Source organism: Miniopterus schreibersii (genome assembly GCF_964146895.1).
Source record: "Miniopterus schreibersii genome assembly, chromosome: 8".
NCBI lineage: Eukaryota > Metazoa > Chordata > Mammalia > Chiroptera > Miniopteridae > Miniopterus > Miniopterus schreibersii.
The window spans coordinates 57,222,526-57,347,688 of NC_138109.1; the positions used below are offsets into that span (position 1 = coordinate 57,222,526).

At 40.3% G+C, this 125,163-nt stretch overlaps 1 protein-coding gene across 7 annotated transcripts; it reads left to right on the forward strand.

The window, feature by feature from the left end:
- The first annotated feature begins 48,182 nt into the window (after window positions 1–48,182).
- On the forward strand, window positions 48,183–121,345 carry LRRC8B (leucine rich repeat containing 8 VRAC subunit B). 7 transcript variants are annotated; one of them, XM_081145561.1, is made up of 7 exons: window positions 48,183–48,278; window positions 51,879–52,064; window positions 70,873–70,929; window positions 87,178–87,232; window positions 97,003–97,103; window positions 108,128–110,292; window positions 117,832–121,345. In XM_081145561.1, exons 6-7 carry the CDS (start codon window positions 108,154–108,156, stop codon window positions 118,102–118,104), a joined length of 2,412 nt encoding a protein of 803 aa, XP_081001687.1. In that variant the 5' UTR covers window positions 48,183–48,278; window positions 51,879–52,064; window positions 70,873–70,929; window positions 87,178–87,232; window positions 97,003–97,103; window positions 108,128–108,153; the 3' UTR covers window positions 118,105–121,345. The 7 variants fall into 7 exon arrangements, with proteins under 7 accessions (XP_081001687.1, XP_081001690.1, XP_081001689.1 ...); XM_081145564.1 differs by lacking the exon at window positions 51,879–52,064 and adding an exon at window positions 102,932–103,071; XM_081145563.1 differs by lacking the exon at window positions 70,873–70,929.
- Window positions 121,346–125,163: the final 3,818 nt, after the last annotated feature.

Here is a 125,163-nt window from a genome sequence, read left to right on the forward strand (position 1 = left end):
CTGCCTGAGAGCCAGACACAGCAAGGTAGGCAGGCTTGCATGGGGGCTCTTTCCTCTCTACGTGCTGGGGCCCTAAAGTGAGATTCAGGAGCAGCACATCCAGGGAGACACCATACACCTGACTGTCACTTTGCAAAGAAGCTAGGACTTAACATGGGATGATCATTGTCTTACAGGCCAATGGTGCAATTCCAGAATCTCCATCTGTGTCTGCTTCTAGGGACACTTGGGTCAAACAGCATATAAAAATTCTTAATGTTTTGGAGCAGAGACATGGGAAAGGAATGTATTTGCCCCATTTGTCTGAGCATCACCCAAGTGAGTTCCTACTTGGGTTCCTGGGCCATGCCTCCTCATGTCTGCACAATTAATTGTCTAACTCCCACCTACATAGCACTGCCAGTAGCTCCTAGATAAGCCATCACCACTTGATGGAATATAGTCAGTGGTAACAAAGAAGCGGTAACAAAGATTTGGGAGGGAGCAGGACGACCCCTGCCCAGGTCTGCAGGCCTTCGCGAGTGAGCAAGGAAGTCTGACGTTTCGGTGCACGTCAAGGTGACTTCAACTAGCCTGAGTGGGGGTATTTCTGCCTGCATTTTGTAGATATAGCCTGTCCATCCCAAGCACAGATTAGGAACAACACAGCTCCCGCGGATGCACCACAGGGCCATACCTAGAGTATAAGGCTTGCAGGCACTGCCATCATGTGGTAATTCAATATCATGAATTTTCCTTGGAAAAGTGCTTTATTGATATCACTGTAGAATTTACAGAAAGTTGATTATAATAAACAGAAATTCACATATACAAATATGTCATATGCATGTAATGATAATTTTGCCTCTATGTTCCCTGACATAGGCTATAGTCATAGGTTCTTTAAAGGTTAAGTGAAATTATGAGAGCAGTAGTAAGGTCTGAAGCTCCTATGGAGAGAATGTGTTTTTCCTTGGTTTCTCCCTCCCACAAAAAGAGATTTTGATGCATGTAACTTATTTGGGACGTGACGATGTGAAGCCAGAAGAAGGAAGAAGAGAAAAGGAGAGAATAAGAGAGAGAGAAAATGAAAAAGGCAAAAAGGTGAATTACTGAGTTGCCGTTGCAGGAAACTGAAGATCGATCCCAATGCGAGCGTTCTGCAGAACAACATAGAATCCGTCTCAGACTCATCCCTTTGAAGAACAGTGTGGGGACCTACCCAGCGACCATGTTTCCCATTGATGGGGAGTTGCCATAGGGGGTCTTTATCCCCCTACACGTACAGGCTGCACAGTGGGCCGTCTCTGGCAGCTTAGAGAAAAGCCTGAGAGACTAGGAGAAAAACACGAGATAGCATTATGCTCACTGGTACCAGGACTTCACTGCTCAGTGGGCTTGAGAGCCAGGCAAGAGACAGAGTGAGCAGACAGTAAGTATCAGAAATAACTGAAGCCAAAGTATCAGCAAATTTAAATAGTATTTAAAATTGTGGATTAAGCTCTGGCCAGTGTGATTCAGTGGTTAGAGCATCGGCCTGCACACCAAGTGGTCTCAGGTTCGATTCCCAATCAAGGGCATCTACCTGGGTTGCAGGTTCCATCCTGGCCCTAGTAGGGCACACGCAGGAGGCAAGGAACCAATCAATCTCTCTCTCTCTCTCTCTCTCTGTCTCTCTCTCCCTCCTTCCTCCTCCCTTCCACTATCTCTAAAAAGTCAATGGAAAAAATATCCTCAGGTGGGGATTAACCTAATTAATTAATTAATTAATTAAAATTCTAAATTAAAAGGAATTTAATCTTGTTGAAAACATTTTTCAAAATTGGCAAGGTAGTAATGAATGACATTACTAAGCCAAATTCCAAGGGAAAGTGGGGACCCGAAGAGTTAGGTGGAACACTGAAGCTGCTTTTCCCTAATAGCATGTTCCAAACAGGGGCATGCACCATTAAGGGGCCAGAGTCCAAAAGCCATAGCTTGCTTAAAGTAAAGAGTCTTTGGGGAGGTAACGTACAGCATGGTGACTGTAGTTAATAGTACTCTATTGTATACTTTCAAGTTGCTAAGAGAATAGATCTTAAAGGTTCTTATCACAAGAAAAAAATTTATGTGTGGTGACGCATGTTAACTAGACTAATGGTGGTGATCATTTTGCAACATATACATATATGATTATGTTGTAAAACTGAAACTAATATGATGTTATAGGTCAGTTACATCCCAATTTTTTAAATCAGCACAAAAAGCCATACATCAAATTAATAACATAATATGATTCCGGATCAAAAATTGTGCCTGGCTGGGGTGGCTCAGCTGGCTGAGCACCATCCCATGCTTCAGTCGGTCACCGGTTGGATTCCCGGTCAGGGCACAAGCCCGACTTGCAGGCTGATCCCCAGCAGGAGGCAGCCGATCGATGTTTCTATCTTTCTCTCCCTCTCCTTTCCTCTCTCTGAAATCAATAAAAACATACTTTAAAAATTTTTTTAATTGCTAGTCATTTGCTAGGGATAAGAAAAATAAAAGGGAACTGGTTTTAATAACGTGCTATTAAACAATTGTGAGAAGTAAAGGCAGAATAAAATGGGATGGATAGTTCTATACTTTAGCCTCCCAAACCCACTGAGGAGGGAGATGACAGCACAGTTCCATTAGACACCAAAAAGGGCGATGAAGCTTCAATAGAAAAGTGTCTTTATTAATGAGGGAATACGTTTTGTTGGAACGTTTAAAATTCTAAGCTTGGAATCCCCATACTAGAGCCCCAGCAAAGTAGTCTTGCTGGTATTGTAGGGTTTTACACTTCTGGTTCAAAAAATAATCATGGGTCAGGATGCTCCCTAACCTATATGAGGTAAATAAGTAATTGCCTCCCCTTTTTTTTAGCTTTACAGAGAATTGATACTGTCTCATCCTTCTGAGCATTATCCACTGTCTCACACCTCTTAAAAGTCATTAATTAGAACCCCAGCCTCGTTCAATAATAAAACTAGAATACGATGTATGGGAAATACAGTAGTACTAAAATATATATTAATCACCAACCAATTCCAGGCATCATGCTAAACACTTTGAATGTTAACGTATTAATGATGTTCACCGCCATACGTCCTGTGATTCTCGGTGTGAGAGCGCTATTTATCAACTCATTGCCTCTCAATTCTAAATCTACCTTCATTCCTTATCCCTAAAAAAATAGAGATACATCCTTTAAATATTTTTCCTTTGGAAAATATCCAAAGGTTAAGCTTTGTCAGTAGAGGATGTTGGGCACCAAAAACAAAAACAAAAACAAAAAAGTTTAGAAGAAAACCTCCTTTAGATGTTAAAAGAAAAATCAGTTATTTTTAACACTTACTGCACATAAATATCAACTAGGGTGTTTTTTAAAAATACTCATACCTGAACTCTGGATCTGTCACACAGACTCTGATTTAATAGGTCTGGACTTGGAGCTGAGCATGAGTGTTTTTTAAAGATCACTCACCAGATGATTCTAATTGCAGTCAGGGAGGCAGACAACTGGAGTAAACCTTCAGAGAAAGAGTGAACTAGAAGTAAACCTGCATCCCTCACTCCCAGTGGATTGTGCCAGAGGATGATTTGGTGCAATTTGGGAAGGAGAAAGAACAAAGGGGGCGGGGGGGGGGAGATCCCTGAGGAGCTATAATGACAACCTGGCTAACATATACTTGCAGCCTGGAGTTTGTTTTAAAATGTATGTTTTTCTTATTATTCAAACAGGATGAGGCGAAGAAATCAGGAGACAATTGCCATTGAAAAAAGTATGTTGTTTCTCAGTCCCCAAGAGGAGGGGGCATGCTAAGCCATGCAGGGCCACACAGGGAAGCATGAGGGTCAGTCGGGAACATGGGCAGGAGTTTTGTTGGTATTTCTCCAAGAATGAATGGGTGAGGCGTGGTAGGCACGGTTAGGATTGGCTAGCTGGAATCATTTCAGCGGGCTATGGGGCACAGTAGGTGTCTACAGCTGTCTGGTATCTGCCCCTCGGGTGATTAGTGCAGGTGGAGAGTGGCTCAGAATGTGAGAGCTGAGAGAGCGGGTGGTTGGCGTATGGGCTATGCATTGATTGGTTTGCATATGAAAAGCACAGTTTAGGGGGATTAATAATTGCAACAGCAACCACAATTTACATATCTGTGCTATGGTTCACAAAACAGAAAAATTATACCATAGCATAACATGCGAGACAAATTACCTAAGTTCTAAGTCTTCTAACACCAACTCATTTCAGCCCATAGTTTTTGGAAGAGACCACAGTCCTACTGATCCAACAATAATTCATCAGGGACCCACGTATTCTAATGATAAAATGGCAAACTATATCAGCAACTTAACCACTTTACAAAGTCTAAGTGATCCCTGCCGAGACTATCTTGCGTTTAACTCTAACACACTCCAATCCTCCCTAATGCCCCTCTTTGAGATGTCCCATGATTTTTCTATTGTGTGCATTTTCCCTTGTTGCCATAAGCTAATAAATCTAACATTTTGGTTGATGGAAGTTTAAAATAAAAATATAAAATAAAAGAAGTTAAAAAAATCTTTATAATATAAATTTGAATTGAAAAATTTTAAAGTATATATATAATAGTTTGGCCCACTGAAAGGTCCTTGAAGCAATAGCACTCTTATAATAAAGAGCACATCCAGCACCCAGATTTTTGTTTTTAAATAATTTTGTTTACTTTAAGAAAAAAAAACATAGAGGCAAACAGTGCTTCTTGTGAAATCACCTATTTCAAGCGTAGGAGAAAACCTGAGATGTCATCATGACATATTTCTTTGCCAGAAAGCAAGAGCACACTTAAAGATCAATGGGGCCATATAAAAAAGACAGAGAAGTTAGCTTAATGGGGCATCCCATAGACAAATTTGGGACAATTTTAACATCAAAAACAATTATGACTATAAGTGATTATAATCATATAATCTAAGCAAGTATCTAGATCTAACTTCCAGTGTCAGGAAACATGAGGGAAAGAAAAACAAGGTAAATGACATCATGAGGAAATGAGCAGGCAGATCCTGTTTTCTATCAGAAAACTAGTCTAGTTTCTTCGAAAGGTCAATGTCATTAAAAGTGAATAAAAAACTAAAAACACAGGATGGCTCTTCTAGACTGAGTCTAAGCAGATACACAAAAATATTTGAGGCATAAAGTTTGCTTTGATGCTGGTTCAGAATCTAAATTAAAAAAAAGGCCATGAAACTATTTTTAGAGGCAACTGGGGCTATTTAAATATAGACTATCAGGTTATATTTGAGGATTATTAGTTATTATTAACTTTCCTTGGTGTGCTACTTGTACCATGTTTATTTAGGAGATTGTGAAGTGCTTAGGGGTGAAGAGCCGTGAAAACTTATATATATTTTTTAATTTGTCTTTATTGATTTCAGAGAGAGGAAGGGAGAGGGAGAGAGAGATAGAAACATCAATGATGAGAGAGTCACTGATCGGCTGCCTCCTGCACGTCCCCTGCTGGGGATCGAGCCCGCAACCCCAGCATGTGCCCTGACCGGGAATCGAGCCTCCATCTCCTGGATCCTAAGTCGATGCTCAACCTCTGAGTCACTAGTTGACAAAATAGTAACAATTTTTTTATTTTGATGGGAGGCACATGGGTATTCAGCACACTAGTCTTTCTACTTTTCTGTGTGCTTAGCTTAAAATGCTTCAATTTAATGTTGGCAGGGAGAAAAGAACTGTCTTTGGGCACAAAACTTATTACAGTGCTGTAAAAAATAATCAAAATACAAAGTACCATCTAAATAGTTTGCAATAAGAAATGGTTTAAATGCACTTAGTGCAGTCAGTGCAGCCAGAGAACGGATTCAGTGAGTCAACAAATACCATCCGAGTAAATTCTTCACATCCAATACTGTACCCTAAGTCCTGAGGACAGAGTGATAATGAAGGCGGAGGAGGTCCCAGCTCTCAGGCAGCCTACTCTCTACTTGGGGAAAAGCCAAAAACACGCAAACAAATAAATGAACAAGATCATTTCAGATAGGAGTGACGCAGCGCATGAAGGAAATGACAAATGACAGAGCCCCCCCCCAGACTGAGGGGTCATGGAAGGCTACGTTGGGGTGGCAGTCGCTGAGCTGAGGCTCCAATGACAAGGAGCCGACCAGGGGACCCTCCTAAGTCTTCCTGTCCTCAGAAAGGAAAGCCCAGTGCAGAGGCCCTGATGTGAGCAGGGGAGAGGCTACACAGCGTGGAAAGATGGTGTAACTTACCCACAAAATGTTTGCGATATGTTGTTGTGAAACGAGTGATATTAAAACCACTTCTATTCCACAACAGGACACAGTTTTTCAGATCCATGTACAAATAGTAAGATACAGTGGAAACTGTCAGCATGACAGCATGTCAGCATTCACTGGTGACGTTTGTTTGTTTCACTATCTGCTTTTCCTAAAGAATGTACAAATACACATGTTACTTTTATAGTAAAAGATATATATATGTGCCTCATCCTGGGTTTTTTTTTTAAAAAGCAGCAGAGAAGAATCTGGCATTAACTCCCTGGTGCCCAGAATGATCAGACTGGACACCAGGGAAGGACCATTCTGATCCCACCTGGTAAAAATCCAACAAGTGTCAAGCTGCCCCATCCACGCTCCACAGGGAGCAGCCTCGTACGTTTTAACCAAGAAAGGCTTTTGCTTTCTTCCTTGACTCCAAACCTTGGGACTGAGACAGGAAAATAGGAGAAACTAATTTTATAACAGCAACAGGAAACCAGCTGAGTCTACCAATTAAATCAAAGAAGTAGTGACTGGGGTTCAGTGTCCTGGCTCCCACCGGAGGCGGAAAGGACCTCCAAGGAGCCCGCTGGAGGGAGGCAGGTGGCGACACCACCGATTCTCCGGACCATTTTACCAGCCGGTTTCCTTAGCTTGGAGGAGCATGCGGCTAACCAGCTGATGTCCACAGGAGGGCAGCAGAGGTTGCTTGCTGGGTTTTGTTTTTATTTTTGAGGCTGCAGCACCCTTCACAGAACTTGAGAGGGACAGATGACAGGGGGCAAAGGGAGGGGAGGGAGGGAGACAGAGGGAGACAAAAATAGATTTTATAAAGAAGCAAGTCTGTAATAAATTTTCAAATTTTTGGTAAAGTTTGTAAGAAGAGAATCAGGGCAAATAAACAAAAGAAGGTTGAAGGGAGAGGTAAGGAAATCTGATCAGCAGAGAACCTGCAATAGGAAAGCAAAATGGGATGAGAAAAGTTAAGAAAAAACAGAAATCAACTGTTTGGGAAATGGCCGAAAATATTAGTAAGCAAACCAAATAGTCCAAGATCTCGTGTTCAGGGGTAGTTTTATATTCACTTGGGGACATTTGCAAATAGAGTGGCATTTGAAGGGCCCTATAAGTCATATCTGTCTATAAATATCTTCCCTTCAAGTGCCCAAAGTTTTTTGTTTCTTTATTTGATTCTGATTATTTGGGATTGGAGCACCTACATATACATATATACTTGAAAAAAATATTTATAAGCCTTTAATCTATGAGTTTCTGTTTTTTCCCCTACATTTTCTCTTTTTCTCTCCCTCTTTCAAACCAGTAGCTGTCTCTATGTTTCATTGCTTTCAGAAAGGTCTACAGCAGGGCCAAAAGCAACAATTTCCAGGTTTTATTTCACAAAGCCCAAACCCATGGGAGAATTTAGAAGGTTTGTAAAAAAGAGAAAAAGGAAAAGGGACATTACAAGCAGAGGGTCTTGGGAGAAGCAAGCAGGAGAGAGGGGCTTTCCCCAGCCCAGAAAAAGGACTTCCCCTGGGAGGGACAAGAAAAGATGTGGGTCCCTGAAGCCTAGGGACCAGGGAGGAACAAAGACCTCGGAAAGCAAAGGCTGTGCCATTTTAGACAGATGAGATCAAGGCCAGAGTCGCCAAAGATCGAGCCCAGAAAGGCCCATGTAGGTCCATGGGTGTCAGTACGGCGTCCGAGTGGGGCTCATCCGCAACACAGTCCCCCAGGAGTGATGACCACCTCCTTCTGCATAACTACAGACGGCACAGCCAGAGACCCTCGCCAGCTGCGGGTGGAGAGAACAAGGGCTGACGCAGACCAAGGATCTCACCCTTCCCCGATCATGTCTGATTCTGACTCCCCCCCCTTGAGATTTATTACCCAGGTGTGAGCTACCTAGGCCTTTGGCTTTTCCATTCAAACTCCTTCCACCCATTCCTCTCATCACAGGGGCAGAGGTGACAGAGAAGAAGGCAGAAACACTCCAGACAGGCGCTTCCTTGTCAAAGTCTAATAGGAAAAGGGGTGAACTATTATCAGGGGGAAAATAAATGTCATGTGTTGTCTATGGGTTTCATTTTTCCCGTACTGTTCTTATTGCTTAATGACAATGAAGTGTGGAGATCTGGCTGCATCTTACTGAATTTTGATTAAAAACAAGACCATCTGCTACTGCTGTCTGGATTAAGTTCAGGAAGCCTAGCAGGCCCAGAAATCTGAATACCCACTGGAGTAGACCGTCTCTTCTTATCTCTTCAGTATTCTAACCCCTTTTTCCTTTAAAGTGCCTCCTTCTCTTTTCTCACCTCGCAGGCCCCCTCCCCTGCATTCCTGCTCTCCACTCTGTCCTAAATATTGACATTCCTTTGGATCCAGTCCCAGGTGACAGCTACCTTGCCTGATCAACGAATGTATAGTTCCATGTGTTTTGCACTCCCTGGTCTCCAAGCATGAAAGTGACTGGCAGCAAGTTAGGAGGCTTTTCCCCCCCAGCAAACTTACATCTGCACAAGCGTCCGCCCTGAGAGGCCTCACAGCATGGCTAGATCATAAAGTCGCTCCCCTGCGTTCGTCTCCTCCTGTGATCCCATCATTTAACAAATATTAATCAAGCATTTATTATGTGCTGGGCATTGTGCTGAATGTCGGGAGGTAAAAACAAGTAAGCTATTGTCTCTATCTTTGAGGGTTTCCAAGTAACCAGGGAGGAACAGAGTGGAAGTTATTGAGCTCCACAGTTAACTTTCTGAGATTTTTCACCATACGCGAGGGGTGCATGTCCAAAATCGGCTGTGGGGTGTGATCATTTTTCTCGTGACCGTGGTTGAGGCATGCATTCCTGTCGGTCAGGGCATTTTTGAAACGGTTGACTGTGTCCTCAGCACACACACATACGGAATGCCTTGTTCATCATTTTGCACTGCTTAGCCCGTGGGCAGCCTGGAATGGCAGAGTTTTGGAAAGCACGCCCCAAATCCTGAGCTGAACCCAACACGACCCCTGCTTCCTAGTCTCCCATTGGCTCTGTCCAGCCCCAGCACGGCTTTGGAAAGTTCAGTTCACACTTGGCAGAAACTAGGTGCTGACTAATTGTTGACCTAAGCTTTTTTCAAAGCTTAAGTTGAATCATTTTGAGTAAAATTTAACCAAAACCACCATCATATTCCTTACAGTCGAACTACTATAGTAGGCAAGGGACGTTTCTTCTCAACTTACTGATTTAGCTGGAAGGAACCTCTTGTGTGACTGGTTACTTTTCAGAAAGCTGACTAAAACCATATTTTCCTTTCCTTTTATAGGCAGTTGTAATTATCTAGGACAAATCCAAGGACATGACCTTCAGAATTCTCATGTCCTAGAGAGGCTTTAGGCCAGCAAGGCCAGGATGTGCTAGGGTGAGTGGCACAGCCTTCCTGGGCCTCTCCTCTGTGCCTGGCCCCTCCTCACTCTCCTGCAGAAGGTTGGGGAGGGGGAGTGGAGAGAAGTGACCACCTTCACACAGTTCACCCAGAGTCTCACAGCAAAGCTAACTTGTTGGAGTTGGAGGAACAGGACAGGAATGACACTGAGTTTTGTAGACACTAGAGGCAACCTGGTAACAGTACATTTTTTTAATTAACAGCAAATAGACCCAGGTTTTTGTTTTTCTTTGTTTGTTGCTGGCAGCCTTTCCCTAGTTCTAAAGCGTGAATTGCAGTTGCAAGTTTAGGGGCTGCAGAAGGGATCGCTGCCCACCTTGGCAATCCATATCTTTAGTCTGAGACTGATTTCTGCTCTAATGCAGAGCCAGCCATTACACTTTATGGATTACTTACCCCTTGATCTGAGTTTCAGAAACTTCCTGAGAGCCAACTGATAAGGTCAGGGAAGACGAAGAATCTGAGGAATGGGAGAGTGAGCACCTAAATGGGAAGTGGACAGACACCTGGACAAAAGATGTATACTGAAGGCAGGTGGGGCTACTGCAAACTTTTATGGCAGGCCAACTATATTTAGAAGAGAGTAAGTATTTTCTGGCTGGCACCTTTCCATGGTAGCATTAATTTTCAGAATGTGTGTTGCTAGAGATAGAGACTGCCTTTGTGAGACAGCCAGAAAGCTTGTGTAGCATGGTAATATTTAAAAAGCTGTGCCTCCAGAGTGAAATCAATGTTTAGATAACTGGATACACAACCCAAAACCGTACATTTAATCTCTTGCTGCAGGATGAAAGCTTTGCACTAAAAACACATCAGAAAGAACTTAATAGCCCACAGGGCTCACACGATGTAGAAAAAAGTCAGTAACCCATAAAAATCTCTGAAGCTGGGAGACTCTGTTTGCAATTGTGTCTGTACATGAAAGGACTTCATGAAGTGCTATTTTAATGCTATAATTTTATGACTGTAGAAACAGTATTATAACACTGCACCTTCTGCTGTAATTGCAGGCTAAGCAAAAAGCCTCAGTTTATATTTCAAAGGTAATTCCCAGTCCCTATGCATAAATGCACTATTTATCCCTCAGTAATTTATAGTAAATGCTGGAAATAGCTCTTTAGGATAGACAATGCTCTTCAGGTCTCATTCAGTGCCAAGAATCAAAGGTTACATGTTGCCCTGGCCGGTGTGGCTCAGTTTGTCGAGCATCATCCCATGCACCAAAAGGTCCCTGGTTCGATTCCTGGTCAGGGCACATGAAGGGTGGCAGGCTCAATCCCCAGTAGGGGGTGTGCAGGAGACAGCCAATCGATGTTTCTCTCTCTCCCTCTCCCTTCCTCTCTTTCTAAGGTCAATAAAAACATTTTAAAAAAAGACTACATGTCATTTTCATTGAATTCCATCAAAATTACAATAGAAATTTTAGGGACCTCAGCAAATTTAGGATGTAGAAAAAAGAAAGTTCATGAATACCAGATTGTTCTTTATGTATAGAAAAGAAAGTACTCTGCCTATTAAAAATTAAGACATACTATATATCCATGGCAATTTTTATTATTTTTAATTTTTTAAATTTATCTTTATTGTTTTCAAAGAAAGGAAAGGAAACAGAGAGAGAGAGAGAAATATCAATGATGAGAGACTCGCCACTGCCTCCTGCAAGCCCCCAACCAGGGATTGAGTCCGCAACCCGGGCATGTGCCCTGACCAGGAATTGAACCTCCATCTCCTGGGTCATAGGTCGACCCTCAACCACTGAGACATGCCTGGCCAGGCCATAGCAATTTTTAAACATACATGGTACTCATATAGAGACAGACAAATAGATCAATGGAATTAAATATTGAGTGCAGAAATAGGTCCATACACAAATGTGAGCTTAGAAGGATTAAGGAACTAAACGTATTAAAAAGTAAGGAATATATAAAGCCAATAGAAGAAAATATAAGTGACCATCTTTCTTGGGGTGAGAAGGAAATATTTAATAAGACCCAAACTCATATATCATAAGGAGGAAAACTTTTTAGTTTCTTTTCATCAAAGGAATGCCCTCAACCTTAAATACAGGTGATTGGGCACAAAGATAGTTACAGCATCTATAAATGACATGATTAGCCATATCTGAGTATATCTAAATATATATCACAGATAAAGTTAACAAAAAGATGAATATTTAGACAAGAAATTGGAAATGTCTAATCCCAACAAAGAACATTCAAGGGACACCAGTAAATTAACAAATAATAACAAAAAGTTAGTTAAGCCCCCCAAAATGAACAAAGATTTTTATATCCACATAAATTGTATATTATTTGTGTTCATAAAATGAAGAAGCTTAAAAAGCAGGAAGTATAAAGCTTGGCTAAACTCCACCAGTGCTCAAAGAAATTAACAAATAAGCGGTAGCAATTTGTCATCATCGGGTGGCAAACATCAGAGGCAGAAAACACCAAGCGTTGGCAAAAAAATAGTGAACAGAAACACATGTTCTACTGGTGGAAGAAGAAATGCTGTAGACTTTCTGGAGGGCAACCTGTCCATACTTATCCCGGGAACCTTCTCCCAACTATTGCGTGCATATCCCAGAGACACTCTGGCACAAGTCTATGCCAGTGCATGTAAACAGATGCTCATCTGTAGACGGAGGCGGACGCCTGTCACCATAGACGACAAGGAATATAGTGCACGGGCTTCAGAGTCATATAGACCTAGGTTCAAACCCCAGCTGTACCACAGAGTGGATTCCTGATGTGCTGGGACAGACAAATCTTGAACAATCCCATCATGAGTAAATTGAGGAGAAACGGACACACTCTATAGTACAACCTATAACACTTAATTAAAAACATACACGTGTATTATACAAAAGTGTATATTTTAAAAGAATATGTAAGAATCCACCGACACAGCAAACACATTAGAGAGGGTTTGTGGAGGAAGTGGGAATGAGAACCAGAGGAAAAGAGATATGACTATCAAATTTTAATTATATTAAAATTAAACAGCCCAGCTGGAGTGGCTCAGTGGGTTGAGCGTCATCCTGTGCACAGAAAGGTTTCAGGTTTGATCCCCCGGGTAGGGGCGCAGGCGGAGCGCAAGGCAATGGATGTTTCTCACATCAATGCTTCTCTCTCTGAGCATGTCCTTGTCTTCCCGTAAGGACTAAAATAAAAATAAATAAATAAATAGTGTAAAAAAATAAACAAAAGTGATACCTTGTGCAGATCAATACTGAGGACTACAATGAACCTAACTCTGCATGCAAAGTCCAATTTTTAAAAATAAAAAAATAAGAGAACTTGCCTGCGGTCACACACTGTATTAGAAGCAAGGCCTGGGCTTTAGCAATGTTGGTGGACTCATTCACTGAGACCTTGACCTGGACTATCACTATCCCAATAGCTTGACATACATCATTTCATTTAATCCTCAAATGGAAAAAGAAATCTATATTATTATTCCCATTTTACAGATGAGGAAGCGGAGACTCAGAGAGGTTATGTTACCTGCCTGAGGTCACACAGCTGGTAAGTAGTACAGCTGGGATTTGAATCTAGGTCCGTACAGCTCTGAAGTTCATTCACTATAGTCTTGGCCATCTGCTCACAATTTAAAGAAATAAGTAAAATTGCCAAGAACAAGTTTATTCTTTTCTACTTCGTTCCCCAGTCCTGTATCACTGACCACGCTGGTTACTGTGGTAGGCTGAATAATGCCGCTCCCCCCACCCCAGATATGTCCATGTTCTAATCTCTCAAACCTGTGAATGATTCCTTAATATGGCAAAAAGGAACTGTGCAGATGTGACCTAGTCGAGGATCTGGAGATGGGAGGCTCGTGCCTCCTGAGAGCCTGGTGCTGTGCTCACAAGGTTGTGTTATGATCCACAGTTTACAGCAGAGGAGACAGAGACCCCGGGAGTTCAAGTAACACGCTCAAGTTCACGCAGCACAGGTTCATGGGGGCCAGTTTCATCTGACTTGAACTGTTGTTGACAACCCTGGGCCATCTTCAGTCTCCTCCCCGAAGGTTAAATAATGTAACAGTCACAAACACTTTTCAGATTACACACTTCTGCACCCATTCATTCATTCAGTCCCATCAATGACCCTGTGACAAAGCCTTGGCAGGTGAGGAAACTGGCTCAGGTATGTTTAAGAAACCTGTCCAAGGTCATAGAGCTAGGAAACGGCAGAGATCATGAAACTTGAAGTCAAGTCTCTCTGACACCTTGCTGTTTACAGTGTGCCCCAGGACCCTACTCTGCCACCACTAAAGAGACCTTCGGTAAGTCACTTAACATCTCTGAATCTCAGTTTCTTCTGTTGTAAGATCGTATTTATAACAACTGCCCCTGTAGCCATCCTGAGAATTAGGTAAATCTGAGGAAGTGTTTTTGCAAGGTTTAAAGAATATACAAATGACAGGAGTATTTTAGCTTCCTTTGAGTAATCACCATTTGTGTCACCTAACTTAGTTTTTTTTTGAAAGGTTAGACAGAACTATCATACCTTCAGGAACTAAAGACCTCTATGAAATATTATTCTATAATGCCTGGCACAGGCTGAGGGTCAATAAACATGTGTTTGCTGTTGTTAGTAAGAGAAGAGCCTTTAATCAGCAGCTGTTCAGAGAGACAAGCTAACAAATGTTCCAATCATCAATAACAGCACCTAGGGCAGTAGCCAGTCAGGTAAATGGTATCGAAACCACATTTTCTAAGGAAGAATCCATTTGCGAAGAATGAACTGCACTATGATACTGAGCTTGCTGTGGGATGGAAAACACTAAACCGAATTAGCATAAAAACTTGCATTAGGACAGGTCGTGCAAAGCGGTTTCTCCAGCCATATCGGTAAATGAAGATACTATGTGGTTTGCAGGCATATTGCAGGTTGTCAACCACAAAGAGCGAGCTGTGTGTCATGCAGACCATCCTATCTGCCAGCTCCTGCACGAATGCGCCTCTCGCACAGGCTCACGTGAGATGTAGCCCAGCATTTTTCATGAGATTGGCCTGGTTCTTGTAAATTATTACATTTTCTTTCAGTGCAATTGTATTCATTTTTTTAAAGTAAAGAGGCAATTCCTTTTGTTTTGTCTTAAATAATGTATGTATAGCATGTGGAAGAAGGAACACAGGGAAGGAAAGGAGGAGTAGGAGGAAAAAGATAGGGCAGGAGAAAAGAAAGATCATGAGGATCAATTCACAATGAGAAACATTTTAGTTCATGAGAAAAATATTTCTAAGATTTTATACACGTAATAACAGGGCCTCAGAATCCATTCTCAACACATGTCAAAGGGTTGAAATCACGACAGACTATATCTTTGGCTTCAATATATTAAGCTAGTAATCAAAACTAAAAAGTAACTAGAAAAATATTCATGTATTTAAATAATCCACAGGTAAAAAAGAAGTGACAGTGAGAATTAGAAAATACGTTTGCCCTTCTTTGTAGTAACAAATGGTATACACTTTCTTACCATGAGTGACAGCCTCTGGGTTTATTTTTTGCTATCTAAAACGCAGGGCATGTTTATGCTCAGCTGGGAAAATCAGGCACGGTGCTTTCACACTGAATGTAATTTGTTGCTTTGTGAAAACACATCCTGAACATCAGGACTAAGTCTCCATTTGCTTGACGGTAGTAGCCTCCCACTGTGTCTCCAGTTAGTTCTTCTTGGCTAGAAGCAGAGGTTTATATTTTTAAATCACAATGGAAGAACATATAGATCCGATTACTTTATTCCAGCTTTGTACCATGAGTGTCAAATTGCTGAAGGGGAAAGGGTCTCCTTAATATGATTTTCTGCACTCCTAAGATATGTCAGTTCATGAGTCAAGGCAATGTGCTAGTCAAAATAATGTCTCAACCTGATATATTAAACATCAGCTTGCTACAATGGAATAATTCCCGTTTTAAAAATCTTATTAAGAACTATCCAAAGAAAAACTTTTTTTTAATATGTCTTTATTGATTTCAGAGAGAGAAAGGGAGAGGGAGAGAGAGATAGAAACATCACTGATGAGAGAATCATTGATCGGCTGCCTCCTGCAGGCCCCCTACTTGGGGTCAAGCCAGCAACCTGTGTGTGTGCTCTGCCTGGGAACGGAACCGAGATCTCCTGGATCCTAGGTCAATGCTCAACCGCTGAGCCACGCTGGCCAGGCCAAAGAAGAACTTTTTAAAATTCTTTTTTTAATAATAAATTTATGTGGTGATGAATTTCTTTGACTAGCATTGTAGTTCACTTTGATTCTGAATTAAGAACATATTTAAAATAAACCACAAATCCACCATGAGAAGTTGCTGAAGAATTACAGATGGTGCCTTTTAAAAGAATATTACCAAAATATTTTAATTAGAAATTTTGAAGTACGTGTGTGGAGTCATTTCAAATTATTCATGGTAATAGAAATCTGGAATAATTTACATTCATGGACATCTCAAGCTGCTTCTTCTATCAATCCTTTTATCATTGCATAGACGCTGAAAGTGGAAGGGGCTTGGGTCCTTCTTCCCACACCAGCTGGTGCTTAAGCTCTCTGGGGGTGTTTCCTTTTCCGTCATATGGGCGTAATGATGGTACCTCAAGGGTTTATCTTTACGAAATCTTGTAATGACTATGAAAATGTTTTATAAATCATAAATGTTAATTAGAATTAAATATTAAATAACAAAACATATTTGTTCAATTTCTAATAGAAGTTGTTGGCCTTAGAAGAAAAGAGAATACTGATATATTAAGTACTTTCTTGTTCCACTACAATATTGAGAAAGCAAGGAAAGGTGTTTAAAACACTGAGTAAATGAAAGATGTGACCTGGCCTGGGTATAAGTGAATCTTTGGGACACTGAGGAGCTCTAAAAGTGGTCTCCAGGTTATTTTCTCAAGAGAGCTCTGCAGGGAAAGTGTTAATACAACTCAGTAAAAAATTATATGAATACTACATGGAGATGATAAATAATGGTGTGTGTTAAGGGGCCTAGAAAGATAAATAAGGTAAAATCTCTGCCTTCAAGAGCAAAGAATAATGAATAGTCCTTAGTCATCAGCTGGGATAATTGCTTCCAAAATTAGTCCCTCATAGTTCACTCGCTCTCTCTCCCTCTCCCTCTCCTTCCCCCCCCCTCTTGCTATCTATCTATATACATTTAAGCATATGCATTTGTATGTATGCAATTTAGCATATACTCATATATCATCTTAACAGCCTCTGGGATCATTTCTTACCCACAAAATTACTTTTCCCAAAACACATTCTTACCTCATTCTTTCCCACTTTACTGAATGGCATCACCATTCACCTAGTTGCTCAAACTACAGAGAGCCTTGAAAAGGGGGAAGGAACGGGGAGGAACGGGTCATTGGGGAGAAAAAGGGACATCTGTAATATTTTAAACAAAAATAAAATTAAAATTAATTAGTTAATTAATTAAAAAAAAGAAGAGTGAAAATAAACATTATTTTATAAATGACCTTAAAATCATAAGAGAAGATATGAACATAGTTAATAATGATTGAAGGCTTATATATCAAATACTGCCCATCTCATTTAAATCTCAGAACTATGCTATAAAATAGATATTTCTGTCAATCCAATTTTCAGATGAGCAAACTAAGAATTGTGGTTTTAGTAGACTGCCCAACGCCATAGAAGTATGTGTGTAGTCATTTCAAAAATGTAGTAAGGAAGGCAAACATAAACATCTAATTTGTAATGTGAAAAGCACAAAAACCTTCTGCGGACCTTGATGATAATTAGGTAAAGATTAAAAAGATAGGTTCCATACAAGTACACATTTTAGGGGAATGAACTGATTCCTTTTCAGGAATAAAAACTCGTCAAAGAGATACTTTAATGGACTGGTCTTACTGTCTTGATATGTTATGTTGTTTCCAAAAGTGGCCACCATCGCCTCACTGCTGGACACCCAGGCTGCTTCAATCTGAAGAGGTGGAATCTATTTATCCTTTCTTTGAATCTGGGATGTCCTTGTTACTTGTTTTGTCAAAAAACATGTGGCAGAAGTGACTCTTTGACAGTTCCAGCTTATGCCTTAAAACACACAGTAGTTCCCATTTTTATTCTGTTGGAAGGTAGCAGCCATATAAAGAGGTCCAACTATCATTTAGACAGATCAGCTACTTACATGGATGGATGGATGGACGGATGGACGGATGGACGGACGGACGGATGGATGGTAGGTAGGTAGATAGGCAGATAGATAGATAGATAGATAGATAGATAGATAGATAGATAGATAGATAGATTAGATAGATGACAGATAGATAATAGATAGATGATAGATTATAGATATATGATAGATGATAGATAGATAGATAGATAGATAGATAGATAGATAGATAGATAGATAGATGATAGATAGAGAGATAGATAACCATTTATATAGAGAAAATCCCTGGGTAATAAGAGACTTTGAAGGAAAAGACAGAAGCCCGGTCAACCCCCAGTTGATTCAGCCCCAGGTGAGGCACCAGACATGTAAGTGAAGCTTGTGGATCTTCCAGCTCCGATTGAACCACCCTAGCCAACATGGACTGAAGACAAGCCATCCCCACCAAGCCCTGCCTAAACTGCAGAATCACGAGACATGAACAGTTATTGCCTGTTAACTTACCTATTTCTTTGTAATAAGCCACCCTCAAATCATAAGCAATATGCAAATGAAACACCTAAAAAATTGGTTTATATTATACACTACACTGAGCCACAGAACCAGAAGTCATGAATGTATAATGACTTGCTAGGCTTTTTTAATCAAGCTGACAGTAGGTAGGTTTTTATTACTTGCCGCTTAGTGGTGGCTATAAATCTTTTGTTAATATAATGCCAGTAGTGACTTATCTTTGTTGTTCAAATTCGGAAATTGCAGGGCTCCAGGCAAACATCCCATTTACCTCTCAAGGGTAATATAACAGAGTTTGAAAGGTTTATCTTAAAAACCCAAGTCTTTTGAGAGATATGATTAAGAAACTGTGATACCGAAGCAAATTATAAATAGAAAATATTCCTCCCAAAGACTTTTTCAGTTTATTTAGTTTAAAAACATCATAAATTAAATTTATTCAAGCTGGAGAATTTGAAAGGAAAATAAGAAAAGTGTTTTTAAAAGTCAGCCATCATTTTATAATAGCTGGAAGCAGAATGAAGTTCATATATATATACATAATTCCTGCCAACCTGGGAAAGACAGATGAGCGAGCTCCAGAGCCACCACCATCCTCATACTGTACATTAGTTTTAAAACCCTCTTCTACTCCAGTTCAATAAGACCTATTGAAAAAGAGCAGTATTACCTGGGATTGAATTTCAGATCCCAAACTGCCTTCCCTGGTCATCTAGGGAAGTGGCAATGACCAGGACAGAAACAGAACCAAAGGCTGGGAAGGGTTTTTGGATAATTAATAAATATTTGACATGACTGAGAAGTTGACTCAGAAAGTGTCTACAGAAATTCTGTAGGTACAGGCCACTTGGCTGCCACATGTATCACTTCATTTATCACCAAGGTCGATAGCTGAGTGAGGTGACTGAGGGTCCCATTTCTTCTAGTAAGTCACATGTATCCCTACCAATGCTGCAAGGTCACCCCAGGAGGACAATGTTCCTCATCAAGGATGAGTATGTGCCTCCCTTCCAGATGACCTTAAAAAAAATCTATTTGTAACAAGCTATTCAGGAAATCTTTCTAAATTACATTAAATAGCAAGGAACCTAACATTCCAGAAAGCTCTAGCAAGCATTCCGAGTCTTCCAAATCTAGTTATGTAATAATCTAACAAACTCAAACCATATAATAAATTTAAGAAGCAATCAATATATGCTCCAGGCTTTGAGCTAGAGTATAAATAATAAAAGTAAGAACCTTCTAATAAATAAATAAATAAATAAATAAATAAGGCAAAGTAGTTAACTCACAAATTATTTAAGCCTCTGTCTATAAAGTTGTTTAGATAAGGCTCCAAACTTGATCATTACTATCAGCACAAAAAGTGTTTCTGCTGAAGTAATGTCTACGCTACAAAATGAAATAACAATATATTATATTTGTCCTTAAATTGTGTTCCTTTTATTTTTAATAGTTAAATATTCATATGGTTCAAGAGTCAAATGAGTATAACATTAAAAGTCAAATTCCTTTCCTGTCACCCCACCACCCAGTTCCCCTCCCTAGAGTTTCTTGTGCATTCTTTGAAAGATATTTTTTGTCTTTACAGACATATATTTTTCTCCTTCTCATGTGCTTTTAAAATATAAATGACTACCTTATATTTGTAAGTTTTCTACAATGCACATTAAGCTAAATTATGTTTCTTTTTTGGTTTTTCCTTCAAAATATCTTTTTTAATTTTTTTAAATTTTATTGAATTTTTTGAATTGGCATTGGTTAATAAAATTATATAGGTTTCAGGTATACAATTCTATAGTATGTTATCTGTACATTGTATTGTGTGTTCACCACCCCAAGTCAAGTCAAGATAAATTATGCTCTTAAGCCTTAAACCTCCATAGGCATTTATTCCAATTTTACAAATGAGGACACTGAAAAACATTTAAAAAACACTTGCCCAAGGCAGAAACAGCACATAAACCTCACTTTTTATTTCAATCAACATTCCTTTTACTGCACTTGAGCATTCTTATTTAATCATTCATCACTCCATTTATTTTTCAAATATATATTAAGCTCTTGTTATGTGCAAAATATTATGTTAGGTATTTTGGAGTCTATATGTTTTAGTGAGACACAATTTCTTTTCCCCAAGAGTTTAAATTGTATAGTGGAAATAAAAATGATTTAGATAAGACAGAATGTCACAGTGTGATTTTACAGCTGTACAAATTACTATGGAAGTCCTAAAAGGAATGCAACTATTTTGCCTTGAAATATTAAATATGGTTTCACGGAAGAAAAGGACTTTGTGTCAAACCTTGAACTACAAGTACAGTAGAAACAACTCAAACATATCTGTACAATTAAAATACATTTCTTTACAAAGTATTACAAGCATGGCTGCTACATTTAGATAAGTAAATAAAGAATTTTTCTTGGGAATAAAATGTGAACCCCTCGCAATGTGGCTCACCACAGCATAGATGACTCCCACAAATATAATGCTGAGCCAAAGAAGTCAAACACTAAAGAGTACATGCTGTGTGATTCTTGTCATATAAAGTTTTAAAACAGCCAAAATGATGCTAGAAATCAGGATAAGGTATATATTGGGAAAGAAGGGAAGAGGCATCGATTGAGATCTCTCTTCATCTAATGAAGAGAATATTCTGTCTTAGCCTGGGTGGTGATTACACAGATGAGTTTACTCTGTTATGGTTTATTGAGCTGAACACTTGTAATTTATTCATTTTTTAACTGAAATACTTAATTCTAACTTTTTTAATTAAAAAAATAAAAATGTGGATAAAATATGGAAAAAAGCATTCCTTTACTTTCATTGATTATAGTTCTCCAGTGGAAAGTATGAGTTCACAAATTATGAGTCCAACAATGCTATCGCTATGACAATCATAGGAACCTGTTAGCAAATGAGCACATCACAGACTTTTAAAAGTGAAGTTTAGGAAGTTCCTCTTTCATTACCATTACAAATAAACATCAGATATCTTTATCTAATGATATTATTTATTCCTGATAGCTGTAAGTTGTTCCATATACCCCAATGTCATGATAATTGAACGATTTGTGAAAATTAGAGATTTTATTAATTTTATAATCTCCTATAAGATTATAATTTTTTCAACATAGGTATATTGCGATTTCTTGAATTTCTGCTTATAATTATCATGCATTGAGGAAAACAAAAGAGAACAAGCCCCGAATTCCTTTATGGACTCCAGGTACAACAAGAGAGCAACAGTAACAACCCAACTAGTGTTAACAAGGGCTCCCTCATTCCTACAACTGTTGAACACATAAAGCATGTGAATCCATAATAATTAGGTTCCTACTTCTAATGAGTTGGTTATAGGAGTAAGTAAGCATTGAAAAATAATCCTTTAATATTGATGTAACTCTATAAGAGGGATCTATGAGAAAGCAGGGAGCCATTCTACCAGAAGATTGAGCTCTGGTCACAAGAGGGCGCCGTGAGAGGTGCAGAATAGCTGATTCCAGGCTATGAGATCTATGGCCTCCCAGTGCTGAAAGAGAAATCACTTTCATCACTAGCTTCATTCATTCCAAATCTTGAGCAATACTCAGCCAGGGCCAAGAAGGGTAAATTAATTTTTTAAAAAGTCAATCTATGGCAGTACTTTTCCTGTTTGTCAATTCTACTTAGTAAATAGGCCTCTTTTTCTTTTTTTTCCGCATCTGATGTTGAATACTCAGTTCAAACAGCCGTGTGGATATATTAGGGGAAAATGGGCTAAGCTTCTTTCTTCTACCCTCCTTTCTCCTAGTGAACTCCAGCTCCTACCAGAACAACGTATGACAACAGAACTGCTCTAGAACCATGCCAGTCTTTCATGATCACGGAATCTTATTCATATTTATTGAACTGACACTACCTTGTTCTGCATTTATGTAGAAAAACTGTAGCCCGGCCAGCATGGCTCAGCAGTTGAGCATCGACCTAGGATCCAGGAGATGGCGGTTCGATTCCTGGTCAGGGCACACGCCCGGGTTTAGGGCTTGATCCCCAGCAGGGGGCGTGTGTGAGGCAGCTGATCAGTGACTCATCATTGATGTTTCTCTCTCTCTCTCCCTCTCCCTTCCTCTCTGAACTCAAGAAAGACATATTTTAAAAATTAAAAAAAAGAAAAAGAAAGTTGTAAATGTGAATAAAAATTACAAAATTGTCAAGGCTCTGTAACAATTCTGTACCTCTCTGAGAGGTACAACTAACTATACCATGTCTATGCCATGTCTGTAATATTTCATTGTGGCTTTTATATCATTTTTTATATATTAGTTTCAAGATCATGAATTTTCTCTATGAAAGACTTGTTGATTGATTGTTCAAAGTTAACTAGAAGTCAACAAAGAGGAAGTATTTATAATACAAGGTAGGTGATGTAAACCTTTTGACCACATAGTATTTAACCACAGACCTGAGAGAGAGAAACCACAAGATAAAGCCATCAGTAGGAGCTGTCCATTTTTGCTGCTAATGCAAGAATATGCTTAATTAAAAGTGGCCTTTGGACTAGCATATTCCACTGGAAGGAAGCAGGCTGATAAAACTGCTCAGCTGTAACACATGCTATCTTTCATTAAAAGAAAGGATTACTCAGAGAGCAAGCCAAGAGCCCAGAAAAAGTCCCTGAGAACCACAAAGAATTATTCCCAGGTCTAGAGATCTAATCAAGGACCTTCCAAAACATGTCTGACCAAATTTCATAACCTCTCTGGACAGTGACTCCCATTTCCCCGTTTTTGTGCAAGAATGTCTACAGCAAATCCTGTGCCTTTCCCACCATTGTTTATTGGTGCTTTTTAAAAATATTTTTAATTGGGTTTTTTTTTTAGAGAGAGGAAGGAAGAGGGACAGAGAGATAGAAACATCGATGAGAAATAGCACCTATCATCTATCGGCTGCCTCCTGCACTCCCCCTACTGGGGATAGAGCCTGAAACCCTGACCGGGAATCAAACCAGTGACCTCTTGGTTCCTGGGTGGACGCTCACCACTGAGCCACACCGGCTGGGCAATTGAGTTTTTTAAGAAGGACAAATAGCCTGGCCGGCTCAGCAGTTGAGCTTTGACCTAAGAACTAGAAGATCATAGTGCGATTCCTGGTCAGGGCACATGCCCAGGTTGCAGGCTTGATCCCCAGCAGGGGGTGTGCAGGACGCAGCAGTTCAATGACTCTCTCATCATTAATGTTTCTATCTCTCTCTCTCTCCCTCTCTCTCTCCCCCTCCTTCTCCATTCCTCTCTCTGAAATCAATTAAGATATATATTTTTTAAAACAGGACAAATACTTGTCTCTTTTGTTTACAAATGTACAGATGAAGAGGCACTGTAACTGAGCTACTGAACCTAAGGAAACACACCCAAGAATCCTGTGTCTGACTTAGTAAGATTCTGGACTTTGGTCTGATACTGGAATGGGGTCATAAGAGAAGGTAAGAGTAGGAGAGGAGGTGAATCAGCTTCCTAGAATCCCCAGTGATGATCTCCATCTCCTGCTATTCAGATCCTTTATAGTCTCCTCCCATTATGTACCAGGGTAGGTCTGTGACCAAGAGCATATGGCAGAAGTCATGGTGTGTTCCTTCTAAAATTAGATTATAAAAGCTTAAAGCTTTTGTTTGGGGAATTCTCTCTCCCCTCCCCACTTTCTCTTTCTTTATTAGGCCACTCACTCTGGAGTGAGAGATGACATGAGCAATCCTATAGAGTGCTCCGCATGGACAGGAACTGAAGCCTCCTGCCAACAGCCATAGGCATCAGCCAAGCCCATCCTTCAGACTCACGCTGGGCTAGGGTGTGACACAAGTCTGAGGACTATGGCAGGATTCTGTGGCTATTGGTTGGAGGGCCAGGACAGAGATATCTAGGACAGGTGCTGCTGTTGGCTCATCAACAGAGAATGAGAGCTGGTATAATCTTGTCCTGGACTCAAAAAGATCCCACCTGCTCAACCAAGGCTTTGGCCAGAAGGCAAGAGGCCCCAACAGAGTCTAGGCATGGGCTGGACTGGTAGAAATCTAGAAGCTAAGAAATACCTATAGAAATGAAGAAACAGAGGCATATACTGGTTAGATAACTTGCCCAATATTAATTGCTCATAAGCAGAAGAAAACAGACTTGACCCATGTAGAAGTTTGTAGGACAATTGATAATTTAATGCATACACATTCACCAAGAAATGGCACATAAAAAGTTAAGCCATGTATAGAAGAAGACGGCTAAGTGTATTTTGGGAAAAGGAAAGACAAGTGAGAACTAATGACATTAAAATTGTTGACTCACAAGAAGAGCAATAAAGGGGAGGGGGGAGGAGTTGAATCTGCTAACTGGGCAACTAAACAACATTTGGCAAGAGATACAAGAGAAAAAGAATAGTTTCTGGAGAATAACCCTCGGGAGCCAAAACCCTGGAGAGGAAGCCTGAACTTAGTCCTGTTTGGACAGGAGCTGGAACAGCTCCAAAGTGCTGCAGGAGGCTGTGGGCCTGGCAAGGCAAGCACTTTAACTTTCTGTCCAGGGTGGTTTTCTACCACTCATGAGAAAAAAAGTAATATAGTTGAGTTTGGAATCCAACAGAACTAGGGTCCACAGCATGAAGGCCCCAAGGCTTACTTTGAAATAATCAACTAGTTTTTCCAAGTCTCAGTCTTCCCAGTCATAAAATGAGAACATTAGTATCTACCATGCAAGACTATAATGTTGATGAGAGAGTCTTATGTAAATACCACCACAGTGCTTAGCACAGGACAGATGTTTGGCGGATACTTTATGGTATCGTTATGATTCGTGGGGAGCAAAGGGGAAAGACCATCCGATGCCAAGAAAAGGTTTGGGAGCTGTATTCTTAGTTCATAGTCAAGTTCCTGGCACGTAGCAGGCAATCAATAAATATTTGTTGAGTGTATGGAGGCGTAAAACAAGGAATGAATGAATCCTAGCGACACCATCTCAAGGCCCAGAATATAATTGGTGGCATCAAGAGGGCAGCAGCTGTGCTGACATCTCATACGTCACCCAAGTGCGTCAGGTCAGTCTCCATGTGTCCTGTGGCTTCTAGGCCTTGCAGGCTCTGAGGCAGGGGCTGGGACTGCTGCGGGCCTGGAATGTTGTAGGATGCTTTCCTTTTGCTTACAGGATTCATTCAAAGTAACAGATGCCGCATCTCCCGCTTCAGGATGTTAACGTGTCTAATAGGTGTTTTTCCAGACTTTACCCTGGAGATAGGGCGGGCCAAGGAAAGGATCGTGTTATAGCCTGGACGGCTCGGCTCACTCGCCTGAGTAATCTCTCGGTCCACACCCGCTCAAGGTGGTAGAGGGCGTTCACTGAACACGGGGATGTTCTGGAGTGGCATAGAGGTGACATCTCTTACACTGAAAACGAACTGAAAGTTGAAGAGAAGCGATAGGAGGAGTTCCAGGAGTAGGCGGTGTGTTTTAAAGGGAGGTCAGTATGGGATGAAATCTTATAAGAAAAATGCCTAGTGACGTGGCCAAAATCTTTCCCCGCATTCGGAGAGATTAGCTCTGCCTGCTCCAGACTGAGGATGGAACCAAGTACAGCATCATAATGGCCCGGAGATTTTTTAGCCTCGTGATCTTCTCATAAAGAGGAAACAAAGAGTTATTTATACTGATGGCATTTGAAGAGTGTTTGAAACTGGTAAATGATGCCAAGTCACACTGCAATTAATAAAATATCCGAGGCGGGTAGTAGGGAAAGGGGAAACCAGATGCTTTCAAGGACCAACCCTTTGTGTGGGGCTGAATCCCCAGAGCAAAAATGAATACTAATCAAGAGCATTCACTAACAAAAGGATGACTGGAGCCATGTGGTAGCTGGTTCAGTTCCAGCCCAAACAGCAGACGAATCTGTAGTACTCTAAGATCTTTCTACAGCCTGGCACCATGCACCAAATAGCTCATCTGTATTGCTGGGGATGGTACCAACGAGAGCAAACATCTATTTACATAGAGGCAGACTTCAGCGGCCAGAATGACCTTATATTTAACATGGCTTATTCATAAAAACTGAGTACTTAATATGCCAGTAAGCTATAACTGGTCCATTGAATTGTCTTCTTCATGTTTGGTAAATTTCCAGTGTTTTTCAAGAGGCTAAACCCACAATTTATAGGGGCCTAAATTGTTTTATCTTAAAGCTAGCAACCTAGAAAAGTTATTTTACATGTAGTTGAAGTGTAACAATCTGGCCCTTTGTGCTCAACAATATTTATGTATTATTTCCATTCAAATGTAAGGGTTCTTTTTTAGTTGCTTTTTTTTATGGTTGATAAGTGCTTTTTTTTTTTTTTTTTAAGGCATGTAATTTAAAAACCTGGATTCTAAACTTCTTTCCAGTACTTAATAGCTGTATAACCACCGTTATTTGTAGGCCTCTCTTCTTGATCTACAAAGTAAGGGCAGGAATACTCACCTCAAGAATTGTTCTGATGCTAAGTGGGACACCGGAGAGCACGTAGCAAAGAGTCTGGAGAAATTAAATATTAAGTAAATATTAGTTACCTCTGCTTTCTTCTTCTCTACCCTCGATGTTACAAGAGAATCGAATGCAGTGTTTTTAAAATTTTGAAAAGTAATTTGACCTAAATGTAGCACTCTGTCCAGATGGATGTATTTTTCAGAAAGTAGCTCAGATAGGTTAATCTATGCAGCTAGAATGATAATAGGTATACCCTGAAAGTCAGTGCACAAATTGATTTTTTAGTATCTCATTAGTAATAATGGTGGTTAAATCAGAGTTCATTTTTTAAAATCCTGTGAAGTACCCTTGCTTAAAATAAACAACCACTCCTAATTAATCTGTTTGGTAATATGAATTCTTTGCATACTATATGAATACTTTGTGTAAAATGGGTGTTTCTCTTCTTAGCTCTTTGTGAGCCAATCATTACATATTTATTCATTAGTAGACTTTGAAAAAAAGTATCCTATAATGTTTATTATATTTCATATCTTAAAACACACCACTGTCAGAAAGATAATAATATTTGGTTTATTCAGAATCATGGGACTATTGTTACACTTCAATCTTCTGTGGTAAGATTGGTGTTTGTGTGTGTGTGTCATAACATGCAATATAAGCATATACTACCTCTAGTACATAGTAGATGCTTATTGACTTTTTGTGGCAATTTGTTGATGTTAGCAAATATTAAGTATTATCAGCCACTGACAGACACTTCTTGAACTGATGTAACTAGGGCAGAGTCCTGAGGGTTAGCAAGAGGAGAAATAAGATTGAAAGAGTGGAGGGTCTGAGCCCCTCCATTGAGAGTTGACTTTGTCTGGAGTTGTGGGGCATAAAGGGGAACATAGAACTATTGAAGATAAAAATTCACTGCAAATGGACTATATTGGACAGAAAACACATAGAAATATTAAAAATTGGTGTATGCAAAGTAGAGGTTATTGTCCTATTATATTGTCATTGCCCTAAAGTACTATCTATTGTTCTAGTACGGTAAAAATAAAAATATTAATAAAATAATTGTGAGTTACAGATCAGTCTAATTTTGTAAGGGATTGAACATCAAATTGGTCATCAGTCAACAGATACCAATCATCGATACCATTGCTTCATATGTTCTGCTTAATCCAGCTGTGATTCCTGCATCTATTTCTACAGGTACAGATAAGAAATCATTTCCTAGGGGGAATTTAGTTTTAAGCTCTCCTAGAAACCGCTGTAAGGAACCTTTAAAAATATATCGAAATGCCATCTGGCAAATTTAAACAATGTGAAGCCCAAGGGATTAAAAATGTGGTGCAATCATATCACCAATCTTGGCTGGCACTGAAAAGGCAAATGCTAGAGGAAACTTTAGAAAGTCTTCCATTTGAATATAATAGCTCTAAATGTCTCTCAAATGTCTTTGTTATAACTCACACTATTCATATGCCAATGAGATCTTTGTGGGTTTATTTTTGGAGTTATTAACTTGTCAGACTGCACTGCTTCTTCTGCATCTAAAATCATGAACTTCTGTTTTAGGAGAACATGAGAGTTACATTTTGTGATTAAAATCACCACTTTCAATATTTCTATGGTGTTCCAGCAGCTCACCCTTTGGAGTCACAAGTGCTATTGGAGAGAGCTACTTATGTGCTAATATATTTTTAATTAGCAAGACAAAGTGAGAGAGTGATGTCTAACTCCAACACGTTCACAAACATACATCTGTTTAGTTAGACGTCTGACGTATCACTCCAGTGGCATCTTATTTTTAATGAATGGAAATTTCTCTTTAAGCTAGTCTTAAAAAGCAAAGGTTGTGAAGTGGTTTCTATGATCTACTTCACGAAACACCTTCAGTAACAGAAGAAAGCATGCATGGCAAGTATAGATCAGTCTGTAAGTGCTCCTCCACGTGGTTCTTATTAAGATCTATCACGTCGTCGCTTATAAAAGAGAGACCAGGTGCATGCATGCTCTGTTTACAAAAATACAGCTCCTTCTGAAGGAATTACTGCAGGGTGCTGCTTAAATTGATGTTCACGTAGCACCTTAATATTTAGCACTTGGACCACCATGGGGCTTAGGGGGTATGTAGCACCACTTGAAGTCTCTCCGTGGCCAATTAACTTGGAAAATATTTGGCATATGGGGTTCTTGCTTAGAGAAATAGCTCTACTCCTTGCTAAACCAAATAATTTAAGCATATTGAGTGGGAAATGAGCCCATGTGCAATGTTTTCAAAATCCTCACTCCTTGGATGATATTAATGGAGATATTTCAGCATTGTTGAACTCTGACAAAGCTGATCTCAGAAAGTTTAGGCCGAAGTCATGGGCACTTGTACCACTGAACGGTCAATGGGGAAATTGGTCTTGCCTGGGCACTCCCATGCATGACCCTGCTTTTTGCTTAGTATTTTATTCTTTTCTTGGTCTTCTTTCCTTTATTTTCGTTTTATTTATCTCTCTTTTAATTCTTCTTGGACAGTTTTCTGTAGGTAATAGACAAAGGACAGGCCTTGGAGTAAGACAGGCTATATCTAAGATTAATCTCTACAACCAAGCTGAATGACCTAGACAAGTTCAGGTCTACTCTTTTCATCTGTAGAAATGAAGGAGTGCTCTCTAACTTACTGTATTGGTATGAGAGTTAGAGATAATTGTGTAAAGTTCTTAAATAATTAGAAAGTGGCCCATAAAAGTAGCCATTGCATTATTTTTATTACTGTTACAATGCTTATTTTTATGAGATTGACTTAGATTCTTGTAGCAGCTGCTGTTGAACTCCACTCTGAGTCTCTTTAAAAAACAGAGTATCCATCCCTAGATGCTATGGGTGTTGGCTACCATAGGCTCATACCACTTCCCTCAGGAGAAGTCTGGGATCTTATGTCCCTCCTTGTCACCACCTCTAAAGCTTTCTTCTAAGAGGACTCCCTCAACAAACACAAGCTCAGATTATTTCTTCAGTTAAAAAACAAAACAGCCTGGCCGGGAGTGGCTCAGTGGTTGAGCATCGACCTAGGATCCAGGTGATCGGGGTTCAATTCCCGGTCAGGGCACATGCCTGGGTTGCGGGCTCGATCCCCAGTCGGGGGCGTGCAGGAGGCAGCGGATCAATGACTCTCTCATCATTGATGTTTTTATCTCTCTCCCTCTCCTTTCCTCTCTCTGAAATCCATAAAGATATATATTTTTTAAAATTCTAGTTAAAAAACAAAAACAAAAACCCAACCCAGAAACCACTTAACAGGCTCGGCTCTCCAGGAGATATTTATATGGTAAAGTCCAGGTTCAAAGAGTCACCAAAGCCTGAATTTTTTTTTTTTTTTAATATATCTTTATTGATTTCAGAGACAGGAAGGGAGAGGGAGAGAGAGAGTTGAAACATCAATGATGAGCGACTCATTGATCGACTGCCTCCTGCACGCCCCCGCCTGGGGATCAAGCATGCAACCAGGGCATGTGCCCTGACCGGGAATCGAACCGAGATCTCCTGGATCCTAGGCCCATGCTCAACCACTGAGCCACGCCCAGCAGGGCCAAAGCCTGAAATTTTGTCCTATTGTTGTAGGCAGTGGGAACAGCACTGGGTGTTATTCAGTGGGGTCAGGCCGGGCTTGAGTTCAGCAACCTCGGTACTGGGGTTCTGACTAGGAAAGAATTCAGAGCCAAGACCCGAACTATAAGAGAACATTTATTTCATTGATCACAGAGGCAGAAGAAGTAATTCCTGGAAGAAATGAGCTTAGGAAACAAGTTATAGAGGTTAAGGAAAGGGCCTTTGGAGCTTGGGACTGAAGAAGCTAATGGTAACGTGTAGGGGTATGGGAGGTGGGGAGGCACCGGCCTGCTCCAGGGAGAGCCCACTGGGTCCTCTGTCCTAATGGTTTTAAGTGTGGAGATCTTAGCAGAGGTCCCAGGAAAAGATCTCATTACAATATTTAGCAGCTTTCCAGGTGTGTCCTTTCAGGGTGGTGGTCTCCACTGATTGATTGGTTGGTGCCAGAGCAGAGGCCGTCATTCAATGCGGCTGGTCCTGACGTCAGCTGTGGCTGGTTTTGTTGCTTTTCTGGGCCTGGAGCTGAAATACAACTGAGGCCTAGATATTATCTCTAGGGAAGAAAGGTCAGGGGGTCCAAACCACAGGACCAGTGATATGCTAGGGGAAGAAAGGTCACCCTAGGGGTGAAGTCCCACCCTACAATTGTCCTTTGCTAGGCATCCAGGGCTTTCCATCCTGGTGGCTTTCTGTACCTGGCCCATCATCCTTGCTCTGCTCATGTCTGTCTAACTGCCTATCACAGCATGGTTATGAAATCGAGTGTATTTAGAGAACATTGATTTTGTTTAATAGTAGCTATGCTGAGCTGTAATGAACAAAATTCACCTTTTTAAAGTGTACAATTCAGTGGGGGGTTTTCATATATATATTCACTATCATCACTATTTAAGATCAGAACATTTTTATCACCCCTTCATTCCCACCTCCAGAAACCACTATTTTATGTTTTTGTGTGTAAATTTGCCTATTTCATATAATAGAATTATATAATATGTGACCTTTTGCGAATGATTTCTCTCACTTAGCATGTTTGCAAGGTTCATCTACGTTGTAGCACTAATCAATACTTCATTACTTTTTATTGCCAAAACAGTGTTCCATTGTATGGGTCACAATTTGTTTATCTACTCGTCAGTTGACGGACAGTTAGTCTTTTTCTACCTCTTGGTTATTATGAATAATGCTGCTATGAGCATTTGTGTACAGGGTTTCTTTGTGCCCATATATTTTTAATTCTCTTGAATATGTACTTAGAAATAGAATTGCTGAGTTGTTTAGTAATTCTATGTTCAACATTTTCAGAAACTGCCAGGCTGTTTTTTAAAGAGGATATACCATTTTACAATCCTATCAGCAACGTTGTAAGACTTCCAAAATCCCCACATCCTCACTGAGACTTATCATTATCTTTATTTTAATCGTCCTAATGAACTTGAAGTAGTATCTTCTGTAGTCATGATTTGCATTTCTTTAATGATGTTGAGCATCTCTTTTCATGTGCTGATTGTCCATTTGTATATCTTTTTCTTTCTTTTTCTTTTTCTTTTTTTTTTTGAGAACTGTCAATTCAAATATTTTGTCCATTTAAAAATTGGGTTATTTCTTTTTATATTGAGTTATATTTTTATACATTCTGGATACAAGTCCCTTATCAGGTATATGATTTGCAAGTATATTCTGCCATTCTGTGATTTGTCTTTTCACTTTCTTAACATTGATATCTTAATTAATGCTGTCCCTCTCTTTTTATTGACAGTGAATAAAAAAGAATACAAAGTTGCCCGGCCAGGTGTGGCTCAGTGGTTGAGTATCGACCTAGGATCCAGGAGATCAAGATTCGATTCCTAGTCAGGGCACATGCCCAGCTTGTGGGCTCGATCCCCATTCGGCAGTGTGCAGGAAGCAGCCAATCAATGATGACTCTCATCATTGATGTTTCTATCTCTCTCTCTCCCCTCTCCCTTTCTCTCTCTGAAATCAATAAAGATATATTTAAAAAAAAAAAAAGAATACAAAATTTGTACAAATGTACAGATATGAGTGCTCAGAAGGAAGGGCAGAAATAGAATTCAAAGAAGTGAGGCTTAGCATTTGAGTGTGAATCATGTCATGCTCAGTACCTTAATACCAAATCTGTACTTTCAACACAGAAAAGTATCTCTGCCATATCTTATTTCTAAAATCCAGGACTTCCAAACTCAAATCAGAATCTGCCCAAACAACTATGAATTCTTGCACTATGAATATCTCCAGCAGAGAGCACTAATGTCTTTTGAATATTTTGTATAACTAGCTTTAAAGCTAGAAAAGGCTTAAGGAGTGAGCACACATCGGGGAATATAAGACACAAGGGCATTTATTCCACATTCGTTAATAGTTTATTGAGCACACACTATTCCCAGTACCATGTTAGTCCTTGGTATGCCAAAAAAGAAAAGATATACTTCTTACCCTCAAGGAATTTAAAGTTTAATGAAAAAATTTACCTCCATCTCCCAATAGCCTCTTCTTCTATCAATCAAGGAAAGCATTTAATAATTAATCATGCACTTCCCTATCTCTAAACACACACACACACACACACACACACACATGCATGGACTGTCTTTGGTTGAAAATAGTAAGTTCACGAGGGGTTTAGAGATAATCTAGTCAAAGTCACTCATTTTATATATAGAAACTCTAAAGCCAGAGTGGGTAAATAGTTTACCCAAGATCATAACAACAACTAAGATTAATATGGCACTTACCATATGTTAGGAACTGCTCTAACCATATTACTCATTTAATCCTCACTACAGCCATTTTCAAATAGAAAACTAAGGCACAGAGGGATTAAGTAATAATAACAATAAAACAGCTCATAAGGGGAAAGCTAAAATTTGAACCCAAGCAGTCTTGTTCCAGAATCCATGCTATTAGATGCTATGCTATACTTAAGTAGCTATTTCTAAAGGCAGTCACAATTTTCTGATTCATATCTTTATGCTTTCTTGTTATTTTATGCTAATCATCATTGTTTCCAGCATCTCCAAAGCCAATACTCTGGTCAAGAATTATCAAAGAAAAAATTACAACTAAGTTATAGGAGAATCGGCCTGAATAACCAACTGAAAACTAGCTGAACAGAAGTCTTATAACCAAGGATTTACAGAAGAAGCCACATCGAGACTTGTAAAAAGGTTGGAGATGCAAAAAGGGCTGGCCCAGCACCCACATGCCCTGGTTGGGAAACCAGAATATCTCAGCTGCAAAAGTCCCCTCTGAGGAGGGAGGGGTTTCAGCCCCACACTGGGCTCATCAGCCCGAAGCACCAGTGCCAGGGAAAGGAGCCTGCATACCAAAAGGCTGTGATAATCAGCATGGATTCCATCCACCAGGGTGAGACAGGGGACTGCTGGGAACCTAGATGCCCTCTTAAGAAGCCAGTGCACAAAATCTTATTTGCAGCCAATCACCATGAGCTCTAGCAGAGGGAAGGAGGCTCAGAGTGGACTGAAGTCATACAGGGCAGGGAGAGACTGGTTGTCCTGCTTCTAGGAGAAGGCTGGAGGGACAGCCACCAATGTCCCTGTATCGAGTCCCTCTCCCACACTACTCACAGACATCATCTTTCCTGGGTCAAGCACATTAATGAATGTGGGAATGCAATGCACTAGCCCCACCCTCCCAACTCCCTGTGGCCCTAACCTCCCAAATCTCTCTGTAGAGGAGTCTGCTGGTTACAGCCAGCCTGGGCAGGCAGTGCAGATTTCTTGGAAGACTCTCTAGGCAGGCCAGTCAGACTACCGGAGTATCAGAGATGCGCAAATAAAGAATGCATTGTGTAGCTCTAGGGGCAGGGTCATTTTTCCCCGGTGAACACCCTCCCACCTCCCTGTTGCCCCACCCTGCTGAGCTCATGCCTTGCAAAGGAGTCTGCTGCCTGGACCTGTGGTGTAGACTTCCTTGGAGGGATCTTAAGGGCTAACTCAGGGGGAGTCAGAGGCTGAGTTGTGACAGAGGCTGGAGCAGTGGCAATTTCCCCTACACCTGAGCCATGTCCCAGAGCAGCAGCACCCAGTACCTCAGCAGCAGACCAGCAATGCCCAGTCCCCCAGCACCAGAACAGAAGCATCCCTCTAGACAGAGCAGCAGCACCCCATCCCCCATGGGAGATCCACTGGCCTCACCACAAGAGAACCACTAGCTCCACCCTCCCAACTCCAAGTGGCCCACCCACCAGAGCTTGAGCAACATTGTCAGCAGGCTGTGGCAAGCCTGGAAATCAGTGCAGAAGATTCTCCAGGAGATTTGGGCAGACTCTGGGAAAAACTGAGTTGTGTGGCTTGTGGGCAGGGACCATTTCTTCCTCATTCACCCTCTGGCACACCCATTCCTGTGCAGAGGCGTCCTTAAACTTGATAAACTCTGATGGCCTCACCCTGATGACTCCTGGAATCTTGCCTCATCAGAAAGGTCTGAGAGTGCTCAGAGGATGGCAGATGACCTTGGTGTGACCTTGGTGAGAATGTTGCTGAGTAGCCTCAGATGTAGCAGTGGTGCCGTATTTGAATCTTTGTTAATCTGGTAAACACCACTTGCCCCTACCTCATGACTCACTAAAAACCAACCCCACACAACTTCCAAATGGCCAGAGTCTCTTTCAGTGAATGAGACTAATAGGCAGCTAGCAGGCGAAGGCTGATCTTGGGGAAATTTGGGCCTTTTGCTGACCTGCTCCCAAGCTTGGTGCTCGTGGAAACCAGCCTTGGTGAACAGATTGGGCTTTCACACACACAACCAGGTCCATAAGAGGCAGCCACAAACTGTGGAATGCTTTGCAGCTCCAAACAGGTAGCCCAGGGACAGTTACAGGCAGCACTTGATACTGACCTGCACTGAAGTCCCTCCAAAGTGGTGCTAGAACATACATACCCAGTGGCAGGATTCAGCCCACATCAGAGCACAACCCAATTAGCTCTACATGCAGCACACCCAAAGGGAGATCTTGGTAGACACGAGACCCTGTTAGAGCAAATTCCGCTTTGGGAAGTCAGCACCTGCACAGTCATACACTGTGGTCAGAGCAGATCCTCATAACCTACTGGAGGGGCAACTCCACCCATGGAGAGGCCAAGAGCAATCAAAACTCAAGCACAGGAGGAACAGGTGGGCTCAAATAACCCACACAAGGGCATTCCTGGAGCACCTAGATCAGGGGATCAAGGAGACCGTGTCACTGAGCCCCACAAGACACCTAGGACATAAGGACACCCTACCAAGACTGGGAGGAATAGCAGATCTACCTAATACACAGAAATAAATACAGAGGGACAGGCAAAATGGGGAGAAAAAGAAACATTCTGCAAATGAAAAAACAAAAGAAATTCCCCAAAAAAGAACTAAATAAAATAAAAGAAACCAGCTGCCAGATACAGAGTTCAAAACACAGTTTATAAAGATGCTCAAGAAACTTACTGAGAACTTCAACAAAGAGAGAGCAAGCATAAAAAAGAACTAATCAGAAATGAAGAACATAATAGCTAAAATGAAGAATACACTAAAAGGAATCAATAGGAGACTAGATGAAGCAGAGGACTGAATCAGCAATTTGGAAGACAAAGTAGCAGAAAACACCCAATCAGAGCAGCAAAAATAAAAAAGAATTTAAAAAATGAGATAATTTAAGGGACCTCTGCGGCAATATCAAGCATAACCACATCCACATCATAAGGGTACCAAAGGAGAAGAGAAAAGCAAGGAGTTGAGAACCCTTTTAAAAAAATAATGACTGGAAAGTTCCCTAACCTGAGAAGGAAAAAAAACACCCTTGTCCAGGAAGCAAAGAGAATCCCAAAGAAGATGAACCCAAAGAAGCCCACACCAAGACACATCATAATTTAAATGGCAAAGGTTAAAGACAAAGAGAGAATCTTAAAATCAACAAGAAAAAGACGGTTACCTACAAAGGAGCTCCCATAATACTTCCAGCTGATCAACAGAAACATTTCAGGTCAGAAGGAATTGAAACAAAATATTCAAAGTGATAAAAAGTAAGGACCTATAACCAAGACTACTCTACCCATCAAGGCTATTATTTAAAATTGAAGGTGAAATAAAGAGTTTCCCAGACAAGAAAAAGCAAAAAGAGTTCATTACCATCAAACCAGTGTTACAAGAAATGTTAAAATCTTCTTTAAGAAGAAAAAAAAGGAAAAAAAGAGGAACATAGCTTTAAAAACTAAAATGGCAATAAATCACTTCAAATGTAAATGGATTAAGTGCTCCAATTAAAAGACTTAGGTTAGCTGAGCGAATAAAAAAAACAAGACCTAAATATATGCAGTATACAAGGGACCCACCTCAGAAAAAAGACACACAGACTAAGAGTAAAAGGTTGGAAAAAAGTATTTCACGGAAATGGAAACAAACAAACAAAAAAGCTGGGGTGGCAATACTTGTACTAGACAAAACAGGTTTCAATATAAAGGCTATAGTAAGAGACAAAGAAATACATTACATAATGATAAAGTAATCAATCCAACAAGATATATAACCTTTATAAACATTAATGCACCCAACATAGGAATACCTGAATACATACAGCAAATATTGATGGACATAAAGAAAGAGATTGACAGTAATGCAGTTATAGAAAGGATTTTAACACCCCATTGGCATCAATAGATTGATCTTCCAGAAAAAAAACAAGGGAACAGTGGCCTTAAATAACATACTAGATTAGATGGATTTAATTGGTATTTTCAGAGCATTTCACTCCAAAGCAGAAGAATATACGTTCTTTTCATGTGCACTTGGAACATTTCCCAGGATAGATCACATGTTAGGACACAAAACAAGTTTCAGTAAATTTAAGAAGTTTAACATCATATCAAGCATCCACTCTGACCACAGTGTTATGAAACTAGAAATCAATGACAAGAAAAGAAACACACTAAAAACACACACAAACACATTGAGCTAAATAACATGGTACTAAACATGAATGGGCTAACAATGAGACCAAGGAAGAAATTTTTAAAAATACCTAGAGACTAGAGAGAAATGAAAAAGAAAATGCAACAACTGAAAATCTATGGGACACAGCAAAAGGAGTCCTAAGTGAGAAATCCATGGCAATACAGGCCTACCTCAAAAAACAAGGAAAAACTGAAATAAACAATCTAATCTTACACCTGAAAGAACTAGAAAAAGACAACAAAGCCCAAAGTGAGTAGAAGAAAGGAAATAATAAAGATCAGAGCAAAAATAAATGAAATAGGGTCCAAAACACAATATAAACAATCTGTGAAACCAAGAGCTGGTTCTTTGAAAAGATAAGCAAGGTTGATGAACCTTTAACCAGACTCATTAAGAAAAAGAGAGAGAGGATCCAAAAAAATAAAATTAGAAATGAAAAAGGAGAAGTAAAAAATGACACCACAGAAATACAAAAGATTATAAGAAAATATTATAAACAAATATATGCCAACAAATTGGACAATCTAGAAGAAATGGATAAATTCCTAGAAACATTCAACCTTTCAAACTGGATTAAGAAGAAACAGCATGCCCAGCCAGGCCTGGCTCAGCGGTTGAGCGTCGACCTAGGATCTAGGCGATCAGGGTTCAATTCCTGGTCAGGGCACATGCCCAGGTTGCGGGCTCGATCCCCAGACGGGGGTGTACAGGAGGCAGGCGATCAATGACTCTCTCATCATTGATGTTTCTATCTCTCTCTCTCCCTCCCCTTTCCTCTCTCTGAAATCAATAAAGATATATATATATATATAAAAAAAAAGAAGACACAGCAAATTTAAACAGATCAATTACCACTAACAAAATCAAAGCAGTAATTTTAAAAATCCCAGCAAATTAATTCCTGGACAGAATGGCTTCACAGGTGAATTTTACCAAACATTCAAAGGAGAACTAACACCTATCTTTCTCAAACTATTCCAAAAATCTCAGGAGGAAGGAAGACTCCCAAGCTCATTTTATGAGGCCAGCATTATCCTAATTCCAAAACCATATAGAGACACTATACAGAAAGAAAATTAGAGGCCAATATCCCTGATACACATACATACAAAAAACCTCAGCAAAATATTAGCATACCTAATTCAGCAATACATTAAAAAGATCATACACCATGATCAAGTGGGATTTATTCCTGAGGTGCAAGGTTGGGAGAATACCCACAAATCAATTAACGTGATATGCCACATAAACAAAGTGAAGGGTAAAAATCAAATGATCATATAAGTAGATGCAAAAAAGCATTTGACGAAATCCAGCACCCATTTATGATGAAAACTGAGCAAAGTGGGATTAGAGGGAACATACCTCAACATAATAAAAGCCATATATGACTAACTCACAGTTAACATCAGATTCAATGGGGAAAAACTAAAAGCATTTCTTTTAAGGTCAGAAACAAGCTAATGATGTCCACTTTCTTTTTTTCTTTTCTTTTGATTTTGAGAGTATGTTTATTAAAGCTGACAACAGTGAAACAAGGAAGGGCTTAGGAGAGATGAAGCAACAGGAAAGAGCCTAGGCAGGGCTGCTTTGGCTCTCTAGAAATGTTATAGGAAAGAAATGAGCCTAGTCAGGTCTGCTCACTGGAAAGTCAGAGAAAGGGGGCCTTAGAGATGGGTTCAGGAGGTTAGCCCAGGATGAGCTGCTGCTGCCCATTGCTCCCCTGGTTGCAAGTCTCATGGGGACCCTTAGAGTTTAAGAGATGCACACCTGAGAGAGAAGAAAGGCATGAACATGCTCCCAAGAGGGAGAGAGCCTGATATCTGCTTTCACCACTCTTATTCAACATAGTACTGGAAGTCCTAGGAACAGCAATCAGACAAGAAGAAATAAAAGGCATCCAAATTGGAAAGGAAGAATTAAAACTGTCATTATTTGCAGATGACATGATACTGTATATAGAGTACCCCAGAGATTCCACCAAAAAACTACTATAACCGATTAATGACTTCAGTAAAGTAGCAGGATATAAAAATATTCAGAAATTGGTTGCTCTTTTATACACCAATATTGAACTATCAGAAAGGGAAACTAAAAAAAAAAACACACCCATTTATAATTGTCTCAAAAAAAAGTACGTAGGCATAAATTTAACCAAGGATGAAAGAGACCTGTACTCAGAAAATTATAAGACACTGAAGAAAAATTTGAAGAAGATACAAATAAGTGGAAGCATATATCATGTTGATGGATAGGAAGAATTAACATCATCAAAATGTCCATACTATCTATAGATCCAAGAAATCTATAGATTGCACACAGCTCCTATCAAAACATCAATGACTTTTTCACAAAACTAGAACAAATAATCCAAAAATTCACATGGAACTACAAAAGACCCCAAATAAAAAAGCAATCTTGAGAAAGAAGAGCAAAGTTGAAGGCATTTCACTACCTGATGTCAAACTCTAAGGCTATAGTAATGAAAACAGCATGGTACTGGCAGGAAAAAAGACCCATAGATCAATGGAACAGAATAGAGAGCCTAGGAATAAACTCATACCTTTTTGGGCAATTAATATTTGACAGGAGGCAAGAACATACAATGAGGTAAAAACTGACTATTCAATAAATTGTGTTCGGATAATTGGACAGATATATGCAAAAAAAAATGAAACTACACCACCTTCTTACAACACACAGAAGAAAAAACTCAAAATAGATTAAAGACTTGCCCTGGCCAGTGTGGCTCAATAGGTTGGCCATTGTCCGGTGCACGCAAAGGTTGTCGGTGCAATTCCTAGACAGGGCACATGCCTGGGTTGTGGGCTCGATCCCCAGTAGCGGGCATGCAGGAGGCAGCAGATCAATGATCCGCTCTCACATCAGTATTTCTCTCTCTCTTCCTCTCCCTCTCTCTTTCTCTCTATAAAACTCAATTTAAAAAAATCTTTAAAAAATAGATTAAAGACTTAAATGTAAGACTCAAAATCATAAAGCTCCTAGAAAAAAAAAAGGCAGTAAAATCTCTAACATTTCTCTTAGCGATATATTTTTTTTCTGCTATATCTCCTCAGGCAATAAAAACAAAAGAAAAATATGTAAACAAATAGGACTACATCAAACCCAAAACTTTTTGCACAGCAAAGAAAACCATCAACAAAATGAAAATGCAACCCACTGAATGGGAGAACATATTCACCCATGATACATCTGATAAGGGGTTAATATCCAAAATTTATAAAGAACATATACAACTCAACACCATAAAAACAAACAATCCAATTAATAAATAGCCTAAATAGACACTTCTCTAAAGAGGACATACAGATAACCAGTAAAAGACACTCAGCATCACTAATCCTCAGAGAAATGCAAATTAAAACCATAATGAGATATCACCTCACACCTGTGAGAATGACTATCATCAATAAATCAACAAATAACAAAAGTGGTGAGGATGTGGAATAAAGAAAACCCTTGTGCACTGTTATTGTAACCCTTGGGCAGATTCGTGCAGCCACCATGGAAAACATTATCAAAGTTCCTCAAAAAATTAAAAATGGAACTGCCTTATGACCCAATGATTTCATCTCTGGGTATATAGTCGAAGAAACCTAAAACAGTAATTCAAAAGAATATATGCACTCCTATGTTCACTGCCACGTTATTTACAATAGCCAAAATATGGAAGCAAGCAAGTGCCCATCAGTAGATAAGTGGGTAAGGAGGAGATGATACATATCTACAATGGAATATTATTCGACCTTAAAAAAAAAAATGAAATTTTACCATTTGCAACAGCATGGATGGACCTAGAGGGTATTATGCTAAGTGAAATAAATAAGTCAGAGAAACACAAATACCAAATGATTTTACTTATACATGGAATTTAAAGAATGAAATAAACAAAATTGAAACAGATTCATAGATACAGAGAACAGGCTGATGGTAGCCAGAGGGGAGGGAGTTTGAGGGATTGGGAGAAAAATGTGAAGAGATTAAAAAGTACAAATTGGTAGTTACAAAATAGTCATGGGGATGTAAAGTATGGCATAGGGAATATAATCAATAATATTGTAATAACTATGTACGGTGCCAGGTGGGTACTTGAAATACCAGGGAGGGAGGGGTATGTGTGGAGACTCTTTGTAAAGCATGTGATTGTCTAACCACTATGCTGTATACCTGAAACTAATACAAAATAATATTAAATTTAAACTGTAATTAAAATTTAAATTAACTTAAAGAATTATCAAAGAAATCTCAAGATGTTATGACACTTCAAAGTCACAAGACACTCAATTTGGGGGAAAAGGCCCAATCCCAATGTGGATGTGGATGTTACCAGAAGGAAGAGATTAAAACATCCACAGCCATGAGAAATACAATAAGCAATGTTGTAATGATGAATTTTTTAGCTAATGTTGACAAATGTTGTCACTTGAATGTGGAAAATTCCCTTGTCTTCTCTAATCACCACCATGTACTCCTTCCCACTTCCAAATCTGTCTTTTAAATTTGTTGATTTTTCAATCAAGGAACAACATGCTCAACTGAGACCTAAAGTGGACAAAGCTACGGTTTTGATTCTGAGATGCCACACTAGAATATACAACACAGAGAAGATTTGTGTTTCAAAAGTCCCAGAGACTTCATTTTATTTCATTTCTTCATTCATCATTTGGCAAATATTTTATCCTGCGCTACTATGTGCAAAATGCTGTAGCGGTTTCTGGGATGCACTAGTCCATGTGATGGACGTGGCCTTTGCCCACCTAAGATCCATACTCTCACAGCATTCCCCCAGAGGATGTTAGGGATCTGCAGGTAACCAATCACCATTTCAACCTATTAGGCCTCTGAACGATGGCTGAGCTGCAGGAAGTTTAACAGAGTAACTCCATAAGGCTAGGGATTGCCCACAGACGACATCACTCTTAGGTATACAGACTATAGAGGTAAGTGCATTGTTTAGAGATGACTATAACACATTATTTGAGTGCATTCCATGAGCTATAGTTTATAAATAGAAATTATTTGCATTATCATTGTATTTTGTCAGAAGGCACACATCCTTTTAGTCCTTGAGGACCCTGAAGAGCAAAACATTATATCTGCTTATTGAATTGCTAAGTAAATTAAGTATATTCAGGAATTTTATTTGACAATCAAGTTCACTCAAAGAGGAAGATAAAATTGTAAAATTTCCACCCACCTATATATCTGTTTTCAGTGTTTCCCCCTTATCTTTATTTATAGTCAAGCTGTCTGTAATTCCTCCACCTACAATGAGGCCTTTGTCAGCCACCAAAAGCTATTCTACTCACTATAACAACAGGCTTCCTTTGAAGTCCTAAGTTCTTTAATTCAATCAGGTCTCAATTTCTCTGAGGAGTCTTAGCCACTTGAACCCATTCTCTCCTCTATCAATGTGAGACTCGACTACCTTTGCCCTCAGTTTTGTAATGAGATAAAGAACATCTGGTTTATTACTTTATTACCCTTTTTCATAAAGTAATCACATTATATTCAGCTATCATAAAGCATATCCGAGTCATGGGCTCTGAGCCATGTTAATATCCTGCAGGATTCAGGAGACAAAACCAAAGAGAGAATGGTATTGTGGGGACCGACTGGAATTTGGTTAGTCAGTCCCCACTGATTTATCAGGTCTAGCCTAACATCCTCTGGAGGAATGCTGACAGACTGTGGACCTCAGAAGGGCAAAGGCCATGTCCATCACACTGTCCAGTGTATTCCCAAAAACTAGTACAGTGTTTTGCACATAGTATACACAGAATAAATATTTTTGGATGATAAATGAGTGGAATAAAATGAAGGCTGAAACTTCTGAAACATGAACTATACCCATCTTCTTTTCTTAGATAGTCCAGGATAGAAATAACAAACACATTGGGAAATAGAGACTCCTGCCTATATTGTTAGTGGCTTGCCCTGAGTCTCATGACCAAAGGAGCCACCACTAGAACTCAAGACTCCAAGTCCAATGCTCTTTCTGGCACATATCTCTTTCTTCACCAAACCTAAAATATTCTAGTTCTTGTTCTTTTAAAGCATTTTGATTTTTAAAAATTCTTAATAAACCACAGGTACATTAGCTCCCGCTCTTAGCAAATCAGGTTAGATGAAAATTGAAGTCCAGTATTCAACGTGTAATTATAATTAGCAGATGGCCTTATTATAGGCCAAGAACACACACACACACACACACACACACACACACACACACACACACACACAGTTGCTGAGGGAAAAATCAAGGACTGGTTGCTGCTAGACCTGGGTCACTCAGAACCAAAGAAATGGAAGGGTTAACTATAAGGAGCCTCAGAAACCAGCTGCTTTTACAGCTGGGCAAAACCTCTTACCCAGATTTCAACATGATTCGGGGAACACAGACTGAATCCTCACAGGAACCCAGTAAGTATGTCTTCATCTCTAGCAGAACTCATCAGACCACTTTGGAGAAGCTGAGGAACACTGGCTCTGCTTTAATTGTAGGCATTCAGCCCGGCTTCACTTGCAGAAGTTTTCTTAGAAGTCACCTTCTTTTTATGGACATGAGTCAATAATGGCTGGCTGCTGTGTGGTGGAGTCCAATATGTGACCCAGATGACAATACATATTCTTTTAATGAAATGCATGGGAAACTTTCAAAGAAATATTTGGACAACTTCCCAGAAGACAGATCAACTGGGGATGTCAGGCATCCTGCCCCAGGAATGGATGTGTTTCCTTCAGCCTTTCTAGAAGAAGCTGAAGGTCATCTTCTTAGCACCTGTCTCATGAGGAAGGGGCAGAGTATAGCTAACATATAGTGAGTGATGAGAACACAGAGTAAAGAGTCATGATTATTTCAGACTGGGACTGTGATAAGGGATCAACTGACACAGAAATGCACAGCAGGCCTTGCACACTAACAGTCTGGATTTCTAGGTGGAGCTACATTATCCCAAACACATGGGAAATGTCCTCCTCATGCCCTTCTCAGAATTCTCACCACGGAGCTCACTCTCCGGGATTATTCCCAGAATTTTCCCCGGGAATAATCCCGGAGAAACATCTGCAACCAGGAGACTGGAAGGGTCAGAAAAACATGGAAAAGTGGCCAAAAATAAATAAAATTCTTTATCAGTGACAATATGCTCAGTCACACACAGCTGGACCAGGGGGACTCTGGCAAACTTTCTGAGAATGAAAAATCGTGAATGACTTCTTTTATTTTCTTTTGAAATGACATCTAGGGAGAACTAACAAATTTCAGACGAGATTGGGCGCGTTCAGGGTGGTATGGCCGTAGACAAAACTAACAAATTTCAACCATGACGCTGAGACAATATTTTAAAGTAATATTTTAATTCAGAACCTTAAAGCTAGCCAGACTTCCTCAGACCCATGTTCAGTATGATTCTTCTTCAACACATGGCCCACCAACCTCATCTCCCCTCTAAGAGGCTGTATGCTTTCTGGATATACCTTCCCCACTAGAGCATACTGTATGGCCGAGTAAAGGAATTACATTTATTTTCGCATACTCCCTCCCCTCTGTTAGATCCCCAGTGCTTTCTTTTATACACTGGAGGCATTAAATGTTTAATTAATTTAAAGTAGAGGATTTTTTATTATAATAAATAATTTTAGGATGATGCATTGGAAAAGAACTATTAATGTAAGATTATATTCTGTCTCCCATTAATCATAAAAATTTTCTTAAGACTCAGAGAAAACTAAACTCTTATTAAGGCAACCACATAGAGCATAGCTTAATGCTCATGTCAGAGGTTTTTGGGTTTTTGTTTCTTTCAGGGAATCAGCTCAGAAGGGATGTGTCAAATCCAAGTGTTAGTTGATTACTTCATGAGGATCGTGTAATTCAGCCACCAAATGGCCAAACTGTAGAGATCCTTTCATTTCTATTATTTGTGGCTTTGCTTGTGTCATTTGGGTACAGAAGCTGGCCACATTTGCTCTTCAGTCATCCCTTTGTCACATGAATATGAGGACCCTACAAGTAGCTATTTTTCTTACTCAATGGGATGTGTAGAAAGTTAGAATATTTTTACTTCTGACTCTTCTGGTGATCCTCAGCTCACCAGAAAGATTGAGCCCTGAGGATGGGTTGATCATTTTAAGACACTATTGGGGTCAGATAAAGCAAAGATACAGAATTTAGTCTTCCTAAATCTTCTCTTTCAATACGTAGTTTAAGTTCCCCTTTCTTCACAAGGCCTTTTCTGACTACTGCCACCTGCCTTGTTCAGTCTCTTTATTTGAGTTTTAAGTAGCGTTTGGTTGTTTTCTGTGTTTGTCTAAGTTGTGAGCAGCTGAGCTCAGGGACCAGAGCCAAATTTGACGCTTCTTTGATATCACTCCTGATGTGTAGCATATTGATGAACACATACTACGTGCTTAATATCTATGATGGGGTTTTGAATCACTATTTTGGATGTCAATAGCGACTGAGCCTTTTAGAATTTTTATCAAATCAGTCAGAAAATCCCTTCTTCAGATACTCCTCTAGGGACTGCATATCTTCCAAGACTCTGTGGGTCCTAGTTTCAAAGAGGCTGACTGGGCACAGGCATGAAAAGCCTAACAGTATTTGTATTTCTCATTCTGAGGCCTACCATGAAATGCAAATAATTTGTAATTACTAAAATACTCTCTCTTCTTTTGGGCCCAAATCTTGTGCATAGTATTAAGAGTTCTGTGAGAACAGCATTGGAGGTTATCTTTCTCCTCCCTGTAACGCAAGCAGGAGCTGATAGGAAGCCTTGCAAAGGAAAACGAGAGAAGTATCTATTTGATGTTCCGGTTGCAGAGAGGCTTCCTGGAAGCAATATCACCAATTTAGAAACCCACTTTCTCCAGTGTCAGTAATAAATGTTGTCACCATGGAGGGTGATTTTGTTAATGAGAATTAGAATAAAATAAACACATTTATAAACTACATATCTGAGATTAACCCAAGCTCAACACGGTTTTAATGAACTTTGTCACTCTAACTTCCTGCAAATGGTGACTTGCGCTACCAAGCATGGAAGTCACTTTTTCATTCATACCATCATTGGGATGGGAATCTTAAAGGTCACCTAGTTTATCTGATCTAATTGTATAGATGAAGAGACTGGCACCCAAGGAGGCTAAGTAACTACCCCAAGCCACACAGGTAGTGATGCTGCTGTAATAGATATTGCTGTAATTAATATTCATGGACTTGGAAGGGGAGAGAACATCGCTTTCCAAACCTTCGAAGATACATACAGAATATTAGACAGTCTCAATTTTTAATGTTATGGCTTTACAATCGGTATCTCTTCTAGCACTCCCTTTTTCCCCTGTTTCATTATTTAATTCTGTGTATTTTTAAATTTGCTTCTCCACGTGGTAAGCAGTTTGAGGACCAAACCCAAATCTATATTAGCTTAATAGATCTGTACCCAGTGCCTCTCCCACATAAGCTCGATAAAAACTCTGTGAATGACCAAAGGAAGGTTCCTTCAGCCCTTCCTCTCCGACTCCGTGAGAAGGCAGCTGCCAACCCAGGACGGCAGGGGGGAGACAAGACCAGAGCAGCGCCGCGCAGCCAGCCCCTCCTTCCCTCTGGGGTCCTTCAAGCAGTGGCCCTGAGCTGACAACTCTGTGGGACACGACTCAGTCTCACAAACTCAGCTGTGCCATTTTCTTGACTCCCATTTACACAAACGGATCAGACAGGCCCCAAATGCTGCGCGTTTCATACAGTTCACTTACTTTGGGGAGGTCCCTGTACACACGTTTTTGGAAAATGGGCATGTGGTCGCCACAGCAGCTCCGAGATACACACGTGGTCTAACTCCAATCGCTGTTGGAGATAGTTCCTGCAAACAGACTGAATTAAACCTGGGGCGGGGATGAGAGTGGGGGTGACTGTGGGTGATAAAAATAGTAAGCCTCCCAAATTCCTGGGTTTAGATTATTTAAGCGCAGGGCCACTGAAGGGCCGGGGACCGGGTGGGAAAGCAGCGGGGTGGACCCGCGGCGCGCTCCAGCTCAGGGGGCGGCCCTCTCCCCCCGAGGGCAGGACGCGGGAGGCCCGGATCCCCACTGGGGCCGCCCGGTTGGCCACGACGGCAAACCCTCCGGGGCGCGCTCAGCCTCCGGCCTTTCCGAGCGCGCAACGTCGAGCCAGGCGAAAGAACTTGCGCAAGAGGCGGTGTCCCGCGTGCCGCGCCCGAGCCTTCCCTCGGGACCAGCGCTCGTCCTGTAAATCGCCGGTCACCCGGGCGCCCCCGCGTCAAGGCTGCACCCGCGAGGTCCCCGGGCGGCGCGCCCCCTCGCGGCTCCCGAGGCCAGCGCGCGCCCCGGGCCTCCGCCCCTCCCCCAGCGGGGGCCGTGGCCGTGGCTGGCGGGCCGCGCGGGCCACATGGCCGCAGGCGGGTGAGGGCGGCGGCGCTTTGTTCCCGTGCGCGAGGCGGTGAGTCACCCGCGCCCGCAGTCCCGCGGCCGGGCACACACTGGGGCGCAGCGGCTGCAGCAGAGCGGCAGGCGCAGCTCCGGAGCGGCCGCAGCCTCTCTCCCGCCCTGTCGCCTTCCTCCCCCTCCTCCTCCTCCTCCGCACGGGCCCCGCGCCGCAGCCCCGCCCCGCCCCCGCCCAGTCCCCGCCTCCTCCACCCGCGAACTTAGTCAGCGGTTCGCGCCGCGGCGCCGCGATTGGCCGGCCGCAGGCGCCGCGTCACAATGGAGCCGGTCGGAGGCGGCGAGCGGGCCGGCGCTGGGGCTTCCCGCTGAGCCCGCGCCGCCGGCTGCCGACCGAGTGCGGGCGCCGGGCCGCCGCCTGCGCGCCCGGGGAGGCGCGGGGCGGACGGCGCGGGGGCGGGCGCCCGGCCCCGGATTCGCGCAGGTAGGTCGTGGCGGGGCGCCCCTGCTCTCGCGGGGAGGAGGTGCCCAGCCGACCCAGGAGGCGGAGGGGGCGGGAGGACGGGCTGAGGGGCGCAGCAGGTGGGGTTGGCCGAACAGGTGCGGTTACCTGCCCAGCGCCCCACCTGCGAGCCGGGCTCGCGGGCAGCTGGCTGGGCCGGAGAGATGAGTCACGGCCTCGCTGCTCCCCGGTCCGCGCCGCACCGAGGCGGTCCCCTCTGCGCCCCGGCGCTCTGGGCGCCGCACCTGAGCGGGAGTCCTGGGGTGGGGTGGGAACGGGGTGCTGGGGGTCCCGGCGGGGGTCTCGCCGCCGGGCGAGTAGACCTCTCCCGAGGGAGCGCGCGTTTGGTCGCTCGCGTTTGCCCCCTGCCCTGGCGCTGTTGACAAACATTTTGTGCTCGTTGGGCACTCATTGTTCCCCTGCAGTGTGCTGGTGGTGGTGGCATTCGTCTGTTAGAGAAGGGGGCCGTCGTTGCCCATGCGAGAGAGAGAAGCTAAGAGTTTCCTCCTCTCGGGGTGCAGCTGAGCAGGTGCTGGGAGGTCAGAAGGGAGGAGGCTCTGTGTTCGCTCATTACTCAGTGTCCTCAGAGTCCTGACTTCCCAAAGTCCATAGGTTGCCCTTAGATGGCATTTGTGGAAGACCTTTCTTTGTGGTCAGAAAGACGCCCTTCTTAGCACCCCCTTTCTCCCCTCCCCCTAAGAAAGGGGCAAACCTAAATTTAAAAACAACTTATGCATGAACTTCCTTGAATAAATTTGCCTTGCCTAAAAACTTTTGAAAACTCTGTAAAAAGACATCAGTATGAAAATTTTAAGTTTCAAATATGCAGACAACTTAAACTAGGAAATCTCCTCACCTCTTCCTAAGAAGAAATTAAATGGCCTGGGTCTTTGTCAGACTGTCCCATTTCCTAAACCTGAGTGTAGGGTCGAAGCACACAAAAGAAGCCAAACTGCAGTATAAGTGTTTAACAGTTCCAGCACCCTCAGTGTGTTCAGGTTGGACCCCCTGAAAACCCCCTTTGAGTTGAGGGTGCCAAGATGACTTTCTTTTGCCCCTGGCATTTCTAGTCTGAAGCCTCACCCTTGGAGACAATGTACAATGACGGCTAATGTCTTATGTAATTGGGCTGGTGTGATTTAAGAATATAAGACCTAATAGGTCTGATAGTATCTTAGTTCAGGTAGTGAAGTGGGCAGAGTTGTCACTGAGTCTACAGTTGAATCATGGCACTTATATCTACTGTCCCCACAAGATGTTTTCCTTATAGAAGAAAACCTAAATGTTAGAATTAAATGTGCTATTCTTCAAAATTTACTGCATTTCTTCAGTTGGAAAGGCGTTCTAACATGTCCAGCCTAACATGAATATTTTCACATCTGGAGTGGTTTCATTTGATTAGTTAAGATTTGCTTTTTGAAGACCATTCCCCCTTGGGTTTCGTTCTTCAGCATCTTCATAATGAAAGCAACATTAATTCAAGTGGAAAGGGCCCTAATCAATATAACTTGAAAAGGTGTACCAGGTTGTCCAAGTTTTTTCTTCTTTATTTTTTCTTCTTTTAGGCTCACAGCAAAACTGAGAGTAAAGTGCAGAGATTTCACGTATACTCCCTGCCCCCACTCATACATAGCCTCCCCCATTATCAACATGCCCCACCAGAGTGGTCCATTTGTTACAATGGATGAACCTATATTGGCACATCATCATCACTCAAAGTCCATAGTACACATTAAGGTTCACTCTTGATAGTGTACATTCTATCTGTTCGGACAAATGTATAATAACTTGTATCCACCTTTGTAGTATCATCAGAGTATGATACTATATTTCATAGTATCACTGCTCTAAAAAAATCATGTTTTCCACCTATTCAGCCCTCCCTCCCCACAACCCCAGCAACCACTGATATTTTTACTATATCCATAGTTTTGCCTTTTCCAGAGTGTCACATAGCTGAAATCATTAGAGTCTGTAGCCTACTTGCACTTGGTAATATGCATTTAAATTTCCTTCATGCCTTTTCATGGTTTGATAGCTCATTTCTTTTGAGTGCTGAATGATGATATTCCATTATCCCTCAAGTTTTTTTAGACTGTGTGGGTATTTTCCTGCAGTGGCCTGAAATTTGTGATTTTTTTGTTTTGTTTTCTGAAGTTGAGGGGGGCAAATATTATAATAATTAGAAGATTCTTGCTTTAACCAAAGTTTTTATTTGTAAACAAGCTTTTATTTTTTAATTTTTCAAATCTTTTTTGATGGCATATGAGTATTTTTATGTTTCTTTTTGATTTTTTGCTGCCCATATAAAAATAGCCTACTTAATCTAATCCCTGATTTTCATTTACTGTCTCTCAAGGTGAATTTCTGAATTTTATTTAATTATTATTATTATTTTATGTAATTTAACAGTGTATTCCCTCTAAAAGTCCACCGGGAGCAGAGGGGAGGACCCCTAACTATTGCCTGCATTACTTTTTTTTTTAATCCTCAGCTGAGGATATGTTTTTCATTGATCTTTTTTTTTTTTTTTTTTTAGAGAGAGAAAGGGGGGAGAGAGAGAGAAAGAGAGAGGAAGAGAGAGAGACACACATTGATGTGAGATAAACATCTATCAGTTGCCTCCTGCATGTGCCCTGACCAGGGATTGAACCCTCAACCTAGACATGTGCCTGACCAGGGATCAAACCAGCAACCTTTGGTTTACGGGATGACATTCCAATCAACTGAGCCACCTAGCCAGGGCCCAAATTTTATTTTTGTTCTCTTTACCAACATTCTTCTGGCCTACACCGATATTTCAGTAATGAATGTATGCCGAATCTGTCCTGTTACTCCTGACTGGGTGGAATGATTTGCATTAATTTCCATATAGAAAGCATGTCTCTCCCAGCTGTTCTGACTCCAGAGCACAGGATCCTGCAGCAATTTAGACCTGTGACCACCCAAAAGGAATTTGAGAGGCCAAGTTATATTACAGAATTTATTTAACCAATTATAAATGCATTCTAATTTGTATGACGTCTGTTTTCATATTGCTGCTGTTTCTCTGATTGCCATTGCCTATTTCCATTTTCTTTTCTATCTGTATTTTCTAAACTTCCTACATTCCTTTATTATGACAGTTTTTTCTAGTGTTTAAAAATACTGACTTTGGCAGGCATAGCTTATTTTTTTCTTTTCTAGGTCATTAAGATCTTAAATAAAATTAGGCCTAACTCCAGTCACTGAATCTCTCTTCTAAGTTCTTAACACTGCTGTTCATTTAGAAGTTCAACAAAGGGTAATAATAAACCCCCTGTTCTATGCCTGCCTTTCATTTAGGAGTCTACTCAATTGCAACATAATTTAAATTCACTTCGGTGTTGTTGTGAACTGTGTAAGGCAAATGAATAAAAAGTTGCCAGAGCTTCAACCTTGATCTTTCCTTTTGCCTTTTGACCTTTATGCTGTCTTGGATATGGGTCTTATGATTCGGCCTGTGCTTTTCCAGACTGTATCTTTGCGCTTCATCTCCTACTTCTTCACTTTCAGAGTTTCTTGTAACTCTTCTTGTCTCTCTCATCCTGTGACCATTTCCAGGGCTCCATTCTACAAATGCCTACTCTTCAGCCAACAGCACCTTTCACCCAAGCTACCACCTGCACAGCTTCTCTTTCTCTCCTGGTTCCAGCTCCACATAGGTGCCCGAGAGCTTCCTCTGCCCATCTCTGATGGAGGCTAAATTCTTCACTGTCAAGTAACATATTCCTTCTGATTGTTTCTCAGGTATGCCAACTTTAGAACATATTCAAACCTCCCTTCTTCTGTCAAACTCCTTTGCAGTATTTGCATACTACCCTACCCCCAATCTTTTGCAAATTATAAGCAGGAGTTCTTCAGGCTTCTGCCGAAGAGCGTGGACTTTGCAGACTGATAGGTCTGGGTTTGGATGAGTTGCCGGATTCGTTAAGATTAGCTGCCAGTGACAGAGGCCGCAAAGAACAATGGCTTAAACAAAGTGGTATTTGTTTCTGTTTCACATTAAAAAAAAAAAAAAAATTATAGAGAGACAATCCAGGGCTGGTATGGTGGTTTTGCAGTCTTCTGAGACCTAGGCTAGCTCCATCTCTTAGATCTACTGTACATCGGGTGAGGCCCTCAACCTCCTTGCCCTAGGTGGAGCGTATCAGCCATGCCATCCAGGTTCCAAGTAGTAGAAAGGAGGAAGAAGTAAGGGAGGAAGACAGAGGAAAAGCAAAAGCCTTTCTGAAGGAAGGTCTCTTAAGGAAATTTCCTGAGGCTGTCATACACTTCTTGTTACATCTCATCGGCCAGAATTTAGTGATGTGACCTCACGTAGCTGGAATAGAGATGGTCATATTGTCATTATTCCAGACAGCCTTATGCCCAGCTCAAATGGGGGAGGCTCACGTGCTTGGGAAGAATGGAGAAAATGAACACTGGGTAGCCAAAGACTGCAGTTGCTCTACAGCTCTTTCTCTTGACTAATATTACCTATCTCACAGGATACTTAGAATTAAAAGAAATGTGATACCTTAAAGCATCTACTACAGTGCCTGGCATAAGACAAGTTTTCAGGAAATGTCTATATTCCTCAGCCCTCTTCCGTGAGTTGCCTTAGTGTCCCAGCTGAAACCCCATTGGCATCCAAACCCTGTTCTAAACACGTAGACATTTGCCCAGTTGGTGGTATCAGGTTGTATGCTTGTACCTTTTCACAGGAGGCAGCGACACATTGTTACTCAGCGTCAGCATTTATTTCCTAGTTTAAAACACGGCTTAGATTAAAGATACAGCTCTTGGAATCAGATAGGCCCAGATATGAATCCTGTCTTTGCCAGTTAGTGTGTAACATCAGCCTCGTGCTCCCTCAGTTTCCTCACCTGTGAACTTGGAGTAATAATCAGATATGGGGATTAAAGGAAGAAAAAAAAAATGCGTATAGAGTGCTTGATACTGTGCCCGATAAAGTAAGTAAGTGGTAGCTTTACTTTTTTAATTTGGCCTAATCTGGGTGAACCTTTTTGAAAACGAACTCTAATTCCATTAAAAAAAAAAAGTGTTTAAATAATGATCATCTCCACACACTTCCAAATGAGTGTTTTTAAATGGCTAGTCAAACTTTTTTTGAGACTTGTCTCCATAATCAGTTTAAACCCAAATAACAGCGAAATCTTTCTTGTATTTTTTAATCAAAAACAGAATAGCTCAGCCTTAAGCTTCCTCAGCTTTCATTTGATAATTTGGGGCTGTTTTACTCTCAGAGGCTGAAACATTTCCATGATTTAACATACTTCGTAGTATTCTTTTCAGCAGCTCTTTATAAAGTGCCTACTGTGTGCCAGACACTGTGCTAGGATGGGAGGCGTGGACAGTGTGGGAATATAGTAGTAAGCACAGATGCATTCACTGCCATCATGAAGGTTGGAAATTACTGGGGCAGCCAGCAAATAAAAATGCCACTATGAAAGTTGGTAGGAAGGAGACATACAGGTACTGTGAAAACATGTACCAATGTCTTATGGTTGGAGGTAGAATGGAGTCTTTAGGAACAAAATATTGGCCAGTGAGCTGAAAAGTAAAGAGATTGTGCAGGAGTGTGGTTTGAAATGAGCTCAGACATGACCCAGGCCTGTTCTTAGGCAGGGACCAGAATATGCCACAGGTTTCCAACACCATGACAAAGAAGGCATTTCATAATGCTTGGAGCCATCCTTAAAACAAGTGTATATAATATATATCTTCTCTGTGTGATACTCTGAAAGGGACTACATAGTTCAGGAATAATTTAATCTTTTACAGTTTATTCATGCTATATTGGAAAACTTTAAGTATAGATACTTTTTGATACACCAAGCAGATGCATCAGAGAAAATTGATGGTAAAATAGGATCTTTTCAGAGAGGGTCAGAGGCTTGATCTGCATCACCCTTAGCAAGTGGAATTTGAAGCCATTTGGCTGAAGGGGGGGCCATGTGAGACTGTTGGCAGAAGTGTTGGTAGCTCTTTATATACGGCAATAGTGATAAATGGCCACAGGATGGGAAATGTGGGCAGTGTGTTCCAGAGAGCTGGCCGGGCTGCTGTGCCTGGGCTGGCCTATCTCAAGGCCAGTGGGCAGCACCAGCATCCAGCCCTTTCCAGGCCCTCAGGTTTGCGTAGGCAGGAGCCCAGCTCCACATGTTGACAGTGGCGTACCATTTCTCCTTGCCCTGTCCAGCTGAGTTAATTGGGGATCCTTGGGGAGAAATGTTGCATCTTTAATCCTTGTGAGAGCCCTGGGGGGTAGTGAGGCATGACTGAGCCTCAAAGTGCCTGCCATTAGACTACAAGTTGTTTTTTTGCTCTGAGTAGATAAATTTAAGATGAATTCTGTTCATCTAAACATTTTAAAGTTCATCTCTCTAGGCAAAACTAAATGAGTTTGTTCCTGGCCCTGTTTCAGTGCTGAAATAGGCAGTCCTCAACTGAGCAAGGATTTGTCTTCCAAAAGTGTTTGTGAGTCATGATGCAGTTTCTCAGACGCAGTGTTATGCATGGTGCTCAACAGGCTTCCCCAAGAGAGTCTTTCTCTAAGGGGCCACAAGCCTTTCTCCTTCACCCTCCCGGTGACGCCCTTGCAACGAAGACTTTCTTTTGCTCCCGACTGGCCATGTGCTTGGAATTCCTCCCTCAGTGGCACACCAGGCTTGTTCCTACCTTGGGGACTTCTCAACTGCTGTTCTCTGCCTGGAGTGCTCTTTCCTTATGAATCTGCATGACTACGCCTTCTCCTCAGTGAGGAGTCAACGCAGATGTCACCTCAGAGATACCCTCCCTGACCACCTCAGGTAAAGTCCCCACACCTGCCCCCATCGCAGTCTTTCAGACCGTGGCTTGTTGCTTGCTGGTTTGTCTTCTGTTCCCTTTACCCCATTAATTAGAATAGAAGTTCTGTGGAAGCAGGGACCCGCCTCCCTGTTCGCCTGCTCTAAGCCTCGTTTACAGTCAGCTTCCCAAACTGCTAGATGTGATAACTGGCAAGTAATTTTACCCCTTTAAGAATAAAATGGGGCCAATAATACCTATGGTACCAGCCTCATGAGAACAAATGAGGGACTGAGGTTACTAAATGGAAGATTCTTTCTTTTCCCCAAAACTGGCTCTTCATCTTTAGATTCCATATTTTTCAATAACAATGCTATTTACCTAATTACATGACCCAGAGAAACCTGGAACTCATCCTAGGCTTGTCTTTGCCCCATCCCCCCACCTGAGCTGCTCCTTCTGCAGCTGGTAAGCAGCTTGTCCAGAGACTATATTCTTTTTTCTTTTTTTAAAAAATATATCTTTATTGATTTCAGAGAGAGGAAAGGAGAGGGAGAGGGAGAGACAGAAACATCAATGATGAGTCATTGATCGAGCCCACAACCCGGGCATGTGCCCTGACCGGGAATTGAACCCTGATCGCCTGGATCCTGGGTCGACGCTCAACCGCTGAGCCACGCCCGGCCGGGCTAGAGACTATATTCTTAAGGTTCCTCCCATCAGCACTTTCCCTACACAGTCCCTTTGCTGTCTTGAGTCTTTTCCGGGATCACTGCTAACTGTCTTCCAGCCCATAGTTCAGTTTTAGCCTTTCCTGCCTTCCACCCCCTCCCCCCAATTTGTCGTCCACCCCACAGGGAAGTAATCCTTCTGAGAGGCAAATACCATACCATTGCTGCCAAGTTTAATCACCTTTAATTACTTGCTTTGCCACAGGATCAAGTCCAAACTCCTTGGTGAGCCATATAATAAAGTCTCCCTTTGTTGGCTTCTGCAGCTCTCCAGTTTCACCTCTTGCCACACTGTCATTTCTTAATCTCCAGTGCGTGCACCGTGGGCACAGCGTGAGCAGTCACATTCTCACACGCCAGCCGTCTAACCACTTACCGTCCAGGAAGGGCAATGGCCGCACGCCACGCTTTCTTCCTTCCCTCTACCTGGGAGGCTCTGTCCCCTCATCTTTCAAGAATCAGTTCAGGCATCCCTACCTATTCTCAAAGACCGTTCCGGACACCCTCCTCTGCCTACCCAGCCAGCGAGCTCCTCGCTCCCCGCTCTGTGCTGCCTCTGAGCCTGTGTTCCTGCTCTAATATCTATGCCCGAGGACAGCTCTGCCTCTCCTAGGTCCTCCCTCATGATAACGGTTATTTTGTTTGCCTCCGGGACTCCCTGGGCCAGGCATCATACTTGGCATGTAAATGGAAATCTGGGAAAGAATTAGGGAATAAAATTCAACCTAGTCCAGGGCTTTATTTCAATAACAGACTTTTGGCTGGTATTTGACTGAAATTTGAAAGCTCTCCTTGAAGGTTAGATGTAGAAAGGCATATTGTATTTATATTCTTAATAGATATCAGTTGAAGGGCCAAAATATTTTGTCAGTGAGCTAGAGTTTGTTGAACATAGACTGTTCAGAGTTCTGGATTTGCCACTTCACAGGAGAGGCTTTAGACAGCTTTGCCCTTTTCTGAGATCACCCTGGCTTTGGCTTCCTATTAGAAGTCAAAATGTTAGGTGGTCAGCTCTCAGACAGCTTAGAACATTGTCTCCGAACGTTTTTCTTCCAGCATCCCTTAAAGGTATTTTGAAACACTGTGCAGTACTCATACATTTTAAAATTTAATATCAATATTTTTTAATCATGGTTTTAAATAGTTGTAAAAGATGACATTTCTGATATTATAAATTGATTTTTTTAAAAAAACTTCTTAATATACCCAATAGAAGCTAAATTAATACCAAAATGATTTCATATTTACCATATCATCCATTTAAAAAGCACATAAACAAGCTCTTCTAGAAAAGTTGGGAATTTTACGTAGTTGTTTCCCTCATGGGACTCTTGTCATGCCTCTTCTCTTATTAAACTTAATCCCAAAATAATCATTATTATGTTTGAAAATCTTTCAGTGATTACCTTATCCTACTTTTGTGACAGACACACACACACAAGCACTATACCTTTATTTTTTTAAGTTCTTGTGACAGTAAGTTCCTGTTAAATAAAATTTCTTTTAGACTGAATTATGGCTTTATTTTTTTAGTATACAAGTGACCAGAACAAGGATATTATTAGCATTTTGATGAATTGTTATTAGTCATAGGTAAAATTTTATTGGAAAATTATCTCTCGGTGAGGTGCCTGGGGTTTAAAAATAGTTTATTTATGTATAACTAAATATAACTTATTGCTAGAGTAAGCCAGGCTTCTTCATATTAAATCATATGCTACTTTTTAAATGAAGTTGCTTAAGAAATCTTGCTGCAAAAATCAGAATATGGGAATGAAGGCGTTATAATTCCAATCCTGTTTTTTAGACTCCTGAGTTATAAGGCAGAAGTTATCTAGTGATTGATCATAAAAGTGATTGTCAGTTTTCTGCTGTCTAACAACTTAATTAGGTCTACCTCCAGTATTGCTCCAAGCAAAGAAAGGGAAACTTTCGCCTGACTCCCCAGAGGATTTGTTTCTCAGTCATGAAAGTCATTCACTTTCTTAAGATTTATAACCCTGCAGCTGTTCCAAAAGGGCCCTCTGCTGCGGCCCTGGAGATGTTTACTCCCCAAGACGGCACTGGAAGCACACCCCTGACACGTGGGATGTGTGCCTTCTGAATGTGGGAAAGGACGAATGTGAAAGGGAGGAAAGGAAAGGACTAGGAAACAACAGGACAGCCCTGGCTGGTTTGACTCAGTGGTTAGAGCGTCAGCCCAAGGACTGAAGGGTCCTGGGTTCAGTTCCAGCCAAGGGCACATACCTCAGTTGTAGGCTTAATCCCCAGCCCAGGTCAGGGAACCTGTGGGAGGCAACCAATCGATGTGTCTCTCTCCTATGGATCTTTCTCTCTCTCTCTTTCTCCCATCGGTCTTTCTCTCTCTCCCCCCCTTCCACGCTCTCTGAAAAGCAATGGAAAAAAGTATCCTCAGTGCATTAAAAAACAAAACAAAACAAAAACAACGGGACATCAGGTGTTTTGAAGCAAATAGACACAGGTTCGTTGATGACCTGGAAATAAATTCTTCTAGAGTTTGTCTTCCTCCAAAAGCCGGGGGTGGGGGGGTTGGGGCTGCAAAGCCCATAGTCCTGTGTAAAGATGAACTGGTTTGAGGGCTAAAGAACACTTTTCAGTCAAATTAGCTATCCACTCTAAGCGAAAACCCTCCTACTAGAACAATTTAAAGATTTCCTCTTGATGGCCAGTACCATTCAGAAGGGAAAGAGCATGGCTAGTGCATGTCACTCTTCCATATGTGTATCTAACAGAAGCTAATTTGATAGCAAAGTGATTTAATCACCGTCATCCATTTCAGGAACACAGGAACAAACTCTCCTAGAACAGTTACATAATTTTTTTAGACCCATTGTTAGACTAGATACAAAAAAAGAACAACATTGGTAAAGATCACCGGATGCTTGACTGACAGTCAGCTGGGTCAGTGGGTGACTGGTTTCTAAGAATAAGTCTCATTCACATTGAAAAAAATTCTTTCACCGTTTATTAAAAAATGCTAATTTCTTCCCAGGAGGACGTTGTGAATTACAACTTGCAAAAGGGTTGGTCGCCGGCTAGATTAGGGACTTTTTTCCCTTATGAAACAATGCACCCTGAGGGAGGGGAGTTAAGCGTAGCTGTCATCCTACTGAGTGGGGAGCCTTTGCTGGGGCCCTCCTGTTCCTGGGTGCTCTGGCATGTGCGGACGACACTTTACAGGTGCCCCCTGTTTTCTTGCCCTCTCCAACAGCCTGTAGCAAATGTCTCCTGAAATACTTCACAGGGACCCCCCTCATTAGTTACCGTATTATATGTTTGTACATCACTTCTAACTTACTGAAGCATTTATATTCACTTTTATTCCCCTGAAGACCTGCAGTAGATGAGGCAAGTATTATCCCTGTGATACAGATGTGGAAACTGAATTTGCAACGGGGCATGTTGCTTGTCAGGCAAACCCCACAAGTTAATGGCAGATCTGGCACTTGATGAAGTGGCTTTTCCTACGGTGTATGCACTGCTTGGCTCCTTTTCCCAGATTGTTATTTTATGGAAGGCTTTAAGGTTTTGGAAAACTTGACTTACAGTGACCATATGAAGATTAAGTACGATAGATATGCTTATAAAATGTTTCGTAGAGTGTATGGTTCTTAGCAAGGCTTTTTAAAAAGAAAAATAATGCTTCAGTTTCTGTGCTGCCATGTTTTATTTTATCGATTTAAAAAAAATACATTCTATCGATTATTTATTTATTTATTTATTTTGAGCACTTAATATTTGTCAGGCATCATGCCAGGCTCTGGGAACAAATCCAACAGTGGAAAAAAAAATAGACAAAAGAAAATGCTTTGCGCACATCTCATACACCCTCAAAGAGGAAAGTTGAACAATAAGCCAGTGCAAGATGTACTGTCATAGTGCCGTGGAAGAAAATAAAGCGGGTAAAGGGCCAGAGAGAGGTTAGTGATGGGGATTAGATGAGGTGATCAGGGACAACATTCCTTGGGTGGGGACTTTTGAGAAGACCTGAATATTATGGTCACCAGCGTCTGAGTTCAAACCCTTGAGTTTATTTGGGTAAGTTGAGCCCAGTCATGGCATTCTAGAGTTCTTTGGAAAAGACCTTACAAGGGTATTTATTGATTTTTAACTTTTTTATGTTATGAATATCCTTGAAGGTCCTTCCCAGAATAATACATAGAGACTTACATGCATAACGTTTAAACATGCCTTGAAATCATCCTTGGATCACCTCAAGTTCATATCCTTGCTCTGTTCTAGTTCTTGCTGTTTCCTGATAAGACATTAAGGTTGAGAAAGGCAAAGTAAAAATTGCCCACCGTGTCACAGCTAGTTTGTGGCCGAGTCAAGGAGACCTAAAGATCCCCCCCCCAAAGTTGTCTGTTGCTTTTTCCGCTAAAATCTACATAACTAGAGTATTAAACTTTCTAAAACAATTGTCCATAAAAGCATCTCGTGCATTTTTATTTGCATAGAGTAAAACTTCCCCAAGTAGCTAATGTGGCTACTGTGGTTCCTTTTCCAATTTCCTGACCAGGCACAACATAAACAATACCCCAGGGATCCCAGTGTCCTAGAAAATTCTGAGCAAGGAGCACTCAGGCTGGTGGCAGGAAAGGACAAAGTATAGCAACAAAAAGTGGAGGTGTTGGAGTGGGAAGATTTATCTTTTCTTCTAGTGAAACTTTGGCACATCATGGCTTTGAAGAGCAGATAGGGACTGATAGCGTAAAGCTCTCTAAAGGTGCAGGCATAGAGGGGCTGGAGATGCAAAAGGCCTTGTTCTAGTTTCAGCAAGGGGCAGTGACTCCCTAGGGTAAAACAGCAGTCACCCCCGTCACCCTCCCCCCACAGTGATTTCCTCTTTGGACATTTTTTTTAATACAAAAACTTGGGAGATAAAGTTGTCACTGTCAGGAAAATATTCATTGTATTATCTTTCCAGCCCCACTTCCTTGGCAAATGTTTCAACTTTTAGTATTACAAAATAACCAAAAAAATTTTTAATCAATGCATATAATTTATTAAGTTAAATAATTAAATGCCATTCTCACAGTGGCCAAAAATCATTTGGTAAAATTTAATATTCCTTCTTTAATTTTTTTTTCAATCACAGTTTACATTCAACATTATTTTGTATTAGTTTCAGGTGTACAGCATAGTGGTTAGACAACCATGTACTTTACAGAGTGTTCCCCCTAGTATTTCCAGTATCCACATGGCACCATAGTTATTATAATATTATTGACTATTATTTCCTATGCTGTACTTTACTAACCGAAAATTTAAGTAGCAACAATCCACACCATGGGATGAGTACCTGATTTCCAAAATTAGATGCTATGTAAACGTTTCTATTTGCATACAAGCATTTCTAATAAAACATATCTGGCTTTAACACCTCCAAAACCCAGCAAGTCTGCTCCTATAAACATTAATAGTTATTGAATTTTTAATCTTTTCTCCATTTGTTGCTCTTAAAGACAAAGAAAACCTACTTTTCCCATTAGAATTGGCCCTTAATATTGAGGTACCTCTAACAGAAGAAATTCTAGCCTTTTCTCAACCAGTGAAAGGCCCTTTCCTCCATACTCCCCATCGCCACCCCCATTTTGGGGTATTTCTAGCCTACTTTTCCATCTGTGTGCCTTGTTACTATGGTGATGGGCACCAGAGAAACAGAGAACAAAGCGGATGTAATAAGCATCTCCTACATGGTTTCCAATGCTAAAAAGGGATCTAGTTTTTTGGGGCATGGCTTGTTCTTTATTGGTGGCAGAACTGGACCAGCCCAACTGGGAGGGGGCACTGGGGTTAGAGGCCGGTTCAGACCCTACTATTCCCATTGTCCTGCACATCACCAGACCTTTCTCTACCCAGAGTCATGAAGCTGAAGGAAGAGCAACGGGAGCCTTTGGAGAGAATGGAGTACAAAATTAAAAATTAAAAATTGGTGCTGCAGAAAGCGTCCACCCACTGCAGAATACAAATCTACTAAAGCGTGTTCATGGGAGGGAATCTTGGGCTAGTTTTTAGGTTTACCCATTGTGAATCCCATTGCTTGATTTCACGTTGTTTAACTTAAGCTTCCAGTAGAGAAGATTTGCCAACTTAGGTTTTCCTCCCTTCAAGGTACTTAGCCTGTATTAAATGAAAATGAAAATTAAATCTGTCTTGATTGATAATAGCTTGTAGTAGTTGCACTTGGAATTGTTTTAAATAAGTGATTAAACTACTAATGCATGCTTATTTTGTGGTTGTTTAAGAATTACAATTAAGAATTTTCTAGAAATTGTGGAAATTAGTGTTTACCATAAGATCTGGGAGTGGTTTTTAACCTTCTTACGTGCGTGTTCGTTCTTTCATAGATTACATTTTCATGTATCGTATTCTTATACAACCCTAATGACATACCCAAAGATTAAATAAAATATCCCAGTTAGTCAATCCATCTTCTGGACAATTATTTTTAAATTTGTTACTATATTTTAAGTTTGCATTGCTTATATTTTTATATTTAAGGGGCAGATACAGGGTAAAATAATTCAGCAGCATGTTTTAGAATATAAAATCACGGGACATAATCCAACTTTTGGAGCTAAAAGAAACAGTGTTCCAGATGCCTGTTGCATTGTGTCATGACACAAGGGCCTGAAGTTCCTTCCAGCTCTACAGTTTTGATTCTTTGGTCACGTAGCTCCTTTCTTTTTGTCTGATGACCCATATTTTACCAATTTTGTTATCTGCTATAATGGCTTTTACATTGATGTAAAAATATGCTTGGAATCAACCTCATACTTTGAGTCTTTCGGATAACCTACACAGTGTAACCCTCCCGAGCAAAGTCAGCTTTTTCCCTTTTTGGATGAATGAAAGAACGAACGCACTGAGTTGGACCCCCTAGTGCTGGCTCTGGCTCAGCTGCTGCCTGGGGTGGACTTGGAGATGCATTTTTAACTTTACAAATAGCATACAGCTTCATCAGGAGGAGCCTAGGAGCCACAGGAAGTTGTCAAAGCAGAAGATGATATCGGATTTGTTTTGGGAAGTGATGCTGGTATCTGTAGGAAGGACGTGCTGGAGATGAGAGATTATATTGGGAGACCCAAGTAGTGCAGTGGGGAATAGAACAGAGGAGACTAATGTAAAAGAAATTTGAGAAAGAGATCACAGAATTAAATATTCCCATTCATTTTCATCACAGGGATCCCATGATAATTACTTAAATCAAGCCATGCTTACGTTACAACTTCAAGTTATTTTTCATAGAAGGAATGGATTAAATTCTTCCTGATTATTTATTGGATCCTGCAAATCCTCAAATTTCAGATTACCAGTGAATATAAGTTATATTAGCACAACTTTAAATATTATAACTTCTGCTATAAACTGAACATTTGTGCCCCCCTTTCCTCCCCCATTCATATGCTGAAACCTAATCCCCAAGGTTATGGTCTTGGGAGGTAGGGCCTTTAGGAGGTGATTAGGACATAAGGATAGACCCCTCATCAATGGGATTAGTGCATTTATAAAATAGAATCCAGAGAACTTTCTTGCCCCTCCAACCATGCGAGGACACAGCGGGAACAGCTCTGTCTATGAATCAGGAAGCGAGCTCTCACCAGACACTGAATCTTCTGGAATTTTGATATTGAACTTCTCAGCCTCTAGAACTGCAAGAAATAAATGTTTGTTGATTAGGTCACCCTGACTATGGTAGTCTGTTATAGGAGCCAAGATTGGATTAAGACAGCTCCTAAGCATGAATGTCTCCTGACTGGAAGTGAGAAAGGACTTGAGAGAAGTCGTGTTTGTTCTATGGGAAGAGTAAGGACGCGTTTGTACAGGGGAGGTCTGCTGAGACCATGCAGGACGGCTCCTTGTCTTCCAGAAGGCGTGAAAACTGTGGGCACGTTGGGCGGTTTTATGGGGAGGGCAGAGCTTGTGTTTGTGAGGAGTTCCCTCCTTCACGGGTGATTGTTCTCTGATACCTCCTGATACCTCCTGAGCGGAGGGAGTTTCCATTGCATTTGATGTTATCATCAATGTGAGGGTAGAAAGTAGGCCAGGTAGAATTATGTCTACTTTTACAGTTCAGAAGCTGGCTTTCTGAGAGGCTGCGTAGCTTGGCTGAAGTTCAGGCAGATAGAAGGCAGGATGGGAGTTCACTCTCCTCTGTCCTTTTGCTGACCTCTCCACTCAATACTGATGAGTGAGTGAAGGAAGGACTGCATGTTTGGGGTTACTCGGTTCATTGTGTCCAGCTAAGCTACTTTTCACCCTCCTCAAAGATTACTTTGACAATTATTCACAGTAATGCTAGTTTTACTATTACAAGTTGTGCAGGCCTAGGTAAATCACTTAACTGCCCTGGTTGCCTCGTATATAAAGTGGCCATAACTTCATGGAGTTGTGGGAACCTTAGTTAAGTGACATAAAGGTGTTTTAGAAGAATATTTAACATGGTTATCTTGTGATGAGCATCCGCTCCCGTGACTGTTGTGATACACTGAGCGTATTCAACTACTTCAGCCTCACATCAGCGACTTACGGGGCCTTTGTGTCCTTACACTGGACCTTTTGTCTTATCCACCGAGGAGAAACTATTAGGAAAAGCTCCATTTAATTTGTCTTTTGATGATTTATAATTTGTTGTTTCAGTTAACTAGGCTTAAATGGACTGTTTCTTGGTTAATTTTTAAAGTACAGCCAGATTACTTAATGCTGACAAATTAGGCTTGTATAATTATCGATGAAAAAACAACACTACAGACAAATTAGAGGAATTTATAGCTGTCCCAGGACCCGATCAGAAAGATCTCTAAGTTTCTATTATAGCCTGAAATCTGTTCATCCTTTACATGGTTGAAATTCAACCTTGAATTATTTATCAAATGGACAAGTAGAATAAAAAATATAATGGTCCTTCCTATTTTTAACGCTTATTTGCGATATGTAGACTTTATTCTTGAAAAGTCTTTCATGATAATTGACCATCATAGGTAACAGTACTCAAAGTAATATATCTAGATGGTATAAAATCCTCATTTTTATTATTAGAAGTCTTAAAACTCCTTTGTTTCTTTTCCTGTTGTGCTCGAAGGTAACTGAATGAGTGACTGGTACTTTACTTATCTTAGGGTGACCTATATGAGAGAAAGTATATTCTCATATCTCATTTTTTTAAAACTATGATTGTTTAAAATCTCTGTGTACGTGTGAATGGAGAACAAGGTATAAGGATAGACAGAGTTGCCTGGTGTGTGCAGTGGGGGTTAATAAGAGGGGAAGGGGAATAGAGGAAGGAAACAATTGTTCTGAAGTTTACCCTTTTGAGTCTTGTTTTTTTCCTCTCTAAGTGAAGTCCTCAGAGATACCACATATGGTGAAATCTTATAAAAAAAAATAAAAATAAATCTTTCTAAACAAAATATTTCCTTTCCTAATGAAATTCCGCTTTGGGGCTTTGTTGTCAGTGGCCTGGGAATTTTGAAATGTTTTCAGTGTATTTCTGTGATTTTGACCTAATAATCTTATTTGGATTTACCAGGCGTAGCAGCTGTTGTTTTTACCATCTATGACTAAATGGTATTAATGTCCAAAGTTGAAAAATCCGTTTTTCTATGTTGGTCTAGATTATTCAGAGTTTTAGAAAATTTAAGCCTTTACCTAACCCTTGTCATTTTCATTTACTTGCAAAAAAAATATAATAATAATATTGATATTGCTATAGATGGTTTAGATAGGCTGAACCTGCCTCTCTCAGCTTGCAGTGTGGTTTGTAGAACAGTATTTTCTTGAGAAAGCCACCTATCCCCTTTTCTCCTGGAGAAAAAGGAGATCTCAGCTCCAAATTGTAATTTAAGTAGTGTTTAGCATAATATAGTAAATGTTTGCAGTTTGATATTAATGATTGTTCTTTGGCAAAACAGAATGCAACGCTGAGAAGCCAAAGGCTTTGAAAATGTCCTAGGAGAGCATAAACTCGGAATTATAGTCATTTTATTGGGTAATTCTACAGTTTTATTTGAAGGAGGGAATCAGATGTTGAGTTTTCTCTTTTCATTTAATTATTTAATATAATTGAAATTTTTCTTAAATAGCTGACAATATATCTTGCTTCCTTTGCAATCTCTTTTTAGGGGTCCTACATTCTGTCTGTTTTAATTATATGGCATTGGTTTCTGAGGTCTCAGAAAGAATCTAGATACGCTCTGACATGCCTCCCAGGGTTAATTTTCTTGGTTCTGAATGCCACCCGATCGCAATACTGTCTATCACATTCTCATTTTCCCTGCTGAGAACTTACATTTATTCTTCTCATATACTCAGGATCCAAAGCAACAGTTTTTGTTGTTGTTGTTGTCAAGTCATATGGCCAATCATTTCCGCATTTGCAGGTAATGCTGTGTATCAACAACGTGCTCTATCAATTACAAAGCCATCTTTTCATATATAATCGCATCTGATTTTGACAGTCTAGTGAGGGAAAGAGAAAGGATGGGTGCAGTTAATTCTTATTTTGTGGGTGAACTCCAAGAAGTCAGTCAATATACCCCAAATGATACACAAACAGAAGGGCCAGGTCAAGAACCCGGGCCTTCAAACTCCGGGTTCTTTCTGCCCCATCTTACTGAGCCTGCATCCCGTGTTCTGTGCCATGAGCCATCTCCCATATAACACATTTGGTGAACATGCTGTGTAAAAGTGTACCAAATTTTAATAAGCTTTATAAAGCCACATTGTTATTCTTTAGTTCTTTCCCTGCTAAGCAGTTATTGTTGTACTCTATGGGTAGTGAGAGAGGTTTCCTGCTTTCCAGTGACATTGTGAGGATACAATGTAAGAGGTGAGGAGCGACAGGATAGCAATAAGAGAGGTGTCCAAGGAGACATATGGCGAAGTGACAGGTTCAGTGGAAATAATGTAGGAAGTGAGACTCAAGCTGAGCCTTGCAGGGTGTGACAGAATTTGGAAAGACGAAGGGGGGTAAGGGAACTGTCTGAGCAGAGGTGTGCAAGAAGAAAGTGTGTAGTACTGAAATAATTGTGGGTGAAATGAGACATTTAGGGTTTGCTTCAGAACAGTTCAGGCCATGGGTGTGATATGAGTTGATAATTGCTGATGCTGGGTGAAGGGTATATGAGGCTTCCTTAGACTATTATTTATATTTTTGTACATGTTAGGAATTTTTCATAATAAAAAGTTTGGAATATAAAAATGGGATGTATTTTGGGGACAGTGGGTAGGTTGGCCTGCCTGGAGTAAAAGGGTTTGTTCAAAGGCATAGTGGGAAATGATATTGGAAAGGCAGTTTGGGAACGGCCTTGGTGGTGGGAGGGGGTTCATGAGTGCGCACTGTGGGGTCTGGGTGAGTAGTGGTCGACACTGGCTCATTGACTGCACTTGAGTTTTGGTTGACTGTGAGCTCAAGGAGGAGTTGCAGTGTAGACTGGCATCCTCACTGAGGATGGCAGCTACCCCACTTCACTGTCTGCTTAGGCCCTACCACATGTGACCTGCTGTATTCAGTTCTGGAAGGCACATTTAAAGAGGGCGTTTTACAAACCGAGTTTCAATGGTCGGACATACCAGGCACTGAAGGGTATCTCACATCTTCTTCGGAATCTTCCTGGTAGAACCCTCCATCAACTCAAGGTTGTCTGCCTGGAAAGGACTTAATTTTCCTTCTGAAAAGTCCCCGCCCTGTCCCTTTTCAAACTCTTTCTCTTGGGGGCTTGAGAATGGGCAGTAAAAGCGAAATAAAAATATTACTATGATTCCCCAGTGATATAAAGGAATGTGTGCATGCCGCATGTAATTCAGCTGCCTGGAAACAGACTTATCAGCACACTGAGTTATGTGCAACAGCACCGAACCATTTGGAAAGCCTAACACTTTGGTGTAGCTTTGGGAAGCAAAGTTCCCTCTTCATTCCTGCGTAAAATGTTTCTCTACTGCTGAGGAAAACAGGAAAGAAAGACATGTCAGACAAATTTGAATAGTGAGATTGTTAAATATTTGGATGTGATTCAGTGGTATGCTAGAGCCGAAGAGGGCTGATTGTTATATTTCAGGAATTTTGTAAGCCATTTGTTAAATACAGCCATTAAAAATTAAATTATACATACTCAAAATTAAATATTAAAATTAATGCTCAAAATGTACCACCTCCTAATTGTTTTACTATAATTTGCTATTATTTATGTTCTTAAGCTTATTTATGTCTAATGTGTCTGCAGAGTGGAAGTCTTGTAAAATGGTGAGCTGCACATAGTTTCTCAAGGCCACATTCAATGCAACATGTTGGTACCTTGAAATTGGCCATGGTACAATATTTACACCAGGAAATTGGCAAAGACTGCGTATTAGGGTTTTCCCCACCCCACCCCCCACCAAGAACTGGTTGTTAAAAACTACTGGCACACAGTGTGTATACTGGTTGCTAAAAACTACCAGCATACCATGGGTATGATACTGTGGCTATATTTTTTAAAGGCTCTCTTTACCTTTTAGTATTCAGAGATACATACTGAATACTTGATCTTTAGTATTCAGAGATACATACTGAAATAAGACAGGTAAAATGTGATCTCTAGAATGCGTATCAGAGTGATGGGCACATGGGTTTCACTGCACCACTCTCTCTACCTTTGTGTGTATTTTCCATTTTCCATAAGAAAAAGTTCAAAAAAGTAAATAAATAATTACAAGGAAAATAAATAAGTTACTTATACCAAGTAGACATAGAAATTCAGTCTGGTGTCTGTCTGTTCCTCAAATTTTGATGCTAATGTTACTTTGATAAAATAATATTTTCTAATTTTAGAGCTCTTATTTGTGACTAGTTCACATAGGTCATTGAGTTAAATTCCTGTTTCTTGTTAAATAAAGTTGAGAAATCACTATGTGCAGTTTACCATACCCATAAGAGCAAACGAATCCGAGAGAGCCCTCGCTGCGACACTAAGAAGCTCTATCTTCACAGTGGGGGAAATTTTTTTGTATTGCAATCCTGTTTGCAGAACCAGTTATACAAATAGGGTAAAATGAATCAAGTTGTTGCTCAGAGGGCTACTTCAGGCTATATGACAGCTGTGTGCCCTTTAGATTTATTTTCAGTCTAACTGATTTGAGTCCAAGAAAAGAGTGCTGTCAAGTGAATTGTCTTTCATGCAAGTGAGAGCCTTTCTAAACATCACCTCACTGATACAGTTGATGTATTTGGAATTATTGGCCTATGAATTAAATTAGACCAATTCAATGACTTAGCCATAGCCTGTGTGATACAATGGCTACATTTCACAGCCTGCACAAGCACAATACTTTTTTCTAACATATATTATTTAGATGTCAAATGGGAAAGTTGTAACATATTACTTAGAAAACATCTATTTTTTTCCTAATGTTGAAGTTCTTTTAATTTCATTCTTAACATGAATTTGTAGTATGATACTAGTTTCTTCTTGTCTTTGATTACATAATAATTCATACTAACTAAACCCAGTTGACCAGGAAAAAAGAATTTTATGTTGAGTAAGGAATGCAAGTAGTCACTGTGATGATCCCATCAAACAGAGTGGTGAGGAAATTATTAGGTTTTATAATGAGGAGAGCAAAAGACATTAAGAACCTTGAGGGGGGAAAGTAGTCCTTAATATGTCTTATAATTTTAAGTTTTGTGAGTCTCTGATCTGTCTAGAAATTCAGGCTGAAACCATGCTCTAGGTTTAACCACACACACCAAAAAAAAATCAGTGTCAAGCAATGAAAACAACAGATGTCACACTCAGGTAACCTGGAGTCAGAATACCAAAAGGAAACCTAGACTGAAACAGGAATTGAGACCAAGAAACCAGAAGTCAGAGTAAGATGGGTAGGTGAGAAATCATAACTCCTTCTCGTAAGACAGACCTAGGAGAAGCAATCACCTGGAGACCCTGGGAGGTTTTGACACTTGGCTGCAGTTTTTCCCAAGTTAATTTATTTGTATTGATAACCTTCAGTGCCCTGCAGGGTCCCACCACAATATAGGTTCTGAAGGAATTTTTTGGGGGTATATAAATAGAAATCATGACTCAAGATTAAGTAGTAACATAGAGATTGAGTAATGATTGCTAAGGAAAAACACATGGTAAGTTCTTGAGGCATAATAATCACAGGACTGTGATTTATTCACTCTCATTTATTGGGCCCTTTCTATCTAGGCTGAGTGCTGGGGATACATCAGTGAACTCTACAGATAAAAGCCCTGTGTTCTTTGAGCTTACTGCCTAGTGGATAGACACAGAAAATAGACAAAATAATTATATAGTACATTTAACAGAGATAAATTCCATAGAGAAAATCAAAACAGGAAGTATTCTTGAGAATTGGATTCCCCAAGGATACATTTTCCAACTCTATCAAAGCTAGCAAAGGAAAGATTGATATTTGTAAAAATACAAAACATACCACATCTGAAATTCCTTCATGTTTCTATTAAGTCCTTTGATAAACTAAATATATTCACTGTTTCTACAACCAGTAATTTTAGAGCACAAATTAAATCTGAAGTAGCGTGGGAGAGGGAGCAGCTTTTTTACGGTGAAGTAAAATTTAAAAAATATGCTCATACATACTTGTTAGGGAGTTGGCCATTCATGATTAGGAAGGCAATGGACACCTACCACAGAGAGGCTAGAAGTTATTTAAAAACATCTTTCCTTCCAATTCTGTTTACCTCCTGTTGGGTAAGACAAGCAGAAGCCGTTCAAAGAGGTGGTGTGTGTGCATTGTATAACATAAGACTTTTTACCTTAGGCACCTTGATTGCCTTCATAAAAAATTAAATTGTCTCATCTTTAAATGGAAATTTTAGGAAATGAAGGTATTCAGTGAGCTCCTTTACATAGGAGATGGATTCAGGCTACGTCGAGTTCTTCATTTTAAATAACTTATTTTTCCCCAAATTACCAAGTAAAAGCCTTTAAACCCAACATTGGCCAAGGTCAGCAGCACAAAAACTCATTCATATGTTCTCCTCTCCCCAGGGCTCCAGTTTGTATTTCCAGCTGGCTACTAGACCTCACCACCCAAATGGCCCAAAGGTACTGCAAACTTGGGATTTTAAAAACCACGCTCATCACCTTCCTCCACTGACCAATTTTCACCATTACCCTGTGGCCAAAAGTAGGGTGGTCACTTGTCCTTGAGTCCCAGCTCTCTTTCTTAACATCTGGGCAGCCACCAATCCTTCTGATTAATACCCGAGTAACTCTAGAATCCTTGCCCATCCATAAGCTATTTAGCAGAGTACCTGTTTAAAAGTTCTTGAAAGTGTTGGTACATAAAAGTGCTTAAAAGTACTTGCTTTTCACCTCTCTTCTCCTCCTACCCAGTCACTTCCTAGTTCAAGCCTTCTTTCTTGTTTTATCCCTTGGACTATTAACCTGGTCTTCTACCTGCATCAAATATTTCTGCCCCCTAATGAATCCTTCATGCTGCTCCTAAAGGGGCAAATTCTAAATTTCTGAATTTAAAATTTCACATGGCATTCCCTTGCATGGAAACCATTGATTTTATAGCATGGTACCCAGGTGTCTTTATGATCTGAACCTAAACAGCCTTTTCATGCCATCTGCAGCTTTTCCACTGGGTTTATTCTCTAGAGCAATACTCAATCAATATTTAGTTATGCCAACCCCCTAATAAGGATATAGAATCTTAATTATGTTAATAGGTCATCCTTGATTCCAAGTGAAAGAGCAGAATTCACCAGATTGCTCATTGGTCTTCCAGTGAATCTTGGGATATTAACTAGTACTTTATGATAGAGCCTTTCACCAGCCCAACTTGGTTTCTCTCTCCTTTCTCCATCTCTCCCATTAGCCAGTAACTTGTCAGATTTTCCCTGTGCTGGAAAAACATTCATTCTTTTCCTGCCACCTTTGAAATTTTTCTAGCTGGGCTAATAATCATGAACAAAACAAGATTAACAGGAGAAAATCAATTTTTAATACATGCTCATGGGGAATTCACATGAGCATGAAAATTCCAATGACAGCAAGGCAACATTGGATATATGTGACATTTTTGGACAGAGGAGCAGGGGGTGGGGATGGGGTATTAAATTTCAGAAGGAGAGTGAGCAATTTACAGGTAGCTGAGGAAGAGAGCAGGCAAGTTCACGCTAGGAGACTCAGAAACAGTGGGGCACTGAGGTTATCTAACAAGCGCCTGCCTGAAGCCCACTTATTTGCCACACTTAATTCAAATGAGGCTAAGGCTAACATTCTGAGATCTTCCTGAAGCAGGTTTTTTGTTTTGGTGTGTTGTTGTTTTTTTCCTTCTATCTGAATCTCTTGGGCAGGAAAGGGGGGAGGGTCACAGGTTCTTTCTGAGTCTCATTTCTTAACTATGTAAAGTCAATATCCCAAAAAGGCATCAAGGTGGCAAAACTTAGGCCCTCTTCACCTGTTAGTACTACTCAAATTCCTTCATTCCTCCTTATTTTCACTGACACTCCCCTTGCTGCTGGGCCTCACTACTGTCTTAGCTAAATTACTACCGTTGGATCCTACTTGGTTCCCTTGCTTTTATTCTGTCCCCCTACTTTCTACTGCCCCAGTGAATCTCCCATGCTCTGCCAGGTTAATTTTCCTCAAACACTGCTTGCATTCTGTTTTAGAACCAGTCAGTTTTCTTTTGTGAGTCAAGTCATGTCATACGCTTCATTCCGGAACCTTAAGTCCTGGATGTTCTCACTGACTCACTTATTTGTGAAGTCATCTCCCTCTGGCTATAAAGATTCTCTCCTAAGTGGGACTTGCTCTTCCTCACTCAAGACCTCTCTGCTCTTGCCCTTCCCCAGCTGGAGATTTTTCTGTCCCAGCTCCCATTATCCCTGAAGGCTCGAGGTGCACATCAGCCACGCTGCTTTCCCCATTCCCTGAACGGTAGCTGTTGACCTTTGTGAGAGCAGCTTCAGGTGGCAAAAAGAACACAATGTTTGGTGTCAGTTATGGGATCAAGCTCTTGATGGCTAGACATGTGACTTAGGCTGCTTATTTTTTCTCTCTCTGAACTGGTATCCTTGTTATAAAGTTAAGGGCATGGCTTAAGTGACCTATGAGGGTGGGAAATGCTCCATAAACTTTAAAGCATTATGCAGCTGTATCTTGTTGTTTCAACTGAGCAGTTTAACCCTTGATTATATATTTTCCTGTTTCCTATTCACTTTGTGTATATTTCCCATCTTTTATGAGTGTTTTAAGGGTAGATAGAAGGTGAAATACCAAAAAGGTTTTTTCTCACTCACTGATTATTATTATTTCTTGTCCTGTTCAGCCCACATCATAGCAAATGTTCTTAAACTCTCTTCTGTCAAGAGAATCCAATGCATACAACTCCCGGGCACTGTCGTGAGAGTATAGTATTTGGGAAAGGGAGTGAGAGAGTAACAGGAAGAAAAGAAGTAGACTTACGGGGGGACTGACCTGCCCCAGTACTGACTTCTTTTATGTATCCAAAGACAAGCTCAGGATTTAGACCTCTTGGACACATTCTTCAGCCTTTTTTTAGACAATGGCAATAGAATTGCCTCAGTTTCTTAGAAATAATAGTTCTTACACAGAGCAGGCTCTCAAATGTTTATTGAATTCACTATCCACACAATTTTTATAGCATTATGCATGCACATACACAAAGTGTTTATACATGCACATGCATGTCAATGGATTTGTCTTGTCACTGCCAATGTTTATTCATAGTTTCTTTTTTCCTTTTAAGTATCATTCTCATGTATAGCAGCAGTGTGTCTGCTTTGTCTGCTGAGTAGCACTGATGATCACGTTTGCTTTGTGTTTGCACAGTGTTTGATGGGGGTACCTGATCACTTGCTGAAGTCATAGGTAGTTCAGGGACTGCCTTATTTATTAGATTAAGAAATTGCCTATAAAATATTGTATATCATATTAAACTTATTTAAATCCTGCTTACAATTAAAAAGAAAGAATAATAATCATTAAATAAGAATTTTAGTTTTGCACAGGTGTCTTCTAGCCCCCCTCTCACAGGCAGCCCCCTAGGAATAAAGGATATGGTGGTGGAATGCAGGAATTTATGATTCTGCTGCTGGTGGAAATGGGGTCCTTGCGGTGTCGGGAGAAAACCGTTTTCAGGGACCCTATTCCAAGGTTAAGCTCCTGCCCTTAATGGTCACACTCTTAGTTCCTACTGAGTATGCCTCCTAGTGGGAGCACCTCCCCCTGCACCATCTTTACTTTGGATATGCGCCCAGCAGAGGAATTTCTGCTGTCTTCATTCCTCCCCTGGTAATGACCAGTAATGGTCCTTTGGGGGATTAGGCCCTGAGAGCAGAGGATGCCCTGGGGGTGCAGCTGTACCTTCCTAGTGAAGTAAGCCAGCGTATTGTCCAGTTCAGCTCCCCAGCCCGTTAGACTCAACAATGCCCGATTCCCTTCCTTCTCTTCCGTTGTTAATATCTACCTACCTCTGCTGGATACATTTCTGCCTGGTATCCATCTTAGAAGGGAAGCATTAATTATGACAAGCCTTGGTTGGTTAAACTATCCTTGGACAATAAGAATAATCATTCGATGCTTTTTATAATTCTTACTGTCCCCGGGTCACTGAGTCTTCCTATTAAGTTAAAAAACAAAGTAATCAAACAGAAAAATTGGTTCCTGTTATCAGGGAGTGTATGATTTGCAGGAGAACAAAGGGAATGATAGTTACCCCAGCAAAACAACCAAGAGAAATGGGATTTGCTTATTACCTTCGAGGCAAAGGGTGTAATTACCTACAAAACAAATCACTAAAGATTTTGATTGTTTTGTTGAAGAGTAGAGTTGCTAGCGTGAAAATGATTGCCTACCCCTGGCAGGCTGGGTGAGTGCTCGCATTTCAGATGAACCAGCCTGGATATGAAAAGATATTTGCATAGGAGGCTGGGGAAATTGCCAAACAACAAAATGAGGACGGATGCTTTTGAAATTCCTCATATCACTGCTTTCATTAAATTGATGTTTTTAAGGGAATGTATTTTTAAATGAAATTTTAATAATGCCTCAGCGAATTCCAAATGTGTTCTTTAATTTTATTGGGCTTTCACAATGGGATCATGTTTGGTTTCACTTTCTGGTTTTTCCACACAAGCCTGTTGTTGGGAAATATTTAAATAAAATGTTTATGAGAGAAGAATATTGTTTTGTAATGGGTGAAAACATTTTGGTTTGATTTAGATATAGTTCATGTAATTTTTATAGAAATAGGATTTCTGATGCCTAAACTTTTAATCATTTGGTTAAAGAAAACTCTTTTAAAAAAACAAAACAAAAAACTCTTTGGCACTGAATTTAATTAAGTTACCTTGTGGTGAAGTCATCTACAGAACCGTTTGAGTAGGCACCAGTTATGAAACAAATGAAATGTTGGCCCATAATTAGAGGAATTGTAACTTGATTTTAAACAGAGGTTTGATTGCATAGTGAGTGACAATGCCTAATGATTTTTCCAGAGGAAGGGCCCAGTATAGTCTTAGGATGATGGCTTGCTAATGGTGTATTTAACATGGCCACTAGAATATCTCTCACCCTTCTGTGTGTGTGTTTTAAATGACTGTTCTCGTGTGATGTGGCAGTTAATGAAATATTTGGCTATTAATTCTAAAAGTTATATTTTTACCCCAAAGCATGTAATTTATCAAAGTATTCAGATACCATTTAGTGTAAAACAAACAAGCAAAAAACCATCTAATAAAATCCATTTCTCTTTCGACAACACCAATTAAGACTTTCTGGAAAAATCTGCTCCCTCAAAATCTAATTGTTTCTTCCAGTTGCATCATTTTACTGGCTAATCTGATAGTTTAATTTTTTTAGCATAACTATTTTTCTACTTGAAAATTTCTACTTTAATTTTGAATTTCATTAATGCTTTATTTTACAAGGTGATCTGATATATGCCCTAATAAAGGATTAGGCTTCTTGCTCTCATTTTCTAACCCCCTTCCTATGCTTTCAAATTAATTTCCCTAATACACAATAATACCTCTGCTCAGATATCATCCGTGATTCCCTGCTGCTTGAGCGAGCACATCTAAATTCCTTTCTGCTTCATTAGAATATTCGGCTATTAATTCTAAAAAGTGATATTTTTACTCCAATCATTTCTCATGTGCCTGTTATATGCTAAGGTCTGAGCTATGTCTTGAAAAGTCCTTAGCTTAACATTCCAAAATTTCTTTAATATTTTACCCTAATCTGCTTCCTAATCCTGTCTTCATTATTTCTGTCTCAGAAATACCACTCTGTCTATATGTCTCATCACCAACTCCTGAAATTCCTCTTGGTTTCCTCCTACCTTCTTTATTTGTTCCTCCACATTAAAATACTGTGCCCTATTATTAACCCCTTATTCCTTCACCTCCCGCCTGTATAAATTCTATGCATCTTTCTTGGCCCAACTCATAACTTCTATGTTGTAACTATTAATCCTTTGGCGTATATTGTCTTAAGTCACAACTATGTAATCCATCTGTTGGATCTTTCTTATATTCACCCTTTTTAGGGTCCTGTTTGAGTTTGATACCTTTCTACCCCCTGTAGCATTTTGGACGATGCTTTGCACCTAGCACAAGCTAGGCCATGATTGTTGAATACACCCAGTGGCAGAGTGGATGCAAGATGAGACATTCCTCTTACACTTTCTCTTGAGAGCCACATCTCTTGCCATGACACATCTTGATGGTAGCTAGGGTCCTCTTCATTTCTAACTGTTCAACTAACATGACTAACTTGTTGGCCTCCCTTGAATAGATAAGACTTTCCACAGTAAAAACAGATGGTGGTGTCAAATATAAATAGAAAAATATTTCTTGTGGTGAATAAGGAAAAAATAGATACAGAAGAAAAAAAACATGCCATTAGTTGTCTTGGCGCAATCTTTCCGCCTTTCAAGTTGGGTTGCTAAGAAATAACTAGATTCATTTGCTATGCACAGAGGAGAAGCTTAAGTTTGACTAGAGATCATGCATGTGTAGCTGAATTTGTCACTCAGCCAGACAAAGCCCCACACTGATTTAGAAGTCATGGGCTAAGCTTCCAGAGGGGAATGTGGCTTCTGTCTCTTGGGAAGTCATCAAAACTCTCACATTCCCAGGGAGAATGTGATTTCTCTCTTTTGCTAACTAACACCAAGTGAAGCTGCAGGATCCTGCTGAGCTCTGAAGCCCAATGTGCAGAAACCCTACCTGTCACCTTCTTTGGAATGTGGGCATTCTGCCTGATTCCCATTAGTTAGTTGTGGGTTCTTTTAGAAGCCTGACCTTATCTATCACTTCAATATACCCTGTCCTGAGCTGCCTCCAATTACTCTTAATGCTGTGGCCAAGCTAAATCCCTCTTCTCTGCTGATAGGGCTCAAATGGAGTCTTTACTTGCTAAAGGATTTAGGGACCTTTGCATGTCAAGTCGAATTTGGTGAATTGAAAACAAAATGATGTAGCTGTAATAGGAAGGTGTCATGGTATTTGCTCCAAGCAAGGGAGTCTAATTGTTATTCTTTTGTCTATATATATATATATAAGTAATCCTCGCCAGAGGGGACTTGCTTAGAGAGAGAAAGGGGTGGGGGGAGAGAGAGAAACATCAGTCTTGATCAATTGCCTTCCATATGTGCTCCAACCAGGGACCAAACCTGGAACCCATGTATGTGCCCTGACCGGGAATTGAACTGGCAACCTTTTGGTGCACAAGGCAATGCTCAAACAACTGAGCCACTCCTGCCGGGCCATTTAATATATTTTTTATTAAATTTATTGGGGTGACATTGGTTAATAAGATCAGACAGGTTTCAAGTGTATTTTTCCATGATCTGTTTATTGCATTGTGTGCCCGCCACCCAAAGTCAAATCATCTCCCATCACTATATATCTGACCCCCTTGACCCTTTGCTACCCCCAACCCCCTACCCTCTGGTAACCACCATGCTGTTGTCTGTGTCTGAGTTTTTGGGTTTTTTGTTTGTTCATTTGTTGCTTTCAGTTTTATATCCCACATATGAGTGAAATCATATGGTTTTTTACTTTTTCTGTCTGACTTATTTCACTTAGCATGATATTCTCAAGGTTCATGCATGTTGTCACAAATGGCAGCACTGCATCTTTCCTTATGGCTGAGTAGTATTCTATTGTGTATATGCACCATATCTTTTTTTATCCAATCATCTATCAAAAGACACTTCTGTTGTTTCCATATCTTGGCCACCGTGAATAATGCTGCAGTGAACATAGGGGTACATATATGTTTACAAATGAATATTTTCAAGTTTTTCTGGTAGATACCCAGAAGAGGGGTTGCTGGGTCATATGGTAGCTCTATTCTTAATTTTTGAGGAACCTCCAGGCTGTTTTCCATAGTGGCTGTACCAGTTTACAGTCCCACCAGCAGTGAATGAAGGTTCTTTTTTCTCCACAACCTCTCCCACACTTGTTTATTTAATATTTAATAGCAGCTTCTGCCTGTTAAGCCCTGGGTGTGCAACGATGCACATGATACATGTAGAACAGACCTCAAAGAGCTTGTAGTTTAGTGGGAGAGAAGTAAACCTGTAATCAAACAATTATATTCAAGTGTGTGATAAGAGCTATGAAAACAAGGGAGGGAGAACTGAAAGAGCATGTTGTGAAGGGCTTGGTTGGAGTGGTCAGGGAAGACATTCCTTAGAAAGTAACTTCTATAAGTCATTGACTCAGGATGGCAATGGCTTAAATGCCTGCCCTGTTTGGGCCTTGAAGGGGAGCTTGACCTTCTAAGTGGACTACTTGGCACTGTTTCAAATTGCAACTACTTTGCATAAGAATTAGTCCGTGTGTGAAACTGTTCTTATGCAGTGACATACTACAAGTCATATAATTAGAAATATATGTTTAGCCTTTGCCCCTGGTTCCTGGCATAAGAGCTCCTAAAACCCTTGAAATGCCGTGGTAGGAGCATCTTTTATTGTTCGTCATGAGCCCCTTTCAACCATAGCTGAGATTATGTTAATGGTGTGATTCTTGGTGGGCCTCTAGATAGCTTCAGGATGGCAGCTGGTCTCCAGAGGAACCCATTGTGTGATTAGAGGATTGGAACTTTCAGCCTGCCCCTGACCTCTGGAAAGGGGAGAGGAGCTGGAGATTTTCAATAACCAATGGCCAGCAGTTTAATCAATCATGCCTTCATAATGAAACTTCCATAAACACCCCTAGACCACAGGATTAGGGAGCTTCCAGGTTGGCGAACAGATTGAGGCGCTGCGGCAGGGTGTAGGGCCTGGAGAAGGCTTGTAAGGTCCATCCCTCCACCTCCACAAAATACCTCGCTCTATGCATGCGTCTCTTCCACTTGGCCTTTCCTTTACAAGAAAACAGTAATGCTAGGTAAAGAGTTGTCCTGAGTTCTATGAGTTGTTTTATGTTCTCATGAAATATTGAACTTAAGGAGGGGGTTGTGGGAACCCCTGAATTTGTCATCAAGTCATACCGAAGGGTGGGTAGTCTAGGTACCAGGACTTGTGACTTGTGTCTGAAGTAGGGACAGTCTTGTGGGACTGAACCCTTAAACCTGTGGAGTCTGACACTAACTCGTACCAGAATAGGATCGCACTGTAAGACAGTTCGTGTGAGAGAAACTCACGTCAGAAAAAAAAGACGTCTCACTGTGTTTACCCTAAATGTAAACCAGACTTTGTCCTGCTCCAGTGAAGGAGCAAATGGAAACCAGGGAGTTTGGCCGGCAGCCATTAACCGAGTTGTAAATACGAAGTGTTGATTTAACACCCAGGTGAAAGTGGACTTTTTACCTGAAATAATAGATGACATAAGAGCCTGTTGTTTCTAAACAGACTTTCTCTTACAGCGTTCTTTCCCAATGCTTCACTTACCACATGTTCTTTGGGGGGGCGGGTAGGAGCCTGAAGAGATAAGCAGTGTTGGCTGACTGGGATCTCTCTGGGTTGCTCACATAAACCGGCTGCACTTCATTGGCACCGTGAGCCAAAGGTTGTGGGTGTTTTTGTTTTCTTTCTTTCTTTTTAAATCCCCAATTGATAGAATGTAAATGGTCCATATCAGTCCATTATTTCCAGGTGGATTGGGAGAATAATCTTCCACTCAAGTCATCTTCTAACCCTGCAGTTCTGTGTTTCGGCCACATAGTTCTACCTGGACCCCTGGACCTTTTCCCAAATTTCCTTTTGACTTTGCAGTAAGATTTAAATGTTAGGAGGTGTCAGTGACCTCGTAACACTTGCTGTTTTGTTTTCTTGGAACCAGAATGGGGGTAGATAAAGCTCACTTCATGGATTGTTTTGTTTCAATTTAAGATAATGTTCCAAGGCCATTCTCATCATCTTTTAAAATTACTTTACCAGCGAAAGAATTGGCTTTCTTTGTGAGTTCCCCTTTACATTTATGTGCCACTTGAATGATTACAAAGGACTTCACAATATTTATTTTACCACTGCTGTCAGCTCTGAGGGCCAGTATGACTGTCCATATTATGAAGCCAAGGACAGAAAGGCCTGGATTGAGTGAGTGATTGGCCTAAGCCCATGCGGACGGTGGTGGAGGCAGACCTGGGATTCCTGGCAGGACAGATCTTCCACACTGCAGCCATGGAAAACCAGCCCCTATCTCTCACTCCCACTTGTGGGGGGAGTGGAGAACCTGAGGCTTCACTCAGACAACAAGGCCCCCAGGATTGGGGGGCTTTGTATACAAAAGGTATAAAAATAAAGTAAAATCAGGCAGTTTGCACTTGCCTAAAGCAGCTCAAAACATTTCCAGGGCAACATGTCAGCAGGAGGAGCAATCACTATATTCCCAGAATTGACTGCTGCTGACCGTGAAGTAGAAGCAAACTTCTGTGAAAATGCCCAGTATCTGGGAACATAGACACCAGTAACATGTAGATAGAAAGTGCTTAGAGGCTTGAAAAATCCCTTCCCCTGTAGTTGAAACTGTCAGAATCCATGGCATAGGCCTCGTGACTGAGGTTAGTGGTGGCCATACTAACTTGGGAGGTTGAGTGTGTGCCCCCGTGAGCCACGTGGTAAAGCATCCTTTCCTTCTATCCCAGCTATCCTCAGGTGAGGGATGGTTACAGTGATCACAGAATATGTGATTCAGTGTGCCCAGCCCTCTGGGGTCAAACTCTAGCATTCCTGGGCAGGAAATAATAAGATCTAATAAAACAATGAGAGAAGCTGGGTAGCGCTTGTTTTCATCAAGTGCCATTGCCAGACCTCCCCACCCCTCCCTGAGACAGTATTTTGTCTTTATAACAACAAAGAGCAAATCGGGAGGTGATATGTTTTAGAAAAAGCTCTCTGGCTGCAATATGGAAACGGGACTGAGAAGGGCAAGAGAGAAGGATATTTCAGTTGTCCTCCTAAAAGATGGGGCAGGCTCCACCCCCGGCAGTGGTATTAAGGATGCAGAAGAAGGGGCTAGTTGAAGAAAAGAGCTGACCTGACCGATTTGAGGGAATGGAGGGTAAGAAGGCTTTTCGGTGGGGTGCCTGAGCTTTGATGTTGCTGTCATCTTTCAGCATCCTTTAGTGATCAGCCTCGATGTTGCTATCAATATTCGGGGACCCCAAAAGGAGCAGGTTTGATGTGGATGGGAGCAGAAATGGCGGATTCAACGGGAGACATGCCAAGTTTGAGCTATAGCCACACATTTCAGCGGATAGCCACAAAGACGTTGGGGAGATGATTCAGAGTAAGGCTAGGGAGTTGGCTCACAGTGTATTTTGGGAATCATCTACACAGAGGTGATGGATGATCTTTAACCAAAGGATGTCACCCCAGGAGCGCATATGCACCTTCTGGCCAAGGACTGAATGTGGTGAACCCCATTCCTTAGGGGGTGGGTTTGTATTAGGACCCTTCTATGGTTCCCAGTTACCTTTTTACCTCCAGTTAAAATCATCGCTTTCATTAATTATATGCTTGACCTGATGATCTTCTTTTCTTGCTACGACTCACCTTTACTTTCTTTTTAGCAAGAGCAACATCATTTTTCTTGGAGTTAATGTTTTTCCTGGTGCTGTCCCTTTTTTCCTTTAAAGCCCTGTGCAATTCTCACCACTCCAGAGGAGTCTTCAGATTAGGTGTCCCCTAGCTCCAGCTGCAATTAATCAACTCATGGGAAAGTGGGATCCAGGAAACATGGCCTTTGCTTGGGTGACATTGGCTCTATCTGTCTTGTCTGCAGCATGGATCTCAATTGTGGGGACAGACATTGCTTGAAAAGTGGAGGTTACTTTCACAGGGTAATTTCTTTTAAAAAGTTGTATCATTATGTGTTAGTTTGGCTTTACAATAATTTGTCTTTCCTATGGGCCATATATTAAAAATTTGGGTAATTTACATTTATATTTTGTAACACTGCAGTAGTAACTGGAATCATGTGATATATTGCAAAATCTGGTGTGGAAATTACTGATTTAAGTGGAGAACCAACCCCCCTAACATCCAATCTAGTTTCTCTTTACAGGATAATACTTTAAAGCTTACATTTAAAGGATTAATTTTAGATATAGCTACTACTCTGTTAATAAATTACCACTTTGAGCACTTACTTTGTACCTGCTGCTGTGCTAAGCATTTGATTTATCGTTACCTCATTTACTTCTTGAAACAAGTTCATTAATATCTATTTTACAGATAAGAAAATTGATACTTAGCTTATCTAAGGTCAAGCAGATGGTAGATGACAAAGTCAGAATTTGATCTTAACCATTTGGCTACACTTCTTCCAGGTCTCTCAAATATTCATAAGAATTTGAGGATCAGAACTAGACCTAACAAAGTAACAGATTGGAAGTAACAACAAATTGAGGTCATGTGATGCTCCTTTATTAAGTCATTCAGAAAGAAGGTTATATTTTGGCGATAATGGTATTAATTTATTTGACCCACATTTTAATAGGAAGGCAGGAAGAAAAGCCATGTAAAACAATACATAAGTACAGATTAAACTCCGGATATTCCTCTTTTCATTAAATTGGTAGGTAAATGTTTCTCTGTAGGAGGTTGTGCAGGCAGGATGCACCCTTGCTCTGCTATCTTAATGTTGATCATAATTACTTAATAGAGGCAGGCAGGATGGAGGGAGGGAGAACTTGTTGATTCTGTTTCACAAAATGGAATACTGAGTAATGAGCTAGAAAAACTATATCAACCTGATTTTTTTTTAGATTGTGTTTTGTAGTCTCTCTAAAAGATAGATTGCTGATTTTTTAAAAAGACGGATGTCATATTCTATATAAAACTCCATTTTATATAGCTCATTGGAGAGGCAGTATAGCAGATGGCTCCTAGAGCTGGTGTGAATTCTGTGTTTGTTTTGTGAGCTTGAACAAGTTTCTTAGTTTCTCCAGTCTCCTCAGCTTTCTCACCTTTAGAGTTTAGATCATAATACCTACCTAAGTACACAGTAAATCATAGCCTTCCCCTTTCCATCTCCCACCACCTTTTTCCATTCAACAAATAATTATTGAGAGTCTCGTGTGTGTTAGGTCCTGTCCTGAACACTGAACTCTTCTAAAAGCTCAAAGTGAAAGGCAGAAAGGTATCTAACCAGCTCTTTGTGATGCAGTTCAGTGGAAGTGTAGTAGAACTATCAGAACTCTCTAAGTGCTGAAGAAGCGTGAGGTATGGAGCAATTACATGTTTTGGGGGTTAGTGGGCAGCAGTGTCCATTTTAAACATCTTTTGTGTTTAATGGTCATTTACTACTGGGTGAACATTAAACCTTTGTGTTTTATGGTCAGAAATTAGCTCAATCTAAACTTTAGGCTGATTTGCAGTGACTGGCAATTTGATTTTTGTCATTGGGTTAAGAATATGTTATACTAGATGTAGCAATCTTTACAGTGATCACTATCAAAAATTATTAATTTTATAAGACTAAAACCATCCAAGGACATGCAGTGTTGTCAGTTTGGTCATAGCTTACAGGGTTCAGGAATTATAATACATATAGAGCACCTGCTATGCGGCAGGCCCTGGGAAACAGGAAATGTCCTTACCATCCTAGAGCCCCTCGTCTTGGGGGAAGGTGGACAGGGCATGGTACACACCATCCTTGCTTGGGTAATAACTTGATAATTCCACTGGCTCCAGCATTATTCCTGTTGCATTATACTGTTGACTTGTACAAGAGAAGAACTGTAATTATAATTTGATAAGATATTAAGGTCATTTAGGAATGCTGTGGCATTTATCCAGTGGTCCATCACTGATTTAAAATGACTCCCCATCACTATAAAGCAGCCGGTCATGCTGAGTTTGACAGCAGTTCTCCGTTCAGATTTGTTAGATGTCATGTTTGGTGGGGAAGTTGTCAACTGTGAATTTTCCTCCTTTCTTCCTGTAGGATGAAGGTTTGGCCTCTGCTTCTCAATCTCTGTACCTGTCCTAGGGTGATGGAAATGTGTGAAGCTCTGTCCCCTCCAGTTTGTTTTGCCCCCCCCCCCTTCCAGACCCATCGTGCAAATGCACCAATGTGTTCTCAGATCTTTCAGAGAGCCAGGCCTCCTCCTTCACACCCTTGGTTCCTCACCGGGTATTATCCTGATCTGGTATTATGTGTTCACTCAGTAATTATTTACGATTTTTTTTTATGGTGAGGACAGGGTTAGGACTACATATGGGTTCACTCTAGGTGAGCTAATAACTTGTTACCCTGGGCAGCCTAGTGATCTGATGTCACTTCAGACTGTTATTCTTTAAATACTTGTTCATGACATTTTTAAGAGGAGAACACAAGCGCTCTACGAGAGGGGGGAGAGTAGCCAAAGAGGCCCTCTGGTTCCCCCTCTGCCCGTTCCCAGGATCTCAACTGACCAGAAGGAAAATAGCAGAATCCTTATCTTTCCTTCTAACCACATTCTGTACAATCCCTGAGAGTTCTGGTAGATACCATTTTTGTTTAATCTAGTTAAGTTTCCAGAGATGTTTTCAGCACCCCATTGAGGAATCTGTGCATGGAAGCCACTGGGATAGCCAGGCCATCATCTAGCACTGGGAAGAGACACTGGGTTAGGTCCTGGGGATACTGCCCCCGCCTTCAAGGAACCAGAGGCAATAGCTCCTGACAGACTGTCACACAGTGTGAGAAAACTATTAGTAAAGTGCTCTAGGGACAGAGATGGAAGAGCAGGGGATTCAGCCTCTGGAGGTCAGTCAGGGTACTCACGGAAGTGATTCCTGGAGGTGATCCCAGGGTGGGACAGATGGTAAAGTGAACTGTTCCTTTCAAATGATGAAATAAGATACTTTAATTTCACACCACCAAAAGCCTTAAACTTATGGACTTGCACAAAGCAAGGTGAATAAGTGTGATATTGCAGTGATTCTTGCCATATTTGATGACCTGCAAAGTGACGTCGAGTGACTGTGAGGAGCTTCTGGACTTCTTGCTAAATCTTAAATTTAAAAATTTTATTTAATTTATCACTAAAAGACAAACTCACCCAATGGAAGGCCATTCTCAGATTCCAAAATTTTGGTTTTTGCTTTACTACTAAACATTTGTTTTGTCAGTCTCCATTATTTCTACAGACAAGCAGGAAATAAGGGCATTCAGACTTCTCAGTTTTCAAGGTCAAAACCTTGGGGCCTTTGTTTTCCTGTCAAAAAGGCTGATTGCGCCTATTGTTCCCTGATCCATAGTCACTGGGGAGTATTCCCTTATGAATCTCTTTTAGGGAACCTTCTGGAAAGGAGCTCTTACTTGAGAAAGGGGATTCTCAGTGTTTTGCTTGTCTTCCAGATTTGGAGATGACTTTCTGGAATTGACTTTTTAGGTGAAAATACATGTCGGTTGTCCTGCTGCTTGGGAAAGAGAATGTCCTTGAGGGAGTAGGTAATGCCAGTTTCGTAACACTCATTAGCATAGCAAACTGGAGAAGCCACTGATGCTGTCTGGGCAGCTGGGTCTGCAGAATCACAGTGAGCCCAGGCCTGTTTTCATCCTGCCTAACATGGGCTGTTCTGTTCTAAGAAGCATTGCATTTAGTATTTTTGCCCTCTCATCCTTCCAGCTTGTACTTTTGCTTGCTGCTGGGGAGGAAGAAAGGCGATAACTTCTGCTATGGTTTCTAAAATTAGAGTGATTTGGCGTTAGCCTGGATAAAGAAACTGAACTACATTTTGTTCTTCTTTTTACTTGACTGCAGTGGATGCACTCTGAGATGACTAGTTGTCGTTATGAGAGAGCTTTCATTAAGTTATACATCTATATCTCCTCAGCAAAATATTCCTCTGGTTTAGGTGAAGAAATAGAAAAAAGGAATGAAACTTGTTAATAAAATATACTGGAAAGCGTTCAACCCCAGTTCATCAAAGAAATGCAAAATAAAGCAATAATAAGATCATTTTTTCATGGAATTAGTGAAGTTGTGTGCTTTTTAAATGTTGATTCTCACATCTGGTGAGAGTTCTCATATATTGTTTACAGGAAAGAAAATGAGCATAACTGTCTTGGGAAATAATTTGATGTTACATATCAGAGGCCTTAAAATATTTATGCTCTTTGATCCATTACTCTCACTTTTCGAAGTCTGTGCAAAGGAAATCATATGAACAGAGTGCAGAGATATTTACAGCATTATTAGTAATCAAAAGAAAAAAATCTAATATTTCATAGCAAAATGGTTTTGTAAACTGTGACGTACCCATGTATGAAGTATGTTTAGAGAAACTATAACAACATCAACAAAACCAGTGATAAATGGTGAGGCAAAGAAGATCTCAGTGTTGTGCAATTGAATTGTACAGTGGCACAATTGTGTAAAACTGCAGTCCAGCAAACATTAAACAAAACAAAACACACAAAAAACCTGGAAGGAGAAACCAATCTCAAATACTAAATATTTCTCCCCTACCCCCATATTTTCCTGTTTTCTGTAAGAAGCATAGATGTTTTCCGTGGGTTTTTCTATCTTTTATTTATGAAATGAGCGGTGCCACAGATATGCTTATCTCATTTTTCACTAAAAATTTAATGTTCCTATTTTACACTCTATAAATTGCCATGGTGATTGAGATTAAGTCTGTAATTTGTGACAGTGATTTGTTTCTTTCCCTGGGTACTAATTAACACCTTTTGTGAGAGATCAGAAGATGATCTCTTTAACAACACTCACTTTTTTTTAAAGTTACCTTTTGTATGTTTTATAAAGTTGTTATAGATGTTGAAAATTTTAGAACTATATAAATTGATAAATTGCGTTGGAGTCCTGTGATGCATAAAATATAACAATATGTTTATGATTTCTCTTTAGGAATTTTTCAGAGAGAAACTAATTGCAGAGTTTCCAGTTGACCAGCATTCATAGGGTAAGATTAACATTCTGAATTGTGAACACATGGTAAAGATAATTACTATTACATTGGTAGCTTGAGGCAAACGAATACTGAATACTTAGTATGTAAAAAAAAAAAAAATCACTATTTTTATAAATGGTTTGAGTAAAATCCTTTTGATGTTTTTAAACCCGTTAAACCGAAAATTAAATCTGTATAAATTTTGGTAAAATGTTATCTTACTGTGCTTTGTTAGTTTTGTATATAGGGAAGTGCGTGTGTGCGTGCGTGTGTATGTGTGTGTGTTTGATATGTGTCATTTTTAACATTAAAAAGCTAAAGAATATAATAAATGTCTATGAAAGACTTAGACTGCATGACTCTATGTCTATATTTTTCTGATTTTTGTTTAAGGTAGTATTTTTAATGCATAGAATTGGTTTGCCGTCTTTCCATAAGTAGTAGATGGCCTGTTTTCCTAGAGTAGGTAAGTCAGAAATAAGTAAGTCCTGTGCTCTGTTGCTTCCTCTAAATGTCATTCTTGTTTTATAGTTGTAGAAGATTAATCTGAAATTAGTGATGTGCAGAGCTTTTGACTTTGACATAATAAATGATTAATTTATACACTGTATTAAATAGTGTGATTCCCTAGTGTTGTGGATACAAATATGTCTTAAAAGTGTCACCCAGTTCTGAATGTATAGTCAGAGGACAGTAGGTCTGTTCCTTTGTATTCTAGATGAAGATATCGGTCCTTTGACTTCTTGAGTATATCCATGTTTCCCTGCTGATTCATTGACGACTATAAATTTTTAAAAGCTATCATCATCAGCTCTTCCTCCACGTATGACTCTTCAGTGGCTTTTCTGTCACTCCTGGACTGTTTATAATCCAAACTCTACCTTGGCTGCAAGCCCTCTGTCACTCTCCTTCTTTCCACAGGCTCCTGACATTCTAGCAAAATGCCCTCCTTTCTGATCCTCACACAGCCTAAGCGTCTTGCTCCTTCCAGGAATGATCTTCCAACAGCATCATCACATGTCTGGCTCCCTTTAGATCTATGCTTTAGGGGCAGTCCCTCTAAAGAGGCCTTCCCTGACTGTCCAATCTAAAGTCTTCATGATATTTCTGATTTTATTATGTTGTCTATTTGGTTATTGTCTCTCTTTCCTTACTACCCAGTAAGGTCGCTGAGAGCAGGGGTCTTGTCTATCTTACATACCTGTATTTCCCTGACCACTTAGAACTGCCCCCGGCCCCTAGTAGGCATTGTGAATATTTGTTGCATGAACAGATTAAAGTTCTGATGACTCTTTGGCAAATGCTGTTGTTCATTCATGTTTCACCCATTCTCTTGGGTTATTTTGTTAGTATGGAACTAAAATGTAGTACTTTTTAGGTTTAGCCTTCATCTCACTCATATTGACACTGAAGTGCCAGGACGAGATGGGGGTGCTCTCAACTATGCGTGTTTTCTCTCCACAATAGGAACCTAAATCCTATGAAAGCAGAAACAAGGCCTCGTGTCTCTTTGGTACGCCTTTATAGTTCTAGCCTCCATAACTGAGTGCATATAAATGTTAACTTTAGAGAAAGGGTTAAGATTAGTCAATCATATTTTTAAGTATTTCGAGAATACAGTGGTTTGTCTGCTCCAGAGCCAAAAAAAAAAAAAAAAATCTCATTTTGAATTATAGTTGAAGAATTATAACATAGAATTGTTCTGGACTATGTTTACAACTTCATGTTCCAAAACCCTTTTTTATTTTTATTAGGAAGGTCTATGATTAATTAGGCTTCATGGCCAGAATCAGTACTACTAACCATCCAGTTCTTTTCAAATTAGGAAACCTGGCCATAAGCCCTTTGACCCTCGAAGCCACTTGAACACCTATGAATTTCAGGTTCCTTATTTGTAAAGAGTTGGACTCTGGTCTCTATGGTTTCTTCCTAGAGTAAATAGTCCATATGATTCTGTCTTGTGAAAGGTAGGTCACCTATAGAAGAATTAGGAGAAGCAAATGGAATGATGATCCCTGTTTTCAGCGAGTCATTTCAAAGGAGAGCGTGTGTGATTCGCAAGAGACTGCCTAGGCACCAAGTTTGGTTCTGTTTTATGGCTTGCTTTGTGGGGTGGAGGTGAGGGCCAGGGAAACATTTTTATGGACAATGAAAGTGGTGGAGAAGGGTTTGAGGTTATACATTCTCTCTAAGAATTATGCAGCCACTGGTGGCTTATGCTCAACAACTAATACTATAATAACATGGCTGCAACTTCTCTTATTTTAAATGTGTTCTAGTTAGTTTGGTAGTTCACTAAAAACATCCAAGAACTTAGAAGTCTTTTCCTAAAAATATAATTACCATCTAAATTAAATACATGATGGGATATGAGGGAGATCTGGCTGGACATCTGTCACCCCATTGATCGCCAGGATTGATTCGGCTGATCTGGCTGGCTAGGTGGGTGTCCCCTTCCTCCCTCACTGATCTGTGTGCATCTCTCCCAAAGCAGGAAGAGGAGAGGGGACTGATCTTCAGTCAAGGATATATGAGTGGCTGCGCTCCCCTGCTAGAACCTCCAAACAAGCTCTCAAGGTTCATCTGTAGGAGAACATAGGGTAGTCAAGCTTCCAAGACTCCAGACACATCTAAATGAGGTGCTGCAGTCTACCTTTAAAAAATTTGTTTATTTATCTATTTATTAAATACATGATGTATTCCATGACCATGAGAAACAAGGAAAAGTAAAACAATGTTCCTTAAAATTCAGAACAACTCAGCTTTTATTAGGATTGTTCCCATGGTTTCAATTGTCGTATTCAGTAACTTTCTCCCGGTGCCTTATATGATTAGGGTTATTTTCTTAATATTTAGAATCTTATTTATGATTGTTTCATAGACCCATCACCACTCTCCTGCTTTGGGTAAGAAGCTGCAGAATGGTAGTCACACATGCTCTTTTGGTTTCTGTGTTATTGGACTACGATGTGAGATTCTTTCCTTGAAGCTCTTGACTTTTGTACTCCAGAAACACTGCTTCCCCTTTATTTCACTGACCCCGCTCCCTATGCCCCTTTATTGTTCGGTGTCAGGTAGTTGTTCTTCATCTAATATATCATCTAGGGGAGAAAAGTTCTGTTATTCACTCACTAAATTCGTGCCCTCAAAGAGTTGATTCATTTCTCCGGCACTACCTACTACTTAAATACTCACAACTTCCTACGGGGGATCGAAGATGGCTGCAGATATTTTGCGATTCTGAGATAGACCCTGTCGTGTGCCCCCACCCTCCACCCCAGCCTTTGGATCTGACCTGGCTCTTTTTCCTTTTGGGACCAATCCAATGTGACAGATACGATGTGAGTTCTTTCTAAGGCTGGACTAAAGAGATTTGTAGCTTCTTTCGTGTGCTTGAAAGGTTCCTTCTTAGAACTGAGACGCCTTGCTGTGAGAAAGCCTACACAGCCATGTGGGGGAGCAGCCAGGCCCCTGGTCATCAGCCCAAGCTGAGCTCAGGCCAGCAGCCTGCCCAAGTGCCAGCTCTGTGATTGAGGCGTTTTGGACCTGCCAGCCATCCCAGTACTGAAGCCAACACCATGTGGAACAGACTGCCTCATCATCCCACAGATTCATGAGAAAGGATAAATGGTTATTTTAGCTGCTGAGTTTTGGGATGGTTTGTTACATAGCAATAAAGAGCCAAAACAACAACTGGTACCTAGAAGGGCGGTGCAGCCATAACAAAACATCTGGTATCGGCTTTGAGACCAGATGGCAGTGAAGACCTGCAGGGCAGTAAGAAGGCTATTAAATGTTGGCTGGGCCCTGGACGGGTGTCTGAGTTGGTTGGAGCATCATCCCTTACACCGAAAGGTTGTAGGTTCCATTTCCAGTCAGGGTTCTTACCTAGGTTTTAGGTTCCATCACTGGTCAGGGCCCATAGGGAGGCAACTGATCGATGTTTCTCTCTCACATTGATGTTTCTCTTCCTTTCTCTCTAAAAATCAATAAAAACATATCCTCACATGCAGATTAAAAAACAAAAGTTGGCTGGAAGAACAGTAAGGGAACTGCTATTGATTGGTGAATATAAAATAATAGCCTTCTTTTTTTAGAGTGAGAGAAAAATCAGCAAGATAGTCCCCTTATAATAACATGGAAGATTGAAAATGAACCTAATGAATTTTTAGATCTAGCTTAGGAGGTTTTTTCCAGCAGAATATTGAAGTGCCAGTTAACTTCTTTTTTTAACCACCTATAATGAAAGTATTGCAAAGATGAATTTAAAAAGAGACTGTTCAGATTTTAAGTAGACTTTAGAGGAAATATTTCCGAAGGAGAATTTTCTAGGGTTGTAAATAAAACTGTTTCTCATGGCCAGCTTCTCTACCCAGCAAAAGGGAAGTAAGAAAGATCAGATCTAGAGCACTACTGACAGTAACACTTGGTCTCAAGGTAAAAATAAAAGCCAGGACACAGCTGTAAGACCTTGTATTAAGATTTCAAAGGATTTAAGGCAGTGCCCCTACATTGTCTCAGACAGAAAGGCTCTAAGAATCCTAAGGGTATTGTCTCATAGCATCGCAGACCTGATTTAGGTGGCAAGATCCTGGACTTGAAGCCTGACCTTGATGCCGTAGTGGGGATAAAACTTTGTGTGTGTGTTGGGGGAGGGAAGGCTTGCTTCATATAAATCGGAATATAAATCCGTGGACAGAGAATAGACTGTGGTGTATTAAACACGGCTGCACATTCCTTGACACTCCTCCCATTGAAAGGTGGTGGTTGCTTCCTCTCCCTCGGATCTGGGCTGGCGTGTAACTCCTTTGACCAGTAGGATGTGTTGGATGTGACACTGTAGCTTTCTGGGCTCTGCCGTCACAGGTCTGCAGCTTTCACCTCGGTGCTCGGAACGCACCATATTAGAACCCAGCCGCTGCGCTGTGAGGACACTCGAGCAGCCACGTGAAGTCTCACATGAGGCAGTTGCCAGCCAGCAGTCAGCACCACTCCCCGCCTGACGAATGAGGACATTTTGGATCTTCCAGCTATCTTTGTGCCAGCCAACGCCATGAAGCAGAGAACCACCCACAGAATCATGAGAAATAGAGCCGTGTTTCTTTCCAAGCCTTTACGGTTTGGAAAACAGTTAGCCAACATCCTTCCCATCTGCATGCTATGAGTTCCAGCCTCTCTCTGGGAAAGGCTTTAGAGAAACCCTTCCTAAACATCTGAGCCTGTTGTTTTCTGCCTTCTGCATATTTGTATGTTCAATCCTTTAGTGCACAAATATTTATTGTGCACTGGGTGCTAGAAACTGGAAGATGCTGCAATAATAGCATAGGATCAAAGTCTGAATCCATTTGACTCCTGCTTCTCCATGGATCCCTCTATCTGATGTTGGCAAGTGGTATGAGTTTTCATTTACAGTGACTTTCATTCTTTGCTTTCTTTTCAAATGCATTACAGTTTTTCCTTACTATTTCTGACCCACATGATTGAAATAGCCTTTCTGCTGCCCCCTTGTTTCTAATCCCTCCTCCTTCAGTCCATCCTGCAAATCTCTACAGTTCAGTGATTCACTGTTCTCCTGCCTCACATGGCTGAGCCTCTGAGGTTTATGGGGGAGATAGCTGTTCTTTTGCAGTTTGTGGAGGGAGGAGTATCCTAGACATCTAGTGAAACTTCTGGAAGACTTAAAAGGTAGGCACTTTTCCCAGATATTTTATTGACAATCTATCTTGTGGACTTTCTCCTCCTGGGGAGATTTAGAAAATAATAATAATAATAATAATAACTTTGGTCTTACCAGGACCAATTGAATTGCTCCACGGGAGTGGGGACTGGATTTGGGGGTTTTTAATAGTGCCTCAGGTGATTCTAATGTGAAGCCAAAATTGAGAACCACTGTCATCTATTTGTGATTCTTATAAATGGTCTCTGCACCAGCAGCAGCCACATTAACTAGGAATTTGTTAGACGTGCACATTCTTAGGGCCTGCTTCCGACCTAATGAATCAGAGACTCAGGGTATTACCTCTCGCTTTTGTGTTTTAACAAGCTCTCCAGTGATTTTTATTGGTATTGATGTAAGAGAAACACTTTACTAGATAAATCTTAGTTCCCTTCAAGGTCTCAAAACTACAGCTAAATTTGGGAAGGGTGTTTGTTGTTTGAAAGTTGCTATACTGACAAGATCTGAAACAATTAGTAAGGGACATAAACTGGCATACCAAAGTGTCTTGCTGGTGATCATTTAAGTACTTGTCATCAGATCTCTGAAGAGTAGTTCAAGGTGTTCTTTCTTTATTATTTTTCTATTACAGTTTGCATTCAACACTATTTTGTGTTAGTTTCAAGTGTACAGCAGAGCAGATATTCATATAGGTTATATAAAGTGTTCCCTTCAATAGTTGAGGTGCCCACCTGGCACCATAGATATTTATTACAATATTGTTGACTATATTCCCTATGCTTGACCTTAAATCCCCAGGACTATTTTGTAACTACCAATTAGTACTTCTTAAATCGTATCACTTTACCTCTCAAGGGGTTATTTAGAATAAAGTATAGGAGGAAATTTATCAGGGATACTGATGCTTTGTTTCCCAGAGAGAATACTCAAAGAGGTGAATTTAAATTTTAGTTAGGTATATGACAAACCCAAGAAACTCTTTGAAGTAGTACTAAAGATTTTGAAGGGATATAAAATGACTTTTAAATCAATTTTCAGTGTGAGTAAGGAGACAAACCCCATTTTGAATTGTTTAGCTATATCCCTGCCTGGGGTCAAAGAACAGGGATCTTTGAAGTACCATCCAGTTCCTAGCATTTAATGACTCTAAATACCATCTGATCATCATTTGTTTATTTTTTCACTGGTTATTTTGGAAATGCTTTCAAAGTAAAATAAGGACTAGTGGAACGGGAAGATGCCTAACTTGAATGTTGTCCCAGTCTTAGAGACTTTGGGGTGAGATTGTCTAATGAATTCTTGTGCTTTGAAAAGCTTTTATGATTTTTTAATGAGGTTTAAAAGCTAAAGAAATGGGATTAGGACCATAAAATCCTTTACTCTTAACATTGTTTCTTTGAACTGATTTAGTGCATTTGTGTATTAGAAATCAAGATCTGATTTGGATTGAGTCCTCATTGTTTGCAATAATATGGTCTGAAAAAATTTCCTACACAAATAGTATTAAATCTTGTAATGACAAAGGACGGTTATGCTCTAGCTCTTAAGTTCAACACTTCAGTGAAAAAAATTAATATCAGTTAATATATACAAATGCTTGAGACTTTTCATACATCATTAAATTCAGATGTTATATATTTATATATTTAATCTTAGATCAGTGGAAAATGTTTAGTAGGAAAAAATGGTAGCTGAGAAAGTAGATTATATTAATACGTGACTGGAGCTATCGCAGAAAACTGCATTTGCATCCTTGTTTTTCTTTTCTTTTTTTAAAAATATGTTTTTATTGATTTTAGATAGAAGAGGGGAGAGGGAGAGAGGCATAGAAACATCAGTGATGAGAGAGAATCCTCCATCGGCTGCCTCCTGCATGCCCGCTGCTGGGGATGGAACCAGCAACCTGGGCATGTATCCTGACCGGGAATCGAACCATGACCTCCTGGTTCGTGGGTTGATGCTCAACCACTGAGCAGCACAGGCCAGGTGCATCCTTGTTTTTTCAAAAGATTGTAATAGAGCCCAGTTACAATGCAGATGTTCGGATAAATTGATATTTTAATTAATCAGTTGGGCCTGCTGTGACAAACTGTTGGATGACCTAACAAATATTTATTTCTCACAGTTCTGGAGCCTAGAAAGTCCAAGTTCAAGGTGCATTGTGTCTGATGAGAGCTCACATCCTGGTTGATAGACAGCCACCTTCCTGCTGTGTCCTCACATGGTAGAAGGGGGCAAGAGAGCTCTTTGGGGTTCCTTTTATAGGCGCACTACTCCCATTCATTAGGGCTTCCCCTCATTACCTAATCACCTCCCAGAGGCATCACCTCCTAATACTATCACATTGGGGGTTAGGTTTCACCTGTGTATTTGGGGTAACACAAATATTCAGTCTATTGCAGTTAAAGAAGAGAGTTAAATATTTATCTTTTTCTTTAGCTCTTGAGAGAACTGAGACTGGCCTAGTTAAATGGATTGTATGAGACAGTGTGTTCTGGTGGACAAGGCTTGAGATTTGAGTCTGAGGACCTAGGTTCTTGTTATTTCTGTTCCTTCCTGGTTTTGTCACCTTGGACATCGTAACTTCTTTGGGCCTGCCTTATTTTCTGTTTATAAAATGTGAAAAATAATATTTATCTCGATGGTTTGTTATAAGTATGAAACAAATTAATATAAATGAATGTGATTTGAAACAAGGAAACTATATATTAGATTATTATTAATAATATATTTTTATGTGCTCTTTTATTGACAAGGAACTCATCAAAGGAAATCTGCATTAGGTGATTAGAGGAAAAGTTTATAATTCTTAAAAAGATAAAAGTTCTTTACAAATAATTTTTGGTTGGAATAAACATGGTGAACCTGAAGTACGATATCCTTTAATCAGTTAAAGTTACATAATAGAATAATGGACTGTGAGTACTATAACAAACTAGTTAGAGTAGTTTCTCACTATGATTAAGAATACTACCATAGTTGGAGATTTGTATTTCTCTGCTTCCATAGAAATACTGCATTTAAAATAGAAAATGTATTTGCAGTATTTTTTAAAAGTTGTACACCAGAAGTATCATCAAGGCTGAATAGCATTCTGGAATGATGCAATAATTTCTCTGCTGGCATATCACAGATGCAGTGCAGTGGAAGAATACGTAAAACGTTTCACACGCCACATGTCTTTATCATGCTTGCTGCGTATAAATGCAGTTGTGTATCGTATGCTGTAAGCCTTTGAAAAGTAAATTTTGAATGAGAAACTCATGCTCCAGTGGTGCTAAACATGAATTAGTCTGCAGCTAGGTTGTCATACACACTAACTGTGCTCTTTGGCCTGCAAAATAATTGGATACTGGTTAGTAATTGTTAAGCAGGCTTTACACATAAATTGATAAATCCAATGTAACTTTCAGACATTTTGTTTTAGAATGTTGTCACATTTCAAACTGATTAATATAATGACTTTATTGCAAATGATTATTTGAAGAAGATACTAAGAATGGCTTTTATTAATCCTCAAAGGTAAAAAAATATATATAAAAGTAACTAAATTGAACAAATATCATAATTTCAGAGAATTTCAGCCATTTTTCTGAGCTGTGTCTTAAAAAATTACTTACTTGTGACTATTTCTAATGAAATCAGTAGGCTAAATTTTAAGAGCACTGAGTCTTTTTATTTAGATAGATGTGTGGTTTTAAGTTAGGGTGTAGAAATTACAGAGTTTGACAGGACATCTGATAAATGCAAGTAAGACCAACTGTGTATGTTGACTGAGTAAGAGAAATTAACGTTTGTAGATTGCTTGGGAAAAGCTAAGTGCTCATCTAAGTATTGTAGATGTGGGATTTAAAAATCTGTTATGTTTAAATTTCTGTAGTAAGTTTTCTGCGATTTAAGGGCGTTCGAGGAGTGACTATAATCTGATATGTGAGTGGGATCCTATATATATAGCTTTGCCAAGATGTGCCACAGTATGGAAAGTGAGCTGATTTACAAATATTTATTTTTAATATTGTCTTACGATGGAGAAGTTCTGTGACTACAGTATCTCAAATTTTTTAAGTAACTGCAACTATTTCAAAATATCTGTGCTTTCTCATAGAATGAAGACAAACACAGAGATGGTGTGTCTAAGAAATTTTAAAAGGTGTAGACCTCCTGATTGAAGCATTGTCACATTATTGGAGTAATTTTTTTATTGTCGTAAGTATAAATACTTAAAGTACATTATTTTGGTAAATGTAACTTGTGTTCTTTGTTGAATAAATATTCATTCTCTGTCAAATACTTTATCATTGTTAGATCTGTTTCAGTTTATATTCTTCTGCAGCTTCAGTTGCGTATCTTGAATTAATTTAACACAGGACCCTTGAGAGAACAAACAAAGCCGTGACCTTAGAGCTGGAAGAGCCCATAGAGATGCTTTGGTTCATGCTCTTCATCCATTAGAGGAATTCCTTTGCAATGTCCCCGGCATATGATCACCGTATTCATCTAGATGAGGGGTAGGGAACCTTTTTTCTGCCAAGGGCCATTTGAATATTTATAACATCATTCGAGAGCCATGCAAAATTATCGACTTAAAAATTAGCTATGAAAAAAGCTCCTAGATTTATTTAATTTTGAGTCCCGCCAATGGTTGCCTTGGCAGGGCCAGCCCAAATGATTTTGCAGGCCTATACAGCCGGAGGGTCGGACGTTGTCCCGTGTGTGTCCCCCCTCCCCCCCATCTAGATGCTGGGAGGGAGAAGGGCTGAACTATTTCACAGAATTGCCAGTTCTGTGGATGTTCCACCACAAGTTGAATCCAAATATGACTTTCTGAAATGTCACCCACCTAGTTCTGCCTCTAGAGGAAATCACTTATTCTTTCATCAAATAGTCATGCAAAAATGTAAAGAAATTCTCAGGTTTCCCTCCTCATTTTTGTTGTTTCCTTTGGTTTATTTTATTTTATTATTTTATTTTATTTTATTTTTCAATTAGAGTTTACATTCAGTATTACTTTGTATTAGTTTCAGGGGTATAATGTAGTGGTTAGACAATCATATACTTTACAAAGTGATCCCCCCAATATTTCCAGTACCCACCTGGCACCATACATAGTTATTACAATATTATAGACTATATTCTCTATAGTGTACTTTATATCCCTGTGACTTTTGTAACTACCAATTTTTACTTCTTAATTCCTTTATCATTTTTTACCCAGTCCCCCAGTCCTGCTCCTGTCTGGCAACCATCAGTCTGTTCTCTGTATCTAAAAGCCTGTTTCTGTTTTGTTTGTTCATTTATTTTATTCTTTAGATTCCACATGTAAGTGAAATCATATGATGTTTGTCTTTCTCTGACTCACTTATTTTACTTAGCATAAGACCCTCTAGGTCCATCCATAATGTCCCAAATGATAAAGATGTCATTCTCTTTCTATGACCGAGTAATACTCCAGTGTATATATGTACCACTGCTTTTTGTTTCCACTTGTCTATAGCTGGGCACTTGGGGTGGTTACATACGTTGGCTTTTGTAAATAATGCTGCAGTGAACATAGGGGTGCATATATTCTTCTGAATTAGTGTTTGGAGTTTCTTTGGATATGTACCCAGAAGTGGAATCACTGGGTCATGAAGCAATTCCATGTTTAAGTTTTAGAGAAACCTCCGACTGTTTTCCATAGTGGTCGTACCAATCTCCATGCCCACCAGCCATGCACAAGAGTTCCTTTTTCTCCACATACTCACCAACACTTGCAATTTATTGATTTATTGATGAGAGCCATTCTGACAGGTATGAGTTATATCTCCATGTGGTTTTAATTTTTATTATTCTGATGATTAGAAACATGGAGTATTTTTTCATATGTTTATTACCCATCTGTAGGTCCTCTTTGGGTAAGTGTCTATTCAGGTCCTCTGCACCCATTTTTTAATTGAATTGTTTGTTTTATTGGTGTTGAGTGTATGAGTTCTATACAAATTTTGGATATGAACCCCTTATCGAATGTATCATTGGTGAATATCTTCATCCATTTAGTACGTACGTTGTCTTTTTGTTTTGTTGGTGGTTTCTTTTGCTGTGCAAAGCTTTATGGTTTGATGTAGTCCCATTTGTTTATTTTTTCCTTTTGTTTCCCTTGCCTGAGGAGATATGTAAGAAGAAATATTGTTAATAGAAATGTCAGACATTTTACTGCTGATTTTTTTTCTAGGAGTTTTGTTGCTTCAGGTCTTATACAGGGTTTCCCCCCAAAAAATGTATACACACTGACTGCCATTATTAATTCCAGTGGGTTAAATCTAAAAAGAAAGAAACATCAATTGAGCTATCAGCTATTAAAGTATGTATACATTTTTGGGGGGACACCCTGTATTTAAGTCTTTAATCCATTTTGAATTCATTCTTGTATATGGTGTAAAAGGGCGGTCTGATTTCATTTTTTGCATGTGTTTCTATCCAATTTTCTCAACAGCATCCATTGAATAGACTGTCTTTACCTATATGTTCTTGCCTTCTTTGTATAGTATTAATTGGTTATATAGGCGTGGGTTTATTTCTGGGCTCTCTATTCTGGTCCATTGATCTATGTGTCTGTTTTTATGCCAGGACCATGCTTTTTTATTACTATAGCCTTGTAGTATAGTTTAATATCAGGTAGCATGATTCCTCCAACTTTGTTCTTCAGTCTCAAGATTGCTGTGGCTATTCAGAGTCTTTTGTGGTTCTATATAAATGTTTGCATTTTGTTCTAGTTACGTGAAAAACGCCATCAGTATTTTGATTGGAATTGCACTGAATCTATAGCTCGCTTTGGGTAGAATGGATATTTTAATCATGTTAATTCTTTCTACCCATGAGCACAGTATATGTTTCCATTTATTTGTACCTTCTTCATTTTCTTTCTTCAGTGTCTGACAGTTTTGTTAGTACAGATCTTTTACCTTCTTGGTTAAATTTATTCTAAGGTATTTTATTTTTCTTTGAGGCAATTATAAATGGGATTGTTTCCTTAGTTTTTCTTTCTGATAGTTCATTATTGGTGTATGGATATGCAACTGATTGTGAATATTTATTTTGTGTCCTACTACTTTACTGAATTCATTTATCAGTTTCAGTAGTTTTTTGGTAGACTGTTTAGGGTTTCTGTATACAGTATCATGTCATCTGCCTATAATGACAGTTTTGCTTCCTCCTTTCCAGTTTGGATGCCTTTTATTTCTTCTTCTTGTCTGATCGCTGTGGCTAAGACTTCCAGTACTATGTTGAATAAGAGTTGTGAAAGTAGACATCTATGTCTTGTCCCTGATCTTAAGGGAAACACTTTTAGTTTTTGCCCATTCACTATGATGTTAGCTACAGATTTGTCATATATGGCCTTTTTTACATTGAGGTATGTTTCCTCTATTCCCATGTTGCTGAGAGTTTTCATCATAAATGGATGCTGGATTTTGTCAAATGCTTTTTCTGCATCTATTGATATTATCATAGGATTTTTCATTTTTATTTTTTATGTGGTTTGTCATGCTAATTGATTTGTGGATATTATGCCAGCCTGGCATCCCCAGAATAAATCCCACTTGATAATGCTGTATGGTCTTTTTACTATATTGCTAAATTTGGTTTGCTAATATTTTGTTGAGGATTTTGTTTGTATGTTTATCAGGGATATTGGCCTACAATTTTCTTTCTTTGTAGTGTCTTTATCTGGTTTTAGAATGAGTATAATACTGGCCTTATAAAATGGGCTTGAGAGTTTTCCCTTCTCTCAAATTTTTTGTGATAGTTTGAAAAGGATAGGTGTTAGTTCTTTTTGAATGTTTGGTAAAATTCACCTGCAAAGCCATCTTGTCCAGGACTTCTGTTTGTTGGGAGTTTTTTAATTACATTTTCAGTTTCGCTAGTGGTAACCAGTCTGTTCAGATTTTCTGTTTCTTTTTAATTCAGCTTTGGAAGATTGTATGTTTTTAGAGATTTATCCATTTCTTTCAGATTTTCCAAGTTGTTTGTAATATTTTTTTATAGTCTGTAGTGTCAGTTGTTACTTCTCTTTCATTTCTGATTTCATTTATTTGGGTCCTCTCTCTCTTTTCTCTTGATGAGTCTCCTTAAGAGTTTATCAGTCTTACTTATCTTTTCAAAGAACCAGTTCTTGGTTTTTATTGACCTTTTGTATTGTTTTTTTCAGATGCTAATTTGTTTATTTTGGCTGTGATTTGTATTATTTCTTTTTTTCTACTCTCTTTGGGCTTTCTTTGGTATTCTTTTTATAGTTTCTTTAGATGTAAGGTTAGATTGTTTATTTGAGTTTTGTTTGTTTTTTTGTTTGTTTCTTGAGGTAGGCCTGAATTGCTATGAATTTTCCTCTTAGGAAAGCTTTTGTTGTGTTCCACAGATTTGGGGTTGTTGTGTATTCATTTTCTTTTGTCTCGTGGAATTATTTTTATTTCTTCATTGATCTCATTTTCAACCCATTTGTTGTTTAGTAACATGTTATTTAACCTCCATGTGTTCGTGCATTTTTCAGTTTTTTTCTTGCAATTAATTCCTAGTTTCATACTGTTGTGGTTGTTTTGTGGTCTAACGTGGTCTATTCTTGAGAATATGTGCACTTGAAAAGCATGTATATTCTGATGCTTTGGGGTTAAATGATCTGAAAATATCAATTAAATTTATCTGGTCTAGTATATCATTTAAGGCCACTGTTTCCTTGTTGATTTGTAGTGGATGATCTATCCATTGATGCCAGTATGGTGTTAAAATCTCCCTACTATGACTGTATTATTCAGTCTCTTTGTTTGTGTCCATCAATATTTGTGTTATATATTTAGATGCTCCTATCTTGGGTGCATAAGTTTTTACAAGGATTATATCTCTTGTTGTATTGATCCCTTTATCATTATGTAATATTCTTCTTTGCCTCTTATTATAGTGTTTGTTTTAAAGTCTATTTTGTCTGATATAAGTATTATTACCCCACTTTTTTTGTTGTTGTTGTTTCCATTTGCATGATTTTTTTTTTCCATCTCTTTACTTTCAGTCAGTGTGTCTTTCATTCTGAGGTGGGTCTCTTGTAGACAACATATATATATGTGTGTGTATCTCTTGTTTTATTATTCATTCAGCTACCCTAGGTCTTTAGATTGGAATTTTCAGTACATTTACATTTCAAGTGATTGTTTATTGCCATTTTATTTTTTTAATTATGTTTCAGTTTTTCTTCTTCTGAAGTCCCATTAATATTTCTTGTTAATACTGGTTTGGTTGTAATGAACTCCTTTAGCTTTTTATTGTCTTGGAAGCTCTCCTTCAATTTTAAATGATAGCCTTGCCAGGTTGAGTAGTCTTAGTCATAGGTCTTTACTTTTCATCACTTTGAATGTTTTGTTTCAATCTCTTCTGACCTGAAATGTTTCTGTTGATAAATCAGCTGACAGTCTTGTGACAGCTCTTTTGTAGGTAACTGTCTTTTTCTTGTTGCTTTTAAGATTCTCCCTTTGTCTTTTACCTTTGCCATTTTTATTATGATATGTCTTGGTGTGGGCCTCTTTGGGTTCATCATCTTTGGTACTCTGCACTTTCTGTATTTGTTTGTCTTTTTCCTTCACCAGGTTAGGGATGTTTTCAGTTATTGTTTCTTCATATATGTTCTCAATCCCTATCTTATTCTCTTCTCCGTATGGTAACCCTCTGATGCAGACATTGTTGTTCATATTGTCCCAGATCTCCTTTAAACTCTTCTTATTTTTTAAAATTATTTTTCTTTTTGCTTCTCTGATTGGGTGTTTTCTGATACACTGATCATCTCTCTGGGAACCATGATATCTCTGTGGATCAGGAAGCAGTTGCCCAAGAGAACAGTGCCAGGAGCCAATCACAACCCCAATTTGAGGTGTTCCCCTCAGAGGGAATCATCCCCTCACCTGCTCTTCCAGTCCTAGGGGTGGGAAAAGAGGAAAGGTTTTCACGCTGATCCAACAAATAAAGTGTTAGATAAAGACTGATTTCATCAATATTAATAATGATTTTTTATGAAGTAGATGGAAGTTCACTGTGTTTGTGAGTGTGCCATTTGTCAACACTGATCAACAATATGGAAGTTTTTGAATAAGGAGAACTAATGTAACAACAACCACAGATATCCAGAAATCAGCCTTCTGTACATCTTTGAACTTTTGTAAGCATAAACTAATAGTTTGTACTGAATATGCAGCCTTGATCACCTAGCAACAAACTAGCAAAATCCAGAAGACATTTTGCATGTAAAGCACCATAATCTAGCCTCCACTACCCTCCCTGGGGCAGGAAATAGAAATTTATAAACCAAAGGCAAGCTGTAAAGGAAATTCTGCCAGTTTTAGTCACTGATTTATTTTCTTTTTGTTTTTTAAGAGTGTAAGTTTCAATGTCTGTGTGTTTATTTTTATTATTTTTAGCAATCTACTGGAAGTTTTCATTGTAAACAAAGCTCTTTAAAAGAATAACCAAACTGATTAAGCTGCCTTAGGAGGCAGCTTTTAAGGGCAGTGATCTAATTAGGAGTCTTCAAGGACAATTTAATAGTGATAGCAAAGCCACTTTTGTATTTGAGTCCCAAATTTAGAAAATAGCCTTTACATTTTCAACCTAAAATTATAGTCTGACCTTCCTGTTAATTTTGAAACACACCATAATTTAGACACCTGCTGAAATCACTTACTGCTGTGATTTGGAGTAGGAACCTGGAATCGCACCCTTTTAAATTACCCATCACACCCATTAAAATTAGCTGTACAGTCAGCTTTATGTTGATCCTATGTATATTTTGTAATCAACTAAAATGCTTACATATCTAAGTATCGCCACACCTGTATATAAAACAGGTTTATTGAAGTCATGAATGCTCTGGAAGAGCAGACATTGTGACTTTTGTTTGATTTCACTGAGGAAAAAGGCAGAGCATTTTTTACAATAATGTATCAATGAAATACAAAGTCAAATGCCAATCCAAAAGTTTTATGCATTTCATATGTTTAGGAGAAATGTATGGAATTTTGGGTATTTCCTAGGTGTGTTTTTTTTTCTTTTCTTTTGCTTTATTTATTATAGCATATGTCACTCCTCTGTTTCTTTTTCCCCTTTTTTATTGAACTTATTGGGTTGACACTAACAAATTATACGGGTTTCAGGTGCACAATTCTACAACATTTTGTTCATTAGATTTTACATATGAGTGAAGTCATATGGTACTTATCCTTCTCTGGCCTCAAGAGCATTATGCTAAGTGAAATTAGCCTCACTGGTTCTTTTTTATTGTTTCTATGTCCTTTTTAATGTTTACTGTCTCTTTGTTGAGGTTTTCACTGAGTTCATTCATTCTTCCCCTAAGTTTCTTGAGCATCCTTATAACCATTGTTTTGAACTCTGTATGTGGTAAATTGCTTGCCTCCATTTCATTTAGTTCATTTTTGGAGATTTCTCCTGTTCTTTCATTTGAGGCACATTTCTTTGTGTTCCCATTTTGGCTGCCTCTCTGTATTTGTTTCTGTATATTAAGTGGATCTGCTTTGCCTCCCAGTCTTAGTATGGTGGCCTAATGTAGTAGGTGTCCTGTGGGGCTTGGTGGCACATGCTCCCTTATCACCTGAGCTAGGTGCTTCAGGAATGTCTCTTGTTTGGTTTATGTGAGCCTTCCTGTTGTAGTTGAGTCTTGAGTGCTATTGGCCTGTCTTGATGGTGTTGACTCTCAGACTGGCTGACTATGAGGATTGATCTTGATCATAGTGTATGAGTTGTTATGCAGGCACTGACCCCACAAAGTAGAAGTCACACCCCGGGTTCTGGTGCCTGCTGACATCTCCTTTTGGTTGTGCCCATATGGACATATTCAGCCATGCTTTATGTGGCCAGAAGCTTATCACCTTGTATGTTGGTTCAAGGGCCTCTTTTGGGGAACTCTAGTGCAGGTCAATGTCAAGAGCTGCCTATGATCAGCCCCAGATTACATGTTTGGAGCTACAAAGAAATCTACAGTTTGTGGCTGCCTCTGCTGGGCTTAAGAGGGAGGGGCCAAGCTGTGTACCAAGCCTGGCTTCTACCAGCACCAAGCCTGGGGGCAGGTCAGCAAAAGGCCCAAGGCACCCAAGACACACCTCTGCCTGTGGGCTGCCTGTTAGTCTGGAAATGCATCTGGTGGTACGTGAGTTGTGTCAGGTAGGTTCTTAATGAATCACCAGGTAGGGGTGAGTAGTATTCACCAGATTGATACATATTTAAACTCAGCACAGGTGCTGGGTCTGAAGCCATTCAGCAAAAGTCTCAGTATACACCAAGGCCAATGTCACCTGCCTGGGCCCAGCGGACCTGTGTGGTGGGGTGGGCTCTCAGGGTGTCGTCAGAGTGAGGCCAGCAGAATTCATTAGGTGAAAATAGCCAAGATATGGATGTGTGGAGGGAGTGCTGTACACAGAAATGGTGGTGGCTCTGGTTAGTTGTGTGAGGGAAAATTGGCCCTTGCCCTAGAATCACACAACTCAGCCCTTCCCTGTTGTCTTTTGTACCCCTTGAGTGTGGTAGAATCTCCTCAAGAGCTCCACAAGAAAGTCTGCATTGCTGACCAGGCTGGCCCCAGGGAGTCAGGTGGGTGAGGATAGTGCATTCCCCTAGGCTGACACGGCCTGGAGAGCAGTGGACCCAGGAAAGATGATGTCGGTGGGCGGTGTTAGGGAGGAACTCAGCACAGGAACCTTGGCAGCTGTCTCTTCAGCGCTCTACCCTAAGGCACACAACCCAGTGTCTCCCTGAATGACTCAGTCCTCTCTGATCTGCCTTCCTTCCACCATAGCCTACAGTGAGTGGCCACGGATGAGATTTTTCTTTCTGGCCTTTAAAGAGAGTGCCTGGGTTTCTAACAGACTCCTGTCTCTCCCTGGTGGTCAGAATCCCCACTGATTTTCACAGCCAAACCTTATTTAGGCTCCTCTTCCTGGTTCTGGTGTTCTGGGCTGGGGATCCCAGTATGGGGTTGAAAACCCTTGCTCATAAGGAGGGACCTTTGCAGCTAAGATAGCCCTCCAGATTTTCAGCCACCACATGTGGGTGCAAGGACAGCCCTTTTCACGTCTCTGCCCTTCCTACCAGTCTCAATGTGGCTTCTTCTGTAAATCCTTGGTTATAACACGACTGTTCAGCTAGTCTTCAGTTGATTTTTCAGGATTATTCTACAATTTCGGTGTAATTCTATTTCAGTCCTGGGAGGAGGTGAGTGTGGTTTCCATCTACTTCACTGCCATCTGGTGGATCCACCTTCCCATAATCGCAGCTGAATATCATCAGTTACCTTTGTTTCTCTGTGGATAATGGTTTGCAGAGAAGTAGCTCCTGACTTTTTTGTTGCCAACTTAATTTTTAACCTATGACTGAGCATTTCGTTCCAGGTGTGATCTCACCAGACAGGCACAGAATGACTGTTGTGCCTTTATCTGGGTTCATCTGTTAATGTGGTTCCAGATTATAGTAATATTATAACTATAGTTAGCATTAACATAGCTGTAGTTAGCATAATAGCTATCACACTATTAGCTAAAAAGATATATTTGTGGCAACTAAAATCCCTAGGTATTTTTCACATGTTCATCCAGCAATGTTTTCTACCATCCTGCCTGCCACCATGTTTATAGCATTTGGGGGTCTAAGTCCAGAACTTTCTGTTTGTCTTATATAATCCTCTTGGGTTTGGTTTTTTTCTTGTCTTGACACATAATTATGGTTAACTGCAGTTGGATGAGGCAGAATGGGAGGAGCTGAGAGTTAGAAATAGACCCACTAAACTAAAAGAAAGAAGCCCTAGAGCGTTGTATAATCAAGCCACCGGTCCTAAGAGGAAGTCAAATCCATATGATATGATGTCCAGAGAGGATGCAAGTCCATCAGTTAGAATCAGGGACCATGGGGTGCCCTAACAAGTGGGAGAGCACGAAGGTATAGGGTTCAGGGTCAGTAAAAGAGAACACACTGATTAACAGGTAGCAGGGCATCTGTAATGGAATTCTGGGGTTCAAGGCAGAATGCCAGTCTCTAGAAGGGGGACGAATTAGCTCAAAATTGCTTCCTTGTGGGGTGCTACCAGTACTAGGATATCTAGAAAGAAAAACTCAGACCCAGGAAAGATGATAAGACTTCAGATTCAAGAAAGTACAAGACAAGCCCTTGGACATAGGTTCAGACTTGACCACCAGCAAAAGATAAGCATGCTGCTGTGATTTTCTTTTTTCTTACCAAATACATTATTAAATATTTCCTTTTGTCTGTGTTACTCTGTGCCATTTTATAGGTGGTCTGGATTTTACTAATTAACTATTTTTTTAAAAAACAATTGATTTTTTTTAAGCTTTTTAATGCCTTAATTAATTTTAATGTTTTATGTAATGTTTCTTTCTGAATATGAAAATGCAAAATCCACCTTGTTTTTCTGAAGGCAAAAATCATTTAATAATAGACTATGCCCTTAATCATTTCTTCTATTAATATTTTGCCATGGAAACCTTAAACATCGGAGTCTCTGTAGTAGAATATTGCTTTGAGTATTTATTCCCAGGCCCTTCTTAAGCCATTACTATTGTTTGTCAGCTTTTAAATCTTCTAAGTTGGACATGAGCTTAAGATACAAAGGCTTGGGGGAAAGATAATGCATTAAATTACATTTTGTTTTGAACATAGAATTGGTAGAACCCTCTAGAATTATCCAAAGGGATAATTTTATAAAGCAGTGCTTGCTCAAAAGGGGTTCCTCATAGCGACTGAAACACAATTCTTAGGCTAAAACCAGTGCTTCAGACGTGGGGGTAGGATGTGGAAAAGAGCTTATTCAGACCTTTTAGGGAGTATAAAATACAGCCAGGAACAAGTAACAGGAGAACAGCTTTTCCCAATGTTGACTGCAGAAAATTTGGATTCTGGTTCTTAATAGCTTAGCATGACGTAAAAATCCAGGAGGAAACTCTGAGATTGTTGCTTCACGTCCTGCCCCACCCAGTCTGGTTATCACCAAATGGCTTCTCACCTAAGGTACTTTAGAGGACACATTTTCACATGAAACCCAGAGGCCTCTATGCTCCCTGATCAGCCCTGCCTTCAGGGGTTTGCCCCTGAGCTAAATCCTACTCAGGTAGGCTATGTATGTACAAGCATTAGAGTTAAATGCTTGTTTTGGATACTTTTACTTCAGTGGTTTTTCTTTTATTTTTCTCTTTCAGTTTCTGTACTCCTACAAGGGAAAGTCATGATTACACTAACAGAACTAAAATGTCTAGCAGACGCCCAATCATCTTATCATATCCTAAAACCGTGGTGGGACGTCTTCTGGTATTACATCACCCTGGTCATGCTGCTGGTGGCCGTGCTGGCCGGTGCTCTGCAGCTGACGCAGAGCAGGGTTCTCTGCTGTCTTCCATGCAAGGTGGAATTCGACAATCACTGCACCGTGCCTTGGCACATCCTGAAAGCCAGCGTGAATGCGTCCTCCAATCCCGGGACGCCTCTTCCACTCCCCCTCAGAATCCAGAACGACCTCCACCGCCAGCAGTACTCCTACATCGACGCCGTCTGCTACGAGAAGCAGCTCCACTGGTTCGCAAAGTTTTTCCCCTACCTGGTGCTCTTGCACACGCTCATCTTTGCAGCCTGCAGCAACTTTTGGCTTCACTACCCCAGCACCAGCTCCAGGCTGGAGCACTTTGTGGCCATCCTTCACAAGTGCTTCGATTCTCCGTGGACCACCCGCGCCCTGTCGGAAACAGTGGCCGAGCAGTCAGTGAGGCCCCTGACACTCTCCAAATCCAAGGTTCTGCTCTCATCCTCGGGGTGTTCAGCTGACGTGGATGCCAGTAAGCAGTCATTGCCCTACCCGCAGCCTGGCCTGGAGTCGGCTGGCATAGAAAGCCCGACCTCCAGTGTCCTGGACAAGAAGGAGGGTGAACAGGCCAAAGCCATCTTTGAAAAAGTGAAAAGGTTCCGTACGCACGTGGAGCAGAAGGATATCATTTACAGAGTGTATCTGAAGCAGATAATAGTCAAGGTCATCTTGTTTGTCTTCATCATAAGTTATGTTCCATATTTTTTAACCTACATCACTCTTGAGATTGACTGTTCGATTGACGTGCAGGCTTTCACGGGGTATAAACGTTACCAGTGTGTCTACTCCTTGGCGGAAATATTTAAGGTCCTAGCTTCGTTTTATGTCATTCTGGTTATACTTTATGGTCTCACCTCCTCCTACAGCTTGTGGTGGATGCTGAGGAGCTCCCTGAAGCAATATTCCTTTGAGGCACTGCGGGAGAAAAGCAACTACAGCGACATACCCGACGTGAAGAATGACTTCGCGTTCATACTCCATCTGGCTGATCAGTACGACCCCCTTTATTCCAAACGCTTCTCCATTTTCCTCTCGGAGGTCAGCGAGAACAAACTGAAGCAGATCAACCTCAATAACGAGTGGACAGTGGAGAAACTGAAAAGCAAGCTGGTGAAAAATTCCCAGGACAAGGTAGAACTGCATCTTTTTATGCTAAATGGGCTTCCAGACAATGTCTTTGAGCTGACTGAAATTGAAGTGCTCAGCCTGGAGCTGATTCCCGAGGTCAAGCTGCCCTCCACCGTCTCCCAGCTGGTCAACCTCAAGGAGCTCCATGTGTACCATTCATCTCTGGTGGTCGACCATCCTGCCCTGGCCTTTCTAGAGGAGAATCTAAAAATCCTCCGCCTGAAATTTACAGAAATGGGGAAAATTCCACGCTGGGTATTTCACCTGAAGAATCTCAAGGAACTTTATCTGTCTGGCTGTGTTCTCCCTGAGCAGCTGAGTACCATGCATTTGGAGAGCTTTCAGGACTTAAAAAACCTGAGGACCCTCTACTTGAAGAGCAGCCTGTCCCGGATCCCACAAGTCATTACAGACCACCTGCCTTTCCTGCAGAAACTGTCCCTCAATAACGAGGGAAGCAAACTGGTTGTGTTGAACAACCTGAAAAAAATGGTCAATCTGAAAAGCCTAGAGCTGCTCAGCTGTGACCTTGAACGCATTCCACACTCCATCTTCAGCCTGAACAATCTGCATGAGTTAGACTTAAAAGAAAATAACCTTAAAACTGTGGAGGAGATCATTAGCTTTCAGCATCTCCAGAACCTTTCCTGCTTAAAATTGTGGCACAATAACATTGCTTATATTCCTGCCCAAATTGGGGCGTTATCTAATCTAGAGCAGCTGTCTTTGGACCATAATAATATTGAGAATCTGCCCCTGCAGCTTTTTCTATGCACCAAACTACATTATTTGGATCTAAGCTATAACCACCTGACCTTCATTCCAGAAGAAATCCAATATTTGAGTAATTTGCAGTACTTTGCTGTGACCAACAACAATGTAAGTAAATTTATTCTTCCCTTGGTTCAGTCTTTTGAGTATCTGCTGTTGCAGTGTGCAGTGTAGATAAAGACATTAAATCATGCTAAGCATCCTCTGAGAATGGCCTGACTACCACTTGCTAGGCATGTGACCGCAGACAAATTACCAAAACACCAAGCAGCAGTTTTTAATCTAACTTACAAGTTGTCGTGGAGAATTTATGAAAAACTATATAAGCACTAGGCACAGTTCCTAGTAGTTGCTCAACATATCTTTATTCTCTTTTCCTATGTTTTACATAAACATCACATTGGAAGTATTTTAAACTAATTAGTTAATGACAGAACTCACTTTTCATTTTGGAAAGGTCTTAACTACTTAGGAAGTTTCATGAAACTTTTTAGCTTCCCAAATCTGTCATAGGAGCAGAAACCTTTGTTAAAAATACTGTGATCATGAGTTATTCGTAAATCTTTTTCTGTGATGCAGTAGGACAGATTTGAAATCTACATGCGTGTCTAGAAAGGCAATTCAAAATGAAAGGCCTGGCTCTATAATGCAACACTAGGGCTTCTTAGAAGCTTTTTCCAGCAGCCATGCTTTAAAAATGAACCATAATTTGCAACAGTAAAGCCAAGTTAAGGAAAACTTAACATCTCTGAAACAAGAAAAAACAAAATAAATGAGTAGTTTCCTAGGTTAAAATGTGAAGGAGAAGGAAAATGAAAAAATTCGTGCGAGCTAAAAGGGGCAAGAGAGCGATGGTAATGTGGTAAGAAGGGGGGGACCTGTTAGAACTCAGCTCTGCCAAGAGAGGAAAGTGATCATCCTCTGGCGGAAAATGGGAACTATTTTCTTCTACCCCACCCGCAAATGTGTTATCGTCTAGACTTTTTATAATTTATGGTTCATGCTAAATATAGCTGTGAGCATAGTGTTGGCTAATAAACATATTAATCACCAGGTATTATTTTTGAAAACGATGGATTGTTAGAGGAATTCCAGAAAGGCAGGCGATGAGGGCAGAATTCATACTGATTTTTAGAACTCTACGACTTTACGCACATGTAAAAGGCTAGAGCCCATTCTAAGATAAATGAGAAATCTTCAGATCTTAAAGGATTATGAAGCTTTAAAACTCAGAATTTCCTGAATTGTTTTTTAAAACACAGATTCCTGGGCCCCACTCCCGGGTTCCCAATTTAGTAGGTCTGGTGTAGGATCCAAGAGTCTACAGTTTTAAAAAGTCCCAGGTGAAGCTGCTGCTGCTGGTTTTGTGACCATACTTTAAAGACTACAGGTCTAGAGGTTTATCATTAGTGATAATATTAATATTTTGGTTTTATTTTTATTGTTAAATCTATAATTAAAAGTATAAATAATTATTTTGAGAGGCATTGGTTTCACCAAGTTGTCATACAGTTAAATCACTACATGAATTTTTGATTAAGTTGTTAGCTGGCCATGAATTCTGTAAATATATAAGCAGGTTAATGTTTTTTCTAGTTTAATATAATAAAACCTAAGACCAGTAGTACTTTTGACACCACATTTATTGACTTCTTGACAGTGTCTGAAAGATAGACGAGGGATGACTATGAGACAAAATCCTGTCTTGGATAAGGGAGGATTCTTGGTAGCACATGAAAAATTTTATGCTGAAGATAGTTTATGGCCAAAGTAGAATATCTTTGGCTAGGTTGTCTCAAAAATCTGATAATCTGTGTCTGAGCATCCTCGGAGCCATATGATGACCGTGACAACTGAATGGGTGAGGAACACTCTTCTCAGAACTGTGAAGAGACTTATTTAATAGAGATGTGGCAAAACTGGAACCCACTCATGATGAGAAGTGCCTCTCTGATGGAACAGGTTAGTGTAATGATGGGGAAAACTGAGTAGAGAAGGGACAGAGAGTAGTCCACAAATTCGTCTTCAAAAATTTGGAAGACTTAAATAGAAGAAGAAGCTTATTGGGAGTACCCATAAGTATTAGAACTAGGACAAGCAGGAGAAGATGTCTCACCTTTCCCAAAAAGCTGTCCAAAGATTGAATGAATATTTGAGAAGGAAGAGGTGACTTTCTTATCAATAAAACTGTCCAGATATAGATTATCAACCACTTAGTAGGAAGGTTGTTAAAGGGAATCAGAGGTTCAGGTTTCATATGGGATTTTAACTAATTTTAAGGTTCCTTCTAACCTTCGGATCCTCATGATTCTATGAGGTAGACCAAAATTGTTATAAAATTTAAAAATAAAACATCAAATTTGATGCATAAATATTTAGATATGCATATACTCAGAAATGTGAGTTGATTCATCCACTGGGAATGGAGGTTGGTAAGAATTCCTGAGAGAAGATGTTTTAAAGAGTCTTCTAAAGACTTAAGCAGTGTATCAGATTCATAGTTGGAGGCAACAAATACTAACTCTGTCGTTAGGCAGAAAAGACTTTTTTTTTTTTTGAAAGGATGTTAGCTCATTATCACTGAAAAGGCTGCAGAATTAAGCTTGAAAAACCAGCACAAAGTCAGCAAAAAAGCCGAAATCATAGCACAAAAGCAAAATGGTAGAGATGCCCTGGCCAGTGACCAACCCTGGGCACCAGTGCTGCCCCTGAGGACTTGGTTCTGCTGCTACTACAGCCCTTGCCCTTCCACCAAATAGGTTCTTCATGATTTCTGCTTCTTTGTGACACTGCCACAATTCAAAGTCCAAGTCTGGGCGCTGATTGGCGGAGTTATGAATGCTCACACTCGAGCTTTAAGGCAGCCGGGAACACAATCTGGTGGTGTCAGTTCCTCTAGTGGGAAGTGGACTCTGCTTCCCGCCAAGATAAGATAGGGAATTCTCTAGATATCAAACTTAGTTCCCCAAATGACAGACACTCAAAGAGAGGGCACTCCAGAGTTTCTTCCACAGGCTAGTAATGGGTTTTATCGCAAAAGCATTAAACATTTCCTTTTTTATCATATTTTTGCAGCAGGATACTTCAGAGCCTTTAAATATGAGTCTGCATTATGCTTTGCCAAGGGGCGATGCAGTATGCAACATTTGCCAAACTTACTTGAGCAAGACACTCTTTCATAGAAACTTTTTGAGAGGAGTGTTCCATGGAACACATCCTGAGAACACTAGAGGCAGGAAACGTAAAAAGACAGAGGTCATGCACAGAGGATTGCAACAGGCATACCCAGATGTAATAAGAAGTGAGAGTATTCAGCAAGGTGGTTCATGTTTGATTCACTGGACAGTGGCTGTGGTGAGACTTGAGCTTGAAAGTTCTAGTTAGCTTGACCTGGTAGTTTCAAAGGAGGCTCTGATTGTAGCGTCTAGAAGAGTTGGGCCCTGGCCAGGTAGCTCAGTTGGTTAGAGCATCGCCCTTAGACACCAAAGTTGCAAATTCGATCCCTGGTCAGGGAACTTAAAAGCATCAACCAATGAGTGCATAAATAAAGTGGAACAACAAATCAATGTTTCTCTCTCTAAAATCAATAAATAAAATTAAAAAAAAAAAAAAAGTTGGGAGAGGACAGTCAAGAAACAAAACTCCATGAAAATCAGTTATGATATACAATTAGGAATTCCACAGGTTGAAACCAAGAGACAAAGACACATATCTGAAAGGAAACTATAGCCTGGGAGCCAAATCAACCCACACCCTGAGCTAAGAATGGCTTTTAAAGTTTTAAATGGTTGGGGGTAAAAGTCAAAAGAATAATAATATCTTGTCACACATTAAAAATCATATGAAAATTCAAATTTCAGTGTCCCTGAATAAATTCCATTGTTCTCATTAGTGGGCCTATATTACAAAAAAATTATGTTCAGTTGTTGTTATTATATTTTGAATTTCATCACTTAAAAATGTATGAAATTTTTTCTCTCATTATATAAGCACCTACACAATTTTCAGTTTTGCTTCTTGGCCCACAAAACCTAAAGTATTCACTATCCAGCCTCTGCTCTAGTCTCCTCTACTGATACTGAAACTGAGGCTCATAGTCATTTGACCTGAGGTCTGAAGCTTCCTAGTGGTGAATCTGGGATGGAACCCAAGTGTTTCAACCCCTGCTCGAGAGCTCTTTCTACGACACGTTAGATGTATCGGTCCAACTGATGTTCCTAGGAAGAAGGGTGTGTGTGGAAGACCGGAGAGGGAGAGGCGGCATCCATCTGCATCCCGGTGCTCAGGTGCGATTGGAGCCTGATCGTGTGGAACGTGACGGAGAAGCACGGGGAAGGTGGGGAGGAGGGGTTAATAGCTTCACTCAAATCATGAAAACCAGTCCAGTTTACAACTAGGTCTCCTGACGTCTACATTTAATGCATATTAAGACTCCTAGCCAGAGGTGAATAATGTGGAAATTCCTCGTTATTTCACACATCCACGTGGAACAATGCGGAAGGTCATTTCTGTGGCAGGGCTTCTTGTTTTTGACATCACTGCTTAGAGATGGAAATAAGCAGCTTTGTTTCTTGAAATGATTGTATTTTACATATTTGGTTAGCACATCCTGAGTGAGATAGCATGTGTCAATGGCCAGAAGTAAAGGAAATAGGACACTGAGAAGAATTCGGGAGTAAGGGCCCAGCCTCTGGGAAACAGTGGAGTATTTCATTGTCAATGTCAGCCATAGGTATAGGAAAAGAATCACCCTTCTTTGGGTGTTCTGGGGGTGTCAGTACATTTTGTCAAAGATATTTGGTTGCCAGAGAATTCCAGGATATACAGTGACATTGTAGCCATTAGTTTTTTTGTTGTTTATTTTATAGTTTGTTATATGTACATGTTATAGTTTAATCTATAAACCATTCTTTTTATGAACTTTATCATCTCCCTGATCACATCTATAAATATTTCTTTTGATTTTTTTTAAAGAAATCAGTAATCCACCAAGGTAATTATTTTCTTTCTGGCTCATGTGTTACACAGTGTAAGAAAGCACATGGTAAATGAATTCAGTATAAGTAAATGCTATACAAACATTTTTTTATAAAATTCATTGGCCCAGGCCAAAAAGTGTTTGGTGTTCTTATAAACTTCTAGCAAACTATTTTTTAAAGGTATAACTAGATTTTTCAGGGTAAGATTCCTGAGCTGAAGGAAGGTCTTGAGTCTCTAACAGAGCTGCCCAGCCTCCTTTAGCAAAATTAAATTCAAGTAGGTGAGTTGAGGTCTTGCGCTTTAGCAGGGTGCTGATGCTGAGAAGAAGCCCCCGAGATGGACACTTGACACTCGGGAAGTGGTTCCGCTAACCACAGGCCTGACTCACTGTCACGAGAGCAGCACAGACGTGTTGACAGCTGGGCCCCAGAGGTTCACTCCCATCGCCTTGTGAAATCCTTGAGAAATTGCTAAAATCACAAAGTCAGAGATTTGGAAGAAGACTGGTGTGAACCTGATAGTTCTGATAACCAGATAGAAGGAGAATGGGGCTGTGGCTTCAGGGTGTTCACCCACTAGGCAGGCAGTTCGCTTAAGCAAGGTTCTTGCTGGGATCTGGAAGCGGGCTGAAGAAGGGGGATGTGAGGTACCATGATGCACCTCTGCTTAGGGCTGTCTTCTGCGTAGCACCCATTACACACTAATTATTTGTGCAATTGTTTAATATTTCTCCCATTAGACCAGTGCTTCTCAAATGGGGGGCAATGTCCCGGAGACGTTTGCCTGGACACATTTTTGGTTGGCACAGTGGGGGAGGGGAGTGGCACCAGCATCTAGTAGGTGGAGGACAGGGGATGCTGATAAACATCCTATAATACATAGGGCACCCACCACACCAAGAATTATCCTGTCCAAATGTCAGCAGTGCAAGGTTGAGAAACCCTGCATTAGACTAAGGTCCTTAAAGACTGTCTTGCTCAGCACTTTATCCCCAACGCCTAAGCACAGAAGGAGGCTCTCAGCACACATGTACAAATACAGACGAGCCAAGCCTTCTCCCTTTTCAGCCAGTTTGCCTAAGTCATTACTTAGGCACCAGCAGGCACTATCAACCCTGAGCACATTGCACTGGACTGATTGTTTCCTCTACTTATATCTCACTGACCCTCCTTCCGAGTTGCTGATGTCTCTGACCTTCAGAAGTAACCTCTTCCATCTCATCTCTCTGTCATATCTCTATATAGAAATCTACATATGTATGGTATTGCATTTGCGTTCTTGAGAAGGGATTGAAATACAAGGGTAGATGTTTTTTCATTGCTTATACCTAGTATTTTGATGTACCAAGTGACGAGCTGTATGGAATGCCTGTCTTAGCACCGGTGATCATTAGATTTATTATCAACGCTCTGCAGTACTGAGTGTATGTGTGGGTGATGGAGGAGAGAGGAGTTTCCAGCATAAAGAACATTTTTAAATTCAGTCTGGTGATTCTTTAGTTTGTATAGAGAGTGTTTATCCTTTTGAGAGCGTCCTGGATGGCCCTGGAAGTCCCAGCAGAGAGCTGGCTCAGCAGGGCTGCGCTAGCCCATCAGAGGAGCAGGCCGAGCTCCTCCAGAGTGCTTCTTTCCTCCTTGTTTCTAACACAGCCACTTCCCGAACCAAGAGCCATATTGTTTCATGGTAGCCAAGATGCCCCGTCCCCACTTACATAAGTATGTGGCGTGTTATAGGATGAGGCATGTGCAGTCCAGCTCCGCCTGGCCCAAACTCACCTCTCAGCGGCATGGTGAGAGCTGAGGGCACTGTACATGCTCAGCTCTTCTCTGGACAGCTTTCTCCAATAAACCCTATTTCACGTGCACACAGTGGCCTCCTTAGAAATTCACATGCAGCCTACCCACCAGATAGGAGAGTAGTTCAGTCGAGTGGCTCTAGGAGTTGAGTCGAGTGGCTCTAGGAGTTGACCTAATTGCAGGCTGTTTCTCATATTTAAAATTATTTCTCTGTGTTACATCATTGAATTGAACCAGCCAGAAAGCAGGAAGAAGGGTAAATAAATACTCATGAGTGTGTATGTAGAGGGCAGTGAAGTATATTATCATATCTTCTTGTCTCTGCTTCTGTTGACTTTTATTTTTTTAACAGAATCAAGTTTTTCATCTCTACTGTGAGACCCTAAGAAAATAGCCTCACGCCTGTTCTCAGGATGTCTTTGAGGATGTTGCCCGTTATGTAAGGCAGCGAACTCTTCACGAGGACTCATGAGAGCAATTTATTTCTAAGCAATTTATTTTTTCTAGGACTCAAGAATAATTATGATGCTCCTGAGCTGCTGGTTTGTATTTTATCTGAGGGACAGTGAGTATGTAACTGATTAGGTTTTCTCTGAGAATTGCGGATTAGAATGCTTAGAGCCAAATTCATTGCCCACCCACATGTAACAAGGGCGCTTAGAAGCTTGTGGCAGCCTCCGTTCTGACTCCACGTCGGGATGGCCTTATTTTCCCTTCATGTTTTCCATCTACTTCAAATTTATCATCGTTGTATGTAAACATCGGGAAGTGTTTTGGGGAAAGGGGAGAGGTATACATAAGTAAATGTATCATAATAGGCCGTCAGAAACTGGTCTTACTGGCTTTTTTTTTTTTTTTTTTCCATTTCCAGATTGAGATGCTACCAGATGGGCTGTTTCAGTGCAAAAAGCTGCAGTGTTTACTTTTGGGGAAAAATAGCCTGATGAGCTTGTCCCCTCAGGTGGGGGAGCTGTCAAACCTTACTCACCTGGAGCTCATTGACAATTACCTGGAAACACTTCCTCCCGAACTGGAAGGATGTCAGTCCCTCAAGCGGAGCTGTCTGATTGTCGAGGAGAATTTGCTCAGTACTCTTCCTCTCCCTGTCACAGAACGTTTGCAGACCTGCTTGGATAAATGTTGACCTAAAGACAACATGATTCCTAAAAGTGTGCCCCAGGGCTTTAAATGAGAACTAAAATTTCCTAACTTATAAAGATTTTAAAAATGGGTAATAATAATGACTAATTATAACCGAATGTCTTATTAAAGCAACTCAGTGTGTAGCCCTAAATGAAACAGGTAAAAAGTGTGAACACTGAACTGAGCATTGTGAATAATTGGTCTATGGCTTACTGACTTGTAAGAAACACACTTTGAGTGTATTTCTACCTTGCAGCTATTACCTTGAAGATTAAATAACTCTTCCCTCTCCCTCCCCAGCCCCCATTACTTATTTGCACACATGTTTTAACTGACTTCCTGTTTGGAGATTTATCACCCAGACCGTACACTCATCAATATAAATTTCCTTGATGCACACTCAAAGCTGTCTTTATGTTCTTAATTATTTGTAGGCAGGGTGTCTGGTGCTTGGCAGAATTCCTTCTTGCTTGTGTCTTCATCTGCTTTTCTCTTAACAGTAATGAACCCTGAGAAAGTGCCTGCTCTTGGCCTTTGCCTAGGACAGGAGCAAGGATACTTAGGACACGAGGCCCTTGGGACATCCATAAAATTAACGTGTTCTCTCAGATGTCTTCTTGTTTATCACCAGAGCCATTTTTAATTTGCTATTAAGTTTTTATATTAAATGTAAAAAATTTTTATTGTATAATGGATTCAAAATCTGTGGGAATCATGTTTGTAAGGTACAGAGAACACGTGCATTTCCCTAAGAATTTACTACTAACGTACTTGATTTTGGCTGCTTAGGATTCTCATGTTTGTGTGCACTCTCCAAAATGTTTTTGTACTCTGCAGCTAATTACTTTTGGGTAACAAAAGCCTTGTGTTTCATGCCCTAAAATATTTAGGGGTTTCCTTATAAGAGGACGGCCGTATCATCTACCTCTCTCTTCCCTTGTTGCTGTGCTATTGTACGGGTACAATTCTTAGTTACTTCAGAAACTGTGATGGAGGGGAGAGGTAGAGATTTGGATCTTTAAAATTGACTGCAAAGTACTTTGTAGAAATTAAGAGTTAAAGCAAAATACTTTCTTCTCCGTCTGCATGATCTATGGATATGATTATAATGTAAAACACTCAGCCTCTATTCAGTGTTAAAGATGAGTTCTCAAAGCACACAAAGAAATAAATCCATTTAACTGGAATTCATTTCATGCCTTTGTTTAACTTTTCTGGAATACATTTTGCTCCTTTTTATAAAGGGTTTTTGTGTTTGGCCTTTTATCCTGCATATTGTAAAATGAAAACCAACTGGCTCATTTTAGGGAAATATACACTTGTAATGTGTTTTTCTCGAATGAGCGTTGGCATCTGATTTTGAATGTAACTATGAAGTAATCTATTCACCGCACCTAGACAAAGCTGGAAAACACTAAGGGTAAAGAGTACCTTCAGCATGGAGCTGCCCTGTGTCCTGTTTTTGTTGCTTTGCTCATTCCAAAAAGATGAAAAGCGAGTTTTATAACAAAATGTAGCTTCCCTCACCTGCCACACACACCTGGACTGAATCTCAGAGCAAAGAATTGTTTGCATCAAATGAATTTGAATATTAACTATAAAAATTATAAAACACCAAAGGCTGCCTGAACCTTACTATTTATCCTGAATGAGAAGGAATGGTGTAAAAATGTAATTCTTACCAAAATTTGCCTTTAGTCAGAATACTCATGTTCTCAGGGACCCAGGCATAACTGATGAAACTGTCTTCTAGGACTTCAGAAAACAGATTCTGACTATATCTAGGGTTTTTTTGTGGGTTTGGGGGGGATTTTTTGGTCATTTTCATATTTTTAATATGAGTTGATGGTCATTTAATGTTTCACAACAGAATTGTCATGTGTATCAATTCAGTGTTAGATAGAATTATCCTAAGTTTTGGACATGAACATGATAACATGGAGAGGTATTTAAATGTTCTTGGAACGTAAATATTTTGGACAGATAATTAGCCATAATTTGTATGAAAAATTTCTTTTTTCTAAAGAATAGATTTCAAAACAAATTTTAGACTGTTACCCTTTTCTTGACAAACTCGAACTTCTCCATGGTTCGTCACAGGTTTTGTTCACGTGCAAAACTCATTGGCTAAATCTTCCTTACCAGCTCTCTCAGTTCCTGGAAACAAGTTACCATCAGGATTAATAATGAATGTTGTAAGCTTCTTTCCAAACATAAGAGTGTAGTAACTGGTGCAAACTCTGTTCTTGATGCCATAGTTTTTAGCTTTATTTTTTATTTCAACCTTACACACCAGTGTTTAGGTAGCTTTTGAAATGACATCGCACCAATGCCGTGAACTCTGAGACCACCACTTGACACACAAAAGGAATTCGATGCCACCTTTCCTGAATTGTTGGAGCAGATCATTGATAAGTGTTCCTATTCACTTAAGAGGATTTTAAATGAAGAAAATGATGTTTGTTCACTCAAAATTGTGAGACTGTAGTTGGCATTTGATTTCTAAGAACATGCTGTACATTTTCCAAAAAATAAATATGGATGCTATTCAGAACGAAGTTGATGGCTTGTGCTAGCAGTGGCATTGGTTCATTTTATTTACATGCACACGCACACAGAGATGCACACACAGATGCACACATGACCTTGCACACACAGACACACCCATGTATGCAAAATGTAATATTAGTTTTGGATATGTTTAGTATTTTTCCCAAGGTTGCAAGAGGTATTAGGTTAAAGCTAGGATATTAATTCTGTTTCGTTCATTACTTGTAATTATGAGTGTTCTATTCTCTTAGTTATATTGAAAAGAAAACTGAATGCTCAACCTTAGTCTGAGAATCCAAGCAGTTTTGAGCATTTCTGGTAAGGTGTAGTGTTCTTTCCCTAATCTACATCAGGGTACCTCTATGTGGCACACAGATACTGTGTTTTCATCCTGCATTCTCAGTCTTAATTTTTCTCCCCCTGATGTCACCATATTTCACTGTCACTTAACGGATGTTTGCATGAAACGGTAAATAGAGATCCTCCGAATCTCAGCGCTGTGGCACACGCAGCTCCCTGAGTGTGCTGTGGTGACTGCAGTGAGTTATTTGCATACCATTGTTTGATAGTGAAAATCTTTGTTTTTGTTCTTCAAGTGTTTCATGATGCAAATTTTGTATGTTTAATTAAAACTGCATACTATTATTGATGGGTTCAGAAACTATTAAAGTAAACAGTTCTGTGGATTTGTAGCTTTATTTCCTTGTATTTTCAATAAAATGCTCTTTCCATCTTTCTTCTCTTATCATTGCCCTACCCACATAAGGTGTTTTGTTATCCCTCTCTACCCACCCACCTCCTTAAATTTGATCAGCACTTGTACAGTAACAACATATTTGTGCTAGAGAGCTTGCAGCGCTACCTGAGCATGCATTTATCTGGGGGGAAGCCAGAGCCTATAATTATGCCTAATCGAGTAGTTCTAATTTACCCATCCCTGATCCAACGGTGGGTCCCTCATCCCTCGCCAAAGCATGAGAACATAACTGTAAGTCTGCTTTCAGGAACTGTATATTGCATCAGAATCTGTGTTTATTTTTTTCTGGAAACATGAGGAAGGCTGATGGGAGAAGGGAGGAGTTATTTTGTATCCTGGTTTGAATTTTGAAGACATTGTATACATGAAACAGTTGCAAAACACCCTGAATATAATTTTCATCTTCAGCCAGATATGAAAGCTGAAGCAGTCAAAAAACTGCAATCCTGTTTCACTGCTTTCTTCCTGTTTCTGCCTGTTTCTATATCCACTGGGAACTAAGTACCTTTCATAATGGACTACATTCTCTTAAACTTTTTTTTTTACATGAACAATTTCATCAACACTAAAGCATTAACATAGAAAATATAAGCCGAAGCACTGAGTTGAGATGGCTTCCAGTTGAACTTAATTCATATTCAAGTTTTGCATTTGACTTGTATAATACACTACTGCTAAGAAAAACAATTATGAATGCCTCCTGCATGTTATATATTATCTCTAACAGAGATGGTGCAATTTAAAAAATACAAAGGGGCATAGAATTAGAATGGATGTGTCTGTGCATATATGTGTTGTGTATAATCCTAAATATTTATGTTTAAATATTTTAAAAACTCATTAAATGTTTCACTCTCAGTGAAATGATGGGCCAATCTGAAGTAGAGACATTTTTTTGTTAGCTTCACTCTGAAGGCTCGCATTGCTTATTTTATCTTTATCACATATTTTGGAACATGCATAATGGGTTTTTGCTTCTGGCAATAAATTATTAGAAAATGTAGGATTTTGTCATGAGTTGAATGTTTTCGGCCCTCAGGTTTACCATGTAAATCTGCATTTTAGTGGTAGATCCCTTTGCCTGAGATTCATCAGTTTGGTAAACTCTACTGTTTTTAAAGTACATTTTGTGTAAAAGGAAGATTCAGTTTTTATAATAAATGGCAAATAAAACCAGATTAAATGTTGGAAGAGGTTGACTGTACTCCTTTTTACCTGTGTACACCTGTCAGTGCCCAGGTTCTGAAAGTGATTTCCTTCCTTCCTCCCACACTTCCCTGGGCAGCCAGCTGTGCAGTTACATTATTTACCAAACAATAGCTTTTAGGTTTACACGTGAATCTCATAACAGTCCTATGAGTTTTCAAATAAGCTATAACAAAAAATAAATAAGCTACAATAATTACAAAACAGCAAGCCCCTGAAAAGAGCTGAATTGATCCTAGAATGCACTGAGGGGAAGGGGAGGTGACACCTGCCACTCCTAATAGGTTCATCACCAATGATCACCCACCAGCCCATCTCTCTGCCTCTCTCCTTGGCTCCAGATAAATAGAAAGTAATGAGCTGCAAGATGAAATTTTCAGAAGTTTCAGTAAAGAGAAAAAAAATAAAATAGACACATAATCATTTGAAATTTTGAATAGATCTCTCCCTGTTTCCCTCTCTCTCATAGGCACACACAGTTTAAGAAACACATTAGAAAGCCGGTACTCAGATCTTTTCTCTGCGAGAGGACAGAACTTGATTTATACCGAACCGGATTATGAAGGAAATTAACTGCGGAAACCAGATGGACATATTTTTCCCTGGAAATGCGGTCCTTCGAGAAGGCTTTCCTCCACATAAGTGCCTTGGGAATGGGAAATATACTGAAGGGGACATAAAGCCTGCTCCAGACTCAAGGCATTAGCAGCCACTCGGGGACTGCTAGGTGTTTGGGGCCGCTGGGGTCCTGTGCTAACAGCCTGCAGGGCGGTGACATGCCCCCATGAGCACAGCAGTAAGTGTGGCCTCGTGTTCCTCAGCATTCCCTTCCACAGTGCAAAACGGCTTATCGAAAACGTGAAGGGCCCGCCTGTGGGGGAGACGGGCTTTGCCGTGCTGTCCAGGCCGCCGTTTGATTCTCGGGAGCTCCAGCTCTTGTTGGGTTTCTGCCCCCTTCTCTGGGTTCCCTAAAACCCTAGCTTGTCAACTCTCCCTCTCATCTCTGAGGTCTGGAGAAAAGCGGTTCATCCAAAGGCACAAAGTTAAACCTTGAACTCAAGCCGCATATTTACAGAGGAATATATATATATATACACATATACATATATATATGTGTGTATGTATGTATATATATATATATATATATATATATATATATATATATATGCCAATGAAGGATCAGAAAAAATGTCATTTTTATCATGTGTAGTTTTTTTTAAAAATACAGATCTCTCTTCACCCACCCTCCAGCCAAGAGTTGTAAGTCCTGCCCCCTAAATACCAACGATTCTGTAGGACTACCTTCATGTTACTGAGAAGCTTTTCAAATGATTTCTCATACTAAACACCTTAAAGCTCGTTCACCTTTTTACGCAGGCCTATTTGTCGGTGTGGAGCGCAATACGCTATTTTTTACTCTCTGCCTCCCTCTGCTGCTGAGATGAGAACAAACCGCAGAGAAGCTCGCCGGCTTCGGTTCCCTCCCCTTTACAGCCTGCCTTTAGCAAGTGCGGCCCCCAAGGGAAGATCTTGAGAATTCAATGGCGTTCACTCAATGCCCACGACTCTATCTCAAATCAGAGGCCTTAGAAAGCGCCCTGCAGCACTTGGCACCGGGACCAGACCGGAGATGGACAAGCAAGAATTTAGCACCCCTTTCAAAAAAACATTCTTTGAATAATTTATTCACTATGTATTTGGTAGAGGTGGGGGAACTGGTTTTCTGTTACTGAAACTCATGAACCTTCCTATCAGCTGTCTGTTGCCTTCTCCAATAACAAAACTCTCACTGGGGAGACAGAGTTTAGAGGTCACTGAGCAGAGAGACAAGCGGGGGCTGGAGGGCTCATGGCATTTCTGTTAAACATTGCAATGGGGAAAATCCCTTCTCCCAGGCACCTTGAGCAGGCCTGTCAGCTGTGGGTCTCCCCGCTTTTTACTCTCCTGCCCCCTCCCCAGATCTCACTCCATACTCCAGACCCTCTCCCTCTCCCTCCCTCTCTCACACTCTCTCCCTGTCTCTGCTGTTCGCTGCTGTCCTAATCTCATACTCCAAGCTCACGTCCTCTCCCATTACTAAATCCCATCTTTGAGAGTATTCAATGCTTGTCATACCAAGGGTGATATTTTAGTTTTCCTCACCAAAATAAATATCTTTCAGTTACCAAGATTCTTCCTTCCTACGAGGTGGTTCTTTGTCACAGTTTCAAGTAAGAGACTTGTTCAGAGTGCTGGCTGGGAGCAGGACCAATTCGCATTCCTTAGGCTGGAAACCTAAGACATTGAATGTGGAAACCTGAGTTAACTGGTCCCCTATTTCCAATTAGCCCAATGCCATGGGGTGTTGCTTGTCAAATTAGTGTCGAGGGAAGTGTTTAAACACAGCTGGGGATGGGGGGGCGGGGGGGAACCAAATGCCACCCGTGTGGAGGGAGTTTCCGGCTAGTCTTTCCCTGAACTCGGTTTGGATTCACATCCTTTCCTATTGCCATTGTGGTGACTTCATAGAGAAACTACTCAGATCGTTATGGGGAGAAAAGAGCAGTT

Excerpts from the sequence above, each read along its gene's own strand:
- LRRC8B (XM_081145559.1), top strand. Across the intron at positions 110,293-117,831 it reads TTGCTGTGACCAACAACAAT|ATTGAGATGCTACCAGATGG; the intron begins GTAAGTAAATTT and ends TTCCATTTCCAG.